The 123798-nt window shown below is 40.9% G+C and overlaps 4 protein-coding genes and 1 long non-coding RNA gene across 6 annotated transcripts; 3 read left to right on the top strand and 2 right to left on the bottom strand.

Annotated features, from left to right (window-relative positions):
- Positions 1-1248: 1248 nt before the first annotated feature.
- LOC126381664 (fatty acyl-CoA reductase 1-like) lies at positions 1249-13479 on the bottom strand. The gene is made up of 13 exons (XM_050031121.1): positions 13418-13479; positions 12871-12985; positions 12439-12555; positions 11710-11829; positions 10427-10552; positions 9974-10113; positions 7657-7769; positions 7054-7246; positions 6006-6152; positions 4721-4810; positions 4167-4331; positions 3519-3617; positions 1249-2971 (listed from the first exon to the last, which is right to left on the bottom strand). The coding sequence occupies exons 2-13, from the start codon at positions 12961-12963 to the stop codon at positions 2833-2835; spliced, it is 1542 nt and encodes a 513-aa protein (XP_049887078.1). The 5' UTR covers positions 12964-12985; positions 13418-13479; the 3' UTR covers positions 1249-2832.
- A 5605-nt stretch (positions 13480-19084) lies between these two features.
- LOC126381661 (protein son of sevenless) lies at positions 19085-70516 on the bottom strand. Of its 2 annotated transcripts, XR_007568911.1 has the most exons (37): positions 70168-70516; positions 68160-68279; positions 67462-67599; positions 66278-66454; positions 64941-65147; positions 64317-64446; positions 63698-63801; positions 63160-63327; positions 62608-62672; positions 61865-61995; positions 60942-61042; positions 59968-60079; positions 58348-58489; positions 56168-56303; positions 55859-56036; positions 52972-53080; positions 50904-51060; positions 50096-50272; positions 48064-48159; positions 47299-47481; positions 46031-46193; positions 45248-45369; positions 43967-44086; positions 42749-42854; positions 41731-41817; positions 39963-40104; positions 38126-38185; positions 37257-37368; positions 36268-36373; positions 35527-35617; positions 33352-33423; positions 31889-31953; positions 31328-31407; positions 30794-30930; positions 29105-29199; positions 25817-27710; positions 19085-19253 (listed from the first exon to the last, which is right to left on the bottom strand). XR_007568911.1 is itself a non-coding variant. In XM_050031119.1 (36 exons), the coding sequence occupies exons 1-35, from the start codon at positions 70261-70263 to the stop codon at positions 29130-29132; spliced, it is 4260 nt and encodes a 1419-aa protein (XP_049887076.1). In that variant the 5' UTR covers positions 70264-70516; the 3' UTR covers positions 19444-27710; positions 29105-29129. The 2 variants fall into 2 exon arrangements, 1 of the variants encoding a protein (XP_049887076.1); XM_050031119.1 differs by lacking the exon at positions 19085-19253 and having other exon boundaries at positions 19444-27710.
- LOC126381662 (uncharacterized) lies at positions 25544-28499 on the top strand. Its single transcript, XR_007568912.1, has 2 exons — positions 25544-25626; positions 28308-28499. It is a non-coding gene; the product is annotated as an uncharacterized LOC126381662 (long non-coding RNA).
- A 952-nt stretch (positions 70517-71468) lies between the features above and the next one.
- LOC126381665 (SID1 transmembrane family member 1-like) lies at positions 71469-92283 on the top strand. The gene is made up of 14 exons (XM_050031122.1): positions 71469-71643; positions 73023-73092; positions 73740-73842; positions 74821-74922; positions 75687-75799; positions 76980-77080; positions 77867-78020; positions 79414-79532; positions 80217-80329; positions 86663-86785; positions 88611-88727; positions 89249-89381; positions 90149-90353; positions 91578-92283. Exons 1-14 carry the CDS (start codon positions 71540-71542, stop codon positions 91752-91754), a joined length of 1734 nt encoding a protein of 577 aa, XP_049887079.1. The 5' UTR covers positions 71469-71539; the 3' UTR covers positions 91755-92283.
- A 12621-nt stretch (positions 92284-104904) lies between these two features.
- On the top strand, positions 104905-121426 carry LOC126381663 (uncharacterized). Its single transcript, XM_050031120.1, has 4 exons — positions 104905-105120; positions 110478-110619; positions 111220-115035; positions 115447-121426. The coding sequence occupies exons 2-4, from the start codon at positions 110494-110496 to the stop codon at positions 116389-116391; spliced, it is 4887 nt and encodes a 1628-aa protein (XP_049887077.1). The 5' UTR covers positions 104905-105120; positions 110478-110493; the 3' UTR covers positions 116392-121426.
- The last annotated feature ends 2372 nt before the right edge of the window (positions 121427-123798 follow it).

Here is a 123798-nt window from a genome sequence, read left to right on the forward strand (position 1 = left end):
AACACTAGTTCCTCTGGCGACATGTATTAGACGCATAGACAGACAACGTTGATAAACAAAAGTTCCGCGCTAACTTTCTGTGCAAGATGTCGCGCGCCAAATGTTGCCAAGTGGACCCGCAGCTTAAGTGAAACAAAGTTGATACAAACTGTTGTATATGCCATTTATGAGTAAGGGTTATAAGTATATTGATTTATTATTTAAATAAATTGAAAAACTATTTTAATGTTATGTTTTATTAATCAACCTTGTTCACCTTTTTTATTTTTGATAGGTTTGCTCTTAGCCCCAGACTTGCCCGAAGGCATTGACTAGCAGTGCGCATAATGAAGGACGATGCGAAGCGCTTTGTGCGAATAGTTGGAATATCCATCAAACAGAGATGGAACCTGGCCGTACGTCTGGAAGTCCGAAAATAAAAGGGAGATGGTGGAATAAGCTTGTGTAGATCGCAGGCACACTCCCGAAAGTGTAATCTGTAGAATACCGATATGCTGGCGACTTATCACTCGCATTTTTCCGTGTCGCACACCCGCACTCTATCTCACTTTAGCAAATGACGGTTCTGGGTGACAGAAAAGGATAAAAGTACAGGAAAGTTCGATGCGGTGCGGCTAGATGTTCAACCTTTATGTGTAACATAATGTCTAACCTTGATGTCTAACAGCCTCCGTGGTCCAGTGGTTAAGCGTTCTGCTCCCGATCCGGAGGTCTAGGGTTCGATTCCCGGTGGGGACAAATCACTTTGTGATCCCTAGTTTGGTTAGGACATTGCACGCTGATCACCTGATCGTCCAGAAGTAAGATGATCCGTGCTTCGGAACGCACGTTAAGCCGTTGGTTCCGGTTACTACTTAAGTACGTAGTCGTTGCTTGAGTTATGTCAGGGGCCTTTGGCAGCTCAATAATAACCCTGACACCAGGGTTGATAAAATTGGTCCTCCACCTCACAACCCACACGATAGAAAATGTGTAACATCCATGATTATTTGAAACTGACGAGAATTACGGAAGATATACATTTTAATTATAACTTAGTTATAAACTAAGGAAGTATATTTGATTTGATTTGATTTTGAAGTTACCTATAAACTAAGTAAAATGAGTTAGTTATAAGTTATAACTTCCGTAACTGTCATAACTTCAAAATTTACAACTAGGCACAAAAGTGTTACCAACTTTTAATAAAAAAAAACTATATTTAATAAAAAAAAACGATAAGTGTTAATATTATGAAAGATAACATTTTATTTAAAATAATCTTATTCTAATTCCATAACATTATTACTTAACACTGATTTAATAAACAATGGTGCCTATTCGGGCGCACTCAAACTTAACCTAATTTTACTTTGACAGCTGTCATTGATTTACCACTACCGTAGATACAGCGCTTGATACAAAAATGCGGCGAAAACTTGGCGCTTGTTTAGCTATACATTCGTACACAGCGGTATATACATTCAATAAATCGTGTCAAATTAAGAAAGTACGCATCGTCTTATTACGTATATTAGCGCGTGGTGCTTCGTAACACGGTCGGGTTATACTGCGACTCGGATTGACCGGGAGTACTTGTTTTCGTATATTTTAAACTAAAATAATAATTTTGGTGGGTTTTACAGTGAAAATTAAAATGTTTATACTATGATAACATGCACAATGTCATTACTTATTAGAAATAAAATATTCCATCCTTCTTTTTTCGCTTTGAACTTCTATTTTTGCAAGTTTTTACCACGCACTTCCCCGTCTTGCCAGTTCGGCGCCTAACCTAACCGCGCACTGAGATAAAGTACTGTCAACGTCGCTATATTAACAGTAACTGCGTCACACTTTTTGGGCGCTGATAGCTCTATCTTTTTCTTGCACTTACAATAAGTGTGTGTGTGTGTGTGTGTGTGTGTGTGTGTGTGTGTGTGTGTGTGTGTGTGTGTGTGTGTGTGTTACTTTCAGTCCTGTCAAATTAAGATAGTGGTTGTCCGAATCGACACCAATTCCTAACGTCAACAATATTTTACATAAAAACTTTATATAAAACATAACTTAATAAAAACGGTAACTAAAAGAGGTAAAATACATTTCAAGTCTTATTTTGAGCTGATGATGATAATTAATTATTTATTTAACTCTTTTACGGACAGAACCCATGGGTCATTGATGGTTCATAATAGGTAGTATGACACCTTGGAAACGGAACGTCCGTAGACGTTCTGTCCTTGAAAGTGTGAAGTAGGTATCATAGTAAAGTAAGTACTTTACACGACGCGTGTCGACGTGTCTTATTGTAGATTTGCCGCAGATAGCATTAACTACTTGGCCGGACAAATGGGGAGCGCTGAAGGCTCTCACCCGGTACAACGTTTAAGTCAACAGGCCTGAGGGTGCCCAGTTGGGCGCGAACCTCGGCTCAAGGCGTCGTCTGAGAGGAAAAATATTTGAAAGAATTAATGGACCCTAGTGGGTCCATAGCGATAAGCGCTGGTTGAGGGAAATTGTCGACGACGCCGGCGGGGTCGGTATCGGGGTCCTGAAGTGTTTGGCGTCGCGAGCTGATTGGCTGCCTCTATGGCTTCTAACTGGATATTTGCAAAAGAGACCAAAGATCAAGATGTACGTCATAATATTTTTGCGTTCCAATAAACTTAATTTAGGTATTTACTTTATTATGACACAATAAAAAAATAATAATAATAAATTTAAAAAAATAAATAATAAAAAATATAATATAAAAAAATATTAATAATTAATTATCATCCGCATCCGCAGTATATTTTTGCGTTCACGTTAATGACTTTGACTTCACAGGAATCAAGACCAATATATTTTTATTTACAAAATCATTTTACTACTTCCCTTCATATACATTATTGCACTATACATCAGATTTGGTAGAGAAACGAAACGTGTCGTCATTCGTAATAAAAATAGCGCTCCAAGAATTTTCGCTAGCGTGATAAACATGTTTAACCTGAAAAAGAAGATTGCATTTTGAAATGTTTCAATTTCTTATAGAAATTTTACTAACCGTGTATATACGTTTTGGGTTTCAACCTAATTATTGTAACCTTTTATTTATTCATGTCATGATTGTTACCTGTTGTGTGTACCTTTTAAATAAATAAATAAATAGATTCAACCTGAAGATTCGACAGGTTTGTTTTTTACAGAAGCGACTGCCTGTCTGGCCTTCCTATCCGCAAAGGGAATACCTGCCCAATACAGGTCAGGTCACATACCTCCGAAACACATTTCTCGGGTGTAAGCTTAGATTATAGGTTGATAGTGTCTTAACGGATGCACGCGGCACGGTAGAGACGGTGTTGCCAGCGTTGGGATCGGACATCGGCGGGTGTAGAGCTGTGTTGCTAGCGTTCGGGACTTACATAGAGTATGTCTCGTACATGGGGAGGCCTGTGCCCAGCAATGGGACGTATACTATAGGCTGTATGTTATGTATACTTACACACGATGTATCATGCCCGATGGATCGGGTAGTGTAAGGCCTTAACACTTACTTGCGCATACGCTCCCTAGCTCGTGTAATATTCATCTCAGGCTCCTGTAACACGTACTTTCTGGTACCCTTCACGAAGTTGAGTACCAAATCTTCCCAGCTGTAACAATACATAATAACATAACATAAGCTCACAATAATGAAAGAATGAATGTGGAGGAAGCAAGAGAAGTGTGTCAGGATCGAAGCAAATGGAATTCTCTGCTTACCCCGGTGGGAAATAGGCGTGAGATTATTTATGTATGTACCTCACGAATAGATATATGTCAATTCGGGTAGTACAAAGTATATCCATCGCAAAATAAACTAAGTGACAAACGTGATCGGTAGATGTAAAAAACATGTAAGAAATGTAAACATTACACGCAACCATACCCCGGACACTTCAAACTTGTTTTACACAGGCACTACACATTGGCGTTATCGTACACGTGCAACTGTGTGTGTGACGTCGGAGGGTTGGCAACTATATTTACAAAAATAGTTAAAAAGTGAACAGGTGAACAATGGAACAAATATCTCTTGTCCTCCTCAGACAGCCTCTGCCCGAGCCTGGCAACGTTCGCTGATGATGTGTTAGTGTGTAATGTTCGTTGTGGGATACCACACAAAGAGATATCTTTGTGTGTGTGTGTGTGTTCTCTCTCACTTGATAGTGTGTGAGTCCAAGTTGATTATCCTCTTGTCCTCCTCAGAGAGCCTCTGCCTGAGCCTGGTGACATTCGCGGTATCGAACTGCCACTCTCTCACCGCGAAGTATTCCAAAGCGACATTCATGGCAATCATCTTCTCATTTGCTTTTATTAGGTTCCGACTGAAAACAAAAATGGTATATAACATAAATGTAATGTTTCCACTTTGGGAACGTCCCGGAAGTAAAAAGGTGCAAAACATATGTATAAAGAGCTTTGTTACCTAATTTTAGCCAGAGTACAAGAAAGAACAAGAAACACAGCTGGAGGAACATGTCATATTTTATTTCTGTTGTTTTTGTTTGTTTTATGAACCTGTTACTAACATTAGGTTTAAGTTGTGCAACTTTGCGCGCTGTTGTGCAATGTTGCCGTACATTTTGCATGTTCATTGTTGCCTAAGGGATACGGAGCTTTAATGTTTGACGAAATTTCAACAGAAAAATAAAAGAAAAACAGAGTTTGTTTGTGTGTGTGTGTGTAATAAAAGAAAACGGTAACACGATCCTACCGTGAATTGATGCAGAGAATTCTCATGATGTACTCAGTCAAGTGTAGTGGTATGGTCTGCAGAACTGTCTCCAAGGACTTGTAGATGAAGCTGAAAAAAATATATAACCATAAACATAAACAGCCTATACAGGGTGTTAGTGACATCGTAACAAATACTCACGGGGATGGTTCTGAACATGATATCAAACAGAATTTCCTGTCAGAAAATTTTATTTTCTTTTCCCATACAGTTCCATACTTTTACGACGAAAAATTCCACTTTTCTATCAACTCAGAATCATGGTCTGATCATCCCTCAAAGTTTTCGTTACGATGTCACTAACACCCTGTATACGTCCCACTGCTGTGCACATGCCTCCCCTCAATCAACTAGAGGGTGGGGTATGGTGCATTCTCCACCACGCTGTTCCACTACGGGTTGGTGGAAATGTTTGAGCTAGTAGCCTGGGGCCACCGGCTTCACGGGCCCAATCAGGTTCAGGAAGGCTGCAACGTTCTTACCAAAAAAAGAACAGTCTCGCAAAGTGATTTCGACAATGTCCCCATCTGGAATCGAAGCCGGACCACCAGCTCGAGAGCCCAACGCTCTTACCACTAGACCACAGAGGTTGTTGTTGTTGTTGGCTGTTGAGTAACCATCTTACAAAAATAATTGGTTCGGAGAACCCATCATAGTACCCTCATCGTAGCTCGGGCTCTGTGCCACTTCTCTTCTTATCGTGTGAGTTGTGAGGTGAAATACCAGCCTCATCAACCCTGGTGTCAGGGCTATGATTGAGCCGACAAAGGCCCCTGACATGGCTCATATAACGACTACTTACTTAAATCAGTAAGAAGTAACAGGGGCCAATGGCTTAACGTGCCTTCAGAAGCTTGGATACTTTCGAACAATCAGGTGATCAGCCTGCAATGTACTAACCCAACTCGGGATCACAAAGTGATTGTTGTGATATGTCCCCACCGGGATGCGAACCCGGGGCCTCCGGATCGTGAGTCCAACGCTCAACCACTGGACCATAGAGGGCGATATCCGTCTGAACCACTGAAATCGACTTTATGAGTTTGGATTCATATTTGGATCATAGTAAATTGACATCACGTGGTTTCCAGAATGTGCCCGGTTAAAAGCAATAGGCTCGCCCCGCGGTTTCGCTCCTCTTACTGCCAAAATGGGAACATTCCCGGGAATGACACATCACTGTTTACATGCTATGTTAGAAACAAACTGTGCAAGGGTACAAAAACGTAAAAAATACTCGACCGATTTCGATGAAATTTTGTACCTGTTCTCAACAATGTGTAGGTGTGGATACAACACAGCGTTGGAGGCAGGGTACTGCGGCATGCAGCGGTTGATGATGGACAGGAAATCCCCCCACCGTGTCGGGTTAGCCGACGTCGAGCAGTTGTACACACGTACCTCCGGGGACCTGTGAACGTCAGGGGTCTAAGGCTTCATCAAAGCAATGCAAAAAATACAAATACACTTTATTGCACCAAAAAAGGAAATAATCACAAAAAGACTCTCAACTAAGTACATGGCAAATGGCGGCCCTATCGCTTAAAGCGATTTCTTCCAGACAACCGTAAGGTGAGGAAATATGTAAAAATTTAAAGATTGCGGGCACAAACTACAAGTATGTATGTACAAGTACAATTCACCAATAAATACATGCAAATAAATATATAACATACTTACACTAAACAATATTACACTTTTTAATATAAAAACAAATTTTAATATAAAAATCAAATTGAGTGCAAAAACAACGCACCCTCAGGCCTGTTGTCTTAAAATTTGTACCGCGTGAGAACCCCCAGCGCTCCCCATTTGTCCAGGCAAGTAATTATTGCTATTTGTAGTTATAGCCATAACATCCGTTTTAGCCGAATACAGCCTTTTAAAAGCCCTGGACATTTGACAGTGATGCTGCTTCCTGCACACACCATCTAATTTTATTTTAAGCTATACCTGTCATTTTCTTATCCGCCGAAAAGGAATGGGACGGATAATCGCCAGGCATAAAATATATACAACACACGTCAATTTTAGGCAAAAAATTATATTAGCCAATTACCCGACAGAATTAAGTTGACTATGCTTATTTTATTCGCGCGGGTTATCCTTTCATTTTAAAATTAACAGTTGTTAATTATCCGTCCCTTTCTTTTACAGCGAATAAGAAAATGACCGGTATAAAATTAGGTGTCCTTCCATAGGGAAGGCCCGTACTCCAGCAGTGGGGACGTTAATGGGCTGATGATGATGATGATGATGATGAAATGGGCAAAAGGAAAATAAAATAACCACCTGCTACTCGCTTTAACTACCTGTTAGTGGCAGTGTCCCAGGCAGCGGCGAGCATTGTGTCAATAGCAATGTCCACTGGCAACATGTCGGCCTGCGCGTGCGCAGCGCTCCTGACGACGCGCAGCAGTCCACTGCTAGCCGCCGCGATCACACCGCTTGGCCCGTTCAGGTTTTCGATCCAGCCCGGGAATGGGTGCGCGAGGGAGCAGATGACTGTGAAACAAAATATTGTGGAACTTATTGCTGTGACTTCACTGACTTCACTTCTATGAATGAACTTCTGTGACTTCACTACTGTGACTTCACTGACTTCACTTCTATGAATGAACTACTGTGACTTCACTACTGTGACTTCACTACTGTGACTTCACTACTGTGACTTCACTACTGTGACTTCACTACTGTGACTTCACTACTGTGACTTCACTACTGTGACTTCACTACTGTGACTTCACTACTGTGACTTCACTGACTTCACTGCTATGAATGAACTTCTGTGACTTCACTACTGTGACTTCACTACTGTAACTTTACTACTGTGACTTCACACAGGTCCACTGGACTTCACATAAAATCCGACTAAAGAACTAAAAGTTTCTTACCAGTTTCCCTTACATATTTACCTATAGTGGGTCTAAATATGGCGACAGCGTATCTCGCGCAGCCGTGCCGCGCCACAGCGTGTTCAGCCATCGCCTTTGTAAATGTATAAGTATTGGGTTTCGATGCTGTTAACCTAGAAGCATAATAATAATAATAATAAACGTTTATTGCATGAATTCAGGTTAGGTACATTGCAGATTACAGTGCATAAAAATAGTAAGTATCACCAAATTCTACTTTTTCAAGCATACACAATGAAAGAACGGACGGTACAAGTTACATTACGTTAACTACTGCACATACATACATACATACATAAACTCACGCCCGTAATCCCTAATGGGGTGGGCAGAGCCACAAGTAATCAAAGACAACTTGCAGCCACTGTTGATACGAAGTCCATCACAGGATCAGCCTATCGCCCATAACATTAGTCCACACAGTTAACTACTGCCTATATAATAAATAACAATTAATAAAATATCTTAGGCATAGAGCATATGCCTTTATATTATAGAAACAAAAAAAAACCAAAAGCAATATAGATGGCATTGTGCAAATTTAACGTGATAATTAGGTACCTATTTTCTAGTGTCCGTACGTAGTGTAGTATACGGTCACGAGCATTAATATGTATACACTTTGGTACCATGTCACATTAACTTTTTTGACAAATTGAACTGTAAGTCTCACTAAATGTCAAATATGTTAGTGCGACAGAGTCCTAAAGTGGGTACATTATATTGCTGTACATAATTATTCAAAAATATAATGTAATGGCAGGGGTGTATATTAAAAATAATTGTTGCTTGATATTTGAATTGAGGAGCTCGGTGGCGCAGCGGTAAACGCGCTCGGTCTGCGACTGTTGAAGTTAAGCAACTTTCGCAAAGGCCGGTCATAGGATGGGTGACCACAAAAAATAAAGTTTTCATTTCGAGCTCCTCCGTGCTTCGGAAGGCACGTTAAGCCGTTGGTCCCGGCTGCATTAGCAGTCGTTAATAACCATCAATCCGCACTGGGCCCGCGTGATGGTTTAAGGCCCGGTCTCCCTATCCATCCATAGGGAAGGCCCGTGCCCCAGCAGTGGGGACGTTAATGGGCTGATGATGATGATGATATTTGAATCACATTATGTATAGTTGCTTCTCGTTATTTTAACTATTAACGTGCCGTTCCCAGGAATGTTGCCACTTTGGGAATTTTCCCGGCAGTTTTTTTTTGACGTGACTACTACTACTACATAGATTTGCCGCAGATGGCATTTACTACTTGGCCGGCCAAATGGGGAGCGCGGAAGGCTCTCACCCGGTACAACATTTAAGACAACACCCTGAGGGTGCCCAGTTGGGCGCGAACCTCGGCTCAGGGCGTCGTCTGAGAGGAAAAATATTTGAAAGAATTAATCGACTCTAGCGGGTCGATAGCGATAAGCGCTGAATGAGGGAAATCGTCGACCACGGCGGGGTCGGTATCGGGGTCCTGAAGTGTTTGGTATCGCGAGCTGATTGGCTGCCTCTATGGCTAGAGTAATCGGGTCGTTCCCGGCAGTAAAAAGGCGGAAAAGTTATGTAAAAAGAGTTTTCTTACTTCACCTTTAAGCAAATGAGAGGTGGGTTAAAATGGCCACATCGAAGCAATTCATCTAAGAAAGCAATATTGCAATTTGACATTACTAAAAGGATACCTATACTTAAAAGTTGCCTGGAAGAGATTGCTACTTAGCAATAAGGCCGCCTATTGTACTAATTCTATTTCTCTTTTGTTTTGTATTTTGTTTTTTCCTGTTTGTGCAATAAAGTATTTGTTATGTTATATTATTAATAAATTTGTTTGCATTGCGCACTTACTTTTATATGCGGAAATTGCAATATTGGTTTCTTAGATGAATTGCTTCGATGTGGCCATTTTAACCCCCAAGAGTAAAAGAAAGAACAATTTGAAAAATAAAAGCAGGCAGTGTCCTTACTATTAAAGAGTTTTGGGAACATTCTCAGTCGAAATACCGAAAATCAAAAAAGAAATAATGTTGTCGAAATATCGGGAGTTTCGGGAGTCTCATATCCCTATCTCTATTTTAAACGCGGTAAGAACCCGTTATTATGTGTTTTAATTATAACATTCCCAGTTCCCGGAACATTCTGTAATGTACCTATTTAAATTTGATTTTATTGACTATTATTTTGCGTTAGCTTGGTATAAAATTTTTGCAAGCCAAATTGCGGCAAAACATGAGATTCTCACATTTGTTGTAAAACCTTTATTATACCATGTTTTATGAACAAATAAATAATTTTGAATTTTGAATCCCGGGAACGACAGATCACTGGCTATTACCTCCTGGTCTCCTCGATTCCGATGTCTTGTGTCTCCACCAGTCGAAGCAAGGTGTCCAGGTCCATCGGAGGGGGGTACACCTTCTCCTCAATGTGAGGAAGCTCAGCGTTGCAGTATGCTGTCGATATGTGCATGAAAACCTGAGGAGTTCAAAGCAAATCAAATAAGGGTGAATATCAAAATGTGCCAAGTTTGGTGGCGAACTTTCATATTATGGTTTCAGGAAGAATATTTGAAAGATTAATCGAACCTAGTGGGTCGATAGTGATAAGCCGGCGGGGTCGGTATCGGAGTTCTGAAGTGTTTGGTGTCGCGAGCTGATTGGCCGCCTCTATGGCTAGAGTAATCGGGTCGTCGGGATCGTATATTACGTCCTTCGGACGCCGATACTTTTCAGTACCGTCCCTAAGCGGGATGTATTTGGAATGTGAAGTGCCCGGGCAGTGTCCATACCTTCAAGTTAGGCAGTGTGTCACACAGGTCCATCAGACTCATCACGGAGCGCAGGTTCTGGTCAACCGACTGCTTCAGCTCACCCTGCAACTTCACCGTCGCCGCGGAGTGGAATACTACCGACACCTGCGCATTACACAGTGTTAGTTATTAGTTATAACGTCCTCCGTGGTCCAGTGGTTGAGCGTTGGACTCACGATCCGGAGGCCCCGGGTTCGAATGCCGGTGGGGGCATATCACAAAAATCACTTTGTGATCCCTAGTTTGGTTAGGACATTACAGGCTGATCACCTGATTGTCCGAAAGTAAGATGATTAGTGCTTCGGAAGGCACGTTAAGCCGTTGGTCCCGGTTACTATTTACTGATGTAAATGAGTAATCGTTACATGAGCCATGTCAGGGGCCTTTGGCGGCTCAATTATAACCCTGACACCAGGGTTGATGGGGTTGGTAATCCACCTCTTAACACACACGATAAGATGAAGAAGTTATAAAAAAATGTTTATTTTCAGATAACTTAAGTCCATAGTGTTAGTAACAATGGCTTTAAAATTATGTTAGTAATAAAATTATCATTATACTAGGTATAATAATAATAAGATTTAATAAATATTAATAAAAATGTAAATAATAATAATAATGTCTTGTATTGAATGTGTTCCTCTAGTTATTAAATAACTTGTAATACCCTCATTGATTTAAAATATGTGTTGCTGTTGCAGTTTCTTGTCATTTCTTCTCCTCAGCCATAGCACCTTGCGATATGACGTAAGTTCAAAAATGTTACATTGACCTTCAAGTTTTAAATCCATGATAATTACGTTGAATAAATGATTCTGATTTCTGAAAATATCATAATACATATCTATAGAACTTTTTTTTTTTTGGTAACGAAGGGGAAATCCTCATGGATACCTCGCCACCCGGGGGAGCGACGAGGTTATATCGGACTCCTACCGACTAAAACCCCTCCGATGGCCCTCTGCGGTGCATGTCGGGGAGCTCCGGGATCTCTGTCGAACGCACCGGTGCTCCCCTCGCACTTGCTTTCACTAAAGCGCGTCCCGGGGTAGATCCCCACCCCTACGCCATCCCAGTTTTACGGCGATGCGAGGCCATATCGCATTGCCGTCCATCCCGGAGATCGTGTGTTGAGTGGTTCGGGCCCCCGCCCTTATCACTCACGATCCCCAGTGTCCCCTTTCAGTCGCCTCTTACGACAGGCAGGGGGTACCGTAGCCCTATTCTTGCGCCCGGAACTACAGGGCGGCAACTTAACTAACCTGCCTCAACTTCGCCCGGGCAGCCGGAGTTATCCCCAAAGAGGGTGAGGTCACATCCCCACCGATTACATCCACCTTGTCCAACTGACGAGGGCACTTGACCCGGAGTACGTCAAAAATCTAAAAATGGATGAGCAATATAATGTATCCACTTTAGGACTCTGTCGCACTAACATATTTGACATTTAGTGAGACTTACAGTTCAATTTGTCAAAAAAGTTAATGTGACATGGTACCAAAGTGTATACATAGTAATGTTCGTGACCGTACTAGGTTCAAGATAAATTATGAAATTATTTTTTTTTTATCGTAACGAATACTGAGAGGAATGTTTCAGCTCATTAACCTGAGTTAATATCAAGTGGGATTTTTGATTGCAGAAGTATAGACTTGGAAATATTTCAAAAAACACAAAAAAAAACATGAATTTTGCGACGGAAAATTCCACTTGATATCAACTCAGAATCATGGTCTGAATCACCCCTCAAAGTTTTCGTAACGACGTCACTAACACACTATATTAGTAATTGCGCAATGCAAACAAATGTCAAATAGCAATATTGCTATCATAGATGAATTGAATAGAATAGAATAGAATAGAAAAAGTTTATTATAAAAGGACGCCACATACAAAAAAAAAAAAAAAAAAAAAAAAAAAAAAAAAAAAAAAAAAAAAAATTGCTTCGATGTGGCCATTTTAACCCTTGAACACTAGGGTGAGGAACCCACCTGGCATTGTTTTATCTGCTGAAGCCTCTTCTCCGGGGAGAGTCCTCGCTTCTCTCGCAGCAGCAGGTATACACGGCTGATGTCTGGACATGTGGTCAATAGCCTCTCCACTAGAACCTGCAGAAACAAATAATTCTTCTTCTATCGTGTGGATTGTGAGGTGAATTACCAACCTAGACTCTTAATTAAAAACAAACATAATATTAACAGCCTATACATATACAAAAAAAAGTAAAAAAAAAAGAAAAAGAAATCCGTGCTTCGGAGGGCACGTTAAGCCGTTGGTCCCGGCTATTAGCCGTAAAAACACCTCCACCAACCCGCATTGGAGCAGCGTGGTGGAGTATGCTCCATACACCCTCCGGTTGATTGAGATCATGTGCCCAGCAGTGGGACTATTGATTAGTTATTCTTTTTTTATATATTCCTTACCTTGCCCATGAACCCAGACCCTCCGGTAATGAAGACAGTCCTGCCAGCGTAGAAGGCGGGGATCTCAGGACCTGACTCCACCAGTTGCACCATCTTGAACACACTCTGATACTACCTGTGAACGAATCCAATAAAACGGGTATAATTTACATGACACCATAATTGACACCAAAAATATTTTTAAGACTCTAAGCTTAATAAATAAACTCCAAGGCCGGTCATAGGATGGGTGACCACAAAATAAAAAAAGTTTTCATCTCGAGCTCCTCCGTGCTTCGGAAGGCACGTTAAGCCGTTGGTCCCGGCTGCATTAGCAGTCGTTAATAACCATCAATCCGCACTGGGCCCGCGTGATGGTTTAAAGCCCGATCTCCCTATCCATCCATAGGGAAGGCCCGTGCCCCAGCAGTGGGGACGTTAATGGGCTGATGATGATGATGATGAATTTGCACAAACGTAATTTGCTAATTAAATTTCACGACACTGTGTTATTTACTGCACTCAAACAATCTGATAAAAAATTATTATCATAAGTATATTAAATTACCCAGGTTTTATTCTAAAATTGTTATCACCGAAATCGTCGATATCAACCAAAATCTACGAAAGATATGGATCAAAATTTAAATTATCAATTTTGTAGACACCCATAAACCTTATCAATCCGTTAAGTAAGTAGGTAAGTAAGTATATTAAAAAATAATTCTATAGTCTCTGCTTACCCCGGTGGGAAATAGGCGTGAGTGTATGTATGTATGTATGTGTGTAAGTATATTAAAAATAATAATACTAATCGGGCATGGATTTACCTTCTACCGTAGATTGAACATCAGCGGTCGAAAATTGGGACGCAAAGTTACTGTTAATATAGCGACGTTGACAGTACTTTACTTCAGTGCGCGATTAGGCGCCGAACAGCCAACACGGGGAAGTGCGTGGTAAATACTTGCAAAAATAGAAGCTCAAAGCGAAAAAAGAAGGATGGAACATCGTATTTCTAATAAGTAATAACATTGTGCATGTTATCACATTACAAAACATTTTAATTTTCGCAGTAAAACCCACCAAAATTATTATTTTAGTTTAAAATACACTAAAACAAGTACTCGCGGTCAATCCGAGTCGCAGTATAACCCGACCGCGTTACAAAGCACCACGCGCTTATATACGTAATAAGACGATGCGTACTTTCTTAATTTAACACGATTTCATTGAATGTATATACCGCTGTGTACGAATGTATAGCTAAACAAGCTCCAAGTTTTTACCGCGTTTTTGTATGAAGCGCGATATGTACTTAAAAGTATTTGTATATCAATGATAGACACCCATAAACCTTATCAATCCGTTAAGGAAGTAGGTATATTAAAGATAATACTATACAAGTCATTAAACCTAACAAGATAAACTATAAAGTAGACGGTCGATGGCATAGAATAAAATAAACATTGGCCCCGATCCCTGCCGAGACCTAGCTCCTAAAGTCTTCTTATCGTGCAGGTTGTGAGGTGGAAAACCAGCCTCATCAACCCTGGTGTCAGAGTTATGATTGAGCCGCAAAAGACCCCGGATATGGCTCACGTAACGATTACTCACTTACATCGTAAATAGTATCCGGGACCAACGGCTTAACTTCAAGCACGGATCATCTTACTTTCGGATAATTAGGTGATCTGTAATGTCCTAACCAAACTAGGGATCACAAAGTGATTTGTCCCCACCGGAATTCGAGCCCGGGGCTTCCGGGTCATGAGTCCAACGCTCAACCACTGGACCACAGAGCCCGTTATATTTATATTTTAAGTTATACCCGTCATTTTCTTATCCACGGACGGATGATTGACAACTGTTAATTTTAAAATGAATGAGTAAATGAATGAATAACCCGGGCAAATCAAATAGGTATCTCGCTGACACGCAACCCGTTTGACGTGTGCTGTCAACTCAATTCTGTCGGGTTATTGGCCAATATAAAATTTTGGCAGGATTTTTTAAATACCTACCTAAAATTGCCGCGCGTTCCATAAATTTTAAGCCTGTCGATTACCCGTCCCTTTCCTTTTCGGCGGATAAGAGAATGACAGATATAACTTAAATTAAAATTAAATGGTGTCTACAGGTATCAGCACCATTTCTTTTTTGTATTAGTCTACCTACACCTATGTCTACCCCTTAGGGGATATAGGCGTGATGGTATGTTATTTATGGGTGTGAACGGCCTTCGTGGTCCAGTGGTTGAGCTTTGGGCTCACGATCTGGAGGTCCCGGGTTCGAATCCCGGTGGGGACATATCACAAAAATCACTTTGTGATCCCTAGTTTGGTTAGACTTTACAGACTGATCACCTGATTGTCCGAAAGTAAGATGATCCGTGCTTCGGAAGGCACGTTAAGACATTGGTCCCGGTTACTACTTACTGATGTAAGTAGTTGTTACATGAGCCATGTCAGGGGCCTTTGGCGGCTCAATAGTGACCCTGACACCAGGGTTGATGAAGTTGGTAATTCACCTCACAACCCACACGATAGAAGAAGATTTATGGGTGAATATCAAAACGCACAATTTGACTTGTCCGTGTTGAGAATCAAGGTGTAAAATGATGCTATCATTGTAATATATTTTTTTATGTTTACTTATTATACTTATAATTACACTTGATTGTGCTAGGGCAATATCATTCTTTGTTCAATTTGTATAAATGATGAGAAATGAAGTTGTATATTTTCCAGACCTATACGAACTCAATTAGTATAAAATAACACACAGAAAAAATAAGCTATTGTTTTAAAAATAACTGCTTTTTTACTGTTCAAATTGACGGCCATTGTTCTAAATAAATGCTTTGTTTTAATAACTCGCTAAACAGCAAACAATTGAATGACGTCAATTGATAAATATTCTTTAAACGGATAGACAGTCATACATGTCCTATGCCAGTACCTAAGACAGCATAACTACGCATGGTATAAGAACACAAGAAGATAATGCTCAATCCCATGGTATAAGAATTTAAAACCAGGTATGATCAAAAGCGACAGCTTCATACAAAACACCTCGTTTCACACAGACACTACACATTGACGTTATCGTACACGCGTATCTGTGTTTGTGACGATTAAAGACTAAAGTAAGACCGAGGGGGTGAGGTAAACCTAGCTCGCCGCTGGAGAGGAGCGGAGAGTTGCCGTTCTATACGTAGTATCATGGTATAAGAAAAGTAGGTATGCTCAAGTGACAGCTAGCATTGTCAAGGTCAGCCCAGCTGACGTCATCCCGCCCTGCGTTGCCATTTCGTAAAAATAAATACCCACAACAAATAGATGGCGCTGTACAGATTTCCCTAAACGATGTGGGTATAAACGATGACTTACATTGGTTTACGCCTGTGCTGGATTCGAACTTGGCACGTCAAAGTGAGAGGCAAGCTTTCTACAAACTGGCCTACCACGGCTCTTACAAACAAAACATGTACTTAAACAATTTTAAAACATTTAGCAACAGCCTTATTGCTCCGAAGCAATTTCTACTAGCATACCACTACCAGGAATCGGCCATAAAAACTTTGATGTGAGACGGTAATTAAACAAGAGACAATAATTAAAGACAACAGTAATTAAACAGAAAAGTAAAAAAGGCTATTACAAGGTTAGTGATTATCTAGAAGATATGAATGCATGGGATTATCTGTCTGGGAACTGATATTAGGCAGCCCAATCACTAAATTGTACTATATTAACAATATTTTATATATTTTTTTAAAGAACGTCTAGGGCCCTGTGCCGAGGTTTTTCTTGCAGCTTCTTTTCCCCGGCTATACAGGTTGTGAAAAGCTGCAGTAGTTTTAGGCGGATGAGACGTTCGTTATGTAAAAAGAACTATGTTACCTACTGAATAAAGATACACTTATTTCAATTCGTATAGGTATCGAATCTACAATTTTTAGTCTGCAGCAAGATAAATTTTAGACCAGTCTTCTTCAGTTTTTATTCGGCCTCAGTTCAGCATAGAAGGTCGGCCTCCGTGGTCCAGTGGTTGAGCGTTGGGCTCACGATCCGGAGGTCCCGAGTTCAAATCCCAGTGGGGACATATCACAAAAATCACCTTGTGATCCCTAGTTTGGTTAGGACATTACGGGCTGATCACCTGATTGAGCAAAAAATAAGATGATCCGTGTTTCGGAAAGCTCGTTAAGCCGTTAGTCCCGGTTACTACTTACTGATGTAAGTAAGTAGTCGTTACATGAGCCATATCAGGGGCCTTTGGAGGTTCAATAGTAACCCTGACACCAGGGTTGATGAGGTTGGTACTCCACTTCACAACCCACACGATAGAAGAAGAAGCATAGAAGATTAAAATACTTACAACAGCTTAATTTTCCACTTGAAAACTACGGCGTGACTTGTAGTTTTATCCCCGCTGTCACCAATTGGCCAGCCAATTAGAATAACTTTTGATTCGTAATGTCTGCTGGTTAAATCCGTGTTCTCTCGTTCATGATACTACAAGAACTAACAGCGTAAACAAGATGTTCCAACAAAATGTTTTTTTTTTCAATAACAATAGGCGCAGCTCTATTGTGACGTCATATTTGGGTTCCGTAATCAAAATTAAAAGAACGAAAACCCGTGACAATGGTGGACTTTCCAGGCTAGGTTCCTCAAACACAATATAGATTGCGCTGTACAGATTTTACTTCTAATTTCATGAATAACAGACATCATCCTTGTTTTTGGGTATAAATGATGACCCTTGTTATTACACCCAGGCACAACACATCTTCCACCCATTATTATTCTGATCAAAATAAAGAGAAGCAATATAGGTAGCAACTAGTGATGTGCCGGATCGTTAAAAATGTATATCCGCGGATACGGATCTGAATACGGATATTTAGTGTAAAGGTCCGCGGATACGAATACGGATATTTATTTTCTTAAAAAAAAAGATTAAGTTTTAATTATTTCATTGTTATAAAAGTTATATTTTATCTTGTTTTCATTATGAAGATCTATCAATCTAAATGTTTGCAATATAAAGGTGCCAAATATTTGATTTTAAGAAATAAAAGCAATCTGAATGGAATTTTATAGTTTTTATTTAATAATTCTACTTAATCGCCTGAAAAAGATCCCTAAAGATCCGCGTGAAAAGTAACGGACACGGATACGGATACGGATTTTTTTTTATCTCGGATATCCGCGGATACGGATACGGATATTCGGAAATCTTATATATAACACAACACAATTCTATATATATGTAATGGGATCCAAATATCAAGCGATAATTATTTTTATATATGCTTCTGCCGTTACATTATAAATTTTGGAATAATTATGTACTGTTAGCGACATCTATTGCCAATATCGACCAACTTCCGCGGTTGCACAACAAATAGTTATGATTACATTCTACTTGAATGTGGCGCCATCTGTTGCATGTGGGCGTGACTAGCTGGCCAACTAGTTGAATCCGCCACAGGTTAAATTAAATTAGATGACCTTTACAAGAATCAGCACAATTGTCTTTAAATATAAAAGAATGTTATAACGGGAAGATTCCTACTTTGGGAACATACTCGACACATCTCTGGTCGTGTATTTATAGTACATACATACATACGTGTGGGATAGGGCATGAAGGAAATGATTATTATTTTTTTCATCACCATCACCAGCCCATTAACGTCCCACTGCTGGGGCACGGGCCTTCCCTATGGATGGATAGGGAGATCGGGCCTTAAACCATCACGCGGGCCCACTGCGGATTGATGGTTATTAACGACTGGCAATGCAGCCGGGACCAACGGCTTAACGTGCCTTCCGAAGCACGGAGGGGCTCGAGATAAAAATATTTTTTTTCGGTCACCCATCCTATGACCGGCCTTTGCGAAAGTTGCTTAACTTCAACAATCGCAGACCGAGCGCGTTTACCGCTGCGCCACCGAGCTCCTCATTATTATTCTTTACTTTTGTTTTAAACGTTTTATAATTTTCTACGTTTTCCTCTTAAAAAAACAACTGTCCGCCATTTCCCTGTTATTCCGCAATCCTGTTTTCTCTCGCTCTCTCTTTCACACACCTTTGCGTTACGTTTCATTCAGCCTACCATTCCTACCTATATGAACTCACGCCTATTTCCTACCGAGGTAAGCATTGGTGCTAATTCCTGTAAATACCATATATTTTTTAAGTTATATCTGTCATTTTCTTATCCGCCGAAAAGGAAAGGGACGGATAATCGACAAGCATAAAATTTATGGAACACACGTCAATTTTAAACACAAATCTAAAAACAACCGTCTAAAAATTTTACATTGGCCAATAACCCAACAGAATTAAGTTGACAGCACATGTCAAACGGTTTGCATACCAGCGAGATACCTTTTTGATTCGCCCGGGTAATTCGTTCATTTACTCATTCTTCCTAAAATTAAGAGCTGTCGATCATCCGTCCCTTTCCTTTTCGACGGATAAGAAAATGACAGGTATAACTTTAAGTAAAATTAGGAGGTGTCTGCAGGAATCGGGGCCATTGTATTTATAGTATAGGGATTAAAAGAAAACTCACATGTTATAACTGTGTATATAATATGAATCGCTATTTTTACACTACATATGTACATCATATACCTATATCTATGTACAGGTGGTCTTTCCTTATATCTAACATTGTTTGTCTATTGAAAACAATCGTTTTGGACATTTCTTATATATAAACAAAATATTTTTTGAGGTTTACGCGGTTATTATCATAAATAAAACATATAATACCGGGTTTCATCATCATGATGATGATAGTACCGGGTCATATCCCTAAAACCCGGTATTATCATCATATCATCACCGAGCCACCGAGCTCCTCAATCGTTACCGGTCTATACGTAGCAATATTCATTATTCTATGCCCGTGCCCAGCAGTGGGATGTTGTGTTAAGTGTTAGACATACATAAACTTACGCCCGTAATCCCTAATGGGGTGGGCAGAGCCACAAGTAATCAAAGACAACTTGCAGCCACTGTTGATACGATGTCGTAAGCTAATGCCACCAGTGTGACCAGTGTTAGAATTATAATATAACCGGTATTGCCACACTTAATTAATAGGAACAACCTTCGATGTTGCCAATTAACATTTTAATCATAATATATAGATCTGATTTTTTTAATTATTTACACAATTATACTTTATCATGCTAGCGGTTAACCCTAGTATCAAAACTATAGAAGTTTCATACAAACTTTTCCACCCCTTTTTACCCCCTTAGGGGTTGAATTTCGCGAAATCCCGTCTTAATGAACACCTACGTCCTAAAAGGAACTTCCGTGCAAACTAATTTGAAAGTCCTAGCACTTTTCTGAGATATTTTATATTCAGGGTGTTAGTGACATCGTAACGAAAACTTTCGAGGGTTGATTCAGACCATAATTCTCAGTTGATATCAAATATGGAACAGAAATTAATTTTTAAAAAATACTAAAATTTCCATGAATTTTCCGACAGGAAATTCCACTTGATATCAAATCAGAATCATGGCCTGAATCATCCCCGTCAGTATTCGTTACGGTGTCACTAACCTGTACATATCAATTTAAACATATATAAATTTGCATATATAAAAATAAATTATATATTTTTATATATATAAATTTGATTTGTGCGGTACGAAATGTCCAAAACGGTTGTTCAAATAGCATTATTATTCAAAAATACTTCATACAACTTTCTATACAACGAAGACTTGTCACTTATAATTTGAAGTGTCGATTTATGCGGACACAAATTATTTAATTTTTTTATTAATTTGACAGTTCTAATTGGGTAGCATCCAAGGTCAAAGATTCCAATTAGTCAAAACACCTCGTTTTACACAGACACTACACATTGACGTTATCGTACACGCGCATCTGTGTGTGTGACATCTGATGCCCATTCGATGGAAGACTGAAGTATGACCGGGAGGGGGTGAGGTAAACCTAGCTCAGCCGCTGGTGGGGAGCGGAGTACTATAACGTAGTATTATATTGTGCTGTCATAGTAATAGAGTTAACTTTAGAACTATCCAACTAAAATGTAATTCTGTCCACAGAAATCTACACTAAAATTTGAAATGTCTGTTATATTGCTAATACAAATATAAAACATAGTATTAACAAATACAGTATTAATAGCGCATAATTATCAGTGCGAGAGTCCGACTAGTGCTTGACAGTATCCATTGCCGTGAGGCTTGGTTATTTACTTGTATATTTATGCAATAAAGAATTAATGTTTGATTGATTTAATAAAGCGTCTTTGAATCGAATTCTAATTATTTATATTACAATATAACCAACGATGTGCCGGAGCCGAGAATGTTCCCAGAGTGGGAATTTTCCCGTTGTAAAAACTCTTTTAACACTTTCACCGCCAGTCTGATATATCCGACAAATATTTTTTACCAATTTAACTGTATTTTTTCTTATCGTTATAATATCTAAGGACACATGCATTCGTTTTTTCAGACAGTTTATAGTTTAGTTATTTGAAAAATATCAATATCACAATGTATTACAATGTTATTTAAATAATAAATCATTAAAAACAAACCATATTTATAAGTTATTTCCGACGATTTTTTTACTTGAATCCTCAGCGCCAATGTCTGATATAACAGACACGTAGTGATGCAACTAATATCATAATTACTTGTGTGATTGTTCACTGTATTTATAGACTATTGACATTTTAATACATTTTAAAATGTTTCAAGGAGTATATAAAAATAAAATAAAATAAAACCCACAAAACTTAAAAATAACTATATAGATATATTTCTGAAATGATTTATTTACTTCAAATTAAAGCATCGATATTCAATATTGCCATTAACACTAGTAAATCAACCATGTTTAATGTCGTGGCGTGTGGTGAACGTTTTTGATCAAAACTCTTGGCGCTGAAAATGTTAATAGTAAGGACTGATAGCTGCTTTTATTTTTCGAATTGTTCTTTCTCTGGTCTTATCTGCCTACGGGTTAGGTAATAAAGTTCTTTTTACATAAGTTTCCTGGTTTTTTACTTTTTACTTTCGAAAATGGGAATAACTGAACAGAAGGCTCGGTGAAGCGTAGATACCCACTCAGGGCTTCGTCTGAGGGGATCTGAAGGAATAATCGACCGCAGCATGCCGATAGCGATAAACGCGCTGACACGCTGAATGAGGGATATCGTCGACCACGCCGGCGGGGTCGGTGCCAGGGTGCGCATCACTGAATATAACAGACATTCCACCTCTCGAATATAATATACAATTTTTCATATTTACTCATGGTATAAGAAAACCAGGTATGCTCAAAAGTGACAGCTAACATTTCAAGGTTAGCCCAGCTGACGTCATCCCACCCTGTGTTGCCATTTCGTAAAAAATAAATTACCCACGACCAATGTTTTTATTACTTTGCAAGCAAATTTTGTACTTTTAGTAAAAGATTTACTTACAGTTTCTATGATTTTTAGATTTTAATAGTAATTAAATACATAAGTCAGTGATTCACTTAATTTTCAATAATAAAATTTACATCCTTGGAATGTTGGAGATGCCAATTTAATGGTAACACTTACGTCATCAAAGGGCTAGCAATGGCGGCTTGTCATAGGATTGAGCATACCTGATTTTCTTACACCATCCTTTTTACTAACAGTATTGCATTGTCGTCAAATTGTTAATAGTACCTAGTTCAAAATATTTTATTTCCATTGTCATTTATAAAACAGTACGAATACTTAACATGTACGTAAACACGCGCTTATAACCCCTAACAGGGTAGACAGTCACAAATTGATGCCTCCTGCCCGGAATGGGGGTATTTGCGTGAATATAGGTATATTTACACACGCACGGTCACGAGCATTAATATGTATACACTTTGGTACCATGTCACATTAACTTTTTTGACAAATTGAACAGTAACTCTCACTAAATGTCAAATATGTTAGTGCGACAGAGTCCTAAAGTGGGTACATTATATTGCTCATGACTGTACATAGGTTCACGCTTATTTTCCGTTTGGGGTAGGCAGAGCAAATACTACTTATGACGACAAGACACACTTTCACTTCTTCACACATCAGTTATGCTGTATGCCCGCCGGTTTAAAGTATTTTTGAATATTCATCTATCGTATGGGTTGTTAAGTGGATTACCAACCTCATCAACCCTGGCATCAGGGTTATTATTGATCTGCCAAAGGCCCCTGACATGGCTCATGTGACTATACAGGGTGTAATTGACATCGTAACGAACACTGAGAGGGATGATTCAGACCATGATTCTGAGTTGATATCAAGTAGAATTTTCGTCGCAAAATTCATAACTTTTTTTGTTTTCCTAAATTATTTTCAATTCTATACTTAACGATGGAAAATTCCACTTGATATCAACTCAGAATCATGGTCTGAATCATCCCTCAAAGTTTTCGTACATCACAAATATGAAACGAATTTGAAACTTGAAATGAAATCATTTATTCGTTTATTATCATCAGTGAGCACGCTTGAAGTTTTTAATGACAGTGGAAGAAGCAAAGTGTGTCAGGAGCGAAGTAAAAGTTGTGCTGTGCCTACCCCAAACGGGAAATAGGAGTGATCTTACGCATGTATGTTTATTTCTTTATAATAATAATATAATCATTATATGGCATCTTAAAGGACATATGCTCATCACTTATATACAATATTTACAATTAATATAAACTTAATAATTATTATTTATAATTTTACAAAGAGAAAATTAAAATCTAAAAAATTCTGACTCGCACGGTACTTGAACCCGCAGCTCTTGTCAAGCCGGGACGATCGTTGTGTCCTCAATAATTCTCAGTATTTGTCTCTTTTCCCTTACTCTTACTAACACTTCCTCATTAGTAACTCTTTCAGTCCAACTTATTCTTTCCATCCTCCTCCAACACCACATTTCAAAGACCTCGAGTCTCTCTCTGTCCTATCTAGAATATTGATTACTAACATTTCTTACGCACATTTTGATAGATATATCGAAAGAATTTCGCATGGACAGGAGGACCCGGTGGCGTAATGGTTTACACGCTCGTCCAGGCTTGACAAGAGCTACGGGTTCAAGTCCCGTCCGAGTCAGATTTTTTTCGATTTAAACTTTCTCTTTGCGAGTTTCCTTAAGCACGGTATAGTGCTATATAAACAAAAAACATTATGTATAATTACATTTCATGTATCATTTTATCATCTGCGTAATCATATTAACATTATTATGAGTCTTATTCATATTCATATTAGAAACAAGGTCTAATTTAACACTAACGACCGGACCTTCGGCTGAGGTCAATTTGTACAATTTTCGTCTTTGCACTATGCAGAATTTATACCCGTAAAATGCGCGTGATAATTCATTTAGTAGTTTCTTAGTCTGAACGTCAGAGAACGTCGGTATTTTTTCTTGCCTCGTGCTGTAGAAACGTTGGGCCCATGGGGTCCAGAAGCACATCAGTTTTTAAAGACGATTTCAGCTCGCCTCATCGAGGCAACTTCCGACCCTAGAGCTGGCAGTTATTTTGCCCAAAGGGTCAGCGTGGAGGTGCAGAGAGGCAACGTGGCCAGTAATCTGGGGACTTTGCCTCGATTTGGTGAGCTGGACATTTTTTAATCATCATCACCAGCCCATTAACGTCCCCACTGCTGGGGCACGAGCATTAATATGTTTACACTTTGGCACCATGTCACATTAACTTTTCAGACAAATTGAACTGTAAGTCTCACTAAATGTCAAATATGTTAGTGCGACAGAGTCCTAAAGTGGGTACATTATATTGCTCATGACTGTATGTGTAAAATTAGACCATATTTCCTTATTTATCTAAGCGCCTTAGGCCATGTTACGGCCTTTTGAACATAAAACTGGAAGATTATTTTGTACATTATCCCCTTTGTTAACATTAAATTAATCTTTTAATGCTTCAATAGTGTTGATTTAGACCAACATTCATTAACTATACATTGTTTTAAGTTTACGAGGATATTGGCCCCGATTCCTGCAGACACCGCCTAATTTTATTTTAAGTTATATCCGTCATTTTCATATCCGTCGAAAAGGAAAGGGACGGATGATTCACAGCTCTTAATTTTAGGAAGAATGAGTAAATGAATGAATAACCCGAGCGAATCAAAAAGGTACGTCCCTGGTATGCAATCCGTTTGACGTTTGTCTACTTAACTGTGTCGGGTTATTGACTGATGTAAAATTTTTAGACGGTTGGTTTAGATTTGTGCTTAAAATTGACGTGTGTTCCATAAATTTTATGCTTGTCGATTACCCGTCCCTTTCCTTTTCGGCGGATCAGAAAATTACAGATATAACTTAAAATAAAATTAGATGGTATTTACAGGAATTAGCACCATTATCATAATTAAAGCACATAATAACGGGTTCTTACCGCGTTCAAAATAGGGATATGAGAAAGAAAATATCGGGAGTCTCATATCCCCATTTAAACGCGATAAGAACCCTTTATTATGCGCTTTAAACATTCATTAACACCTGGGGCCTGTTTAATAAAACTTACAAATGTAAATTACAACAATTTGGTGTTCATTACGTAGCTAAATTGAAACTGTAAAATATTCGTGATCACAAACTCCGCAATGTACATCAAATTGTCATTGTAATTTACAATTGTAAGTTTCTAATATATTAACTCAATCATTGGCGCTAATTCCTGTAAACACCATCTAATTTTATTTTAAGTTATATCTGTCATTTTCTTATCCGCCGAAAAGGAAAGGGACGGATAATCGACAAGCATAAAATTTATGGAACACACGTCATCTTTAAAAACAAATCTAAAACAACCGTCTAAAAGTTTTACATTGGCCAATAACTCACCAGAATTATGTTGACAGCACACGTCAAACGGTTTGCATACCAGCGAGATACCTATTTGATTCGCCCGGGTTATTCATTCATTTACTCATTCTTCCTAAAATTAAGAGCTGTGAATCATCCGTCCCTTTCCTTTTCGGCGGATAGGAAAATGACAGGTATAATTTAAAGTAAAATTAGGAGGTGTCTGCAGGAATCGGGGCCAAGGCTTGATTCCGTCTGCAGAGGCACACACCGCACACTTCATACAAAACACCTTGTTTTCCACAGACACTACACGTTGATTACAGTCACTGTACAAAAAAAAGTTCAGTCACTGAGCCCAGCGAATTTGTAAACAGTGGTGAAACTACGAACCATTAGTTGTCATAGTTTAAAAATTAATGTTTTGTAATGTTCTGTAGGTGTTTTGGTCTATTACAGAAACGACATGTAACCAGGAGGTCTTAAGTGCAACCAGTCAATTTATTACTTTGCGATTTATCATTTTATTAAGATCATTTTCAAATATTATTTTTTTTTTACAAAATTAGAATGCTATTTTTTATCTGTGTATTACAACACCCGAAACACGGGCAGCCATGATTGATTTTCGTGTGACGTCACATTCCACAAAGTAAACAAAACCTATCTGTCAGGTTTTAAGTTATACTTGGTTTTCCCCGAAGGGTAAGGCAAAGGGAACTATGCCTATACAGCCATGTCTTGCGTATTTTTTTCTTGATATTAATGAAATGATGAAAGGTGATGATGATGAAACCTAAGCCCCCACCCTCGGAGCAGACTCCTGCTCCGAACCCCAAACGAATTAACTCAAAAGTCCGCATAAACTTTCGAGTTATGAAGCGGCTTCCTAGCACGAAGCGAAAATAGGCAGATACACTTTGTTTATTGAATACTCCGATAAAATAACACTCGCGAATGTCTTCTGACTAACTTAATGCGATCATTAACCACAAAACACCACTTCGTACTAATTATTTAGATTATTCAATGAAGAAAGCAACTGTCCCGTTCCCGTTTCCCGCCAAAAAGCCTCAAGTTATACTGTTTGACAGTTTCTTTGTTTGTTGAAATGTGACGTCACCGGGCGAAATGTCACGTGACCAACCGTTTTCGAACGAAATTTGAAATTGATGAAAAGAAAATGTATTTTTCTATTAATAAAGCTATTTCAAATCTCAATAAAGTATTTTAACTATCTATCTATTTCGAGAAAATAACACATTTTAAGATGTATAAAGTAAGAATTTGTATTTTAAACTGTCAAGTTCCCAATTGCAGTAGCGAATCGTACAACAAAATTTCTAAAAACACGTTAATGTTACTGATTTTAAGTCGCTATTTGTCTGTGCTCAGCCACTTATGCCGTTTCGTAAATAAGTCTTGCCAATGTATGGTCACGAGTACTAATATGATACACTTTGAAACCATGTCACATGAACTTTTTATGACAAATTAAACCGTAAGTCTCATTAAATGTCAAATATGATAGTGCGACAGGGTTCTAAAGTGGGTACATGATATTGCTCATGACTGTAAGTAACAAGGCGCGCGCAGGTTAATACCTTTACATCACAGCAATAAAGGCCGTAGCGGTATATAAAGCTTGCTTGGTTGGGTGCTTTTTTGGGTGCTTGCTTGTTATCTTGACGGTACGATTCTGAAGCTCCTCCTGCGGTAAGATTTTCGTTGCCACATTTTCAAACCACAAGAATACTTTCACGTTTATTTCCATTCACTAAACGCGCGCAGCTAAATGGGAGTAACAGAACACTGACTGAACATACAACGTAGTACCACCTTTTTTGCAGTCGGTTAAAGAGTCACAGAGTGTCGCAGGTGTAGTATATGTCGACGGTGTCGAGGTCGACGCGCGTGGCGTGCACCGTGCAGCCGGCGGCCGCGGCCGACAGCGGCGCCGTGCAGCTGGGACCGGTGCTGGTACCTGCTCGTAGACAAGGTACATTTATTTATTATAATAGCCATGTTATAAGACCAGGTATGCTCAATCCTATGACAAGCCGCCATTGCTAGCCCATTGATGACGTAAGTGGTACCATTAAATTGGTATCTCCAACATTCCAAGAACGAGAATTTTATTATTGAAAATTGAGTGAATTAGTGACTAATGTATTTAATTACTAATATTTGTCGCGTATATAAAAATCCAATGCGGGTTGGTGGAGGTGTTTTTTTACGGCTAGTAGCCGGGACCAACGGCTTAACGGGCCCCTGAGGCACGGAATCATCCTACTTTTCGGACAATCAGGTGATTGAAGCCTGAAATGTTTTTACCAAACAATCGGGAATCTAACCCGGACCATATCATTAGCCTAACGCTCTAACCACTAGACCACGGAGACTGTCTATACAGGGGGTTACATCGTAACGAAAACTTTGAGTAACTTTTTTTTAATTCATGTTTTTTTCTTTGTTTTCTTTTTAATTATTTTCAGTTCTAATAACTAATGGTAATACATTGTTTTAAGTTTACGCGGTTATTGGTGCTAATTCCTGTAAATACCATCTAATTTTATTTTAGGTTATATCTGTCATTTTCTTATCCGCCGAAAAGGAAAGGGACGGGTAATCGACAAGCATAAAATTTATGGAACACACGTCAATTTTAAGCACAAATCTAAAACAACCGTCTAAAAATTCGCCCGGGTTATTCATTTATTTACTCATTCTTCCTAAAATTAAGAGCTGTCAATCATCCGTCCCTTTCCTTTTCGGCGGATAAGAAAATGACAGGTATAACTTAAAGTAAAATTAAGAGATGTCTGCAGGAATCGGGGCCAATATCATAATTAAAGCACATAATAACGGGTTCTTACCGCGTTTAAATGGGGATATGATGGGGAGTCTCATATCCCCATTTAAACGCGGTAAGAACCCGTTATTATGTGCTTTAATTATAACTAATGGTAAGCTGTAATTTTTTAAAAATAAGTATAATTTTCAATAATTTTCTTCATTTATTTTTTATGTATATTTGTACGCCTGCATGCAGGCCGAATACATTACAACATTGTTATTTGAATTATTTTACCACCTTTTTTGTCTCCTATGTGTTCTCGCAAAAAAATTATTTGATTTCCATACTTTTGCGACGAAAAACTCCACTTGATATCAACTCAGACTCATAGCCTAAATCATCCCTCAAAGTTTTCGTTACGATGTCACTCACAACCTGTATGATAATAATCATACAATAGGGTAGGCTTGTAACGTGCACCAGTTTGCAAAAAACTGCTATGCAACCACTACGTGCTGCCCTTGGCAGCGTCTAGAATACCTCAACTCAAACTCAAATAATGTTCATAAAAAATATATTACCCGGCGTGGTGGCGGGGGGCTGGTGTCAGGGGCGCGGCGCCAGCAGCGGGCACGGCTTGGGCGGCAGCCGCGGGCCCGGGGACGCCACCGTGTTGCTGGGGGCAACACACGCCATTACACACTCTGACATCACAGTTTTAGTGTGGGTGGGTGGTGTGGTATGTGTGTTGGTGTGGGTGGGTGTGTGTTTGATTGAGTGGGTGGGTGTCTGTTGGATTGGGTGGGTGGGTGTGTGTGTTTCATTGGATGGGTGTATGTTTGATTGGGTGGGTGAGTGACTGATTGGGTGGGTGTGTGTTTGGTTGGGTGGGTGAGTGTGTGTGTATTGAATTGAAAGAAAGAAAGATACGTTTATTATAAAGGGACACCACAGTAACAAATATAAAATAAATAACAAATATATAATATAAAACACGGAGTAACACATAACTTACAATCAAACACATAATAAAAAAAAATTAAAAGACAACATACACGAGAAATACAAATAATTGTGTGTATGGACTGGTCAACGATGGTGGTGGTGTCCTTTATAAAAGGGCCTCACTCAGCATAAGCCGCGGCGCGAGCCACGACGCTGGTATTCTGTGGACCCTGCTAAGTGAGGCACGGAAGCCGTGTCTCCCACAAATACAACTTGAATGAATACATAATAATATTTACTTATAAAATAAAGTACTTAGTTTACAAAAACATATATTAAAAGCGTGTGTGTGTGCAGTGTATCTACAAATACATGAAAGAAATACAATAATACTTACAAAACAATGCGTATAAAACGATAAAATAAACAAATAAATAAAGTTAGAAATGTTAGAATGTGACAAGTTAGTGTGCGTGCGGATTTGAACGAAAGAACGTAGTGTACGTTGCAACTCAAACTGGTTTGGCCGGAGTAAAACTACCGTTAGCGGGCTTACTACGTCAACATTTTTATCAAACGCATTACGTCAGTTTCAACCGCCACTGCCGTCCGAGTGCAACGTTTATTATGTAATCAGCTTGTACAACGAAACCCGTCGCGAAAGATTTTTTGTGTTTTTAAAAGTGTTGGGAATAAAAAATATAAATAATTGATTGATAATAAAAAACATTTAACGAATCAGTGACCATAGTTACAATAAAAAAATAACAAATAACCCCCAATGAACAGACTAGACGCATATTTGTGTACCGCCTACTAGTGTATTTTCAATGAGTAGCTGTGTGCCTGTGTGCCTGTTGAGCTATATTGCCGTCGCATCCGCGTCGCAAGTTAAGACTCCGCCATCGTGTCGTGTCTGGACCACAGAGGTAGGTTTAATTGGGTGGGTGTGTGTGTTTGATTGGGTGAGTATGTGTTTGGTTGGGTGGGTGGGTGTGTGGGTGTTGGATTGGGTGGGTGGGTGTGTGTGTTTGATTGGGTGGGTATAGGTGTGTGTTAGTGTATTTTTTTAAATAAAATTACTTTAAACATACATACATAAACGCACGCCCGTAATCCCTAACGGCGTGGACAGAGCCCCAAGTAATCACAAGACACCTTGCAGGCACTGTTGATACCTATGATGGATATGATGAACCTTACCAACTCAGACTTCGGTGGGGAGCGGAGAGTTGTCGTTCTATACGTAGTATCATTCCTTATGTCTTCGTGTTAGGTAAGCGAAACCTGTGAAGACGGGGTGTGGCTAGGGAGTATGCGCTTACTTGGTAGTGTGATGCCTCCGCTGCAGGATGGTGGAGTGCGCGGGCCGCAGCAGCTCGGGCGCGGGCGCGGGCCGCGGCGGCAGCGGGGGCGGAGCGCCCGCGCACGGGGACACGCCGCCACTGCCACCGCTCAGGGGCTGTAAGAGACACAATTGGTTACTATAAGTAATATACAGGGTGTAAGTGATATATCATCATCATCATCACCAGCCCATTAACGTCCCCACTGCTGGGGCACGGGCCTTTCCTATGGATGGATAGGGAGATCGGGCCTTAAACCATCACGCGGGCCAAGTGCGGATTGATGGTTATTACCAACCAACCGACCAACGGCTTAACGTGCCTTCCGAAGCACGGAGGAGCTCGAGATGAAAACTTTTTTTTTGTGGTCACCCATCCTATGACCGGCCTTTGCGGAAGTTGCTTTACTTCAACAATCGCAGACCGAGCGCGTTAACCGCTGCGCCACCACACACTTAATTAGAATTAATTTTATAATGGCCAATATATAGAAGATATTGACATATATCTCACCTGGTGTACGGGGGTGGGCGGCGCTATGGAATCTTTTCTTCTTCGAGGCGGCAGCGGAGGAGGCGTGCCGCATTTACTTGCTGCCAACACAAATAATGACACGTAAGCTCACGTCTACTTCCCAATTGGGGTAGTCAGAGGTACATACACACAAATATGACGTCATAATTGTTTTTCTGACAGCTTTCATATAAGCATTATGAATAATAATTAGTTTTGTATCTACTTACCTAAATAAAACTGTTATATAAGATTTCTGTTATCAACTCGGCAGCATGGTCTGAATCATCCCCCTCAGTATTCGTTACAGTGTCACTAACACCCATACCTACTTGTACGTACTTGTACAGGGTGTAAGTGACATCGTAACGAAAACTAAGGGGCCTGATTCAGCTCATTATTCTGAAGTAATTACAAGAGGAATTTTCCACCGCAAAGGTATAGAATAAAAAATCCGACAGGAAATTCCACCTGATATTAACACAGAATCATGGGCTGAATCATCCCCCTGAGTATTCGTCACGATGTCCCTAACATGCCATACAGCCAGTGTGTACTCACGCGGGGGCGGATGCGGCGTCAGCGGCGGCGCGGCCGGCGACACGGGGAAGTTGAACGCACTCGTCCTGTGGACGATATTTAATATCCTTTATTATTTGATAATTGTGAGGGCCGAATTGATACAGCCCGCGAGATCACTGCGACCTTGTCAGATCTATTGTGACTTAAAACTCCTACATTTAAAAATCCCCATCTAGACCGATCCGTTCGAAGAGATCCAGCGTCTTTTTGGGAGAAAGCTCCATGACTTCCCGGGGGTCCATTATGTGACCCCCAAGTGTACGGCTTCTACTATGCATGAGAGCCTCACAGCTGCACAGCAGATGTAGTAGCGTCTCATTTTCCCTTAAGCAGAATCTGCATGAAGGTGACTAGGTCAGCTCCATTCTGTGTAGGTGCTTATTGAGTCTGCAATGCCCAATAAGATAGTAAGTGACGTCGTAACGAATACTGAGGGGGATGATTCAGCTCATTATCCTGAGTTAGTATCAAGTGGAATTTTTCCATCCACTTGATATTAACTCAGGATAATGAGCTGAATCATACCCCTCAGTATTCGTTACGATGTCACTAACACTCTGTATTTATGAGCAAAGAGTAGTCTATTTCAAAGCCGCACCAGAGGGGTTAAGAAGGCCACAGCAATTCATCTAAATAAGCAATATTGTGTGTCAAATAGACATTAGTGTGCATTGCGCACTTACTTTTATATGCGCAAATGTTTACGGTTTAAGAAATTTATTTCTCCAAAAGAATACAATTCACTTAACTAGAGAAATACAATATACCTTAAATTAAAATTATCTTAGTGAGTAACGGATGGACGCGTAAATGTTATTAGTGGTAAATAATTATTAAGTTTACAATAACTCAGAAAACCACTACGAGACAAACAAAATGTGACCCATGTGTGTGTGTGTGTGTGTGTGTGTGTGTGTGTGTGTGTGTGTGTGTGTGTGTGATGTGTGTGTGTGTGTGTGTGTGTGTGTGTGTGTGTGTGTGTGTGTGTGTGTGTGTGTGATGTGTGTGTGTGTGTGTGTGTGTGTGTGTGTGTGTGTGTGTGTGTGTGTGTGTGTGTGTGAAAATGTGACAATGTATAAACAAAATGTGCTAAAATAAACCCAACATTCTAGTATTTTATAATAAAGTTTGCAATCGATTTCATCTGTATATCATCTGTATAATTTTTCTGAGCTTATTAATCCAAAAAAATAATATACAGGCTAAGTTCCCCAAAAAATACAGATGGCGCTGTGCAGAGTTGCATGCACTTCTAATTTCATGGATAACAGACGTATTCATCTTTTATCTTTGTTTTTGGGATAATAAAGTTAACAATTTCTAATGTCGGTAGTTCCTAAAATGTCAAATTGAAACATCCCGTTTTTAGATAAATTGCTTTGATGTGGCCCTTTTAACCCCGAGGACTGGAATTATGTCCTCCGCACCTGAGTGATACTCACCTATCTGTAGTTACTAAGGGGCTGGCAGGCGGCTGGGGCGCGGGGGACCTCTTCGGAGACACGGCTGTCATTCTGTAAAAAAATAACAGAATCAGAACCATTTATACAATGTAATTATCATGGATAAACTGCACAGGTCATTTCGCAACGTGTTATGGCTGAGGAGAAGAAATGACAACTGCAACAGCAACACATTTTTTTAAATCAATGTAGGTACACATTACAAGTTATTTAGTAACTAGAGAAACACAATCAGTATCAGACATTTTTATCATTAGGTAAACGTTAATTTTATAATAAGCTTTTTTACATTAACTAAGCCTCAGATGAGCCCTAAATTTATTTTCTGACAAATTAAAAATACTATCTGGTATTTTATTGTAAAAAAGTGTACAAAACCCAAAAAGCAAATAAATTTAATCTACTGTAGTCTAGAATTTTGGATAGCAATTTTATTTTTCTTCATTGTATGGGGAGCGCTGAAGGCTCTGACCCGGTACAACGTTTAAGACAACAGGCCTGAGGGTGCCCAGCTGGGCGCCCTCGGCTCAGGGCGTCGTCTGAGAGGAAAAATATTTGAAAGAATTAATCGACCCTAGTGGGTCGATAGCGATAAGCGCTGATTGAGGACAATCGTCGACCACGCCGGCGGGGTTGGTATCGGGGTCCGATGTCCCACAGTGACTGTAAATTCTTACAAATCACACATAAACAGCCTATATACGTCCCACTGCTGGGCACAGGCCTCCCCTCAATCAACCGGAGGAGGTATGGAGCATACTCCACCACGCTGCTCCGGGCTAGTAGCCCGGTACCAACGGCTTAGCGTGCCTTCCGAAGCACGGGATCATCAAAAATTTCTTACTTACATAATATACAAATTGAAATCACATAACTCGATAGACTGATCACATCCGCCGACCTTGCTCCGCGATAGTCAATGTTCAAACGACAGACAAACAACAAATGAAATAATATTATCTCAAAGTATTGAGTTTCAGCGTCGAAATTGAGTATCAATTTATGAGTTTGTTTTTGTAGCCGATAACTAATTGTGCAATGATCTGGTGTGTTCGTAATTAGGTAAGTAAAATATATAAGTTCACGCCTATTTCCGTTGGGGGTAGGCAGAGAATTCCACTTACTACCTGACACACCACTTTCGCTTCAAAGTGTGTTATCTCCCTAGCATTAAAAAAGTCAAAGTCAAAGTATTTATCGCACACCATATGGTATACTCAAGATCACGACGCGGCTCTCCTCAATATGCCGGAATTATGCCCTAAGCTTCTTCGGACATATTATGCGGTCTCCGAAGCACACTCTGGAGAAGCAGATCATCGTTGGGCAAATGGATGGCAAACGTGCGCGAGGAAGGGCGCCTACGAGGCGGTCTGACATCCTGAAGAAGACGGTGGACGGCAGCATACAGAGGGCGGTCCACGCAGCATATAGCCGTACCGAATGGAAAACCATAACCTGTGGTCGCGATCCTCAGCAGTGAGGGAACGACGAAGAAGAAGCATATGGTAAACACTTGTTATACGTACATATGTTATACCACATATGGACCCGGAAGGGTAGCAAAAACCCCATCCCGTCTATTATCCCGTTTCTCACAGGGTCCGGTTACCTAACCTGAAGATTTGACAGGTCCAATGTATCCCAAAGGCAAATGCCTGTTTGACCTTTCAACCTGCGAAGGAAAACCAGCACAATATAGGTTTTCTCGAAACGAAACGAATGAAGTGAAACGTGGACTATGACAGAGAGACAGAGAGGTTGGAAGCGTTTGAGATGTGGTCTTGGCGAAGGATGGAGGGTATAAGCTGGACTAAAATGGTGTCAAATGAAAAGTCCTGGAAAGAGTTGAAGAAAAGAGAAACATATTGAAGACTATAGAGAACCGGAGAGAAAATATGATTGGCCACTTGATACGACACGATTCATTTATAACAAACATTTTAGAAGGAAAAATTGAAGGGAAGAGAGGAAGGGGTAGAACTAGGAGAACATTTATGAAACAAATAAAAGAGAAGATGCAGGTCGTTCCGTATCGGGAGGTGAAGGATTTGGCGGAGAGAAGAGAGGAATGGCGATTACTCCACCGACAAGAGCGCAGCTCTTAAATAGAGAGAGAGAGAGAGAGGGAGATAGGTTTCATACTTTACTGACCTGAATAGTTCGTGGTGTTTGGGGCTCGGCAGCGGTCGCTCAGGAGGCGCAGGCGGCCCCCCCGGCGCGGCCTCGCTCGGTTCACTTGATGCTGCAAACACACACATACATACATTGAGATTTTTATTTTCTAAACTTGTCTGATCTTACTTCATTTACCTCTTAAACACTTTAATACGTAAACGACATAATCCTAATGTTATTCAAAAAACGGCAAATATAATTTAGTCGCAAAAAAAATAATCTAGTTTTTATTTGTATTTTCCGTCTGGTTTCTGTCGTATGTTAAATTTAGTGTTGTTTTTTTTTATATAGGGTGTGAGTGACATCGTAACGGAAACTTTAAGCCCATGGTACATATATGATATTCAGACCATGATTCTGTGTTGATAATAAAACTAAAAAACAAGTGGAATTTTCCGTCGCAAAAGTATGGAACTTAATTATGGAAAAAAATATTATGGAAAACAATTTAAAAAATCACTATGTTTTCATGAATTTTCCGACAGAGGACAGAGACTGTCCTTTGTTTGGTAAGGACATTGGAGGCTTCAATTACCTGATTGTCCGAAAAAGTAAGATGATTCCGTGCTCTTAGCCGTAAAAACACGTCCACCAACCCGCATTGGAGCAGCGTCGTGGAGTATGCTCCATACCCCCTCCGGTTGATTGAGAGGAGGCCTGTGCCCAGCAGTGGGACGTGTAGGGCTGTTCATGTTTTTATGTAAAAAAGGTACATACCATTGTGCGGTGCGTCCCGTCGGGGTAAGACAGGGGGGCGGTCGGTGTCGCACGCGCTGCCGGTGGACACCACGCTGCTGCGCGGCAGCAGGGGGGGCACGCGCTCCTGGACAAATACATTTTTTTAACTTAAGCATCACGCCTATGTCCCCGAGAGGGCAGGCAGACACTTTATACAGAGTGTTAGTGACATCGTAACGAATACTGAGTTGGATCAGTCAGAGATATTAAGCGAAATTTACCGTCACAAAATTCATGTTTTTTTTGTGTATATACTTACAATGTATACAAATACGTTGCTAAACTGATCATAATTTTCAATGTTATACTTTTGCGATGGATAATTCCACTTGATATTAACTCAAATATACAAGTACGTATGGGTATTAGTGACAATGAACGAATACTGAGTTGGATGATTCAGACCATGATTCTGAGTTGATATCAAGTGGAATTTGTATGAAAATTTTCCGTTCAATAAAACATGAGCTGAAGCATCCCCTTCAGTATTCGTTACGATGTCACTAACACTCTGTATGCGTCTCGCTGTGTATACTTCGATAGCGCGTTTCAGGCCAACATCATTGAATGGTGGCGCCATCTGTTGCATGTGAACGGAACCAGCTGGCCAACTAGTTGGGTCCGCCACATAGTATTCAATCAATCAATCAATAATATAATAAGGACATAAACATACGAATAAAACATAAGCACAATAGGCGGCCTTATTGCTAAACAGCAATTTCTGCCAGGCAACGTTAGGGTGAAAGAAGATAATTCATTGGAGCACCGCCTGGTGCAATAAACATATAATGATACCAACATAACTAAAAAAAGAATAATAAATAATATATACTTATCTAAAGAAATATATATATATGTGTGTGTATGTTTATATATATAAACATACACACATATATACATAAACATACATACAAATAGCCTATACAATATAATACATATAAGGAGAAAATAGTATTATAGGTTACCTGATCCTGCCTCCGCGTGAGGTGGTCGACGCTCCTAGAGTAGAACAGTTCCGCGTCGACGATGGCGCCGCGCGGGGACAGCGCCTTCCTCTCGCCCTGCGGCGGCTGCGGCCTGCCACACAACACACGGTTAGGAAGCCTCGCATCCACTAGGCAACAATCAAGCCGTTGCCTGCCTGGCGCCAAATGTTGCCAGTGGAAACGCGGCTTGAAGACAATCTTCTAAATATATAAAAGGAGAAACTGACTGACTGACATATCAACGCACAGCCTAAACGGCTAAACGTAGGCACTTGAAATTTGGATGGGACGTAGCTTAGGCACCGTAGAGGTGCACTAAGAAAGGAATTCCCGGAATTCCCACGGGAACGGGAATTAGCGGGAAAATCCTTTTGTATGAAAAATCTAAACCACTTAAGTTAGACGCTTGAAATTTGCCATGCAGGTACCTTAGTAAACTTAAAGCTTAGTTGCAACAGGATATTGCAAAATTCCCACGGAAACGGGAGTTAGCGGGAAAAAACATTTGTATGAAAAAATCTAAACTGCATAAGTTAGATGCTTGAAATTTGACATGCACTCCCATATACACAAAGATCTCTCTTTTATAACACGCCACGCGGACGAAGTCGCGAGCTAAAGCTAGTATAACATAAGCTGCCACACCCCGGATACTTCATACAAACGCCTCGTTTTACACAGACACTACACATTGACGTTATCGTACACGCGAATCTGTGTGTGTGACGTCTGACGCCCATACATATGAAGAATAAAGTAAGACTGAGGGGTAAACTTTAGGCTCTGCCCACCCTATTAGGGAATCCGGACGTGAGTTTATGTATGTATGGGTGGTATATAATACTAGCCTGTCGTGTCGCGGAGAATGCCGGTCTCGCGGCGACGCAGGCTCCTCTTTTGTACTGCTTCTGAAACGATAAAGGACAATGACCGTAATTGTATGCGACCCCCCCCGAACCCCCCTCGAACAGATACTTTATATGTTTAACCTTCAAGCGGACGCGTGGTCTTTTGTAACGGGAGCGGGCGCGCGTAACCGAAAAGACGTTTGGGATGTATAAAGGAAATGAAGCACTAATTATTCAATAATTATTTATTTATTTGTACTTACATATTATAATCATCATTGTCCTTAAAGTATAATTTGTCAAAAACTTATACTTTAAGGACAAAAAAATATACTTAATTAAAATTGGCGTGTGATGTCTTCAAGGATCCCGCTATGTATAATAATCCGAAAAGTGCTTGGATTTCCACCGCATCTGGCTGCACCGGGACTAAAACAATTGCGATCTGTGGAGTGGTGGGAGCGCCCCGAGACACGGTTTATTCTTTGTTTTACTCCCAATGGCATAGCGACAGGCTACTAAAGGTGACAAATAAATGTAATAGGTAATAATAATAATATGAACGAAAATGTACTAAGCGCGGTCGATTCGACTACGCGCGCCCGCTAGAAGGTTAAGTAGTATCATTAGAATCTATAAAAATACTACCAATTAGTTTTAGCTTCAAAATCCATGGGGTTAAAAATAGCAACTGTGGCGCACCCAACTAGTTGGCCACCTAGTTCCGCCCACATGTAACAGATGGCGCCACATTCAATAATGCAGTCTTCAAGAGGTCGTGAAACGCGATATCGAAGTTTACACAGCAAGACGCATATATACAACTTCCAACATAACACTGTTGGATCGTTGATCCCCAGTCACACTACCAACTTGTGGCTAGCGGGGTACTATGCTCAGTTCGGTACCCCGAAAACATTCTTTGGCGACAGAGCACCCTCGCCGCCAAAGCAACTCTAATCTGTTGGTAACTTGAAACAATTATGTACCAGGAGGTACCCAAAATCATATTTAAAAACCCGAATTCCGGCTCATCATCATCAGTCCATTAACGTCCCCACTGCTGGGGCACGGGCCTCCCCTATTGATGGATAGGGAGATCGGGCCTTAAACCGCCACGCGGGCCCAGTGCGGATTAGTGGTTATTAACGACTGCGAATGCAGCCGGGACCAACGGCTTAACGTGCCTTCCGAAGCACGGAGGAGCTCGAGATGAAAACGTTTTTTTTTTTTTGTGGTCACCCATCCTATGACCGGCCTTTGCGAAAGTTGCTTAACTTCAACAATCGCAGACCGAGCGCGTTTACCGCTGCGCCACCGAGCTCCTCAATCCGCAATCGAATTCCGGCTTCACCCCGCGTATTTCGAGAAAGTCGCCTTATAACAAAAATATCAACTCGCTAAGACGCTTCGAAAGAGATATTTCTGGAATCTGTTGGTGGAGGGGAACGTTTTGACTCATCGTCCTTTATTTATTAACAGCCTCCGTGGTCTAGTGTTTAGAGCGTTAGGCTCATGATCTGGAGGTCTGGGTTCGATTCCCGATGGGGACATTGTCGAAATCACTCTGTGAGACTGTCCTTTGTTTGGTAAGGACTTTACACGCTTGAATCACCTGAATGTCAAAAAAAGTAAGATGATTCCGTGCTTTGGAGGGCACGTTAAGCCGTTGGTCCCGGTTACCTACTTACTGATATAAGTAAGTAGTCGTTACATGAGCCATGTCAGGGGCCTATGGCGACTCAGTAGTAACTTTGACACCAGGGTTGATGAGGTTCATTCCACCTCACAACCCACACGATAGAAGATGTGAAAAACACACACTGAGTGTACGTACTTGGCACTGAGCGAGGCGGTGGACTTGGTCTTGTCGAAGAGCGCGAGCCCCTTGTCCAGCAAGCTGAACTGGCTGAAGGAGCTGCTAGCGCAGCGCTCCAGCCGCGGGCTCACCAGCGAGCCGCGCTCCTCCGACCTGGACCCTGCACCACACAAACGATACCATATTCCACTGGGACACAAACATTCACAAATTCTGAAAACTAAATGAGGGAGTCTGAACCGGCGTGCGTGTATGAAGCGATTGATGAATGTGGAGGAAGCAAGAGAAGTGTGTCAGGATCGAAGCAAATGGAATTCTATAGTCTCTGCTTACCCCGGTGGGAAATGGGCGTGAGTTTATGTATGTATGTATGTAAATGAGGGAGTTTCCAGGCCACGTTCCCCAATAACAATATAGATGGCGCTGCCCAGATTAAACGTATTTTTTTTTTGTTTTGTTCTTCCCCGAAGGGTAAGGCAAAGGGAACTATGCCCATACAGCCATGTCTTACGTATTTTTTTCTTGGTGATTGATGAAAAGTGATGATGATGAAACCTAAGCCCCCACCCTCGGAGTAGACTCCTACTCCGACCCCCAACGAATTAACAAAAGTCCGCATAAACTTTCGAGTTATGAAGCGGCTTCTTGGCACGAAGCGAAAATAGGCAGATACACTTTGTTTATTGAATACTCCGATATAATAACACTCGCGAATGTCTTCCGACTAACTTAATGCGATCATTAACCACAAAACACCACTTCGTATTAATTATTTAGATTATTCAATGAAGAAAGCAACTGTCCCGTTCCCGTTTCCCGCCAAACGATTAAACGTCATAATCACCTATTTTCTCATTACTCGGGTATATAATAATTAAATAGTGTAATGCCAGAAACATAGAATAAAATATTCATAAAATGTGGTACATAAGTGGTAGTAAATAATTAAAGTTTCACACATTTTGCTTAAAGTAGCATACAAAAATGTTTCGTTATATGATACGACTCCCCAATCCAATGTAAACATTATAATTATGAATGACAGACAATACAAGGTGTTAGTGACATCGTAACGAAAACTTAGAGGGATGATTCAGTCCATGATTCTGAGTTGATATCAAGTGGAATTTTCTGTCGCAAAAGTATGGAACGGAAAATAATTTAAATAAGCTCTAAAATTTTCATGACTTCTCCGACAGGAAATTCCACTTGATATCGACTCAGAATCATGGTCTGAATCATCCCCTTCAGTATTCGTTACAGTGTCACTAACACCCATACCTACTTGTATGGCAACTGTATGTACTTGTATAGGGTGTAAGTGACATCGTAACGAATGCTGAGAGGGATGATTCAACTGATTATTCTGAGTTAATATCAAGTGGAATTTTACATCGCAAAAGTATAGAATTGAAAATAATTTAAAAAAACTAAAAAAATAACATGAATTTTGCGACAGAAAATTCCACTTGATATTAACTCAGAATCATGGTCTGAATCATCCCTCTGAGTATTCGTTACGATGTCACTAACACCCTGTATAATGATTGGCAATACATTGTAGGTAATGTGTATAAACAATAAAAATAAACACTCTAGTACAATGGCCCTAATTCCTGCAGACACCTCCTAATTTTACTTTTATTTTCTTATCAGCCGAAAAGGAAAAGGACGGATGATTGACAGCTCGTAATTTTAGGAAGAATGAGGAGTCTCATATCCCTGATTTAAACGCGGTAAGAACCCGTTATTATGTGTTTTAAATATCCTTGAAATGGCTACACACCTCTATGGTCGTCGTGGTGAATGGGTAGCGACGCGACTGACTGTCCGTCCCACGTGCTGCCGCTTGTCGGCGACAGCTGCGATACACCTGGAACATATACGCAACATTAACGTGACAGACAGGATGTTCCCTTGCCCAGGGATACGGGTGGAGACCTCAACGGTTGCAGAGGCGGAGATGGGAACCGTCGGTACGGCAATGCAGGACGGAAGGGGCGAGTCACAGGGACTGGAACCTGGAACCTGACAGAGGGCAGCAGTAACTGTCAGTACTATTCAGAGGCGGAGGACAGGAGTCCTAGTATGGCTTTGAAATAGACTACTCTGGGCGCCATCCCACTCGCGACAGACAGAGTACTGCGGGGCGGAAGACAAGAGAGAAACCACTGCCCTATTTTTCCCTAAAAAAGTAGCATGGAGAATGCTACACCGACAAGGCCAGTGGTTTCCCTCTTGCCTATAGCTATACATTACAAGTTATTTAATAACTAAAGGAAATATGATGGTTTAACGACCTCCGTGGTCCAGTGGTTGAGCGCTGGGCTCACGATCCGGAGGTCCCTGATTCGATTCCTAGTGGGGACATATCACAAAAATTTAACCTAAACTACATAACATAAACAGCCTGTATACGTCCCACTGCTGGGCACAGGCCTCACCTCAATCAACCGGAGGGGGTATGGAGCACATTCCACCACGCTACTCCAATGCGGCATGGTGGGGGTGTTTTTACGGCTAATAGCCGGGACCAACGGCTTAACGTGCCCTCCGAAGCACGGAATCATCTTACTTTTTCGGACAATCAGGTGATTCTAGCCTGAAAAGTCCTTACCAAACAAAGGACAGTCTCACAAAGTGATTTCGACAATGTCCCCATCGGGAATCGAACCCGGACCTCTAAATCGTGAGCCTAACGCTCTAACGACTACACCACGGAGGCTGTTGCTAACTTAAACTTAAACTAACAAAGCTTAAAAAAAAACTTAAACTTGAACTAGAGGAACATTTAACACACTTACTCAGATTATCGTCGTTGCTTGAGGTAGAATGGTGAGCGGGTGTGTCTTGGTGAGTTCTCCTTGATACCTTCACTTGCTTCAACGACAGGTCGGGATACTTTCTCGGCTGGAAACATAATCACACTATTGAAACGTCTTTTAAACACAGAACACAAGTCCATTGGGCCTTGTACTAGGTTCAAGATAAACTATGAAATCCTGGTAACTAAATAAAGACAGGTCTAAAGTTAACTCATTTAAGAATTTAAAACAAAATCTTCTTAGCGAATACCAGCCTCGTCAACCCTGGTGTCAGGGTTATTATTGAGCCGCCAAAGGCCCATGGCGTGGTTTTTAATAAATAAAAACGTACTAATAAGTCCGACATTTGATCACGTTTTCCCAAGATGAACTAAGTACCCACACCTCACCGACATTTTCTGTCACTGTGCCAACGTTAGTGAAAACAAGCGCTTCTTTAAAAATAAACTTGACAAAATGGTTACTGCAACATCGCTTCTAGTGTAAATGAATTTTTAAATTTCAAATTCGTACTTTAACATTTTTATAATTTTATTTAATTTTAATTGTATTATTATTGTTATTTCCATATCTCGGGACTATAGATTCCCGGACTTTTGGAAGGCGTGGGTGGGGCCGAAGCCAACACGTAGAGGCCCCTTAAGAAGATTTAATCTAAATGTGGTGTGACACCAACCGGCGATTATCCCTGTATGCACTATGGGAGTGCACCCAAAGACAATCCCCGGTTCGTGTAGGACTATTGCAGATTATGGGAACAAAGGGAACTGGACTATTGGGTTAGGGTTTAGTGGACCGGATACTGGGGCTATGGGAAACTATGGCGCCTGCTCGACCAATGTTGGTAACGTGGATACATTATCATTGTTATTTTTATTATTTTTATATTAACGTCAATTTTATTTTTGCATGCTTACGTGTAAGCTGAAAACACTGGTCATAAAATTGTAACAACGTCTTGTTGTATAGTCATGAGCAATATCATCCACCCACTTTAGAACCCTCTCACACAATCATATTTGACATTTAATGAGACTTATACCGTTTAATTTGTCAAAAAAGATAATGTGACATACTCGTGACCGTACTGTTTTCTGTCAAATAAACTATTCTATTATATTAATAACTCATTGGTGCAAGTCCGGTACCGGGGTTCAAACCGACAGATGATGACGAAAGAAATGTCAAATGACTTACGAATTTGGGCATCTGTTTCACAGGCGGCCGGGGTTCGATCTCCAGGCTCTTGGCGTATAGGTAGTTCGTTATCTCGTTGTCACTCATACCGGGAAAAGGATCCAGGGCTTCGAGGAACGCCTGCCGACAAACGGTGATTACACTGCTTCAGGTTTACACGGTTATCATCGTAATTCATTTCATTTATTCACATTTACAATAAATGGTATCATTACAGGATTCAATCCTAAATCAATATCATTGCATATAAAACAATTTAGACATCGACATCATCATCATCATCATCATCACCAGCCCATTAACGTCCCCACTGCTGGGGCACGGGCCTTCCCCGTGGATGGATAGGGAGATCGGGCCTTAAACCACCACGCGGGCCCAGTGCGGATTGGTGGTTATTAACGACTGCTAATGCAATCGGGACCAACGGCTTAACGTGCCTTCCGAAGCACGGAGAAGCTCGAGATGAAAACTTTTTTTTTGTGGTCACCCATCCTGTGACCGGCCTTCGCGAAAGTTGCTTTACTTCAACAATCGCAGACCGAGCGCGTTGACCGCTGCGCCACCGAGCTACTCACAACAACATAATAACAAATAAATATTCAAAAATTAACCTATAAATTATTAAATTAATACATTAGTCAAAGTCAAATCAGTGTAAAAAAATTGGATACTAAACATACTTAATATAAGATATAGTAATTAAAACACATAATGGCCCCGATTCCTGCAGACACCTCCTAATTTTATTTTAAGTTATACCCGTCATTTTCTTACCCGCCGAAAAGAGACGGATGATTGTCAACAAGTTAATTTTAAAATTAATGAATAACCTTTGCGAATAAAATAGGCATCTCGCTGGTATGCAATCCGTTTGACGTGCTGTCTACTTAATTCTGCCGGGATATTGGCCTATGTAAAATTTGTAGACCACTTTAGACACTCTGACACTAGTCAGGGTTATTATTGAGCCACCAAAGGCCCCTGACATGGCTCATGTAACGACTACGTACTTACATCAGTAAATAGTGACCGGGACTAACGGCTTAACGTGCCTTCCGAAGCACGGATCATCTTACTTTCGGACAATCAGGTGATCAGCCTGTAATTCGTAACTAGGGATCACAAAGTATTTTTTGTGATATATCCCCACCGGGATTCGAACCCGGGGCCTCCGGATCGTGAGTCCAACGCTCAATCACTGGACCACGGAGGCCGTTAAAAAAGAAATAATTAAAATCAATCTTCTTCGCGTAGTATTGCCGTAAAATAATAATATCTCACCCTTGTCCTGGGCTCGACAGTGAGGCAGTACGGCTGGTTCTGGTACTGCTGTATCTCGCCCGTGATCTCCGCCACTTTTCTCCGCTTCGAGAAGTTTATCAGTTCCGTGTTCGGCAGGTAGTCTGGTGACAAATGGATATTGTAACAGGGTAGTTTCCAACTAGTCAAAACGTAGTAATTTTATGTTTTGGCGTTTAGTAAAAAGTATCTGATTTGACTAGTTGGAAACTAGCCTATTAAGGAGCGGCTGGCAAATAGTCTCTCTCTCTCCTTCTCTCTCACTCTTACTCTCTTACTCTCTCCATCTCTCTCCCTCTCTAACTCGCTCTCTCTCCATCTCTCTCCGTCTAACCCTATCTCTATCTCTTCTATCTCTATCTAACTCTCATTTTCTCTATGTCTCACTCTATCTCTCTCTTTCTCTATGTCTCACTTTATCTAACTCGCTCTTTCTCTCTATGTCTCTCTCTATCTCTATGTCTCACTCTATCTCTATGTCTAACTCTATCTCTATGTCTCACTCTATCTCTATGTCTCACTCTATCTCTATGTCTCACTCTATCTCTATGTCTCACTCTATCTCTATGTCTCACTCTATCTCTATGTCTCACTCTATCTCTATGTCTCACTCTATCTCTATGTCTCACTCTATCTCTATGTCTCACTCTATCTCTATGTCTCACTCTAACTCCCTCTTCCTCTCTTATATATCTCTCTAACTCTCTTTCTCTCTCTCTCTCTCTCTCTCTCTCTCTCTCTTCTTTTGTCTCTCTATATACGCACCCAAGTTCCCCTCCTCGATGTGCAGTATGTTGGTCAGGTACATCCCGAAGAATGGCACGCAGGGCGGGTTGATGCTGCGCAGCCGCTCCTGGTAGCGCCTGAAGTGGTCCGAGTTCAGCTCCCGGAACTCCTCCAGCGCACGTATCAGCCGCAGCGGGACCATCTGGGGGGTAGGGGAGGGAGAGCGGGTAAGTTATTTGTTATACCCTTTTTATAAGTAATCATAGCTGTGTCCTTTGTTCTTTAAGTAAATAATTATATTTGAATAAGAGTACTGCGGGGCGGAAGGCAAGAGGGAAACCACTGCCCTATTTTTCCCTAAAAAGTAGCATGGAGAATGCTACACCGACAAGAGAGTGGCTCTTAAATTGTTGATGTTAGAATAGATTGGAATACACACAGGAGTGGCGACATTTCGAGGTGGGAGGATAGATATCACATAGTTTTCAGCGACACACCACTCTCACACGCTACTGTCATAATTCATAATCATTTATTCGCAATAAAAATGGTAGTACAGTTTGCAGATGGTCAGCATTTAACATTTTTAGTTATTTAAATTAGAACATGCAAATAGTTAAATAAAATAAAATTGATAAATTAAATGTCAATCATTAGGTACATTAATTATGAAATAAGAATTAAATGATTTACAACGTCATTATTCAAATTACGCATCACAAAAAACAAACAAAGAATACACAAAAAGAGAAAAAATAATTAAAAAAGAAAATAAAGAAGAAATAAAGAAGATAATAGAGAAGAGAATAAAGATTCTATCTATCTATCTATCTATCTATCTAAAAACAATGACACGAAACATCCAACGATTCATTTGATCGTTATAATAATCGATATAGTCGTTCTAGTTCGGTTCTGCTCGTCATTCGGTTAAGGCATTCTGTCTCTCTCTCTCTCGTATATATTAGTGATGTGCCGGATCGTTAAAAATGTATATCCGCGGATACGGATCTTTATTTTCTTATTCGATATTATTCGATTGGTGTCGGCGCCCGAGACCTTGAACCGATAGTTGACGTCTTCGCTCGCCGCAACGTCAGGCAGGACACGTTTTAACTTGTATTGCGCGGGTAGTACTTTTGTTTTGGTTATGGTTTAGTATGATACTGTGGAATTGTATAGTTTTTTATTTAATAATTCTACTTAATCACCTGAAAAAGATCCGTAAAAGACCCGCGTGAAAAGTAACGGATACGGATATTCGGAACATCACTAATATATATATCTCTTTCTATCCTATACAATACCTGGAAGGTGGTCTTCAGCCTGTGCACGGACGCGGACCCGTGCGCAGCCACCACGGCCAGCACCCCGTTGAAGTTGTTCAGGTCTCTCAGCGCCACGCACAGCTCCAGCAGGCGACAGACCACTCCCACACGCTCCTCTATGTTCTCGCTTTCCACTATCCATTTCTCCATCCAACGGGTAAACTGGAGAATGAGAATGAATTGGATGAGGTTTTCACCGAGCTTTCTGTATACAGGGTGTTTGTTAGTGACATCGCAACGAAAACTGAGATGGAAACTGATGATTCAGACCATGATTCTGAGTTGATATCTTAAGTTATTATCAGTTCCATACTTTTGCGTTGGAAAATTCCACTTGATAATAACTCATGAATGGTCTGGCTCAAGCCTCAAAGTTCATCCACACACAGACAAAACGAGTATTAAAATAAATAAATAAAGCTGACGATGTGTTTGTTTATATTTGCTTATGTTCGGAACTGTTGTCAGTTTAAATAAAAGATAAAAGTATTTTAATTTGGAATACATACATAAACAGCCTATATACGTCTCACTGCTGGGCACAGGCCTGCTCTCAATCAACCGCAGTTTTATTGCGCAAACCACAGACACGACAGATGACAGTCCACAAAGTATAGATTACTAGTGCTGTGACATAAAAATAGTGTTGTCTATTGTATATTAAAGCGGTAAAGTTTATATTTTAATTAAAATAGGAACATTCCCGGGAAAGGCCAACTTTCTGAACGTATTAAGGACACTCACATTGGTGGTATGTTTGATGATCTTGAGCAGGTTCGGGCTGGTCTTCTCCTTGTCCTTCTTGGTCCACACAGCGCCCACCAGCTCTGATGGTTTGACCTAGACACAAACAAAAAAAAATAGTTTCATTTCTCTTACAATTAGTACGTGAGTTTAAACAATGTGTTAGTGACATCGTATATAATATCAGGGGGATGATTCAGACCATGATTCTGAGTTGATATCAAGTGGAATTTCCTGTCGGAAAATTCATGAAAATTTTAGTGTTTTTTGTTTAATTATTTTCATTTCTATACTTTTGCGAAGGAAAATTCCATTTGATATTAACTCAGAATAATCAGCTGAATCATCCCCCTCAGTATTCGTTACGATGTCACTTACACCCCACACAAGTACATACGGTAGCCATACAAGTAGGTATGGGTGTTAGTGACACCGTAACGAATACTGAGGGGGATGGTTCAGACCATGATTCTGAGTTGATATCAAGTGGAATTTTCAGTCTGAATATTCCTGAAAATTTTTGTGTTTTTTTAAATTATTTTCAATTCCATACTTTTGCGACGGAAAATTCCACTTGATATTAACTCAGAATCATGGTCTGAATCAACCCCCTCAGTATTCGTTACGGTGTCACTAACACCCTGTATAGTATTTACTGATGTAAGTGTTACATGAGCCATGTCAGGGGCCTTTGGCGGCTCAATCATAACCCTGACGGTTAATCAGGCTGGTATTCCACCTCACAACCCACACGATAAGAAGACGATCCCGGTGCACCTACTAAATACGGGTTGGAGGACCTGGTTCAGTTCCCGATGGGGACATTGTTGAAGTTTTTAACAGCGAGCGGAAAATTCCACTTGATATCAACTCAGAATCATGGTCTGAATCATCTCTCAAAGGTTTTGTTACGATGTCACTAATACCCTGTATACTGTAAATCAAATTGTGCGTTGGAACTGCGAGGCATTCCCAATAAAAGTGTTTTCGATTACTTTCAACTCACACTTCATACAAACACTTCGTTTTACACAGACACTACACATTGACGTTATCGTTCACGCGCATCTGTGTGTGTGACGTCTGACGCCCGTATGAAGACTAAAGTAAGACCGAGGGGGTGAGGTAAACCTAGCTCAGCCGCTGGTGTGGAGCGGAGATTTGCCGTGCTATACGTGGTATTATTCCTTATTCTATGCCGGAATGGGGCAGCGTGGAGCAAACTCCATACTTCCTCCGCTGAAGGTAGGCCTGTGCCCAGCAGTGGGACGTATGAAGGCTATTCATGCATATCTTACAACTCACCATCAGTATGTCTGGTCTGTCGACTAGTTGCCGTAAAGAGTTGCCATTCTATACACACGTCAATTTTAGACAGACCCTCCCAAAATGTGCATATTGGCTAAAAACCCGACAGAATTAAGTTGTTAGCACAGGTCAAACGGGTTGCATATTTTATTCGCCCGGGTTACTCTTTCATTTTAAATTAACAGTTGTCAATCATCCGTCCCTTTCCTTTCAGGTGGATAAGAAAGTGACGGATATATATAATTAAAACACATAATAACGGGTTCTTACCGCGTTTAAATCAGGGATATGATGCTCCCGATAATTCAACACTGTTGCAAGTGCCATGGTCACGGGATGACTGATGAGATTGGAGTGGAGTAGGTAGATCCATAATTTTCTACGGCCAGACATATCTGTCTACCCTCTTTCTTTGCCACTTGTATTTGATATCGGAATGTTCGGAACCATCTGAACTCGCACCAAACTCACTAGGACAAACCGCACTCACTGTGTCCTCACGTTTTGTCACCACATTAGGCCGTTTTAAGCTTTTTACAACACCTACCACTGGATTCCACATGCTCGATAATTTGAACCCGTCTTCCCTATTGGATTTTTTGTGTTTTCTGATTTCAATAGCCTCTTTTACGAGTTTTATGATAATAACCGCGTAAACTTAAAACTATAAATTTGGAGGTGTCTGCAGGAATCGGGGCCAGTAAATACGTAATGGTTATATCACCTGTCTATAAAGCTGGAACTCGAGCAGTGTGAGTTGTCTCGCCAGTTCCAGCGGGTGCAGCGCCAGCGGGTGCCACCCGCACCGGTCGGGGTCGGCCACGTGCTTGAACACCGCCGGCGGGGACCGGTCGAACACGTGCGACACGCCGCCGGAGCATTCTAGCTCCATCTGGCCGCTCTGTGGGGAGAACAGGGCATTTCACTGTGTCAAAAAATGATATTTAACTTGGTCAAAATAGAGCATTTCACTGGGTCAAACTGTGGCATTTCACTGGGTTAAAACATGGTATTTCACTGGATCAAAAAAGGGTATTTCACTGAGTCAAAAAAGGGCATTTGTCTGGGTCAATAAAGTGCATTTCACTGGTTTAAAAAAGGCATTACATCCCAATGCTAAGCACAGGCCTCTCAATCAACCGGAGGGGGTATGGAGCATACTCCAGCACGATGCTCCACTGAGATTTGGTCGAAGAAGAATCCTCTTCACAAATAATTACAATGTCCATTTGTCAAGAGACTACCTACCGAACACGGAGCTGATAAACTTCTCGAAGCGGAGAAAAGTGGCGGAGATCACGGGAGAAATACCGCCTCCACTGTCGAGCCCGGACAAGGGTGAGATATACCATTCTTCTTCTATCGTGTGGGTTGTGAGGTGGATTACCAACTCCATCAACCCTGGTGTCAGGGTTACTATTGAGCCGCCATAGGCCCCTGACCTGGCTCATGTAACGACTACTTACTTATATCAGTAAGTAGTAACCGGGACCAACGGCTTAATATACCACTGGATAAAGTCAAACACCCACCTTCCTCTGCAGAGTCTTGAGCACGCTCTGGACCCACTTCCTCATGGGCTTGCCGTCCACAGACTCTAAGAACTCTCGCAGCTTCTCGAGCAGCGCCGGGTCGCGCTCGAAGTCGTAGAAGTGCTGGTCAACCCAGTGTCGGAGCACGTTTATTACTCTGTCAACAAACCAGTACGGAAATACAATTTTGTATTAATAATAATCAAACAGCCTCCGTGGTCTAGTGGTTAGAGCGTTAGGCTCACGATCTGGAGGTCCGGGTTCGATTCCCGATGGGGACATTGTCGAAATCACTTTGTGAGACTGTCCTTTGTTTGGTAAGGACTTTTCAGGCTTGAATCACCTGATTGTCCGAAAAAAGTAAGATGATTCCGTGCTTCGGAGGGCACGTTAAGCCGTTGGTCCCGGCTATTAGCCGTAAAAACACCTCCACCAACCCGCATTGGAGCAGCGTGGTGGAGTATGCTCCATACCCCCTCCGGTTGATTGAGGGGAGGCCTGTGCCCAGCAGTGGGACGTATATAGGCTATTTATGTTATATGTATGTAATAATCAACATCAGCCCATTAACGTCCCCACTGCTGGGGCACGGGCCTTCCCTATGGATGGATAGGGAGATCGGGCCTTAAACCATCACGCGGTCCCAGTGCGCATTAATGGTTATTAACGACCGCTAATGCAGCCGGGACCAACGGCTTAACGTGCCTTCCGAAGCACGGAGAAGCTCGAGATGAAAACTTTTTTTTGTGGTCACCCATCCTGTGACCGGCCTTTGCGAAAGTTGCTTAACTTCAACAATCGCAGACCGAGCGCATTAACCGCTGCGCCACCGAGCTCCTCAATAATAATAATAAACGTTTATTGCATGAATTCAGGTTAGGTGCATTGCATTGCATTGGTTGCATTGCAATGTGTCACGGTTATTTTATCGATTTTGACGATATTTGTCGTTTTGTCGATTCGTGCGAACACAGCAGAGCTAACATGTGCAACGCGATAAAATTTTATCACGGTAATTTTATCGATTGTATGTCGTTTTGTCGATTCGTGCGAACACAGCAGAGCTAACATGTGCAACGCGATAAAATTTTATCACAGTCATTTTATCGATTTTGACGATATAAGTCGTTTTGTCGATTGGTGCTAAGACTGGCAAACCAAAAAAAGTCATATCGTTCTGCCACAATGCCACAACGCGATACATTGTCGATAAACCCTAACATGGGACCATATTTTTACCAGGTTCTCATCATCATCATCAATTTAAGAGCCACGCTCTTGTCGGTGAAGCATCTTCCATGCTACTTTTTAGGGAAAAAACAGAACCACCACCAGAATCAGATTTCGAAACAGTTCATTTAAAGCTAAGAGATATTAGGCCCGCTACAAGGTGGACCAACGATCTGGTGAAGGTCGCGGGAAGCCGCTGGATGCGGGCAGCGCAGGACCGATCGTCGTGGAGATCCTTGGGGGAGGCCTATGCCCAGCAGTGGGCGTCGTACGGCTGATTTTGCATAAGACGTTTAAATAAGGAACCCACTGCCCTGATCATCATCTCCTTGGCATTACCCGTTTTATTTTTTCACGGGGTCCGCTAACCTAACCTAAAAATTTGACAGGTCCTGTCACACAGAACCTCCGAAAATGCATTTCTCGAGAATGTGGAACCTGGCCCTATTTTCCCTAAAAAAAGTAGCATGGAGAATGCTACACCGACAGGAGTGTGGCTCTTAAATTAGTGTTGTGATGTTAAAATAAATATTTACCGAATTTACTAATAATTTATTTATTTACTTCTACCACACACAATACAGCATTACAGTAAAATACTAATGCGCTATGCAGGTGTCAGAAACAAACTATTATTAAGTAGGTATATAACAAAAAAATAAAATACTAAACCTTATTAATTAATTAAGTCAAAAAACCTCATAACAAATAATCAGTAGTGCTACTTTTGTGAACTCACTCAGTGCATAGACAAATAGATCAGCTTTTTCCGCTACGTGGTTCAGAGTGCAGAGTGCTCGCGTTAATCGAGCCTTGTTCAGTTAATAAATGGACTCACCTGAATTTAACTGGTTGCTGAAACTCCTTGCGGTATCTCTTCCAGTCCTCTCTCGCTGTGTTCTTGCTGAGCTTCTCAACGTCACTGCTGACACACTCTATACTCTCTTCTGTTAGGAGAAGACATGGGGTTTGAGACCATACATACACACATAAACTCACGCCTATTTCCCACCGGGGTAAGCAGATACTATAGAATTCCATTTGCTTCGATCCATACAATACAAATACACTTTATTGCACCAAAATAAAAAGAAATAATTACAAAAAGACTCTTAGCCAAGTGCATGGAAAATGGCAGCCTTATCGCTTCGTGATATGTCCCAAACGGGATTTGAACCCGGGAGCTCCGGATCGTGAGCCGAACGCTCAACCACTGGACCACGGAGGCGGTTAATTCTATGCAATAATCAAGAGAACAGAGCCTATGGATGTTAAAAAGGCACATTGAAGCTTCGCGCACTTACTTTTATATGCGCAAATGTCAGAAATGAGAATCATTTATTCAACGTAATTATCATGGATAAACTTGTTGAAGGTCAATGTAACATTTTTGAATTTACGTCATTTCGCAACGTGTTATGGCTGAGGAGAAGAAATGACAAGAAACTGCAACAGCAACACATCTTTTAAATCAATGAGGGTACATTACAAGTTATATAATTAATTAGAGGAACACATTCAATACCAGACATTTTTATCATTTAGGTAGTCATTAATCTTATAATAAGCTTTTTAACATAAAGTAAGCTTTAAATTTGTTTTCTGACAAAAAAAATATTATCTGGTATTTTATTTTAAAATCGTATACATAAAATTGCCGTGTTGCTTTTAATTATGTACTGCTGCAATGTGGCCTTTAAAACCTTTTACCTATATCGATCTCCAGCAGCGATGAATTGGGACTGACTTCTTTCTTCGCCGGTTTCGTCCTTGTGACTGCATGCGCAATTGAAACATGGTCTTATACTAAGCGTATTCTGAGACGTTAACTCGACTCTTAGCGATGTTTTCCTTCACCGAGCACGTGATAAAGGGTAGTTTCCAACTAGTCAAATCAGTGACTTTTTACTAAACGTCAAAGCACGAAACCTGTGACGTCATAGAAAAACGTGACAAAATGTCGCGCTTATTAATACATTTTTCGTGATTAAAATTCATAAATAAGTTAAATAGGAAAAAGAAAATGGTTTTGTCACCTGTAACGAAGCATTTCGGACCAACGAGCCTTGTAGCGACATCTTGTGGTTTCTGACGATATAACGTTGTTTTTATATTTTACCCGAAGGACATCACAGATGGCGCTGCAGGGTTATCGATGGGCCCTATCTTTTCGATAATTTTCTTTTGTTCTAAATTATATATTTAAATTATCTGCGACATTTATTCAAAATTATATTATAATTTTGGTTTAGTTTTGGATTAATTTGGATCAAACAAGTCGATCGTTTGTTGTCTTTGATTCGGCGGATTTATGGTTTGGTAGATTTTTATTTTGGCTGGCAACATCTTTTGTTCGTGTGTCAGACTGACAGCTGGCTGAGCTGAGAGACTGGTTTTGAAAAGTGGGCACGTCGCGAGAGCTTTAGGTCTGTCTTTATTTAGTAATCAGAATTCCATAATTTATCTTTGATCTAGGAAACTACCCAATTAGTAAAATAATAAAAAAGTTTATTTAGGTAAAATCTACGACACACATATACATTTACAACATTAAAATATACACACATTAATATTTAGTTGGAAAACATAAAGGTATATGGGTGCCGCAGCTCACCAAAAAAGGCCAGGGTTCAGTGTAAATTTACCCAGAGGGCAACACTGATTTTCAACCCACGCCGATCGGTGAAACGCGATTCGGTGGTTAGTGAGACTTACAGGGGGGTTAAGATGGCCACATCGAAGCAATTCATCTAAGAAAGCAATTTGACATTTACGCATAGAAAAGTAAGTGCGCAATGCAAACTAAAATGTCAAATAGCAATGTTGCTTTCTTAGATGAATTGCTTCGATGTGGTCATTTTAACCCCCCAGTTCAATTTGTCAAACACAAAACAACATACAGGTGTCTACGAAAAGAAAAACTCCTCCAAAGCATTACACCGACGCAATGTGCCCAAAAGACTGACAGCATTTCCCCTTTGAACAGCTGAACCAACCCTTTGACAAAAATAGCTGCCAGCGGGCCCGTAAGCACGCGACTCTTTCTCGCCGCGACAGAGATCGTCTGTCTCTTTCTGTGCAGTACTGTGAGAGAGTGACTGGTGACGTATGTCGAGGCGAGAAAGAGTCGCACGCATACGGCGCTAAGCCGGCAGCCCTCGGGTCGTGCGGCTCTTTTTTACATACATACATACATAAACTCACGCCTATTTCCCACCGGGGTAAGCAGAGACTATAGAATTCCATTTGCTTCGATCCTGACACACTTCTCTTGCTTCTTCCACATTCATCAACCGCTTCATACACGCACGCCGGTTCAGAGTAGATCGTATTAAACCTAAATATTACCTTAATAAACCTACCACCCTACCTTTGTACCTTTATAAATATCTTATTAACCCTAAAGTGTCCCACTGCTGGGCAAAGGCCTACCTCCATTCCTTCCAGGACTCTCTTTCCAGTGGTCCCAGCCCTCCAGGAAATCATCCAAGTCGTCGCGCCATCTCCGCCTCGGTCTGTCTCTATTCGGAGACCATTCTGTGGTGATCTTAGCCTATTTTTCTAAGGACATCTCCAATTTGGTCAATGTAAGTCCTTCTTGATCTTCCTCTGCCAGCCCTACCACTCTGCGGCTCTTTTTTATTTGTCAAAAAAGTTAATCATGTACCAAAGTGTATACATATTAATGCTCGCAATCTTACAGGTGTGCTGTTGTTCCCACTCACCCTGCCTGTTGGTGTAGACCTCGCTGGGCTCCGGCATGCGGAACCTTTCCACCAGCAGCGCCAGCAGCTCGTGGGGGCTGCAGAACGACCGGTACGTGGTGAGGAAGGTCCGCACCAGGTTGAGGTCCGCGTAGATGTGGTACGTGAGACGCTCCACTAACTTCAGGAGGGTCGCGCCCTGCAGGACAAGCATGGGGTTAAGAGAAAAATAAACCCAAAAAACCCGAATCGAGTCACTGACATGTTAGTTACGGGAATTAGCACCATTTTGGAATTTGAATACATCAAAGTCGGGTCAAAGAGGTGTACCTTAATGAGTGGAGCGCCAGTGTTCCCGGACCGTTCTTCTAACACGATGTTGTTGGGACTGTCCGGGGCCGCGAACCGGTACAGGCTCTCCGGGGGCAGCTGGAGGGGGTGCCGCCTCTCCAGGTCTAGGAGGATGCTGTGGACAATCGTTCCCTCAATCAGCGCTCTTCTTCTTCTTATCGTGTGGGTTGTGAGGTGGAATACCAGCCTCATCAACCCTGGTGTCAGGGTTACTATTGAGCCGCCAAAGGCCCCTGACATGGCTCATGTAACGACTACTTACTTACATCAGTAAGTAGTAACCGGGACCAACGGCTTAACGTGCCTTCTGAAGCACGGATCATCTTACTTTCGGACAATCAGGTGATCAGCCTGTAATGTCCTAACCAAACTAGGGATCACAAAGTGAATTTTCACACACACACACGCACGCACGCACGCACGCACGCACGCACATATTGTTTATTTATTTATATAAATATAACCTTAATGTCTTTGATTTTTGTAATTGTTACAGTTAGATTATAATATTACTGTTTCCACAAATATGTACGACGGAATCCTGCCTTCCAAGTCACAAGTTTTCCACTTAGTTTGGAAGTCAATGGACCATGCTTTGTATTCTGTTCAAGTTAAAAAATAAGCTCAATGTACTACATTGTTACTGTAACTGTTGACAATAAACTATTTTATTAATTTATTCGCTCAATCAGCGCTTATTGCTATCGACCCACTAGGGTCGATTAATTCTTTCAAATATTTTCCCTCTCAGACGACGCCCTGAGTCGAGGTTCGCGCCCAACAGGGCACCCTCAGGCCTGTTGTCTTAAACCTTGTACCGGATGAGAGCCTTCAGCGCTCCCCATTTGTCCGGCCAATTAGTTAATGCCATCTGCGGCAAATCTACAATAAGTCACGTCAAACAAAAATGTGGACTATCGAATGGGTTAGAACACATGCTCTGTTACCTATCTATACAGGGTGTTAGTGACATCGTAACGAATACTGAGGGGGATGACTAAGACCATGATTCTGAGTTAATATCAGTAGGAATTTTCCGTCGCAAAACTCGTGATATTTTTAGTTTTTTTTTTTTTTTTTTTTTTTAGTTTTTTTCAATTCTATACTTCTGCAATGGAAAATTCCGCTTGATATCAACTCAGTCACGGTCTGAAGCATCCCTCAACGTTTTCGTTACGATGTCACTAACACCTTATATATGAAAAGATGGCATGCCAAGACAAACCCAAGATGGTTTTTATGGTTTTCATTTAATGTGTTTTGTAATTTCTTTTTTAATAAAAAAAATAATATATTGTCATTTTTAATTACAACATATAAAACATTTAGGTAATTCATTTCTATTTTGTAAGTAACTTTTGCACGCGGCTTCGCTCTTCGCTTCGCTTTCGTAATGTACCAATTTTTACCTACCTTGAAAACTGCGAAAAGTCCCATATCGACGGGGAAGAAGCAAATACTAAGGAGTACTTACATTTTTAGGCAAATCGATATCTTTTGAATCACTGTCCTTTTTTGAAATCAGTTTTTACAGTCACTTAAAGCGTAATATAGAAAGAAAGAAAAGAAAGAAAAAATATTTATTCGACATACTTATTGTTTTAACATAATTAACATAAAATAATACAATTATGAATGTATGCCGAAACGGTTCCACCTCAGCATAATGCCATAGCCTAGACTATGACGCTGGTTTTCAGTTGAAACCGGTAAGGTAATCAGGTAACACATTAAACAAAAAATGGACACGAATTCTAAGCACATTTTGTAATTTTCTAATTAAGTACATATTTTAAATGAATGTGCTGAAAAGTAAAAATATATTACAAAAGTTAATATGACAAAAGTTTTTATGTAAAATAATTTGTTAGAGATGCATATTTTACACGTATTTTCACTAGATTTAACGGAGCAGTTCAACAATACGACCGCTTAACTCAACACTTGACACATATATAGTGCGTTGCAAAATTTAATTTTACGTTGGCTGGCAAGAAAAAGATAAAAAAAGAAAAAAAAAAGAAAAAAGCAAAAGCAAATAAAGATTCTATTCTATTCTAAAATCTCCTTCGTATATAATAAAAAATTTCACCCCCGCTTTGAAGGGGGCAAGTTCCTGGATTCTATAGCCAAAAGGGAGAAAAATTATGTGGGCTGACCTGTCCAGACTCCTGTCCAGCATGGGCTTGGTGTTCAGCATGACGAGGTCGCACATCCAGTTCCTCTTCTCAGCGCAGGACGCGCACGCCAGCACCACGGGCGGGCCCACGCGTGGGCACAGCTCCAACATATGTCTGCCCTCTGGAAGCAGAAGGAATTGGGTCGTGTATGGTCACGAGTACTAATATGTACTCACTACCAGATATTTTAAATTGCCTAGCGGGCTATTGGTGTAGCGCTGATGTGGGACGGGAGGCCGCCAAACCCAAATGGGATTGGGCCGGACATGTGTGTCGCATGCACCCTGAGCGGTGGGCACGGATCGTCACGCATTGGGTGCCTCACGACGGGTGCTGGCGTGGTAGACCTCGAAAGAGATGGCGTCACGACTTGGACGCTTGCCGGAGGGACTGGCCGGAGTACGCACAGGACCGCGGAAAATGGAAAGAGGAAGGAGAGGCCTTTGCCCAGCAGTGGGATCTTGTAGGCTAGATTAGATTAGTTAAGATTAGATTAGCGGACTACACAAAGACATGTGTGTAGGAATTAAACAATTTAATTAAAACACATAATAACGGGTTCTTACCGCGTTTAAATCAGGGATACGAGACTCCCGATATTTCGACACTGTTGCAAGTGCCATGATCACGGGATGACTGATGAGATTGGAGTGGAGTAGGTAGATCCATAGTTTTCTACGGGCAGACACCGGGATTTCCGATGGGGACATTTTTGGTAAGGACATTGCAGGCTTTAATCACCTGATTGTCCGAAAAAGTAAGATGATTCCGTGCTTCGGTAGGTACGTTAAGCTGCTGGTCGCGAGCTACGAGCCCAAACAACTCCAACAACCCGCAGTCACACCCCGGACACTTCATACAAACAACCTCGTTTTACACAGACACTGCACATTGACGTTATCGACGCCCGTATGAAGACTAAAGTAAGACCGAGGGGGTGAGGTAAACCTAGCTCAGCCGCTGGTGGGGAGCGGAGAGTTGCCGTTCTGTGCGTAGTATTATTCCTTATTCCGCAGTGGAGCAGCTTGGAGAATGATCCATACTTCCTCCGCTGAAGGGAGGCCTGTGCCCAGCGGGCTTAGCGCCGTACGCGCGACTCTTTCTCGCCTCGACATACTTCACCCGTCACTCTCCCACAGTACTGCACAGAAAGAGACAGACGATCTCTGTCGCGGCGAGAAAGAGTCGCGTGCTTACGGTGCTAGGCCCACTGCAGTGGGACGTATATAGGCTGTTTATGGATATCAAATTCAAAAATATCTTTATTCAGTAGGTAACATAGTTACACTTTGAATCGTCAATTTTACATAACGAACGTCTCATCCGCCTAAAACTTCTGCAGCTCACAACCTGTATAGCCGGGGAAAAGAAGCTGCAAGAAAAACCTCGGCACAGGGCCCTAGACGTTCTTTGAAAAATAAAAATAAACATAAAATAATGGTATACAATTGAGTAATTTAGCTGCCTAATATCAGTTCTCAGACAGTTAATCCCATGCATTCATATCTTCTAAATAATCACTAACTTTATAATAAACTTTTTTGTAAAGTTTCTGTTTAACTACTGTCTTAAAACAGTTGAAAATATCTCACAACTCACCATCAGTGTCTGGTCTGTCGACTAGTTCTAATTTCCTAACATGCAGTTTCTCCTTCAGTTTGAGTTGTTGCGCGCCGCCTGGGCCCGTCAAGTTACCACTGTTGACTCCCACCTGCGCACATAAACAAAATTATATGAAGACAATACATAAACTGCCTATATACGTCCCACTGCTGGGCACAGGCCTCCCCTCAATCAACCGGAGGGGGTATGGAGCATACTCCACCACGCTGCTCCACTGCGGGTTGGTGGAGGTGTTTTTACGGCTAATAGCCGGGACCAACGGCTTAACGTGCCCTCCGAAGCACGGAATCATCTTACTTTTTCGGACAATCAGGTGATTCAAGCCTGAAAAGTCCTTACCAAACAAAGGACAGTCTCACAAAGTGATTTCGACAATGTCCCCATCGGGAATCGAACCCGGACCTCCAGATCGTGAGCCTAACGCTCTAACCACTAGACCACGGAGGCTGTCGAAGACAATACAATAACACTTTATTGCACCAAAATATACCAAACAAAGAACAGTCTCACAAAGTTATTTCGACAATGTCCCCATCGGGAATCGAACCCGGACCTCCGGATCGTGAGCCTAATGCTCTAACCACTAGACCACGGAGGCTGATATTTATATATAAATAAATAATAATGTAAAGGTGCGGCTGAGGAGCTTGGTGGCGCAGCGGTAAACGCGCTCGGTCTGCGATTGTTGAAGTTAAGCAACTTTCGCAAAGGCCGGTCATAGGATGGGTGACCACAAAAAAAAAGTTTTCATCTCAAACTCCTCCGTGCTTCGGAAGGCACATTAAGCCGTTGGTCCCGGCTGCATTAGCAGTCGTTAATAACCACCAATCCGCACTGGGCCCGCGTGATGGTTTAAGGCCCGATCTCCCTATCCATCCATAGGGAAGGCCCGTGCCCCAGCAGTGGGGACGTTAATGGGCTGATGATGATGAATGTAAAGGTGCACTCACCAAACTTGTGACAGGCTTGCAGAGCAGTAGCAGGCCGTCAAATAAATACGCTCTTCTTTCCGCTATCCGCTTTCCCGGGCCGATCTTTGATAACGTGTCCTCTGAAAAAAGAACAAAAACATGTAAAATTTGAATGAGGAACTTACCAGACTCATCATCATATCATTGTCCCGCTAACCCGGAATAAAAATAAACTTGCTTTACAAGTCAGCCGATTACATAAGATCACTAAATCTTTTAAGGGGCAATGTATACGTTTTTACAATAAGATTCCCATTGACATTCAGAATTTGCCTTTCAACTGTTTAAGACAGTAGTTAAATAGAAACTTTGCAAAAAAAGGTTAATATAAGCTTAGTGATTATTTAGAAGATATGAATGCATGGGATTAACTGTCTGAGAACTGATATTAGGCAGCTAAATTAGTCAATTGTATACCAATATTTTATGTTTATTTTTATTTTTTTAAAGAACGTCTAGGGCCCTGTGCCGAGGTTTTTCTTGCGGCTTCTTTTCCCCGGCTATACAGGTTGTGAGAAGCTGCAGTAGTTTTAGGCGGATGAGACGTTCGTTATGTAAAATTGACGATTCCAAGTGTAACTATGTTACCTACTGAATATAGATAATTTGAATAACGTGAAGATTTGACAGGTCCATTTGACAGCAAATCACAAAAATCTCCTTGTGATCCCTAGTTTGGTTAGGACATTGCAGGCTGACCACCTAATTGTCCAGAAGTAAGATGATCCGTGTTTCGGAGGGCACGTTAAGCCGTTGGTCCCGGCTATTAGCCGTAAAAACACGTCCACCAACCCGCATTGGAGCAGCGTGGTGGAGTATGCTCCATACCCCCTCCGGTTGATTGAAGGGGGGCCTGTGCCCAGCAGTGGGACATATATAGGCTGTTTATGTTATGTTGTTACCTCTAATAAACTCGTTACAGCACTGCCCAATGTCCTTGTTGTCCCAATTGTCAACCAACCTCGCCAATTCGTTACATTTTTCTATCGCCAATTGTCTTCTGGCACGCGTCGCCATTCTCAACGTTGCATCCCTGAAATATAAAAAATAAAATAATAAAAAAGTTTATTTACCTGCCTTACACTGCCTGTCTGACCTTCTAACCCGCGAAGGGAAAACCAGCCCAATACAGGTTAGGTCACATACCTCCGAAAATGCATTTCTCGGAAATGTGGGTTTCCTCACGATGTTTTCCTTCACCGCTAAGCACGTGATAGTCATTTATGATCCAAACATGAACACCCTGGACGTCCTGAGATAAAAGGGCCTCACTCAGCACAAGTCGCGGCGTGAACCACGACGCTGGTGTTACGTGGTCCCGGCTGGGGGAGGCTACGTTAGTCGTAAGCTTTTGTCATGTTATGGCCTCCGTGGTCCAGTGGTTGAGCGTTGTGCTCACGACATGGAGGTAGCGGGTTCGAATCCCGGTGGGGCAAATCACAAAAATCTCTAATCACAAAGACCCTGCTGGATGAGCTTATGTCATATTATAATAATAATAATGTTTATGTTTATTTTGGCAACTCAGGCCCAATTGTCAGTAAATACAAAAAACACAAAGAAAAAATACAAAATAAATACAAAAAAAAATATAAAAATACAAAACAAATAAAAAATAACATAAATAAAAAAAAATAATACTCACATCTTTGGACCATTCCCTAAAGCTTTCATTAACAATTTTTTTATTGGATGTAGATTACATTCCACCTGAAACAAACGGATAAAGTTACCCATGGCACAACAAAACGAGGTATGCACCATGGTATAAGAAAACTATATGCTCAATCCTATGACAAGCCGCCATTGCTAGCCCATTGATGACGTAAGTGTTACCACTGTGTTACCATTAAATTGGTATCTCCAACATTCCAAGGACGTAAATTTTATCATTGAAAATTAAGTTAATTACTGACTAATGTATTTAATTACTATTACTTGTCACTGTATATAAAAGTCATTAAATCTTTTACTAAAAATTCATAATTTCTTTGCAAAGTAAATATAAAAACATTGATCGTGGGTAATTTATTTTTTACAAAATGGCAACGCAGGGCGGGATGACGTCAGCTGGGCTAACCTTGAAATGTTAGCTGTCACTTTTGAGCATACCTGGTTTTCTTATATCTTGGTATGCACAATCCTATGAAGTGTTTAAAACGAGGTTGTTTGTATGAAGTTTGGACGACATATGTACCTGCTTGAAGCTCTCGCGGTCGTCGTGCGCGGGCGCAATCTGCAGCAGCGCCAGCACGTACGAGTGCACCAGGAACACGTGCGCCAGCGGCGCCAGCAGCAGCCGCGGCAGCACGTACTTCACCGCCAGCCGGAACCCGTGCCCCGCCGTCTCCAGCCGCTCGCCCAGCTGGGGGGGGATTAATAATAGGCTGGTCAAACCAGTTACTTTTTACTAAACGTCAAAACGCGAAATCACTATGGAATTTAAGTATAACAAAGCATAAAGTATGTTCATTAGAACGATCCGAAGACTATAGAGAACCGGAGAGGAAATATGATTGGCCACCTGATACGACACGATTCATTTATGACAAACATTATAGAAGGAAAAATTGAAGGGAAGAGAGGAAGGGAGAACATTTATGAAACAAAAGAGAAGGTGCAGGTCGTGTCGTATCACGAGGTGAAGGATTTGGCGGGAAGAAGAGAGGAATGGCGATTACTCCACCGACAAGAGCGCAGCTCTTAAATAAAGAGAGAGAGAGAATGCTACTCACAAGTGGATCGTCCACTATATTCTGCAAAGCGTCCCTTGACTCCTTCCTCGTCACGATGTTTGCGTAACGTACGTACGCTCGGAACTCTTCCACCTCCGCTAATTCTGAGGACAGATACAATAGATTAAAAAGTTTGCAAATTTGAAAATAATCATCAAGAAAAAAAAACATAAGACATGGCTGTATGGCATAGTTACCTTTGCCTTGCCCTTTGGGGAAAAGCAAAACAAAAATTTTACTTAGGAAACTACCGAATTGGCTGCTTTTCATTTTTCGGATAAGTATTTTAAAAAATACAGACGCTTATCATCGTCACCAGCCCATTAACGTCCCCACTGCTGGGGCACGGGCCTTCCCTATGGATGGACAGGGAGATCGGGCATTAAACCATCACGCGGGCCCAGTGCGGATTGGTGGTTATTAACGACTGCTAATGCAGCCGGGACCAACGGCTTAACGTGCCTTCCGAAGCACGGAGGAGCTCGAGATGAAAACTTTTCTTTGTGGTCACCCATCCTATGACCGGCCTTACGGTTATTTAATACCTCTTAAAATATTTTATTGACGGTGCGGTCCCGGGTTCGAACCGGCGCTCCCCATTACGACAGTCCAAGCTTACCTTCGAAGCAACTGCCGATGTATGGCGTGGGCGAGTCCTGGGCCATCTCGCAGGCGTCCTCCAGATTACCCAGGAGAGTCACCGTCAACTCATAGATGTCCACAATGTTACCGAATATCAACGTTATTGCCTGCAACAATTCAAATTCAAATTCTAGAAAACCTTCAGTAGGTAACATAGTTGTTACACTGTGAATTTGACATGTCGTGGTCAGATCGTAGAATTGATCATTTTATGACGAAATTTATAATAAACTGCCTAACATATTAAAAGAAGAAAAAAGTGACAAAATCTTTTTTAAAAAAAATAAAAGAACTTCTAATTAATAATTGTTACTACAGCACTAGTGAATATCTTAATGATACTGATGTTACTATTTGTAAAGCTTACTTCTCTCTTTTAAACTTCTATTTTGTTGTGCCCGAAAGGATCTATGATGTGAAACTCGTGTAACGTAACTTACAAACTTGTACACCATCATAGTATGCAAATAAAGAATATTGAATATTGATCGACCATTTCATGAAATGGCCCTTTAATTTCCCTAAAAATAAATAAATAAATGACCGTAACAAAGCGCTCCCCATATGCCCAGCCAAGTAGAACGCCACTACAAACACTCACCCGACTATCTTTATCCAGTATCTTCTCTAGTTCGTCTTTGAACACGCGGATGATCAGGTTCAGCTCTCTGAGGAAGTGTCTCTCGTCGGTGAGGAGGTCTCTCACCAGCTCAGCGTACGTGAGGGACCCCCGTCTTCTCCTCTCGCTGCCTCCCCCACTGTCTGCCAGCGCCAGCTCCGAGTCTTGGTAGAACATGTCCATTAGAACCTGAAATAATAAAAAAAAAACAATAATTACCAAAATTGTCGGACGACGCTCAGTGGGTAGGCCCGCTACAAAGTGGACCGACGATCTGGTGAAGGTCGCGGGAAGCCGCTGGATGCGGGCAGCGCAGGACCGATCGTCGTGGAGATCCTTGGAGGAAGCCTATGCCCAGCAGTGGGCGTCGTACGGCTGACGATGATAATGACCAAGATTAAAACATAAAACCATCAGCCGCTGCAGCCGCAGCCGCAGTGGAGCAGCGTGGTGGAGTATGCTCCATAGGCCCTCCGGTTGATTGAGGGGAAGCCTGTGCCCGGCAGTGGGACGTATATACGCTGTTTATGTTTTATGTTAAAACACATAATACCGGGTTCTTACCGCGTTATTATCAGAAATATAAGATCAATTGAGGAGCTCGGTGGCGCAGCGGTAAACGCGCTCGGTCTGCGATTGTTGAAGTTAAGCAACTTTCGCAAAGGCCGGTCATAGGATGGGTGACCACAAAAAAAAAATATTCATCTCGAGGTTAAGTTAAGCCGTTGGTCCCGGCTGCATTAGCAGTCGTTAATAACCATCAATCCGCACTGGGCCCGCGTGGTGGTTTAAGGCCCGATCTACCTATCCGTCCATAGGGAAGGCCCGTGCCCTAGCAGTGGGGACGTTAATGGGCTGATGATGATAAGATCAAAAAACCACCAAGAGACAAGGGAAAGAGAGAGAGAGAGAAGAGAGAGAGAGAGGAAGGGAGGGGAAAGGGGGGAGGGAGTGAGAGGGAGGGGTCAAGAGAGAGATCGGGAGTCTAATATGCCTGATAATAACGCAGTTCTTCTTATCGTGTGAGTTGTGAGGTGGAATACCAGCTTCATCAACCCTGGTGTCAGAGTTATGATTGAGCCGCCAAAGGCCCCTAACATGAATCATGTAACGACTACGAACTTACATCAGTAAGTAGTAACCGGGACCAATGTCTTAACGTGCCTTCCTAAGCACGGATCATGCAAATTATTAGCATGAATGGATGAACGATCAACAATAAACTTTCGATAAAAAATAACTGTGTGGCTGTTGAACAAAGCTCGCGATATACGTCGCGACGCGCGCGATAGCGTAACAATCGTTTTGTCGCAACCTACCTTATCAGCGCACATGGCAGTCTTAATGTCTCTGCTGGTAACGGTTTCGTAGCCAGACTTCTGTGAGATCTTCTTCACGAAGTTGCCGGCCAATTTGAGGATGTCTGCGGACACGTACTCCAGTATCGCTGTGATGAAGACCGAGACGGACATGTCGATTTTGTAGAGTAGGACCTCCTGGGAACAGTCAAATAGGAAAACATTATACCGAGGTAGGCAGGGCGTTAGTGACACCGTAACGAAAACTTTGGGGAATGATCTCAGATGATGTGAAAATTTAAGTGTTTTTTATTTTCAGTTCTGTACCTTTGCGTCCACACTGGGCGCCATCCCACTCGCATCACACAAGAGTCATCATCATCACCAGCCCATTAACGTCCCCACTGCTGGGGCACGGGCCTTCCCTATGGATGGATAGGTAGATCGGGCCTTAAATCACCACGCGGGCCCAATGCGGATTGGTGGTTATTAACGACTGCTAATGCAATCGGGACCAACGGCTTAACGTGCCTTCCGAAGCACGGAGGAGTTCGAGATGAAAACTTTTTTTTTGTGGTCACCCATCCTATGACCGGCCTTTGCGAAAGTTGCTCAACTTCAACAATCGCAGACCGAGCGCGTTTACCGCTGCGCCACCGAGCAAGAGTCATGACGTTCTGTCAAACTACCACAACGTCATACTTCGTCTATGGACCCTAACATGGGACCATATTTTTACCAGATTCTGTGGGCTGTATTAAAATACAGTTTACTTATAGCTAAGAGATATTTTGCATATGATGTTTAATAAGAAATCAACTGCCCTATTTTTCCCTAAAAAAGTAGCATGGAGAATGCTACACCGACAAGAGCGTGGCTCTTAAATCAGTGTGACAAACAGTAGATCAATGCAGCACAAGAAAAATAGAAGTGCCGCGGTAAAAGTTATCATTACAATAAAAATATGAACTTAATGTTGTTCCCTTATCACCATAAGGTTTATCATATCCAGCTTACGACATCGTATCAACAGTGGCTGCAAGTTGTCTTATATAACTTGGGGCTCTGCCCACCCCATTAGGGATTACGGGCGTGAGTTTATGTATGTATGTGTTAATGTTGGAGTTGCCAACAGGAACGCAGCCTGGAAAGTCCGTCATTGTCCTTTGGATACGAAGCCATTGAAACCCAGTGAAGGTACCCACCTTCTGCAGCAGGTGGTGTATCTTGTCTAGCGGCAGCAGGGCGCGACGGCGGCGACTGGCGGCTGCGTCCCGCGCGTCGCTGAGTGCCCACTTGTCCAGCGGAGTCGGGAAGGTCCGCGCCACGCGCTCCTCCACATCCTGAAAGCAATCAAAATCAGAATCATTTATTCAACATAATTATCATGGATAAACTTGTTGCAGGTCAATGTAACATTTTTGAATTTACGTCATTTCGCAACGTGTTATGGCTGAGGAGAAGAAATGACAAGAAACTGCAACAGCAACACATCTTTTAAATCAATGAGGGTACATTACAAGTTATTTAATAACTAAAGGAACACATTCAATACCAGACATTTTTATCATTTAGGTAATAATTAATTTTATAAGCTTTTTTACATAAAGTGAACTTCAAACACACTTTATTGCACAGAACTTAATTTTAACAAGCAGACACCCTCCAGCACGCTTGCCTCTCACTTTGAGGTCGCAGCTTCACCAGCACAGGCCTAAACCAATAATTGTCGAATTTTTCCAATTCATGTTTGAACCATAAATGATTATCACGTGCTTATTTATCAACACCTACACTATTAAAGACCTTCACGAAGCCACAGACAATTCTGTAAGCGTGGCCAATTATTGGTCAGCAAAAATTTTATATCGATCGCCATCGTCTCGCAAAGAAGAAGACCAACCTGGACACAGAGCGGGGAGGGGGCGGCGCACAGCATGGCCAAGAGGCGGAGGCACAGCGACTCCACGTACACCAGCGCGCTCTCCTCCGCGCATAGCGTCGGGTGTACGCCTTCCAGCACCTGCAACACATCACATACACATAAACATATATGTCCCACAGCTGGGCACAGGCCTCCCCTCAATCAACCGGAGGGGGTATGGAGCATACTCCACCACGCTGCTCCACTGCGGGTTGGTGGAGGTGTTTTTACAGCTAATAGCCGGGACCAACGGCTTAACGTGCCCTCCGAAGGACGGAATCATCTTACTTTTTCGGACAATCAGGTGATTCAAGCCTGAAAAGTCCTTACCAAACAAAGGACAGTCTCACAAAGTGATTTTGACAATGTCCCCATCGGGAATCGAACCCGGACCTCCAGATCGTGAGCCTAACGCTCTAACCACTAGACCATGGAGGCTACAACACGTCACAACAAATCAAAAAAATAATAATATCGAAAAATGCGCGTTGGGGCCTCCCAACCTCTTTCCTATTCCGTGCTGTTACCCGTAGGAGTGGGTAAGTTTCACACTCAGAAATCAGAATCATTTGTTCAACATAATTATCATGGCTAAAATTGATGAACGTCAACATAACATTTTTGAATAATACGTCATTTATCAAGGTGTTATGGCTGAGAAGAAATGACAAGAAACTGCAACAGCAACACATCTTTTAAATCAATGAGAGTATACTTCACAAGTTATTTAATAACTAGAGGACCACATTTAATACCAGACATTTTTATAATTTAAGTAATCATTAAACTTATAAGAAGCTTTTTTACATAAAGTAAGCTTCACATGAGCTTTAAAATTTATGGAACACACATCAATTTTAGGCAGAAATTTTAAAAACCCTCACAAAATTTTATATTGGCCTGACAGAATAAAGTTGACAGCACACGTCAAACGGGTTGCATATGAGCAAGATGCCTTTTTTATTCACCCATTTATTATGGGTTATTCATTCATTTCAGGGACTGTAACCTGGAACCTGACAGAGGGCAGCAGTAACTGTCAGTACTATTCAGAGGCGAAGGACAGGAGTCCTAGTATGGCTTTGTAATAGACTACTCTGGGCGCCATCCCACACGCGTCAGACAGAGTACTGCGGGGCGGAAGGCGAGAGGGAAACCACTGCCCTATTTTTCCCTAAACAAAACTTAAACAAGTAGCTTGGAAAATGCTGCACCGACAAGAGTGTGGATTACTTTTACTACCAATATGTACCACATTCTTTTGCAATAAACGAATTTGAATTTGAGAAGCCAGTCTAAGACAATAAAAAAGCTTTCTCATTTTATTTTTCAACTTGTGTTCGAATTTTATTTATGAATTAACTAACAATGAGTACGATGTTTGACCACTTTTATTGATGATGTCACAGGACAGTACTTCCATACAAACTCCAAGGGAAACTTCCGCTTTGATTATTCGTAAAAAGTATCTTATTTGACTAGGTTGTCAAGTAGCCAACTTTGTATCAGAATTGAGTTCATAGGTCCTTCTGATTACTTATGTCTACCCAGCACAACAGGGTTTATGGGCGTAAATAGTCACGCCAAATTCCTTACAGCGTGGACACGATACAAATCACGCATAAGGTAAATTCAATACTATTTACATTTCTGTACCAATAATGCAACGTCAAAACAAGCATAGTACGCAACAAATCGTGCACTACGCCTCGTAAATACCTCCCTAACGACAGCTACGCTTTATTTACTAAACATTACATCACTTCAATCGGATTTCTGACTGATAAGCCGAAACCTTGACTTTCTCTTACCAAAAGCTTGCGCCTTCAAAACTGATGTTTACTTTATAAAATTTTCGCTAATATGAATTTAAAAGACAATTTTGGGATCAAAAAGAAGCATTTGGAGGTGTTAGAGCAATAATTGTGGAGGGAAAAAAATTAATGTTAGGAAAATAAAGGCGCAATGTTGACGTATTACAACGAACCTTTCGTAGTGAATTGACGAACAAGCCGCGCCATTTCTCCGCGTTCTCTGGGTCCTGGAAGTCGTAGCCGCGACTCTCCTCCACGGTCGGCAGCATTTTGACCAACAACCCCGCTCCGAACTCATGTAAACAGAGTCCTGATATCACACCGACACAGCACACCGACCCGTCCCGTAACCCATTACGTTTATTTTGGAAACTTGACAGCTTCCCCACTTGTTAAACTCACAAGGTATAACTTATACACTTGTTTGCCGAAATAGAAGGCGAAATAGACGATTGCGTTAACTATAGAAGAGATAAATTGAAAAAAATTACACTTCCAATTCTTTTGATCGGCAAAGCGACGCCATTTTCAATCTTCAATGTACTATCGGTTTGTTTTCTATGCACGTTTTTTTTGTGTCTCCTGTCCGATTCTATCTAAGATCACAAAATCTGCGGATTAGAAAAAAAAGGTGCCAAATCAAAAATTAAATTCATATGAAAATGTAATATTTTGAGGTGGATTCGGACTGCATTGGAAAGAATCTTTGTTTTCGTTGAAATGTTTTCCAATATTTCAAAAAATTGACAAACGACAGCACTTCGCGCAAGTTTGATAAAGTGAAAATCAATACAATTTTATGACGATAATTTGTTGTCTGTTTGATTTTGATTGAAGTAAACTGAATATTCTAATTTCTCCAGGGTATTCTTAGGACTCGTATTCACATGTTTTATTCGCGTAAAGGCAAAAAGCGCTGTGCTTAAGAATGGCCACCAAAATGTAAATTCAAAAAATGTTCAATGAACTTTTGCTATCAAAATTAACATTATTTATTAGATTTCATTTGAGTCGTCCTTGTAAATTTATTTTTTGATTTGTGTATTTCTAAATAAATGAATCAATAAAAACAAGTTATTATTTCATTCATGGATTTGTTCATCGACCTTATATCGAACCAATCGACCAAACATTAAAATCCAAACGGAAAGAAATTTCCGAACGATTGCTGAACGATCACATACGTCAAAAACGCAGGTATTTTTACGTTACCACTTTCGTTATAAATATAGTAATAAAAATATTGAGAACTCGATCCGGTTTAGGTATTAGCAGGCATAACTTTTTGTTTGTATATAAATAAGTACTTACCCATTAATAAACTAGATAAAAGTTAGGGCAAAGAGAAATAAGTAGTTTATTGAAAATATCGAAAATAGTTTCTGAAAATCTACCATCCACCAGAGCACTGAAACTTTACTAGTAAAATACCTTAGTAGCAACTGTCAATGTCATTGTCAATTTCATGGCGAGTTTTTACATCGATTACGTACGGCGATTTCGCCGTTTTCAGCAATTTTTGCGCAATTTATTGCAATAAGAAAAATGGTGTGCTTGTACATTTTAATCATAAGTGCTTTAGTGTATAATACTCATCAAACGAGAGCTTCTTCAGGAATGAATTATGGGAAAAACTTCATTTATGATACGTGAGTTTCATGTTATTGTTTTTTTTTTTTACGTTTGTTTACGTTTATCAACTGTCTAGATTATAAAATCTACATTTCCGATGCTTACGTAGAGATGCTGGGTACACTATTATTATTATATACCATATTTAGTTAACATTAGTGTTGCCGATCGATAGCGCCATATCGATAGTTTTCGATCGAACTATCGATAGTTTACCAAAAAACGATAGTATCGATAATTAATCGATAGTATCGATACTATCGATAGTATCGATAGCTCATTTTTGGCGATACTATTGATAAGCAACGATAGTATCGATACTATCGATAGTATTGATAGTTAAAAGATGAAAAACTATCGATAGTATCGATACTATCGATGGTATCGATAGTTGAAAAACAAAAAACTATCAATACTATCGATACTATCGATAGTATCGCTCTTCGATATTGAGCAAGCTATCGATACTATCGATAGTATCGATACTATCGATACTATCGATAGTTTTGTACGATCGATAGTGACCTTAATTTCGATAGTATTGTAAAAAAAATCCTATCCACTAACTTAACAGTGTTTCTTTAAAGTTTAGAGAATTGCCTACTTCAAAACCAAACGTCCACTGCAAAAACACCCACGTAACATAAAATATATTAAATACGAGCTTTAAATGGTGTGAATTGTTCCACACAATGCTACATTCAATACTATCGAAATTAAGGGCCCTATCGATCGTACAAAACTATCGATAGTATCGATACTATCGATAGTATCGATAGCTTGCGCAATATCCAAGAGCGATACTATCGATAGTATCGATACTATCGATAGTTTTTCTTCTTTTAACTATCGATACTATCGATAGTATCGATACTATCGTTGCTTATCAATAGTATCGCCAAAAAAGAGCTATCGATACTATCGATACTATCGATACTATCGATAGTATCGATACTATCGATAGGCCTATCGATTGGGTAGATGATTTTGGCTGTTTACTATCGATAGTAAAACTATCGATTTTTCGGCAACACTAGTTAACATTTGTAATTACATTAAAGTTTTTTTTTTACAGGGGAATCCCCTAATCTACTCGATTTCTAGGTAGGTATTGTATTGTAGGTATTGTAACTGTGCCCAGCAGTGGGACGTATATAGGCTATTTATGTTATGTTATGTTATTGTATCAGTTTTCGAAATTCCGATATTCTATATCTTAGAGAGATATTACATCTCTCTTACATTCGTCAATCATGATTTAGGATTAAAACAAAGATTAATTATAAAAGGATTAGAAGAAGAAGAGAATAATTGATAACCAGCCAGATAACATGTACATTCAGGCTCTCTTTAATAATCAGGTTAAACATATTTGAAGATGTTTGTTTCATTTCAGGTACAAATATGACAATATGATCACCGTGTTAGTCAATTCAACTACAGAACAAATTCTAGACTTTTATGAGGCAAGTTATAATAATAGTTATTTAAAATATCACCCACATAATAACACACGCACACACACACCGCACGTACACACACACACCGCACACACACACGCACCCCCCGCCCCCACAAACACACACATGCACTCGCACCCCCCCTGCCCCCACACACAACACGCATGCACGCGCGCTCGCACGCACGCTCGCTCGCACGCACGCTCGCTCGCACGCACGCACGCACGCACGCTCGCACACACACACACATACACGCACACACACACACACACTCACTATTAAGAACTGTTAATGATAATAATGTTTAGGTTTATTTTGGCAACTCAGGCCAAATTGTTAGTAAATACATTTTTCTTCCTGATCATGCATAGAAATCATCGGCTCTAGCTATTAGCATGTTATCATTGTTTTTTTAGCATCGGCTTTAGCTATGGCATTAAGAAAACTATTAACGACATAGTTATAAGGTTTAATATTCCATAATAACCAGTGATCGGGATAGGTAGTGCCATTTGCGAGATTTGTCTTAACATGAATATACCTCCCAAATCTCGATCTCATGTGATATTTTATATTACTATAGCATGGAGAATGCTACACCAACAAGAGTGTGGCTCTTGAATTTGTGATGATGGTACTTATTGTGTTTGTAGGATTCCAACGCCACGCGAGGGTTCCCCACGAGGGTGCACGTGTCCAGCAATGACACAATCAATGGAGACTACCCTCTCTTCATCACCGCCACACAACAGAAAGGTGAGCTTTGCCTGAACTACTAGACCAATTTGGATAACATTGTTTCAGAACAAAAATAACCGCAACCATTTGGTTGCGGCACGCACGCTCGTTCGCAAGCAGCATTGCACGCACGCACGCATACGCACGCGTGCACGCATACGCGCACGCACACACACGCACGCACACGCGCACGCACGCACACGCGCACGCACGCACACACACACACACACACGCACACATGATTTCAAGGTAGGATTTTCTAATATAAGCATGTTTTTAATGTGTTTTGTTACAGAACAATTAAAAAAAAAGGTTTTTGTGCTTACTAACTTATTTGCAGTTGGTAAACTAATCGCTACCTATGTCGATCTATGGACAGATGGAGACCATGATATAAGAAAACCAGGTATGCTCAAAAGTGACAGTTCACTGGTCAAGGTTAGCCCAGCTGACGTCATCCCACCCTGTGTTGCCATTTCGTAAAAAATAAATTACCTACAACCAATGTATTTAAATTTACTTTGCAAGGAAATTTAAACAACATGTAAACAGTTACAGTTTTTATGATTTTTATACATATATATGCCAAGTAATAATAATTAAATACATTAGTCAGTAATTTACTTAATTTTCAATAATAAAATTTACGTCTTTGGAATGTTGGAGATACCAATTTAATGGTAACAAAGTGGTAACTCTTACGTCATCGAATGGTTAGCAATGGCGGCTTCATAGGATTGAGCATACCTGAGGCCTGTTTAATAAAACTTTTACATTATACATTACACTTTTACATTACAACGACAATTTGGTGTTCATTACGTAGCTATTATGAAACTGCAAAATATTCGTGTTCACACACTCCGCATTGTACATCAAATTGTCATTGTAATTTACAATTGTAAGTTTTATTAAACAGGCCCCTGGTCTTCTTATACCATGATGGAAACCCTCGGTGCAGTCGGACTCACACTTGACCGTTTTTTTCCTTGGCAGGTGTGCTGTCCTGGGAGATCCCGCTAGTGATACAGACGAAACACTCTGTCATGCAGTTCAATAATATGGCGCGGACGCTATGTCCACACGACGCTGGGCCAAGTAAGTGTTATTACGGACTTGAATGACTTGTTAATCTATCTTAAGGGTAGTTAAAACACATAATAACGGGTTCTTACTGCGTTTAAAGTAAGGATATGAGACTCCCGATATCCCCGAAAATTATGGATCTACCTACTCCACTCCAATCTCATCAGTCATCCCGTGATCATGGCACTTGCAACAGTGTCGAAATATCGGGAGTCTCATATCCCTACTTTAAACGCGGTAAGGACCCGTTATTATGTGTTTTATTTATTGATTTATTATTATGATAATAACGTCGTAAACTTAAAACAATGTATCTTAAGCGTGTTGGAACTCTCGCTCAGCAACGATAGATGGCGTTAGCGTAGCGGTGATCGAAATTATTATTTTTGTCATAGATAAACTAAGCTATATGAGCTGTACACCTTTTTGCCACTATTTGAATGTCTCGAGAACCCACAAACATTAAAAAATATTACAAATCCTTCATATTTTCTTCAGGTTTACTCTTGGTCTGGTTACGATGTTTTCCTTCACCGCTGCGCACGTGATAATCATTTATGATCCAAACTTGAATTCAAAAATTCGACAATCATTGGTTTAGGCCTGTGCTGGATTCGAACCTACGACCTTAAAGTGAGAGGCAAGCGTTACACCATAACGAATACTGAGGAGGATGATTCAGACCATGATTCTGAGTTGATATCAAGTGGTTGTTTTTATTTTTACACAGTTGGTTCGACCATTATAGACGGTGATACGGCTGGATTTTTTTTTAGATATAACGTCAGAAAATCGACCGACGATACAGTTGACGACGTCGAACCCGAAGAATGTATCTGTCGACATTAAATTAAGACGAGTGGAGGACTTTTATGTTGAAGTTGATAAGGTAAGCAATCGTCATTGTGGCTCTAAAGGTCTTATTTTTTTAATACCCTAATAACATACATTCATAATAAATTTTCTTCTCCTATTTGTGTGTGCGTGTGTACGTGCGTGCGTGCGTGAGTGACTGCGTGCAATGGTGCGTGCGAACGAGCGTGCGTGCGTGCGTGTTTGTGTTTGTGTGTGTGTGAGCGTGCGTGCAGGCGTGCGTGCGTGTGTGTGTATGTGTCTGGGTTACTATTAAGACGCCAAAGATCCCTGACATGGGGTATGTAACGATCATGGGCCATGTAAATCTAAAAATCTAATGACTTAATCTAGTGCTTATACCTATAACAGATGTGCACAACATTTGCACTTAATATGAATACAGTTCAGATAGATATATTTTTTTAAATTAGGTAACAACTATTAAAATTACAAACAACAAAAAAAAATAAGTTTTAGCAATGTTGTTCACTGATAGGCTAATAGATGGCGCTAAGAGCAGTGATTGAGACACCAATCCCGCTTTACAAAATGTTTTATTGCGACCATACAATACAATACAAATACACTTTATTGCACCAACATAAAAAGAAATAATGACCATGTGTTCGTACAAAATGTGGTGTTACTATTATAAGTTTAGTGATTATTTAGAAGATATGAATGCATGGGATTAGCTAAATTCCTCAATTGTATAACAATATTTTATGTTAATTTTTTTCAAGAACGTCTAGGGCCCTGTGCCGAGGTTTTTCTTGCAGCTTCTTTTCCCCGGCTATACAGGTTGTGAGAAGCTGCAGTGGTTTTAGGCGAATGAGACGTTCGCTATGTAAAAATTGACGATTCAAAGTGTAACTATGTTACCTACTGAATAAAGATCATCATCATAAACAGCCTATATACGTCCCACTGCTGGGCACAGGCCTCCCCTCAATCAACCGGAGGGTGTATGGAGCATACTCCACCACGCTGCTCCACTGCGGGTTGGTGGAGGTGTTTTTACGGCTAATAGCCGGGACCAACGGCTTAACGTGCCCTCCGAAGCACGGAATCATCTTACTTTTTCGGACAATCAGGTGATTCAAGACTGAATAAAGATACTTTTGAATTATTTTTATTTGGTAATCAGAATTTCATAATTCATCTTGAACCTTGTACACGATCCAATTTATTATTTTTTTGTAATCTTTTCCCAGGAGGTGAACCTGACCGTGACACCGAGCACTCCGAAGTATTACTACTTCTCCTTTGACCATTACCCTTTGAACGTTACGACGGGGAAAGGGTTCCTACCTAGGTAAGACCTGGATCAACTTAGATTTATTATTTATTTATTTATTTATTAAATTCTTACATAGATTTTTTGGAATAGATATAAGATTAATGCACACACCCCTACACACGCCCTATCTATGGAGTATTGAAGGCGATTACTCCACCGACAAGAGCGCAGCTCTTAAATAAAGAGAGAGATAAGATTAATGACTACCTAAATGATAAAAGTGTCTGGTATTGAATGTGTTCCTCTAGTTATTAAATAACTTGTAATGTATACCCTCATTGGTTTTTAAAAGATGTGTTGCTGTTGCAGTTTCTTGTCATTTCTTCTCAGCCATAACACCTTGCGAAATGACGTAAATTCAAAAATGTTACATTGACCTTTAACAAGTATATCCATGATAATTACGTTGAATAAATGATTCTCATTTCTGATTTCCCCCTACTAAGTTTCTGTATTTCATGTTACAAATAAAGCAATTCATCTAAGAAAGCAATATTGCTATTTGACATTTGTTTGCATTGCGCACTTACTTTTATATGCGCAAATGTCAAATTGCAACATTGCTTTTTTAGATATTCGCTTCGATGTGGCCTTTTTAAACCACCAGGGGGGTTAAAATGGCCACATCGAATCAATTCATCTAAGAAAGCAATATTGCAATTTGACATTTGCGCATATAAAAGTAAGTGCGCAATGCAAACAAATGTCAAATAGTAATATTGCTTTCTTAGATGAATTGCTTCGATGTGGCCTTTTTAAACCACCAGTACGTTAAGATATACGTGTTTGTCATCATTTCAGATTTAACTATACAATACCAAAGAACGTTATACTCATTATAGAGTCGGATGATGATGTGTGCGCTGTTGTGTCCATACAGAACAACTCGGTAAGTCGCCGAAATTTTTATTTATTTATTTATTTGTACACAATAAAACAGACACAAGGAACATACAAAGAAAACAGATAATTCAAATTCAAAAATATCTTTAATTCAGTAGGTAACATAGTTACACTTTGAATCGTCAATTTTTACATAACGAACGTCTCATCCGCCTAAAACTACTATATAGTAGAGGTAAGCTTATATCTAAAGAAAAAATCATCATTTTTGACGAAACATTTGTGGATTTATGGTATATTCTTTTTTTAGCTCCTTTTTGACGAAGCCTGTGGTGGATTTAATGATGTATTTTATCAAACCATTATTGTGCTTATATTTATCGTAAATAAAACAGTTTATAAAAATTAAAATAAAAAACTCAACAAAAATTCAATATTTATATTTATTTTTCAAAATTGGCTTACAAAGTTAGCGCTTTTCGAACGTCAAAAATTGGATTATATATTATGTAACTAGCTGTAAAACTACTACCACATCGGAATCTGTAACGCTGAGGGAAAGACGTGGCCAGAAAACCTCCCAGCACAGGGCCCTAGTCCTGCTGTTTCATGTTTTCCTTTCTTTTTTTTTCAAACAAAGAGATTTCTTCCAGCTGACCTACTACTACTATTGACTACTATTTTTAATTATTTTATTTATTAAAGATCACCAACAGAGTTAACAACAAGTCCTTTACAGTAAATATCTCCATAAAATGACATAATAATTGTTACCCTAATTATAGGTGACAACGGCATGCAATGGACTTACAGCAAAGCTAATGAAAGGCGCTTTACTTGATAATAAAACACACTGGAGAACTTCCAAGTTTTATTCCAGCAAACATCATCATCATCAGCCGTACGACGCCCACTGCTGGGCATAGGCCTCCCCCAAGGATCTCCACGACGATCGGTCCTGCGCTGCCCGCATCCAGCGGCTTCCCGCGACCTTCACCAGATCGTCGGTCCACCTTGTAGCGGGCCTACCCACTGAGCGTCGTCCGACACGTGGTCGCCATTCGAGAACATTTCCACCCCAGCGGCCATCGGTTCTCCTCGCTATGTGTCCTGCCCACTGCCACTTCAGCTTGGCAATTCTCCGAGCTATGTCGGTGACTTTAGTTCTCCTGCGGATCTCCTCATTTCTGATTCGATCGAGCAGGGAAATACCGAGCATAGCTCTCTCCATTGCCCGCTGAGCGACACCGAGCCTCCTCACGAGACCCATAGTAAGCGGCCACGTCTCACTGCCGTAGGTCATCACTGGCAACACGCACTGGTCACAGACTTTCGTCTTGAGACACTGAGGTATTTTGGACGAGAAGATATTCCGCAGCTTCCCGAACGCTGCCCATCCGAGCTGCATTCCAGCAAACAATCACACAGAAATCGGGCATAGGTTTCACTAGCCTAGTGGTCGTATCAGACTGAACCGTTCTGCGTGTGGTTTCATCTCGTCGCAGGCAAAGCCCGCGACGGGGAGACATCCTCGGGGCTGTGCCCCCTCGATGTGGCCGCACTCGCCGCCCGCAGAAACGGGCGTGGCACGGGAGTGGGACGCGGCGGGCGGGATCGCCCCTCCGTGAGCCCAATAGTGATGTTAAGTCCGTGGAGCCACTAACGAGGTCGGGTGGTTCCCCGTTCGGGGAGGCCCAATGAGTGCTCGTCAGCTAGTGGTGGTGTTAGGTTGAACCGTTCTGGGTTGGACACCTGCTTTTTATCAACTTGCCCCTTCCAGCTAGTCACCCTTCCTCACCAGTTACATTTAGTGTTGCCAATATTAATTACATTTTACCCGATGTTTGTGGGTAAAAATGATAGGGTAACTGCTAGTTGGGATTATTGTTACACTAAACTAGCCTAAATCTAATTGTACAAAAGAAAAGCAAAAAAGTAAAATGTAAATTAAAAAAAAATAAAGATAATAGAATGATGAATGCGACCAAGAATGTGTCAGCCTCGCGCAGTTTAAATAGATTTTTAGAAATTTACGATAAGGTGCAAAAGTCCAATCAGTTTCTTGCAAAGTAATAAATTAGCTGGTTGCACTTAAGACCTCCTGGTTACATGTCGTTTCTGTAATAGACCAAAACACCAAAAATCCAAACAACCCTGGTGTCAGGGTTACTATTGAGCCGCCAAAGGCCCCTGACATGGCTCACGTAACTACGTACTTACATCAATAAGTAGGAACCGGGACCGACGGCTTAACATGCCTTCCGAAGCACGGATCATCTTACTTTGGATCAGGTGATCAGCCTCAAAGTGATATTTGTGACATGTTTTGTGTCACGGGATTCGTGGGGCTGGCGCTGATGATGGAGGGCATCCTCTCAGCCTGCTACCACCTCTGCCCTAACAAGATGAACTTCCAGTTTGGTAAGTCTTGAATCTATACAGGCGGTTAGTGACATCGTAACGAAAACTTTAAGGATGATTCAGACTATGATTATGAGATGATGTAAAAAGGAATTTTCCGTCGCAAAAGTATGGAATTGAAAATAATAAAAAAAACGCTAAAATTTTCCGACAGGAAATTCCACTTATTGTCAACTCAGAATTATGGTCTAAATCATACTCCTCAGTGTTGGTCCTAACTAACTCAGGGTGTTCAAAGCCCCGGCGGGGACGCGGTTGTGTGCAACTGCGTTCCCGTGTCCTCGCCACATGGCGGCAAGGAGGAACACCGTTGGGTTTTAGTGGGTATACCGGGTGGCGACACCCGGGGAGTCCCACATAACCACGTCGTCCCCCCGGGCGGCGTGGTATGCGTAACGCATTTCCCAACGTTAAAAAAAAAAAAAAAAAAAAAGTGTGTTCAAAGCCTCGTTAAAAATAAGAATAAAAAAAATGTCCTAACCAAACTAGGGATCACAAAGTGATTTTTGTGATATGTCCCTACCGGGATCAGACTAAAATTTTCATGAATTTTTCACTAAAATTTTGATACATTGTTATAAGTTTACGCGGTTATTATCATAATTAAAGCACATAATAACGGGTTCTTACCGCGTTTAAATGGGGATATGAGACTCCCGATATTTCGACACTGTTGCAAGTGCCATGATCACGGGATGACTGATGAGATTGGAGTGGAGTAGGTAGATCCATAATTTTTTACGGGCAGACATATCTGTCTACCCTCTTTCTTTGCCGCTTGTTTATGTTTTTGATATCGGAATGTTCGGAACCATCTGAACTCGCACGAAACTCACTACGACAAACCGCACTCACTGTGTCCTCACGTTTTTTCACCACATTAGGCTGTTTCAAGCTTTTTACAACACCTACTACTGGATTCCACATGCTCGATAATTTGAACCCGTCTTCCCTGTTGAAGCATATCAAAATTTTGATGTCACTAACACCGAGTTATATATCCTATATATATATATATATATATATATATATATATATCTAATCCTGGTAGGGACATATCACAAAAATCACTTTGTGATCCCTAGTTTGGTTAGGACATTTTTTTTATTCTTATTTTTAACGAGGCTTTGAACACCCTGAGTTAGTTAGGACATTGCAGGCTCTTTTATTGTGTGAATTGTGAGGCGGATGACCAACCACATCAATCCTGTAATAAACTATATAGTTAAAAATGTTTTTTTTTTTTTTCAGTTTTTTAACAAAATAAATAGTGCAAGTTTTACATAACAATAAAACTTGTATTATTGAGCAGAGACGATGCACAGCATCTGTGAGAGTGCGTCATTGTACTTCCCTTGTATTTCCTGTTATCGGTTGACGTTTTGTTGATGTCAGCGCCATCTAGTGAAAATAAAGTGTAAAAGTCACAGGAGGCCGTTGGCGGCAAATCAACTTTCATAGAAGTCTCTCACCAGGAGCCCTTAATGGGATGCTGTGCATCGTCTCTGCTCAATAATACAAGTTTTATTGTTATGTAAAACTTGCACTATTATCGGCATGTGACGATGCACAGCATCTGTGAGAGACGTGTTTATAACTCCTGGTGACTGATAACGACACGACGCTATGTGAAAAGAAAACAATTTAAATGAAATTGCTGATATAATTATTACATATTACAATCAACACCCAAAACAAGATTTTGTATTCTAAGAGAAAGAAAATCAAGTTAAACAAGTTGCCTATTATAAGGCTTAAATAGGTTCGAAATTTGCTGCAAGATTAGTCGATGATTGAGTTTTTCCTATGATTTGTTTACAATAATACCTGGCAAAGGTATTTTCACTTCGCCAATTTCCACGACTAAGAATATCTTCTATAGAGAAATTTTCAAACCAATTTAATGAAGCGACAGCCGAGCGTACAGAGCCCGGCGAGGCTGATATACCGGCATCTCTCAACATTGTTTTTATCCAATTGCCGATAACAGTACGTGAAGCTGCTTGAGTAGAACCTCTTATGGTCACGAAAAGGGCATCATTACACTCAGCCGAACGTCTCTGTGCACCTAGCTCAACAACCTTTCTTAGCCAGAAAACGGGACAAATACTTTTATTACTATGTTGTAACAATTTCCAGCCTGATTGTCTGTATGATGCAGTATCGGTTTTGGAACCAAAGGCTGGGCACAAAATGACATGGTCGCTGGCGTCAATGTAGTGGGCTGCGGAAACCTTCAGTAAGGTCAGGTCATGCACCCGTCGGCCCGACGCGAGAAGCAATAAGCAAGCCAACCTGCGTGAAGCTTCAAACAATGTTTCATGAACTGGTGAATTTGCTTGCAGCCAGATAACCAAATCATTTGGGTCCCAGACTGCTGGTTTCTCTGCTCTTGGTCGCTGAAGAGAAATTGCTTTCAACATATGTTTCACTAAAAAATTAGAATTAAGATTTTCATTGCCTACTGCTTTTCCAAAAGTCAAAACTACTGATTTATGAAGCAAAATAGTTTGATAAGCCAATCTCTCTTCTAGGCACAAGTGCGCCAAAAATCTAGATAAACTTGTACCGGTTGGATGTCTGTGATTAAAATTATTATCACTACACCACTTGGTCCACCGTGTCCATGCGGGTCTATATGTTTTTAATGATGATTCTCTCCAGCTGGACTTAAATAAGGCTCTCTCTGCCTCTGTCCAATCTTTGGTAACATCGCTCCAGCCCCAATCTTCCAGACGTATAATTCCATGTCCTGTACTCGAGGTGGAGGAAGGCCAGTGCTCTGATCTATTAGCACTTGGGCCAAATTTGGGATTCTCATCGGTTTGCACAATGCCCGCTGGCTCAGATCTGGCAACCAGAACGCATTCTTCCACATTGGCGCTACCATCAGGAACACTCCCTGTGCTGAGTTCAGGTGGTGGAGTACTCGAGGTATAAGACTCGGTGGCGGAAACACCCACGCTAGTTGGAATTCCCATCGACGGCTGAAGGCGTTGCAAAACACCGCTAAAGTGTCCCGACAGTCTTTGGAGACATACTTCTCCACAACTCTCGTTTGAACCGTGGCAAATAGATCGATTTGAGGGATTCCAAGCTTGTGAAACACTGTTGTCAACGCCAGTGGAAGCAGGTGCCACTCGGCTGCCAATTTCCCTCGTGACAGTCTGTCTGCTATGTCGTTGAATTTGCCGGGCAGATATTCTGCTGTCAATGATATGTTCCACCGGTCTAGTATATTCAGCAGGTGATGTGTCAACTTGAGAAGAGCTGTTGACCGTGTCCCCCCTTCCTTGCAAATATACGACACGACTGTCCGATTGTCGGACTGTACCATCACATGACGATTCCGTAATTGTATCTTGAAATGTGTAATCGCTGCTATGATGGCGAACATTTCCTTTCGGTTGCAATGCCATCTGCTCTGTACGGGTGTCCATCTGCCCGATACCGACTGGTCGTCCATTTGTGCCCCCCACCCATAGTCGGCGGCATCTGTTGTCAGAAAATGATGAATCAACGTCGGGTGCAGGCTGATCGACACTCGGCGGCTCTCCAGAGCTTTTATCCACCATTCCAGGTCTTCTTTTACTTGAGTTGGCATCTCCGATTGCTTCTGAGATGTCTGTCTGGCCAGAATCCGACAGTATCGTTGGAGCTGGCGGCAGTGCAGTCTCCCCCTGGGTATTACAAAATTTGCAAAATTTAGAGTTCCTAGGATGACTTGCGCCTCCTTCAGCGATAACGTTCCTTTGTGGACGGCTTTGCGGGCGATTAACAAGATTGTATTCAATTTTCTTACTGGCAGGGATTTGAGACTTCGATTCGTATCCCAAAGTAATCCTAGAAACTCTATCTCTTGAACAGGCTTGATTATCGATTTTTGGTAATTGATTGTCCACCCCAATCTTTTCAGCGTTTCTATCGCTATGCTCAAATGGGTTTCCAGCAGAGTACTCGACTGATTTGCCAACAGAAAGTCGTCTAAATAGACGATAATTCGGACGCCTATGTCCCGCAGGTATTGAGCCACCCAATTGGTTAAAGCAGCAAAGTTCTTCGGGGCGCACGACAACCCGAAGGGCAGGCAGGTCATTTGGAGAACCTGGTGTCTGTATACCAGCCGAAGAAACCTTCGATGACTCTCCGCGATTGGTACGTGAAAGTACGCTGACGACAGGTCGAGCTTTGCCATCCAGTCGTTCTTCTGCAGAAATCGGGGTACTTGGAAGTGTGAAATTAGTTTGAAAGGCTTCGGTATTATGAATTGATTCAGACGCTTTAAATTGAATATGGGCCTGAACGACCCGTCGCTCTTTCTCGCCAAGAACATGGTTGAAAAGAAACTGGGACCCAACCGTTGTTGATCGGGAATCTCCAGAACACCTTGTTCCAACAGTTGGTTTATTTGCTGTGTCATGTCGGGAGAACGAGCCGTTTCGAATTGACGGCAGACCCGAGGAGATGGATGAATAAGCAGAGGTTTGGAGGTAAATGGCAGACGCATTCCCGTTACTATTTTGAGAAGAGCCTTCGGAGCCCAATCCGTCTGCCACTGCCTCCGATACGCTCGGAGGCAGCCTCCGTAAAAATTGGGTTGAAGCGGATGATAGTCATTTGTCAGATTGGTTTTTCTTGGCTTGTCCGTCCTTTTTAAAGAATTTCTTATGCTTTCCATGGTCCTGTGCCGACTGCTTGGAGATCCCTGTATGGGCAGAAGTTTTATTTTTTCCCGAGTCGTTTCCTCGTGGACGAAAGGACTGGTTATTCGATTCCCTTGAAGGACCTGGTTTAATTTGTTTATTACCTGGGTTGGAGTTGATTTTGCGAGTATTCTTCTCTCCGTAATACCAAGGACGTACCCATTTATCCATACCACCCGTATTCTGAATATAGGTTTGCAAGGGGTTTTCGTCGAATAGGTGCCTAGAACTCGGCGGGATCTTACGCAGACCCTCCCGTAGATTCTTATTAGCCACTTCGCCCAGGATACGCTCCCTGCGATTTTCAATGAACTCAGCTCGTTTCCCGCAAACCATTTGCATAATTTCCTCACTTACTTTGTGGAATTTTGAGGAAGGTTGAAATAATTCGGAAATCTTGTCGAATATGTTGTCTGGTGATAAAACTGTGCTTGCGGAAGCTGTCCAGTTTATAAATTCTTGTAAGTTTTCATTAAGAAGCTCGCGTTGAGTTAATAAGCCATTGCAAATAGCAGCTAACATTTTTTCCGAGCTTGCTACATAGTCTTTACCCTTCGCGAATTGCCTTAGTTCATCATTTACCTCAAGGTCTACGAAACCTGGCGAGGCATTATGAGCCTTCAACGATTCAGTATAACGAACATCTTTCCAAGCAGGATCACCAAACTTTTGCAATACTTCCAACCGTCTTAGATGAACAGGGTCAGCTGGAGTCACTGAAGGGGCTTTTAGGGCCGTACTTATGTGACTTAGGCTTAAATGCCGCGGTTCGACCACGGTAGTATTGTCAGCAACAATAGGACGTTGTAAACAAAAGTCAGGGTTTGGCCCCAAAGCCAACTCACGCGTTGCATTGGGTGCCGGTAAAGTTTTAGAACACGGAACATTTACACTGGATTGTAAAGAGGGTGTTTGTAACAACACGCTAGTTAACAGATTCACTTTGTTCACTAAGTCATGAAAATCGATATCGGACTCACCGCGCCTCCTCCGTTTTACCTCACCACCCGAGGAATCGGATGAAGATGATTCAGAATTGCTGCTTGAGGACCGGCGGCGCTTAGAGGCGCCAGAGCCGGCGCTAAGCGGCCGTGACCGCGACATTTCGTTGCGGCTACCTTCTGAGGCGGATAAATTATCCGCCTTATCTTGGTCACTATCACCCATAATCCACTATCACTGCACGATTATAACGTTCTTTACACTTACTACGCGTAAATGTTACAAAAACTACACAATTTGAACTTAAAATGCGAAAATAAAATTCAAATTTCGAAAAATAGATGTTATACACTTGAGAAGTCACGACGCTATGAAAGTTGATTTGCCGCCAACGGCCTCCTGTGACTTTTACACTTTATTTTCACTAGATGGCGCTGACATCAACAAAACGTCAACCGATAACAGGAAATACAAGGGAAGTACAATGACGCACTCTCACAGATGCTGTGCATCGTCACATGCCGATAATGTAAGGATTTAGCAGTTTATTTTTGTAGCATCAAGGAGAATCGTTAAAAATATCGATGTCTGGCAATTTGGTGATTTTGACAAGTTTATCGACTCGATCGATAGTTTTATCACGATGCGCATGTTAGCCTTATCGAGTAATTTAGTCTCTGTCTTCCAGACTCGTCGTTCATGTACGTGATAGCGGTGCTGTGTATGGTGAAGATATACCAGAACCGACACCCCGACGTGAACGCGAGCGCACACTCCACGTTCATGCTGCTCGCGTTCATCATGGCACTCGGTAACATGACATAGCATAGCATAACATGACATAACATGGCATAACATAACATATCATAGCATAAAGTAGCATAACGTAGCATAACGTAGCATAACATAGCATATCATAGCATAAAGTAGCATAACATAGCATAACGTAGCATAACAGAGCGTAACATAACATAGAATCATAGAATACAGGGAAAGGGTAGGCAGAGATGTAAGTACACCCACTCCTCGCCAGCTATGTTTATTTATTTGTAAATAATTTATCTTAAGTGCAATATTCACTAACACAGTTGGATCGACCATTATAGACGGCGATACGGCTCACCTATCACGTTGTTCTAACATAAAACTCGGTGAGGTGTGGGTACTTAGTTCATCTTGCGACGGATGTGCCTCTGACTAAACCAATTGGGATATAGTCTTTTTTTTTGACGTGATTTATTGTATAGTTGCCTGCTACAGATGGCATTAACTACTTGGCCGGACAAATGGAGAGCGCTGAAGGCTCTCACAACGTTTAAGACAACAGGCCTGAGGGTGCCCAGTTGGGCGCGAACTCCGGCTCAGGGCATCGTCTGAGAGGAAGAATATTTGAAAGAATTAATCGACCCTAGTGGGTCGATAGGGATAAGCGCTGATTGAGGGAATGGGATATAGTCGAAGCTTATGTATGTAAGACATAAAGTATAACTCAAAAAGATTCGCCCGATCCCGTCAATCTCGAATTGAATCTCGTCATATTAAAAAAAAAAAAATGTTTATTTCTCTCACTAGCTTAGAACTTGAGTACATATTGATATTATAACATAACATAACATAAACAGCCTATATACGTCCCACCGCTGGGCACAGGCCTCCCCTCAATCAACCGGAGGGGGTATGGAGCATACTCCACCACGCTGCTCCACTGCGGGTTGGTGGAGGTGATTTTTACGGCTAATAGCCGGGACCAACGGCTTAACGTGCCCTCCGAAGCACGGAATCATCTTACTTTTTCGGACAATCAGGTGATTCAAGCCTGAAAAGTCCTTACCAAACAAAGAACAGTCTCACAAAGTGATTTCGACAATGTCCCCATCGGGAATCAAACCCGGACCTCCAGATCGTGAGTCTAACGCTCACGAACAACGTCACGTCGTAACGTCATATTACACGTTTATTATATGCTTCGTTATATATATGCTTCGGGATTGATTGATAATTTATTAATATATGATTAATAATTAATAATAGAAAGTAACAATAGTCCCGATCGTGCTCTCGACGACAGGAGTGATACCAAAACAGCTACACCTATCTCTCAAAACCCTAAACTTACCACCCGACACGTACATACTTCAACAGAAAGCAGCAATATTGAATACCTGCAGATTAGTCAGAAAATTCTTGCAAACTGAACATGAATCGCCCATACTTATAGCCATTCAAACCACCCCACAGTCTAGCACACAATCACCCACACAACCTACCCAACAACCCACACATTCTCTACCTGTCACACAATAGTAACGCAAGGCTTGACCCTGAAAAAAGGTTATTATAAAGTTAGTGATTATTTAGAAGATATGAATGCATGGGATTAACTGTTTGTGAACTGATATTAGGCAGCTAAATTACTCAATTGTATACCAATATTTTAAGTTTATTTTTTTTTTTTTAAAGAACGTCTAGGGTTCTGTGCCGAGGTTTTTCTTGCAGCTTCTTTTCCCCGGCTGTACAGGTTGTGAGAAGCTGCAGTAGTTTTAGGCGGATGAGACGTTCGTTATGTAAAAATTGACGATTCAAAGTGTAACTATGTTACCAACTGAATAAAGATATTTTTGAATTTGAATTTGCAGGTGTGTACGGTATAATGTACCCGAGCGTTTATTTCTGGGTGTTCTTCACGATCCTGCACCTGGCTACCTGTCTGATACTCACCTTGAAGATTTACTACGTCGGCCGGTTTAGACTGGGTGAGATTTGACTTTAATTCTTTATTGGTGCAATCATGTGTACAAAGGTTCTGACTGCTGAGGTGACTTTTCTGACGGCTTCTAAAAAAAAGTCTTTAAAAATTAAAAAAATTAAAAACCCCCGACCAAAAAGAAGTACTCTATTATTATGACAAAAGGTTGAAAATGCTAAACCCTATAAAAAGCAAAAAATAACTTATCCCACATATGCTTGCAAGCAAACTGAGCGTGTAACATTCCTATCACACTTAACAAACGACCTGATGACTTACATCGGTAAATAGTAGCCGGGACCAACGGCTTAACGTGCCTTCCGAAGCACGGATCATCTTACATTCGGACAATCAGGTGATCAGCCTGTAATGTCCTGACCAAACTAGGGATCACAAAGTGATTTCTGTGATATGTCCCCACCGGGATTTGAACCTGGTACCTCCGGATCGTGAGCCCAACGCTCAAACCACTGGACCACGGAGGTCTGTACCTGTGTCTCAATAAATGATTTGAATTTACAATTGTAGAGCGTTCCATTCCCGTTCGGGCGATGTCGGCTCTACGTGTCCATGGGCGGGGCGCGTTGATACCCAATTACAAAGCTCGTGCCGTGCTGCTGGCCATCGCTAACCTCGCCAACTGGGCCCTCGCTGCATACGGGTGAGTGGACAATAAAGAGAAGTTACATGTGTCGCTAGGGTTAAGTGGAGATAGGCAGGACACTTGGCAAGCCGTGAAGACAATGGACTAACACACACACACACACACACTCATCATCATCAGCCCATTAACGTCCTCACTGCTGGGGCACGGGCCTTCCCTATGGATGGATAGGGAGATCGGGCCTTAAATCATCACGCGGGCCCAGTGCGGATTGATGGTTATTAACGACTGCTAATGCAGCCGGGACCAACGGCTTAACGTGCCTTCCGAAGCACGGAGGAGGTCGAGATGTAAACTTTTTTTTTGTGGTCACCCATCCTATGACCGGCCTTTGCGAAAGTTGCTTAACTTCAACTTACCATGTCTATATATTATATAATTATGATGCTTGCATTTTTGTCAAAAAAAAATGCATTTATTCATTATTAAATAGATATTGATTAAGAATCGCGCGCTTACGGTGCTAAGCCCGCAGGACCTTTAGATAGATAGATAGATAAAATACTTTATTGACCACAATGGACACAAAATACAGAGATAAGGACAACATATACAGAAAAGCACAACAGGCGGCCTTATTGCTCATGCAGCAATTTCTTCCAGGCAACCTTTGGGTACAGGAAAATTTTGTACAAGTATAATAATAGCGGGTTAGTGCATTCTAACAAAATAAATAATTAAAAGAACAGCCTACATATATATATATATATATGTATATATATATATATATGACTATTATACTACTTTATTGTATTTGCCCACAGCCTCTACCACCACAATAAGGACTTCGCGCGCCACCTCCTGGCGATCCTGATGGGCAACACGATCCTGTACACGGCGTTCTACGTGTGCATGAAGCTGGTGTACAGGGAGAGTCTGCGGGTGCAGGGCTGGTTGTACCTGGTGCTGGCCCACGCCGCTTGGTTCATAGCGCTGAAGTTCTTCCTAGACTCCAACACCAAGTGGTCGGTGAGTGGCCGCTCGCACTCTATTCTACTCTGCCCTATTCTACACTACTCTGTCCTACTCTGCCCTACGCCTTCCTTCTGTGTCCTATTCACTGCTATTGTAACCTTCTCGCTCCTGGTCCTACTACACCACGCCGCTTGGTTCATAGCGCTGAAGTTCTTCCTGGAGTCCCAACACCAAGTAGTCGGTGAGTCGCCGCTCGCACTCTATTGTAGTCTTACCTACTCTACACTACTCTGGCCTACTCTACAATATTCTAACCTACTCTGTCCTACTCTACCCTACGCCTTCCTACTGTATCCTACTCACTGCTACTGTAACCTACTCGCTTCTGGTGCCAGCTCACGCCACTTCGTTCATAGCGCTGAAGTTCTTCCTGGACTCCAACACCAAGTGGTCGACGAGTCGTCACTCGCACTCTATTGTAGTCTTACCTACTCTACACTACTCTGCCCTACTCTACACTACTCTGGCCTACTCTACAATATTCTAACCTACTCTGTCCTACTCTACCCTACGCCTTCCTACTGTATCCTACTCACTGCTACTGTAACCTACTCGCTTCTGGTGCCAGCTCACGCCACTTCGTTCATAGCGCTGAAGTTCTTCCTGGACTCCAACACCAAGTGGTCGACGAGTCGTCACTCGCACTCTATTGTAGTCTTACCTACTCTACACTACTCTGCCCTACTCTACACTACTCTGGCCTACTCTACAATATTCTAACCTACTCTGTCCTACTCTACCCTACGCCTTCCTACTGTATCCTACTCACTGCTACTGTAACCTACTCGCTTCTGGTGCCAGCTCACGCCACTTCGTTCATAGCGCTGAAGTTCTTCCTGGACTCCAACACCAAGTAGTCGGTGAGTGGCCGCTCGCATTCTATTCTACTCTGCCCTACCCTACACTACACCTTCCTACTGTATCCTACTCACTGCTACTGTAACCTACTCGCTTCTGGTGCCAGCTCACGCCACTTCGTTCATAGCGCTGAAGTTCTTCCTGGACTCCAACACCAAGTGGTCGGTGAGTAGCCTCTCGCATCCTATTCTACTCTACACCTTCCTACTGTATCCTACTCACTGCTATTGTAATCTACTCGTTCCTAGTACTAGCCTACGCATATTATTCTACTCTAACCGACTCTGCCCTTCTCTACACTACTTTGTAGTGTTGTTATTGGGTAATTATATTTATATAATTTGGGTAATTCTCCCACAGGAAACCCCGGCAATGTCACGCCGTCACAACCGCGAGTGCACAGTGCTCCAGTTAATGGATTCGCACGACCTGTGGCACATCTGCTCTGCAGCCGCTCTGTTCCTGTCCTTCAACATGCTGCTCGGCCTCGACAACGACATAGCTTCGCATCCAAGAGAGAAAATACGCGTTTTTTAATTACGTCACACATACGACAACTGCTTAAGCACTTTATCCCAATCGGGGTAGTCAGAGGTACATCCATCGCAAGATGAACTAAGTCACACCTCACCTGTTAAACCAACATGGTCGTGGTTCAACAGGGTCCGCTTACCTAACCTGAAGAATTGACAGGTCCGGTTTTTACAGAAGCGACTGCCTGTCTGACCTTCCAACCCGCGAAGGTAAACCAGCTCAATTCAGATTAGGTCACATACCTCCGGAAATGCATTTCTGGGAAATGTATGTATTTTCGTATAACTTAAATAATCCCTTACATATCTTATGAAATAATGGTGCTGACTCCAGTACACACCATATAATTTAAGTTCTCTCTCTCTTTATTTAAGAGCTGCGCTCTTGTCGGTGGAGTAATCGCCTTCATTACTCCATAGATAGGTCGTGTAGAACGGTGGTTGCCCCAATCGCCATCCGTTCCGCAGTACACCGACCAATTTCTCAATCGGTGATGTTCTAGCTAGAGCCCTACCAGAATCCATTTCCTCAACCTCTAACCAGTACTGATACCGCTGCTGCCCGGCATCAGGGGTGCGCTTTTGAAGTAGCGGCGTCTACTCGCTACGTCACAAGATCGTCATAGAACCTAAGTAGCATTTTATAGGTTAGCCCGTCCCAGTGAGCTACCCACTACGTTCGTAATTTTAAGTTATACCTGTCATTTTCTTATCCGCCGAAAAGGAAAGGGACGGGTAATCGACAGGCATTATTAACGGAACACACGACAATTTGCGCTCTACTGCGGGTTGGTGGAGGCGTTTTTACGGCTAAAAGCCGGGACCAACGGCTTAACGTGCCCTCCGAAGCACGGAATCATGTTACTTTTCCAGACAATCAGGTGATTCAAGCCTGAAAAGTCCTTACCAAACAAAGAAGAGTCTCACAAAGTGATTTCGATAATGTCCCCATCGGGAATCGAACCCGGACCTCCGCTCTAACCACTAGAATATTCTAAAAAAAAATACAGTGAATATAATATTAGTTAAGCAAGGGTGTGAATATAGCTTTCTTGGAGTTTCCAGCGGGCGTAGCACCGTAAGCACGCGAATGTTTCTCGCCGCGACAGAGATCATCTGTCTCTTTCTGTGCAGTACTGTGAGAGAGAGACGGGTGACGTATGTCGAGGCGAGAAAGAGTCGCGCGCTTACGGTGCTAAGCCCGCAGGCTACGTTCCCGAAACACAATATGGATGGCGTTGTATAGATTTATCGTGATAATTAGCTATTTTCTCATTACTCGGTTACATAATTATTTCAAATTCAAAAATATCTTTATTCAGTAGGTAACATAGTTACACTTTGAATCGTCAATTTTTACATAACGAACGTCTCATCCGCCTAAAACTACTGCAGCTTCTCACAACCTGTACAGCCGGGGAAAAGAAGCTGCAAGAAAAACCTCGGCACAGAACCCTAGACGTTCTTTAAAAAAAATAAAATAAACTTAAAATATTGGTATACAATTGAGTAATTTAGCTGCCTAATGTCAGTTTTCAGACAGTTAATCCCATGCATTCATATCTTCTAAATAATCACTAACTTTATAATACCTTTTTGTAAAGTTTTTGTTTAACTACTGTCTTAAAACAGTTGAAAGGCAAATTCTGAATGACAATGGGAATCTTATTGTATAAACGTATACATTGCCCCTTAAAAGATTTAGTAATCTTATGTAATCGACTGACTTGTAAAGCAAATTTATTTTTATTCCGGGTATTAACAATGTGCCGGTCGCTATTTTTTTCAAATAATCCTATATTTAAAAATATAATGTAATTGTAGACGCATAAACAGGGTGTTAGTGACATCGTAACGAATAAGGTGTAAGTGATCGTAATTCTGAATTAATATCAGCGTTTTACCTACCAATAAAACGCTTATTAACTACTTACCTCATTCGAAGCCTAAAAGTGAGAGTAGCATCCCTATCTTTCCGTTCTGCAGCGGACATGACGTCAGTTTTACTCGAATTATCAGGTTCACATTTCTCTCACCAGGTGGCGATAGTCAACATTTTGAATAACGAAAAATTGTTGCCTCATTGCGTTCGAACTTGTTCCCAGGCAGGAATAAAGGTAGGCTTCGAATGAGGTAAGTAGTTAATAAGCGTTTTATTGGTAGGTAAAACGCTGATATTAACTCACTTGACCGTCATTCGAAGCCTAAAAGTGAGACGTGTTTGTTATCGCCTGGTGAATGTTTTTATTTATAATGTGGGGTAGATATTTAAAACCGCCAATGTGATTATGTGACTGATTAAAAAGGACTACGTTGTGAATGTCATGTGATTATATCAAGAACTACAACTCATTTTTATATTCATTTTAAAAATGCGACTACGTTGTGATTGTGTATATGTGTTTAAGTGCTTTGTGACAAAAACGGAAATGTATTGCATCAAGCCCCAAAGGTCTTTTTAGAATGGAAAGAAAATGAACAGTGTAAACAGTGTAATATTTTTACGTAACTTATCACAACTTTAGAATGTAAAGGAGACATATGTAAATAAAAGATACAAATTGATGTGGTATATTTTATTTTCTTTCATACCCAACAACATTAACAACAAATTAACAACAATATGTATAGATACGAAACAAAAATAATAAAATTATATTAGTCACCATGAAACTTAAGTTTATTTCGAATTGCTTAGCACAATAACATTTTGAAAATAATTAAGTAATTAAATTATAAGAATCATACACTGTAAGAATCATATGTAGATAATTTATTTAACTTTGATAAAGGATGCGATCTCAATTTGCTATGGCTGTGAACATAGCCGACACCACATTAGTTTGAATAGGAACAGGATGAGGTCGTATCTCGCGACGATAATGGTTAAAGAATACTTCCCGGGAACGCCAGTTTCCTCGTATCAGGATTTCATCCACTGGGAAGTTGAGTACCCAGTGCTTTGAAGCTACGGCTGGGCGGACGCTGCCGGCGCTAGCCTTGATACCCGCTTCCGACAGGACGCTCCTCACCCAACTGGCTATCACCGACTGAGAGGCGGCCTTTGCTGGACCACACACGGTTAAAAACAAGTTGTTCGCCTTACATATGGACCGCTTCTCCTCTGATAGGGCAATTACACGTTTTATCCAGTAAACAGGGTCAAGGGCTGGTTGACTGTTATTAGATGTCAAACGCCAACCCGACTGTCGCACATCTCTTTTATCCGTCTTTGACCCAAATATAGGCCACATAATTATTTGGTCATCTGAAACAGAACAATGGTTGTCGTCAATGGCTAACAGAGTCAAGTCGTGGACTCTACGACCAGAACAGAGTAGCAATAGGATAGCCGCTCTTTTTGAGCATTGATAAAGGTTGTTTGTATCGGGATTATTGCGTGTAAGCCATGAGATAAGCACATCCGTGTCCCAGATAGGTGGTTTGCTAGCTTCCTTTGGTTTTTGTGAAGCTATAGACTTTAAAGTTTTTTGTACTAGAACATGGGAACTTAATCGATCAGACATTTCGGGGTTACAAAGGGTGGACACTGCCGATTTGTATACTAAAATAGTACTGTAGGAAAGTTTTTCAATTTGATATAAATCTGTCAAAAATCTTGCTAAATGAGACCCTGATGGATTATAAGAATTAGTTACTTTGTTTAAGACACACCATTTTAACCATTTTGTCCATGCATTATGATATGTTTTAATAGTCGAATTGCGCCAACCTGATTTAAGCAGTTCCTTTTGTTGCGGTGTCCAATCTGTCAGGCTGGGGGACCACCCCCACATCTCCATACTTCCAGGGTCATCTCGTGGACTTGTGCCGGTGGTAGCCCGGTCGACGTGTCCACCAGCACTCGACGAAGGCGTCGTATGGTGAATGGCGGAGATAGGGCACGGTTCTTGATGTCTGGTCTCCAGAACACTTTCTCCCATATTGGAACTACTAAAAGGTACACTCCCCTCGCTGTATTCAGGTGTGCCAGGACCTTGGGTATTAGAAACGGAGGCGGAAAGACCCACGCTAGTGGGAAGTCCCATTTGCGACTGAATGCGTCGTGATAGTATGCATTTTGGTCGTTCCTGTCTAGGCTGACGTAACGTGGAACAACATGTGCCGAGCTGGACGCTAACAGGTCTATAAAAGGTGTTCCCCATTTTCCAAAAATTACACACGTTATTTCTGGAAGCAGATACCACTCGGGAGGTGCCATATGACGGGACAGGCGATCTGCTTCGCTGTTCAACTTTCCGGGAAGGTGATGGGCAACCAGGTGGATTTGGTATTTGTCGAGAAGAGCAAAGATCTCTCTCGTTATCTTCATCAGGTTTAAAGATTTCGACCCGCCTTCCTTTTTGATGTAAGAAACGACCGTCTTGTTGTCGCTTTGTAGCATCACTGATGACTTCATTAGGAACCGAGACTGATCTTTTATGGAATAAAATACTGCGAGCATTTCCTTCACGTTCGAATGCAAATTGGTCTCGTGATCCAGCCAGGGACCAGACATTTCTATATCGTCTAGGCGAGCGCCCCAGGCTACTCCCGACGCGTCTGTCGTCAAGAAGTGATTGACTGGTGGGGCGTGTAAGTGGGATTGAAGAGAATGATTTTTTAACCACCATTTCAACTCTTTTAGTACAGGCTGGGGGACTAGAGAACGGTGACAAGAATCTAATTTTGTCAGACATTTCTGAAACTGTAGAAGGAAGCGATGGTTCAGACGACCTCGTGATACCGGAAAACTGGCAAAGTTTAGAAGGCCTATTAAACTTTGAATTTCTTTTAAATTCGCAGTTTTTCTTTTTAGTATAGGTACTATTTTGTTCTGCAGAGATTTGCACTTTTTTGGAGGTAGCCACTTTAAGCCGTTCCAGGGGTCCCAAAGAATTCCGAGAAATTCCAAACTTTGTTGGGGGGTCAATATAGACTTTTGAAAGTTTATTTGCCATCCCAGCTCTTGTAGGAGTAAGACAGCTTCCTGAACGTGTTGGATTAGCAAATCCTTGTTTTGATTGACGAGTAAGTAGTCGTCGAGATAAGTTACAATGCGAATTCCCTTGTCTCTCAGGATTTGTGCAATCCAATTTGTTAGCATTGCAAACACCTTTGGAGCCGTCGCTAAGCCAAACGGGAGGCATGTCATTTCGAACATGTTTTTGTTGTATATCAACCGTAAGAATCTTCTGTGCGTTTTGGAAACCGGCACATGAAAATAGGCGTTTGACAGGTCGATCTTCGCGAGCCAGTCGTGAGGTTGTAAGAAGTCTGGGATTTTTTGCATGTTTATTAACCGAAACTTTGACACTATGACGTAGTTGTTCAAGTTCCGAAGATTGAAAATGGGGCGCATGGTCCCGTCGTTTTTGGGCGTTAGAAATATAGGGGAAATGAAACTTGGGGAGAGCTGCGCACTCTCTAGAACTCCTGTGTCTATCATCTCTTGAATTGCTACCGTCATTTGTGGAGAAATGGGGGTGATCAGTCTCCGTTTTATACTTTCTGGCATGCAAAGAGGAGGCTTGTGTCCAAATGGGATTTTGTAGCCTTTTATAATATTCATTAGGGGTTCCGGGGCCTGCAGCTTCTCCCAAGTTTGGACGTAGTGGGCTAAACGACCCGCTACGTGCGACTCGTCCGAGTCAGAATTTTTTAGGACGAAAATTATTCTGATTCTGTTGCATGTTTTTAGGTTGCCCACGGGCTTGACCATCATGCTGTTGTATAGGCTTCTGCCGCGAAGCTCTGTAGTCAGGTCTAATCATCCTGATGTTCTGGTTTTGCGGAAACCGTTTTGCTTGTCCTGGGTAAATTTGGCTAGATCCCTGCGGAGGATAGTACATCGGAACAGGCATAGACCCTTGCGTAGGGAAATACAGTGGATAGACACCTTGCGCAGGTGGGTTATGATAAGCAGGACGAGCGTATTGTCCTTGAGCGCCTTGCGCCGGCAGTTTGGGATAAAAAGGGCCAGCTTGCGCAGCTGGTCTTTTATGTGATGCATTGCGATTAGACCAAAATATTTTACCAACACCACCAGCTTTTTCAAGCGTAGAAGACAATAACTCTTTATTAAAAAGAAAGTCGCAGGTAGGCGGGATTTTACGCAAACTTGAACGTACAAATTTATCTTTTACGTACCGTAAAATACTATCGCGCCTTTGTTCAATTATGTCAGCTCGATGGCCACAAGAAAGCTGAAGAAGGTCAGTTGAGATTTTATTATATTTACCCTCAACAAAAATTTCGTTAACCTTGTCCTTAAGTGTTGATGCAGATAATTCATTAGACTCGGATGCCCATGAAATGAGCGACTGAAGACCAGCCTGCGTGGCGTCTCTCTGCTTTAGTAAAGCTTGCGTTATCGCCGCGTAGCTTCTCTCAGCAACAATTAAATTAGAAAACCTATCGAAAGGTTTTATTTCGTCATTACACTCGAGTTCTATAAACCCGGGGGTAGACGTGTAACTTTTTTGGACTTCCGAATACCTGACGTCGCCCCACTCCGGCGTGTTCAAATGTTGAATTGAATTTAACAAATGAAGATGTTCTCTAGAAGTTTTAGAAATGGGAGGTTGTTTTAACACTGTACTCAGAGGCAATTCAATATTTGAACAAGATGCTTTGTTAGGCTGTACATCGTCATCGGAAAACAGTTCACCGCTAATGTTGAGACTGACTTCGTCGTCATCCCTTTGCTCATATGCAGGCGCCTGATATTCAGGATAATTTTGAAAAGAGTTAACGGTCATAAATTGTTGAAAACATTCTTGAGCAAATTCACGCAATTCTCTACTCGATTTTTTGCGTTTACTGCCTTTATGGCCCTTGCCAGGAGCCTTACGCTTCCTACTGTTGCACGAGGTGCCAGCAGGCGCCTCGTTACCCGCCCTCGGGAGATGAATCGAGTTATCTTCGGATTCGGATGACGAACTAGAGCTACTGCTCCCCGAACCACTCATATTACGAACGGTAACACCGTTTACAAAATATGTATTATATATAATATAATTAATCACTTACCAAACTTGTTTAGCAGAATTAAAAATTTTGAAAATGTAAAAATATAACTGACTTTTTAAGTTCTAACCAGATAAGAAATATAAAGAAAATAGAAGCAAGTTTGGTTAGAACTCGTCCGCACAGTTCGAAAGATAAACCGCCAATGAGGCAACAATTTTTCGTTATTCAAAATGTTGACTATCGCCACCTGGTGAGAGAAATGTGAACCTGATAATTCGAGTAAAACTGACGTCATGTCCGCTGCAGAACGGAAAGATAGGGATGCTACTCTCACTTTTAGGCTTCGAATGACGGTCAAGTGAGTTAATATCGAGTAGGATTTTCATGTCTCTCTCTCTTTATTTAAGAGCTGCGCTCTTGTCGGTGGAGTAATCGCCACTCCTCTCTTCTTCCCGCCAAATCCTTCACCTCCTGATACGACACGACCTGCACCTTCTCTTTTTTTTTCGAGTGTTATTTTTTTAATTATTTTTTATTTTATTCTTAAGCAATGGAAAGTTCCACTTGATAATAACTCATAATCATGATCCTAATGATCCCCAAAGTTTTCATTACGATGTCACTAACACCCTGTATAAAAAATAAATAAAAAATAGTATAATTTATTTTTTATTATTATTGTGTATTGTTGTGTGTTTGTACTGTTGAGCCTAATAAATAAATAAATAAAATAATCTTCTTCTCTTCTATCGGGTGGATTACCAACCTCATCAACCCTGGTGTCAGGGTTACTATTGAGCCGCCAAAGGCCCCTGACATGGCTCATAATAATTGGTGCTTGAGATCCTTGGGGGAGGCCTATGCCCAGCAGTGGGCGTCATACGGCTGATGATGATGATTTGGCTCAGATATGTATACAATTATGTTGCATCCTATATTGCTTCTCTTTATTTTGATCAGAATAACAAGTGAAGAAATTAGAATATAGAATTGGTATGGCTTGTTGAATATAATGAATATAAGGAGCGGGAAAATAAAAATGCGTCGTTTGTCGTTACTTTTTTTTTTGTTTTGGTTTTCCCCGAAGGGTAAGGCAAAGGGAACTATGCCCATACAGCCATGTCTTACGTATTTTTCTTCTTGATGAAAGATGATGATGATGAAACCTAAGCCCTCACCCTCGGAGTAGACTCCTACTCCGAACCCCAAACGAATTAACTCAAAAGTCCGCATAAACTTTCGGGTTATGAAGCGGCTTCCTTTAGATTATTCAATGAAGAAAGCAACTGTCCCGTTCCCGTTTCCCGCCCAAAAGCCGTTTGTCGTTACTCCATTTTTTCTCTATATTTTTTAAATTTAAAGATGGCGCTTGTCTATGACAACAAGTGTCATCATTTGTAAAAACAAAGATAAAAGTTGTATAAATATGTCTGTTATCCATGAAATTAGAAGTTTAAACGAAGGCAAGTCTGCACAGCGCCATCTATTTTTTTTGGGCAACGTAACCTGGATAGTCCCTCATTAATTGCTCATGTTTGTTTTAATTGTTTTTTTTTATGTAATGTGAGCCTTAAGTGTTATTGCTAATGACCGTTTGAGCTTTACACACGGCTAATAATAATTAATTAATTTAATAAATTAATGGTGACAATTCCTGTAAACACCATTTAATTTTAAGTTATATCTGTCATTTTTTTATCCGCCGAAACGGAAAGAGACGGGTAATCGACAAGCATAAAATTTATGGAACACACGTCGATTTTAAGCACAAATCTAAAACAACCGTCTAAAAAGTTTACATTGGCCAATAACCCGACAGAATTAAGTTTGCTTACCAGCGAGATACCTTTTTCATTCGCCCGGGTTATTCATTCATTTACTCATTCTTCCTAAAATTAAGAGCTGTCAATCATCCGTCCCTTTCCCTTTCGGCGGATAAGAAAATGACAGGTATAACTTAAAGTAAAATTAGGAGGTGTCTGCAGGAATCGAGGCCAATATTAAAGTAAATTATTATTTATTGTAATTAATTTTTAATTGCTGCATGAGCAATAAGGCCGCCTGTTGTGCTTTTCTGTATATGTTGTCCTTATCTCTGTATTTTGTGTCCATTGTGGTGAATAAAGTATTTTAACTATCTATCTAAATATTACAAAGATTATACATTGTTTTAGGTTTACGCGGTTATTATCATAATTAAAACACATAATAACGGGTTCTTACCGCGTTTAAATCGGGGATATGAGACTCCCGATATTACACTCACATTTTGGCACTTGCAACAGTGTCGAAATATCGAGAGTCTCATATCCCTGATTTAAACGCGGTAAGAACCCGTTAGTATGTGTTTTAATTATTACAAAGATTTTATGAAATTATTAGTACCTGGGTAAATAAAGGAAGGCTCGGGTTTTCCGGTCATTAATTTACCAATACCGTAGATACAGCGCTTGATACAAAAATGCGGCGAAAACATGGCGCTTGTTTAGCTATACATTCGTACACAGCTGTATATACATTCAATGAACTCGTGTCAAATTAAGAAAGTATGCATCGTCTTATTACGTATATTAGCGCGTGGTGCTTCGTAACGCGGTCGGCTTATACTGCGACTCTGATTGACCGCGAGTACTTGTTTTAGTGTATTTTAAACTAAAATAATAATTTTGACGGGTTTTACTGCGAAAATTAAAATGTTTATACTATGATAACATGCACAATGTCATTACTTATTAGAAATACGATGTTACATCCTTGTTTTTTCGGTATGAGCTTCTATTTTTGCTAGATTTTACCACGCACTTTCCCGTGTTGCCAGTTCGGTGGGTAATCGCGCACTGAGGTAAAGTACTGTCAACGTCGCCATATTAACAGTAACTTTGCGCCCCACTTTTTGAGCGCTGATGTTCAATCTACGGTAGTGGTAAATCTATGCTCGGCGTATATATAATTCACATCGAAGCAATTCATCTAAAAAAGCAATATTGCTATTTGACATTTGTTGAAGGAAATGGTATTCCATAGTATCTGCTTACCCCGGTAGGAAATAGGCGTGAGTTTATGTATTTTTTTTGACGTGACTTTTATAGATTTGGCGGAAATTGCGTTAACTACTTGGCCGGACAAATGGGGAGCGCTAAGTGCTCTCATCCGGTTAGTTGCGCGACGTGTGTAAAGGTCTTTATATTATAAAGTAGGATGTATTAAAAGTTTGTTATAATTTAAAATAAATAAACCAGTCGCTGAATTTTTTATACAATTAAAAGTGCTAATAGAGTTAATGGTGTGTTTTATTTCACTATTGTAACTTTTTCATAATACAGGTTGTTAGTAACATCGTAACGAAAACTTGGAGGGATGATTCAGGTCATGATTATCAAGTGGAATTATCCATCGCAAAAGTATGGAACGGAAAATAACTTAGAATCATGGTCTGAATCATCCCCCTCAATATTCGTTACGATGTCACTAACACATCTGTATAAACTTAAATTATGATAAATACCACTGTAAATAGGTATTTATCACCTACCTACTGGTAGGTACTAAACTTATATATAAAATATCCTTAATTAGCATTATAGTTACCTAAATATCACATAATATTTTAATTATAGTTTCTGCGAAGCTCGCCAATGATCTTTTTTTTGACGTGACTTATCGTAGATTTGCCGCAGATGGCATTAACTACTTGGCCGAACAAAAGGGGAGCTTTGAAGGCTCTCAGGGTGCCCAGTTGTGCGCGAACCTCTGCTCAGGGCGTCGTCTGAGAGGAAAAATATTTGAGAGAATTAATCGACCCTAGTGGATCGATAGCGATAAGCGCTGATTGAGGGAAGTCGTCGACCACGCCGGCGGGGTCGGTATCAGGGTCCTGAAGTGTTTGGTGTCGCGAGCTGATTGGCTGCCTCTATGGCTAGATCTTGCCAATGGGCAACTGAACAGGTCTATTTGCTTGGCAACCTTATTTAATATTTTAGAACTGTGTTAACGGGATTTGGCTCTTTATGTTAGTGCTACTCTTGGGTATAGAAAACAAACAAAACATTTTTTATTCTCTCCAAACCCACAAGAAAACTTTACATCGTAATATAAAGTCGAAAAAATATATCGATATTAGGTACATCTTTACGATTTTTCCTATAACTTTCCCGCGCAGGCAAAGGCATTATGGTTTATTATGCCACCTGTATAAAACATCGTGATCTAGTTCACGGTGTGACCTATTTGTCTGGCCGGGGTGCCAGTCGATGCCCTAGTGGCCCAGTTGGAGGTCGCACGCCTGCGCTCCGGCTCAATGGAATAGAGATGTGCTGCTGACAAATATAATCGATTTTCGGCGATACGGCTCACTACCTACTTGCATCAATGAGTTATTATATTAATTTATCGTAAGTGAGGTTTTCACTAACACAGTTGGCTCGATCATTGTAGACGGCGATAAGGCTCACCACCTGTGTGCTGTGAGTGCTTAGTTTATCTTGCGATGGATGTACTTCTGACTACCCCATTGGGATATGATTGTTTATGTATGTAAGTGATGTCATGTTAAAAATAATACCTCAAGAATCTCTTTAACTATATTACATGCTCTTAATAAAAAAAAACAGCAGAACGCATTCTAAGGTTTTTATTCGCTCTTAGTCCAGATTTAGTCCTATATTTGGATTTCCCTTCGCTGGTTGGAAGATGATTTTTTTTTTGTTTTGGTTTTCCCCGAAGGGTAACGCAAAGGGAACTATGCCCATACAGCCATGTCTTACGTATTTTTTTCTTGATAATTGATGAAATGATGAATGATGATGAAACCTAAGCCCCCACCCTCGGAGTAGACTCCTACTCCGAACCCCAAACGAATTAACTCAAAAGTCCGCATAAACTTTCGAGTTATAAAGTGGCTTCATGGCACGAAGCGAAAATAGGCAGATACACTATGTTTATTGAATACTCCGATATAATAACACTCGCGAATGTCTTCCGACTAACTTAATGCGATCATTAACCACAAAACACCACTTCGTATTAATTATTTAGATTATTCAATGAAGAAAGCAACTGTCCCGTTCCCGTTTCCCGCCAAAAAGCCGTTGGAAGATGAGACAGACAGTCGCTATTATAAAAAAACCGACCTGTCAAATCTTTAGGTTATGTAAGCTGACCCCGTGAGAAACGGCCGCCTATCATCCGCTTACAACTGAAGATGATGATGTATTCCAGTTTAATTAGGAGTGGTAGGTATTAACTAAAACTGTTACCAATGAGGGTTTTTCAGGTTACGTTCCCCAAAAATGATATAAATGGCGCTCTTGAGATTTAACATGATAATTTATCACCTATTTTCTCGGATACATAATTATTCAAAAATATGTATGATGTAATGGCAGACGCATATATACAAATAATTATGTATAGAATTCTGTTGCTGGCTATATTGCTTCTTTTTATTGTGATCACAATAATAACGGGTGGATGTATTGAATTGTGACGAAGGTCATCATTTATACCCAAAAACATACAAGATGCATATGCCTATTATCCATGAGATTAGAAGTTTAAGCAAAGGATTTTTTTTACAGCGCCAACTATATTTTTTTGGGGAAAATAGCCTGAAAAGTCCCTCATTAGGCAGATGAAGATCTAGAAGAAATCTCGATAAATCACTTTCGGTTCTAGTCGATTAATATTAATCGATTTTATATACATTCATCACAACCCTACAATGGAGCCCCTTGCCCCCCACCCCCCTGCATTACGATGACAATAGTTTGGGGGAGGGGGTGAATAATGCTCGCTCTCAGGGGTATTTTTTTAGGGTAAATTGGAAAATTTTTAAAACTAAAAATCTGAAGTATTTTATTTTAGTTTCTTAAATAGTATATCGTGCAGGGATTTTATTTAGGTATTGTCGCTCGATACAGCGACATTAAAATATGAATTAAATCCATGATTATGTTTTTCTGCTTAACATGGGTTAGTATTGTTTGTCGGTCCGCTGTGATGTACTTAAGAGTCTCTGTGCCGCTTCTATACAAATTCAATATCATTTCAGTAACTAAGAAGCAATGTAAATGCCTCTGATGCTCTAACAGAAAAAAAGGTCTCGCTGAGAAAATATGTTTTATTGAGTAGGGAAAATAAATCCCATAAATGGCAACCCAGTCTGCTTTTGTTGTCGCAAAAGAAAAATGGCCGATTGAAGGGACGTCAAAACTGCTTAGGCGAGTGATTTCGCTGAAAACGTGTAAATTTTCCACGAAAACTTCGCGAAAAGTGCAAGTTTAACTAAAGTGACGTGTACTAGTGTTGGTGGTGAAGTGTTCTAGTGATTTTTTGCGATAATAATTGCATGGTGAAGCGTAGTAACTATCGAGGATTTCTTCCGTTGAAATAAATGCACGGTACGTATTTTTCGCTTGTTCTTGTACTGTAACTGTTCTTAAAGTCCTTCTTTGACACGTCAGTATGCATATTATTCACGTATAGAGCAGCTATAGGTGGTAATTGTTAAGAAAATAAAGGCAGAACTGTGAGGAACTGACCTACGTACGTTTCTTTATATTACCTTCGAAATATCCTTGATATATCGCTAAAGCAATGTTTACTAGCCTTGATTATTATTGACATAAACGCTAAAAACGCGCAATAATCGAGTAATCTGAATCTTTGTTAGATATCTCAAATAAATCAGTTCAATATTCGTCATAATGTGTCAGAACCTCTAAATAGATCCAACGCGCGATTCTCGCCTTTCCGGACTCGATTGCAAGTTCCTAAACGTAAATACGAACTTTAAAAAAGTTATTTTCGAAAATGGAATCGCGAAAAAGTTATTTTTGGCGGGATTCCTCAAGAAAATCTCTCCAGCTAAGTTTTTTTCTCAATGGAGATAAAAATACCTTATTATTCTGTCTTATCACAAATTATTTACAATATACTCAACATTATATCTTATTTGATGGTGTAAAAGACTAAATTGGCTTGTGAAAATGTTAGTCCACTTAGTAGATTTTTACTTACGTCAATCAATTATAATTATTAAATCTATTTTTTTTTCATTCATCTGCTGAAGTTTTGGCACAGACATTAGACAGCAGATCCAAATAACATGTTGATGTTTTTGTAGCATTGCCTGTGTAAATAGGGACTATTTTTGTTTGTTTATCTTTAATTTAAAGAAAACGTTTTTCTTAAAAGATAATTTTAATGGTGGGTTTTGACACATGAGTCAGTTGAGTTCAAATTGATAAATAGAATCCGTAATCTTGAAAGCCTTGCTTCCGAAACATTGTCCAGTTATTTACAGGTCACTTTATATTAAATTAAATCTCTTATTTCGGAGTGCCTCATGGCAAAGGCCTCCTCCAATCCTTTCCAATGATGGCGATCAAGGGCCCGCAGTCATCTTGATCTCATCGTCCCATCTCCTTTTCGGTCTACCCCTTTTTCTGGCACCGTCTCGTGGATACCACTGGGTAATTGTCTGGCTCCACTTCTCCACTTTGGATCTTAGCATATGTCCGGTCCATCTCCATTTCTGCTGGTCTATTCTAGTTAGAACGTCAGTTAGTTTAGTTTTTGTCCTAATTTTTTCACTCTGTATCTTGTCTTTGATTCTTGTCAAAGACAAGAATCCGTAATACCATTATTACGGATACGTAACACCATTGTTATAATGAGGGACATGTGAATCTACATTCCACAAACATATTTATCAGGCAGCATTTCCTAAACTATGGTTTGTTGGCAAATAGTTTGTATAACATTCATGGTTAATGGACTTGTGGAAAATTAACAAAAGTTAATGAGTCCATTATCATTGTTTAAAGTTAACTTAAAAGTTAAATGACACTTGATTATTAATTATGTCAGCTAACAGCTAATGCCATGTAACAGCCTCCGTGGTCTAGTGGTTAGAGTGTTAGGCTCAAGATCTGGAGGTCCGGGTTCGATTCCCGATGGGGACGAAATCACTTTGTGAGACTGTCCTTTGTTTGGTAAGGGCTTTTCAGGCTTGAATCACCTGATTGTCCGAAAAAGTAAGATGATTCCGTGCTTCGGAAGGCACGTTAAGCCGTTGGTCCCGGCCATTAGCCGTAAAAACACCTCCACCAACCCGCAGTGGAGCAGCGTGGTGGAGTATGCTCCATACCCCCTCCGGTTGATTGAGGGGAGGCCTGTGCCCAGCAGTGGGACGTATATAGGCAGTTTATGTAACAGCTAATGGAGTATGGTACTTATCATGATTAAGGAACAATATGGACCCTGTAAGGGCACTGCAACTAGTAGAAAGGACAACATACTTAATTATTAGTCAGTGATAAAATGTATATTTATCATATTATATTTTAACAATATTATTGCACTTATATTTTAAGTTTTGTTTTATATGTTTATTATGATTTAATTCATAAAATGTTATTTAAAATTAGTCATTTTCATTTATGATTTATATGTACAAGTACTTACAAGTAGATAGGGTGTTAGGGACATTACAGTCTGATCACCTGATTGTCCAAAAGTAAGATGATCCGTGCTTCGGAAGGCACGTTAAGCCGTTGGTCCCGGTTACTACTTACTGATGTAAGTATGTAGTCATTACATGAGCCATGTCAGGGGTCTTTGGCGGCTCAATAGTAACCCTGACACCAGGGTGGATGAGGTTGGTATTCCACCTCACAACCCACATGAGAGAAGAGTGACATCGTAACAAATACTAAGGGGGATGATTCAGCTCATTATTATGAGTTCATATCAAGTGGAATTTCCCATCGTAAAAGTATAGAATAGAAAATAAATTAAAAAAAACACCATGAAGTTTGCGATGATTTACGTTACGAAGTCACTAACACCCTGCATATTCATTAATTGTGTAATAGCTTTTAGTGATAAGTAGTACCTTTAGTTGTTTTATAAGAAGTTTCCGTTGGTTTCATTTTTAATAGTGCCAGGAAGGTGGTTATATATTTTGAGTACTTTTCAAAGGGCTATTATAACACGCCACGGTCACGCCGTCAACTTAAAGTCATTACGATGTTTGGCAAGCCGATCCCTTGGGAGGAGCAAGTCAAATATCTCGGCGTAGTCTTAGATAGACGTCTTACTTTCAAGGCCCATATCAAACGAGTGCGCGATCGCGCCGCGTTTGTAATGGGCCGTCTTCATTGTCTCCTTAACAAGCGAAGTAAATTGTCCCTTAGGAATAAGGTGAAAATCTACACGACTTGCATCCGTCCGATCATGACCTATGCAGGGGTAGTTTTCGCTCACGCGAGCCCCTCTCAAATTCACCGTCTACAGGTAATACAAAATCGTTTCATGCGGAAAGCCACGGGAGCTCCGTGGTTCCTTCGCAATGAAAATCTGCACATTGACCTAGGTCTGCCAACCATTGCCCAATGGCTCAAATTAGCTTCCAAACGTTTTTTCGATTCTGCTCCGCACCACCCAAATCCCCTGGTAGTTGCGGCTTCCGAATACACCCCGCTTAGGGACGGTACTGAAAAGTATCGGCGTCCGAAGGACGTAATATACGATCCCGACGACCCGATTACCCTAGCCATAGAGGCAGCCAATCAGCTCGCGACACCAAACACTTCAGGACCCCGATACCGACCCCGCCGGCGTGGTCGACGATTTCCCTCATTCAGCGCTTATCGCTATCGACCCACTAGGGTCGATTAATTCTTTCAAATATTTTTCCTCTCAGACGACGCCCTGAGCCGAGGTTCGCGCCCAACTGGGCACCCTCAGGCCTGTTGTCTTAAACGTTGTACCGGGTGAGAGCCTTCAGCGCTCCCCATTTGTCCGGCCAAGTAGTTAATGCCATCTGCGGCAAATCTACAATAAGTCACGTCAAAAAAAAAAAAAAAAAAAAAAAAAAAAAAAAATATATATTTTGATTCACATAACTAGATGGATGGTGGGTAGCATCAGTCGGTCTTTATATCTTAAGGAGCAGTGGAATTTTTGCCTCGTCATTTAAAAAAATTAAGATATTTTTCAACAAGTATGTTTTCCATCATCAACGTTGTATCCATCTCAGTTTAGAACTTCGTTTTAGGAGCTGTAAGTTGTCTACTGATTAAACTGGTGACTCTGCCCATCCCATTGATGACTACGGGTGTGGTTTTATGTATGTAACTACGGAGTTCTTCTTTTCTACACCGTATTGCTCCATGGGCCAATCTTTCTCTTATTGTGTGTGTTGTGAGGTGGAACACCAGCAACGTGCCTTCCGAAGCACGGATCATCTTACTCTCGGACAATCAGGTGATCAGTCTGTAATGTCCTAACCAAACTAGGGATCACAAAGTGATTTTTGTCATATCTTCCCACTGGGATTCGAACCCGGGGCCTCCGGATCGTGAGTCCAACGCTCAACCACTGGACCACAGAGGCCGTGGCCAATGAAATCCATCTACAAGTTTCTAATAATATATGCACTGCATGTTTGCCTTGTATAGCTACCTATTTAGCAATGTTGAAAGTTGAATACTCTCTCCAATACTTCTATCTGTCCATTGCAATGTACAATGCTAAGATTGCAGCATAATAAGATAATTGAGACATAGCATTTGCATGATGCAAGATGCATTGAGTGATTCAACCGAGATGGGAATGAATAATGCGTGTCAATGACCCCTCGACGTCATTGCAAGTATGGTATAAGAAAACCAGGTATGCTCAAAAGTGACAGCTAACATTTCAAGGTTAGCCCAGCTGACGTCATCCCACCCTGCGTTGCCATTTCGTAGAAAATAAGTTACCCATAACCAATGTTACTAGTTTGCAAGGAAATATGGAACTTTTAGTAAAAGATTTACTTACGGTTGTAATGAAAATGAAATGAAATGAAAATATTGTTTATTGTATCCGATATAGGACTTAATTAGGTACATCATTTAATTATAAATACAGAGATATATTCAAACTTAGACCCAAATAAATCCATCTCTTAAAAACTGAGCAGAGGTCCCCAAACTAGGCACAGCCTGTATCTTGGGGAACCAAATTACAATTAGGTTGCTGAGTTTGTGCAAATAAGGTAAAATTAAATGTAGGTATACTAAAATTTAGGTTTACAAAGTTTCCCAAAATTATCACTAAAATTAACATACAACTTATAATAATAATAATAATATATTTATTTCAAGTCACAGGTACCCATACAGATAAAAACTAAACTAAGACTAAAATAAAAAAAAATGTATATAAATGTGTAAAAGGTAAACATAAAAAATGTAAAAATAAAATAGTAAAATTGTATACAACACAACACACTAAAAACTTATATTAGCCAAATTAACTTAGTCAAAACTGCAACTATTACAATGAGGTAAAGCATTGTGAAAATAAGAATTGATTAATGATTTTTATATGTGACAAGAACTCACACAGAGAAAATTAAATCGAATTTATTTTTTCGACTCGGACGGGACTTTAACCCGCAGCTCTCGTTAAGCCGGGACGAGCGTGTTAACAATTACCACACCCCGGACACTCTGTACAAAAAACTCATTCTTACCGTGCGCTGCCTAACTACGTAAGTGCGAGCGAGACGGAAAGTTCGCGCTCTTAATCCTTAGTAGTTTTATAGTCATCAAAACTAAAGTAAGTTTAAGAGGGGGTGAGGTGAATCTAGCTCGGAACTCGATACGAATTGCCGCGGCCTCCGCCCCGCGGCAATTCACAACAACAATTTGAATGTGGCCTTTTTAAGTTCCCTGGTGTTCATTGGTGGGTGTGGTTGTTCCAGATGTGAGGGTAGTGGCATGTGGGAGGCGGCGTGGTGGGGCGGCGGCGGCGGCGCGCTGGCGGCGCTCGCGCTGCTGCTGCTGCTGCGGGCCGCGCGCAGGCGCAAGCGACCCACGGCGCAGCCGCACGCGCACACTGAACAGGTAAACGTCACTTGTCACCTTTTTTTATATCAAATGGGTTTGCTCTTGACAGCATTTTGCCTCTTAAAGGGGTTAAGAAAGTGTCGACGGTGTAACGAGATTACCCAGGACTCAGATACACACTGCCACTGTAGTCCTGCGGTACACCGGCTTGCTTCTCAATGGGGCAGCGCCGGTTCGAACACCGGTACATGACTTGCACCAATGACTTGTTAATATATCTTAAATGCAGTTTTCATTAACACAGTTGGCTCGACCATTATAGACGGCGATACGGCTTACCACCTATCACCACCTATATCTACATCATCTTCATCTTGTAATGGTTGCACCTCTGATTAAGCCGTTGGTCCCGGTTACTACTTAATGATGTATGTACGTAGTCGTTACATGAGCCACGTCGGGGGCCTATGGCGGCTCAATAGTAACCCTGACACCAGGGTTGATGAGGTTGGTAATCCACCTCACAACCCACATAAAAGAAGACCTGTGACTACTCATTCATTGCGTCATAACTATAGCATTTTACCAGGGATCACTTAGCTTAAAGCTATCAAGTTCCAAGGATTTTGCTTCTAAATGCTCTCCTGTATGTTCCAGGTGCTGGTGTCGCTAGCGCCGGCCGCGCCCGCGCCGCGCCCCTCCGCCGTCCCCGCATCCCCACCACCCCCCGCTGCTCCCACCCCCGTCTACACAGCTCCGCCACCGCCAAAAGACACACTCGCACTCCTGGCCGCCCCGGCTGACGACCACTCCGTCCCGCATATCATTGTAGTGCACAATTCTCCCCAGCCTATCCCTCATCCCGGACAAGCGTCCCAGCCTGATCCTTCAGCATCCGCATCCCGACCACAGCCGAGTACCTCAGAGTACGCGGGCATCCCGAAATTACCCCTCCCCGAGCAGTGGCTGCATAAAAGACCTTTCGATTACAAATACCCAGCCATCCCCCGTCCTTTAGCGCAGATCGGAGCTGATTTGGGTGCTGAGTTGACTCAAGAGTCCCGCGCCAAGAAATACAGCGCAACCCGCTCTCCGTCTTTGGAGAAGGACGAGAAATCCCCCTTTCTATCGAGCGCTAAGTCCGTGGACTCCGACGTGTTCGGCTTCGACCCTGAGAGCGTCAGGAAACTGAGCGAGACGGAGGAAACGATGATGTCCCCGAAGGAACCCGAGGAGTCTCCGAGTAACCTGAGGCGGTTCAGGTCTGTGAGTACGAGGCTCAACATGTGCAGTGTCAACGAGAGTCCGCACGAGACGCAACAGGAACGATCAGAGATGCAGAACTCGCCGCGTGTTCTCGAATGTAGTTCGGCGAAGGATAAGTCCTCGACGCCAAAGTTCGACTTTTCGCCCAAAATCTTAGCGGACTGCATAAGTTCCCCGCGTTTCTTTACGCCGCCCGAAACGGTGTCGCCCATGTTTTTCGCCGAACCTTCTCCGAAATCTGTCTACTACGACACGGTTCGATCCCCGAAATTCTTTCCAGAAACGCCTCGAGAAGAGATTACTATACCGCAATCACCGAAAGCTTTAGGAGACAATGTAAATAGGAACGGAGTTGAGAAGCCCAGTTCTCCAAGAGTGACTACCCTTAGCGGAAGGCCTAGTCCAAAAGTCCATAGCTACAATAAAGAGAACTACTTTACATTCGAAGCTATGGTAGCTGAGAGCGCGTCAAGAATGTCTCCACGACCAAGAAAGTATGGGGGAAGAAACTCCATAGAACGAGAAAGGTTTACTCCACCAGCCGATAAAGATATCAAGAAATATCGTCGACATAACAGTTGCGATACGAATTACAAAAATATTGAGTTGAATGTAACGAAATGTAACGACAACAAGATGGAAACCGAAGATATAATTGAAAGTGTCGATAAGAGTGAAGATGTGGTCGACTGCTGCGCCAAAATCGATTCGTTGCAGATAGATGACGCGGAAAAATCCGAGTTGTTGCCGAGTCCTGCGAGCACAGCTCACGCGAGACGACAGAGGCTGAAATCTATATCCCTAGACTCAGATAACGCTAAAATCATCGAACAAAATCTTGGATTGCCTATCGCTAAGCAGATGAAGGACCAAATGAACGAAGCATACAAAAATCAGGAAGTCAGCACATCTTATGAGAGTATGGAACGGTTTTCCAAAACGCCTACGAACGAGAAACCGATTTTTAAGTTTGATGAAGACGTTAAAGACAAGCATCAAGAACCGATCTCACCTGATCTGAAGAAGAAGAGTTTACGGCAAAGTGATACTCAGTCCTTCTTAGACATGCCCAGGTTTTCGCCAAAAGAATTCGAAATTACCGTCACTACTGAAGAAGGTTCGACTATGGCTGCAGATGTTCAAACGAAACGAAAAGGCAAACCGAATCTGACGATAGATCTTTCAATCCGCGATCAGGAATTGGAGAAGGAACTTTTAGAATTCGAAAAGCTTTACTCAAATTCAGAAGAAAAGAAAGTTAAAACTCCTACTCTGAAAGTTAAATCGACTTCGTTAGACTCTTCTGAGACTAGCAACTTATCCCTCCCGCAGAAAAAGGCTCTGGACGTCCCACAGAATTCAGTATCAGTGCCGAACACTCCTAAGCGGCAGTTAAAACGCATCCTTGCTCAAAAATCTAAAGATTTCACAGGCGGAAAGTTAGGGTTCAACTCCATACAGAGTAACGCAGAACGTCGCCTTTACATGAAGGGTCAAGACAGTGGCATATTCTTGAGAGAGAACCATGCATCTCTGATGCTGTACCAGCCAGGATCATCAAGGATGGGCTCACGAACGATGGGGTCTTTCGACGAAAACATGACCGAAAATCCACCAGAGATAAACATATCCGGGACAGATAACAGGAGTTATGCGGTTGAACCGGGACACACTTTGGGTTCTAACCTTTTTAAACAGAACCTTAGTGTTTCTAGTACTAATTTGAAGACTTTGCCAGAAGGCGTGCCCTCTGACAACTTCGAGCCAAGTGCGGAAGACGAGAAGATTACAAAGAAGTTACATAGAAGGAATTCTAACCAAAGTCTACTGCTAAGCACACATAGTCTACAAAGTTCAAACTGTTCGCTCAACAGTTCTGGAGCGTCCTGTCATAACCTAACCACAGTTAGAACCAGTTTTAGCAATTTCAGTCTCAACTCTGACTGTCGACAAAAGAAGCTATCATTGGAACGAAGGGATTCGTTAATAAATACGGAACATTTGACGCCAACAACTAGAGTCATTTGTACGTCAAATACTAACGTAAGTGGGGAGTCGAAGAACTGCCTTCTACAACGTCGTGGCTCGAATAACAGTCTGACTTTGAATATATACTCTTCGAATAACCTGAGCAGACATTCTAGCAATAGCTCTTTGAATAAAGAAGCGAAACCTTTGCAAAAGAAGGGTTTGTTGGAACGCAGAAGTTCAAACACCAGTCTTACTCTAAACATAAACAATTCTAACCCCCAACTGTCTGTGAATCGGGGTTTGAGTATCTCCAACTACAACCTGAACGGATCGACTTGTAACTTGAGTAGATACAACAGCAACCTCAGCATCGACAATCCAACAGTCGAACCTAGAAAAGGTATTTTAGAGCGACGCAGCTCCAACACTTCTTTAACCTTAAACATCCAAAGACAAGAACCGAGGGATTTGGAAATCGATGAAAACTTAATCGAACCGAACTTAAAAGACTTGCCGCATAGAGATAAACATAGAAAATCATTAAGCACTGAGAACTTAATACCTAAGTCTTATAAATGCCGAAGTAGACGTCCGAATGAGAAAGGGATGAGTTTCGGATCTCACGACAACCTTTGGTCTAATTCGTATTCAGAGCCAGAGCAAGAGTACCCGCAAAATTTGACATTCGTTTGCGGCGATCAGGAGAATGAGATCATCTACGCATTCGGAAGGCAAGAAAACCAGAACTACCAGCCGGGTTTCGTCAGAAATATAACGACGAAGCCTCTCAGTCCTCAGACAACTTCAGAGGACTTCAGATTGTATTTGGCGAATATGCAACATCTCCAGAACGCATCAAGGTTGCTAACTAGACAGCAGCTCAGAGATTTGAGCGCGATTTTCCAGAATGGTTACACGGAGGTGCCTTGCGTGTCGAAGGAGCAACCATGCTGTACCATCAGGAAGCTGGACGATATTTCGAAGGACAATCCTCAGATGGCTTTACCAGATCCGGCGATGGCGAATCCTTGTACGGAATACCAGAAGAAGCTGTTACGCAGTGTACATCAGGAGTTTTGGGAGATGCCGACCAATTTCCAAGAAAAGCCCATAGTGTCCGGGTCGCATCCTAAAAATAGATATAAGACCATACTCCCCAATGAACACTCGAGGGTCATTTTGAAGCCAGACGCGGGGTCAGCGACCGAAGGATATATTAATGCCAATTATATTAAGGTCAGTTTCTTTATTGATTTTTATTACTTTTAGTATAATATAATACCACTATAGTCACGGCTTTTTAAACCGGGAGGGAGAGAGCTGGTTCAAACCGCAGTACCGGACTTGCACCAATGTTAAACTACTATATCTCAACTGCAAAGTTTCTGTGCCGATGTTTTTCTAGCAGTTTCTTGTCCTCGGCTATAAAGGTTGTGAGAATCTGCAGTAGTTTTAGGCGGATGAGACGTTCGTTATGTAAAAATTAATGCAAAGCGTAACTTTGTTACTTACTGAATAAAGATACGAGTACATTTCTATTTTGGGGTATGGAGCATAACTCCACGCTGCTCCACTGCGGGTTGATGGTGGTGGTTTTTACGGCTAATAGCCAAGACGGTTTGTTAACATACTAATTATATTTTCCAGGGGCATGAGTACACGAAGAACAGTTACATCGCGACCCAGGGCCCGCTCCAGAACACGATCTACGATTTCTGGCTGATGGTCCATCAGAACACGACGGACCATCGCCTCCAGAACCCCCCGGAACCGGACCAGCCGCCAGGGGTGCAGAAAATCGTGATGCTCACCAACTTATCCGAAAACCAACGGCAAAAGTGCGAGCAGTATTTCCCTGTGGGACTGAATGAGGAGATTACCTTCCACAGTCCAGAATACACAGAATCTGCCAGCTTTTTCGACGACGCTGGGCTGTTGAGGAACAGCTTCACCATAAAAAATGTTGGTATGGTCAAAAAGTGCGGGTATACCATACGTAAATTACAAGTGAAGTACAGCAAGCGACAAAAGTGCGAAGTGACTAAAGGAGAAAGTGAAAAAGTGAGCGAGCAAAGTGATGACAGTGATAGTGACATAACAGTGTACCACTATTGGTTCGACAATTGGGCTGATCATAAGTGTCCTAAGGACGTGAATGCACTTTTGAATCTGAGTTTAGACGTCCTAATAGGCGTATCATATGACTTTGTCAACTCCTTGGACGAGGTTAATGAACTGTGCCCGTGTGAGAGTCCTAAAGCGGACTTGCATTTCATTTACCCCCCTTCGGAATCCGAAGAGGCGAAGTGTAAGGTTAACATACCTGATATTCCTGTGGTAACGCCGTTGCAGTTCGCTCTAGACCGTTGTCCCCCTACGATTATCCACTGCTCAGCTGGTATAGGCCGGACTGGCTGCCTTATAGGCATTTTGAACGGCATAAAGCAACTGGCCAATGAGCACAAAGTTGACGTTTTGGGTATAGTTTGCAATATGCGACTCAATCGGGGCGGTATGGTACAGAATTCTGAACAGTACGAGTTAATACATAAGGTTCTTTGTCTATTTGAGCGGGCGTGCTTAGGGTTATAGCCAGATTAGAGATTTCCTATTTATTTGTGATGTGTGAGAGATATTACATCTATCCAACATTCGTGGTTAGGATATATATAATATATATAAATAGCCTATATACGTCCCACTGCTGGGCACAGGCCTCCCCTCAATGAACCGGAGGGGGTATGGAGCATACTCCACCACGCTGCTCCAATGCGGGTTGGTGGAGGTGTTATTACGGCTAATAGCCGGGACCAACGGCTTAACGTGCCCTCCGAAGCACGGAATCATCTTACTTTTTCGGACAATCAGGTGATTCAAGCCTGAAAAGTCCTTACCAAACAAAGGACAGTCTCACAAAGTGATTTCGACAATGTCCCCATCAGGAATCGAACCCGGACCTCCAGATCGTGAGCCTAACGCTCTAACCACTAAACCACGGAGGCTGTTGTGAAAATTCGACCTTATTAATACTGTACTGTGATCGTTATTTGCAGGGTCGCATGCTGATTGACGGAATACCATTGTAAACCATAGACAATTAGTGCCGACGGAATCAATCAGCTTACGACTATACAAATCGCGATCACAATGCTATATTAATAAGGTCGATTTTTCTAGTTTTCGGCTGTCGGCTGTAATTTTGTCTATAGTTTGATCGTGGTTTTACCTTGGTATTCCCACGGTATTCCATCAATCAGCGTACGATCCTATAAATATCGATCATAGTGCAGTAATAATAAGATCGATTTTTCGAAACTTCGTCGGCAATAATTTTGTCTATGGTGTGATCGTGGTATTCCCACGGTATTCCGTCAATCAGCATACGACCCTACAAATAACGGTCATAGTACAGTAATAATAAGGTCGATTTTTGTTTGAATAAAAGTCATGATTGACGAATGATTGGTGGATAGATGTAATACCTCTACCAGTTGAAGTTGTCGGTGGCGCCATCTGTGTGGCTGTTTTTGATATCATCACCTTGTAGCGTAAATCCATTGATTTACTACTACCGTAGATACAACGCTTTATACAAAAATGCGGCGAAAACTTGTCGCTTGTTAAGCTATACATTCGTACACAGCGGTATAATACATTCAATAAAATCGTGTCAAATTAAGAAAGCACGCATCGTTTTACTACGAATATTAGCGCGTGTTGCTTCGTAACGCGGTCGGGTTATATTGCGACTCGGATTGACCGGAAGAACTTGCATTAGTGTATTTTAAACTCAAATAATAATTTTGTAGGGTTTTACTGCGAAAATTAAAATGTTTAAACTATGATGACATGCACAATGTCATTACTTATTAGAAATATGATGTTCCATCCTTCTTTTATAGCTTTGAGTGTCTAAGTTTTTACCACGCACATTCCCGTGTTGCGAGTTCGGCGCCTATCGTAATGGATGACATATTCTTATATATGAGAAAATATCATAACAAACATACAGATGGCGCTAAGAGACAATAATATTGACTGCTAAAATATTTTATCACCTTTTATACTCTGTTTTCCTCATTCAATGAATAAAAGTTATATTTAGTACCTATATAACATGGAATAATAATACGTATAGAACGGACAAACTCCACCCCCCGCACCGATGATTCGTCTCGGTGCCGAGATAGCTTTACGGGATCATTTGTCTCGCTCGCACCTACGCTGTAAAGCAGGGATGTTAGGGAGCTCCGTAACCGAAACTATCGGATATCCGATACAAAAAATCATCGGTAACCGTAACCGAATCCGAAATAAAAGTTTCGGATAATATCGGATAGGTGCGGAGCATAATTGAGACACGTTATGACAAGTTTTGATCGGCTGGCCACTGCCAGTGCCGCGCGCATTGATTGTTTTTTACTTTTGTCGTCATAACATTAATAAAACCACTTTATTACCGGTTTAAAAAACTGACGACAATTTTTATTTTTTTCTATTTAACTTATGTAATATGAATATTTATAAAAAAAACCTAATAATTAGTTCGACAGCTTATCACGTTGTTCTATGACGTCACAGTGTGCTTTTTCATACAGATTCCATAGTAATTTCGTTTTTAGACGTTTGGTAAAAAGTAATTGGGTACTTGACAGTTTTCGGACAAGTATTTTAAAAATTACAAACGCTTATTTTATACCTTGTAAAATATTTTCTCGAAAACCCTTCTTATAATAGGAAAAACTTACTTTTCATTATTAATTTCAAATGACAATGGGCACTTTTGTATGAAACTTGGTCCAAGAACCTCCACTGATGAGACTTATATGTAATGAAAGCATATGCTTTCCCTATGATTCTGGCAAAGTTCTATCAGATTCTGTCCCGGGGTTCTTTTTTGATGGCCATGTTTGTCCTGGCTAAAAATGTGATAAAATACAGTGGGAGCTAAAATCGACTCAAGATTTGTTGCTGGATAACTAAGTCTACATAAATAATTATGTATCATATTGTAAATCATTTTAAAGAGGATCTTTTCCAGAATCCGAAACATAAAAAAAATAAAAAAAAGTCTTTATGTCAGCGAATTATAGTCAATTTATATCTGCAGCGCCATTGTTTCTCGGTAGCTAAGTTCAAGTTTCATGCCTTTTACCCCTTCCAAAAGTATCTTACCGATTTTTTTTATATTGCTTCCGGAATTTGATCTGAGTGATAATAACAAGAAAAATAAATAGACACCTCTCCGATAGAGACCGCCTAAGCTGTTGCCTATTGCAAGAAATCGTCATTATTAGCAAGTCATTACGGTATTGCATATAAGCTTATCAGCAACTTGGAACTTGGTCCAAGAACCTCCACTGGTGAGACTTGCATGTAATGATAGCTTATACTTGTCCTATGATTCTGGCAAAGTTCTATCAAACTCTGTCCTAGGGTTTTTTTACGGCCATGTTTGTCCTGAATGTACAGTAGTGGACTGCAAAATCACCTCAGGATTTGTTGTCGAAAAACTATTTAACTAAGTCTATATACATAATTATATATCATAATGTATATCAATTTTAAAGGGGAAGGTTATCAGAATCAGAAACACAAATAAAAAAAAATGCATTATGTAAACGACTTTTAGCCAACTCACGTCCGTAGCACCATTTTTCTCAGCAGCTACGTACGAGTTTCGCGCCTTCCAACCTTTCCAAAGGAGCCCAATCATTTTTTCCTTCTTCTGATATTACATTCTTAACCTGACAAGTGACAACCGCGTAAGCTATGGACCTATTGCAAGATAACGTACTCAAAGGCTAGTCATTATAATCCAACAGACGTAACATGATTAGAATGCGGGAGGACGCAAGTGACAACAACAAGAAATAAAATAGATACCACTCCGATAGAGGCCGCGTAAGCTATGGACCTATTGCAAGATAACGTACTCAAAGGCTAGTCATTATAATAGGACAAGTATAAGCTATCATTACTTACATGCAAGTCTCACCAGTGGAGGTTCTTGGACCAAGTTCCAAGTTGCTGATAAGCTTATATGCAATACCGTAATGACTTGCTAATAATGACGATTTCTTGCAATAGGTAATAGCTTAGGTGGTCTCTATCGGAGCCGTGTCTATTTATTTTTCTTGTTATTATCACTCAGATCAAATTCCGGAAGCAATATAAAAAAAAATCGGTTAGATACTTTTGGAAGGGGTAAAAGGCATGAAACTTGAACTTAGCTACCGAGAAACAATGGCGCTGCAGATATAAATTGACTATAATTCGCTGACATAAAGACTTTTTTTTTTTTTTTATGTTTCGGATTCTGGAAAAGATCCTCTTTAAAAAGTCTACATAAATGATACATAATTATTTATGTAGACTTAGTTATCCAGCAACAAATCTTGAGTCGATTTTAGCTCCCACTGTATTTTATCACATTTTTAGCCAGGACAAACATGGCCATAAAAAAAGAACCCCGGGACAGAATCTGATAGAACTTTGCCAGAATCATAGGGAAAGCATAAGCTTTCTTTACATATAAGTCTCATCAGTGGAGGTTCTTGGACCAGATTCGCCCATTCTCCTTTCGCGCGGAAACGATTGGTCACGTGGTGTTTTACCCAGTGACGTCACATTTCAACAAGCGAAGAAACTGTCAAACAGTATAACTTGACAGATAGTTTTTGTTTATTTTGTGAAATGTGACGTCACACACGGAGCTCAATAATGGCCGCCCGTGTTTCGGGTCTTGTAATACACAGATAAAAAATAGCATTCTAATTTTGTAAAAATAAAATATTAAATGATAAACTACCATTTTCGACATATTTCATATGTTTTTACAACTGTCAAGTAGACAATTGAATTGACTGTCGGGTGAAGGAAGAGTCGAGAGGAAATAGAACAAATCTAACTTTTTATTCATTGGGTAAGGAATCACGGTGAATCAGGAAACCTACGCTTTAAAAGAGGCATCCTATAAATATTCAGGCCCCAATTCCTGCAGACTCCTCCTAATTTTATTTTAAGTTATACCCGTCATTTTATTATCCGCCGAAAAGGAAAGGGACGGATGATTGTCAACTATGAATAACCCGGGCGAAATAAACAGACATCTCGCTGGTATACAATCCGTTTGACGTCTACTTAACTCTGTCGGGTTATTGGCCGATGTAAATTGTTTTAGACGGTTGTATTAGATATCTGCTTAAAATTGACGTGTGCTCCATCAATTTTATGCTCGTCGATTACACGTCCCTTTCTTTTTCAGCGGATAAGAAATTGACAGGTATAACTTAAAATAAAATTAGGAGGTGTCTGCAGGAATTAGCACCAATGGAATCTTAATTTTAAATTTAATTAACTATTTTTTGTTAATAAGGAATGGCCAATTTTTAACTTAGAGGTCTATAAATATTAGTAATAGTAAGTATGTTGTTAAAAAAAGAATTTTATTTCGCACAACTTGTTTTTATGTAAATGACGTGTACATTACAGTATTTTTTTTAATTTCTAGAAGTAAAAAGATAAAATAATTTATTCATGTGTAGATAGACAATTAAAAAAATATATTGATTTTATTTTTTGTCAAAATAGTCATAAGGTGTTAGTCAGCATTTAAAATTAAAAGTAATAAAATTGAATGTATGTGTGTCTAATATATGTTTTTTTTTTAGTTTTATTAACTATAATGTGATGAAAAAATATATAAAATATAGTACAAAATATTATTTTTCCTTTAATGAAAATTTTTGACCCTTCGTTTTTGAGTAAAAGTAACGTTAAAAAAGTGGATTAGAATTAGAATATTTCCACTTTCGTCTTATACATCTAGATACGATTGTTTTTTTTTTAATTTTGCTGTTAAAATGTAATATTTATATTTAATAATAATTCTAGTTAAAATTACCGTTACAATGTACTGAGCATATTTGAAGATAACTATATACTTCGTAAGAATGTCGAAATATAAGATTTTCAAGATTATTAGATAAGCCATCATCAAGACGAATCCTCGAAACATACTTATATACAGGTTGTTAGTGACATCGTAACGAAAACTTTGAGGGACGATTAAGACCATGATTCTGAGTTGATATCAAGTGGAATTTTCAGTCGCATTCATGTCCTTTTTGTGTTTTTTTTTTAATATTTTCAGTTCCATATTTTTTCGAAGAAAAATTCCACTTGATATTAACTCAGAATCATGGTCTGAATCATCCCCCTGAGTATTCGTTACGTTTCACGCCCACACGCCCGTTAAGTCTAATGGGGTAGGCAGAGCCACAAATAAACAAGCCACCACTTAATCAAGACGAATTCTTGAAACATACTTGTATACACACAACCACACATAACACACGCCCGTTTTGTCTAATGGGGTGGGCCACAAATAATCAGAAGACAAATCATTCCCCTCAGTATTCATTACGGTGTGACTAACACCCTGCATACACCCACTCCTCGCCAGCAATGTTCAAGTCCCATGTAATAGGGGGCAAGTCCATTGCCATTAACCGGGCACAAATCCTGCAAACCACGTCATATCATCATTGGCCTTATACGTCTGTTTCAGACGATTTATGACGTCATTGCCTCGAAGAAATGCACTTTCTTTCATGGCTGTGCAAGCCAATCCTAGAGCGGCAAACTCTACCGCACACTGCAGGAGAAGTCTCCAACTGGTGGATTGTTGTTGGTTTGATGGCGTTTCATTCTCCTGCTCGCCAGTGTGTCAAACCAGGATACCAATACACGTGACACCAATTTACGTGATATCAATTTATGTATAATCCATGATGGAATATTGCGGACGGCCTCCTTGGTGGGTTGAGCGTTGGGCTCGCGATCAGGAGGTCCCGGGTTCGAATCCCAATGGTGACATCACAAAATTCACTTTGTGATCCTTAGTTCGATTACGATATTACTAGCTTACCTGATTGTGCGAAAGTAAGTTCGGTTACTATTTACTGTTGTAAGTAAGTAGTCGTTACGTGAGCCATGTCAGGGGCATTTGGCGGCTCAATAGTAACCCTGACACCTGGGTTGATGGGGTCGGTTATCGGAGAGACTTTCCAGGCCAGGATCCCTTGACTTTCCCTAAATAAAAAATAAAATAAAAATGTGTTTATTATCAGAAATAATACAAAAAGAAAAAAGGCATATGATTGAGGTAGGGTACATTACTAAGTTTAATAAAATGAACAGACTGAGACATACGTACGGTCACGAGCATTAATATGTATACACTTTGATACCATGTCACATTAACTTTTTTGACAAATTGAACTGTAAGTCTCACTAAATGTCAAATAATTATGTTAGTGCGAGTCCTAAAGTGGGTACATTATATTGTAGGTACTTGTACGGAGTGTAAGTGACATCGTAAGGAATACTGAGGGGGATGATTCTGAGTTAATATCAAATGGAATTTTCCATAGCAAAAGTATAGAATTGAAAGTAATTTAAAAAATAATATGAATTTTGCGACAGAAGATTTCACTTGATATTTACTTAGAATCATGGTGTGAATCATCCCCTCAGTATTCGTTACGATGTCACTAACACCCTGTATAGGTGCTGCATAACGGTGCTCTCATTTCACCTTCTAATTTCATTGATTTCAAACATATAATAATAATAATAATTCAAATTCTTTATTCAGGCAACCAGGCCCATACAATTATTACTGATTACAATTATTATTGATTTCAGACATACATATGCATCTTTTGTTATGACACCGAGTCGAAATACATATTTCAACTATTATTCTTCTCCAAAATAAAGAGAAGCAATATAGATAACATACCTAATTCTATGCAAATCACATGCAAATATGTACTATTTATTTTTTATATATGCCTCTGCGATTATTATTATTATTTATTTTATTTTCAGACATTTGTCCATAGTTTGTTAGTAACAATACTTATAATACTTAGTAATTATACTTATGTATAATTATGTACCCGAGCAATGAGATAATAGGTTATTATTACG

This window comes from Pectinophora gossypiella, unplaced genomic scaffold (assembly GCF_024362695.1).
Source record: "Pectinophora gossypiella unplaced genomic scaffold, ilPecGoss1.1 Pgos_76, whole genome shotgun sequence".
Lineage (NCBI taxonomy): Eukaryota > Metazoa > Arthropoda > Insecta > Lepidoptera > Gelechiidae > Pectinophora > Pectinophora gossypiella.

Excerpts from the sequence above, each read along its gene's own strand:
- LOC126381664 (XM_050031121.1), bottom strand. The coding sequence starts at position 12,963 with ATGGTGCAACTGGTGGAGTCAGGTCCTGAGATCCCCGCCTTCTACGCT. Across the intron at positions 7,770-9,973 it reads GGAATCGAGGAGACCAGGAG|GTTAACAGCATCGAAACCCA; the intron begins GTAATAGCCAGT and ends TTATGCTTCTAG. Across the intron at positions 4,332-4,720 it reads ATTCTCTGCATCAATTCACG|TCGGAACCTAATAAAAGCAA; the intron begins GTAGGATCGTGT and ends TTTTGTTTTCAG.
- LOC126381661 (XM_050031119.1), bottom strand. The coding sequence starts at position 70,263 with ATGCTGCCGACCGTGGAGGAGAGTCGCGGCTACGACTTCCAGGACCCA. Across the intron at positions 63,328-63,697 it reads ATATAGTGGACGATCCACTT|CTGGGCGAGCGGCTGGAGAC; the intron begins GTGAGTAGCATT and ends ATCCCCCCCCAG. Across the intron at positions 33,424-35,526 it reads AAACACCACGAACTATTCAG|AATGACAGCCGTGTCTCCGA; the intron begins GTCAGTAAAGTA and ends ATTTTTTTACAG.
- LOC126381665 (XM_050031122.1), top strand. The coding sequence starts at position 71,540 with ATGGTGTGCTTGTACATTTTAATCATAAGTGCTTTAGTGTATAATACT. Across the intron at positions 74,923-75,686 it reads TCCACACGACGCTGGGCCAA|ATATAACGTCAGAAAATCGA; the intron begins GTAAGTGTTATT and ends ATTTTTTTTTAG. Across the intron at positions 77,081-77,866 it reads GGGAAAGGGTTCCTACCTAG|ATTTAACTATACAATACCAA; the intron begins GTAAGACCTGGA and ends TCATCATTTCAG.
- LOC126381663 (XM_050031120.1), top strand. The coding sequence starts at position 110,494 with ATGTGGGAGGCGGCGTGGTGGGGCGGCGGCGGCGGCGCGCTGGCGGCG. Across the intron at positions 110,620-111,219 it reads CGCACGCGCACACTGAACAG|GTGCTGGTGTCGCTAGCGCC; the intron begins GTAAACGTCACT and ends TGTATGTTCCAG. Across the intron at positions 115,036-115,446 it reads TTAATGCCAATTATATTAAG|GGGCATGAGTACACGAAGAA; the intron begins GTCAGTTTCTTT and ends TATATTTTCCAG.